Source organism: Hippoglossus hippoglossus, chromosome 1 (genome assembly GCF_009819705.1).
Source record: "Hippoglossus hippoglossus isolate fHipHip1 chromosome 1, fHipHip1.pri, whole genome shotgun sequence".
NCBI classification, from domain to species: Eukaryota; Metazoa; Chordata; class Actinopteri; order Pleuronectiformes; family Pleuronectidae; genus Hippoglossus; species Hippoglossus hippoglossus.
Window position 1 is genome coordinate 3,564,172 of NC_047151.1, and position 143,459 is coordinate 3,707,630.

Here is a 143,459-nt window from a genome sequence, read left to right on the forward strand (position 1 = left end):
CAATCTAACAACACCGCTGTTTCTCCATCAATTCTGCTTCAACAGCGCCATCCTCAGGATTGCCACAGAACAGCAGGGCGGCAATTACAAGCTATTTCACCATCCGACGTCCTGAAGAGACAAACATCCACAGACTGAGAAACCTGCGTTACATGACATATATTAATACACATATGTAAATAAATGGTCTGTTTTTGCATTTGATTCGTTCTCTAGTCAAAACCACAAAAAACAAACCGATTTGAGATTGAATTTCCAGTTTGTGCACCTGACACCTGCCTTGGCAGTGGTGGACCTAGGATTGTTCTGAATCCGGGGCCATAAAGGGGCCACAATTTTACACAGAGGAGCTAATTACATTACCAACATCCATCACAATTCCTGATTCAGTAAGGTGCACGTTTCGACGTTTAGTTCAATAGCTTTGAGCAGAGCTACAGATCATTGAAGATATTTGATAATGAAAATTGTAGACTCTCTTAACAAGTTGACATATTTATTGTTAGAATTGTTGTTAGTGTTTTTAGCCTGCTGATGGGACAGGGGCTTCTCCTGAATCTGCCCCTGCTGGGATCCATGACTTTGAAATGAATTTTATTTCATTCCTCTCAGCGTCAGGTACAGGTGACTTCCAGTTAAAATGCATCAGCATGGATCTCAATCTGAATCTGAAAAAGTCAAGTTGAGCCCAGTGACTCAGTCAGCAGGTGTCACCAGAAAGCTTTCAGTTTGACTTGACGCACTTCACTGTTGCATTATGACTCCTGTCTCCACTGGCTGAGTAAACTTGTCTGGCAGCAGTTTTATGATGGAAATGGGACTTCAGACACACACACGCACACACACTAGATGCATGTCTCATTCCTGTTTTTTATCTTCAGAAGTGATGTGTCAGAAACTAAGAAACTCTCCTCTGTGTCCTTAAGCAGTTTTTTTTATCCTCCTACATTACCCAGAAACCTGAGTTTAATTTTAAGAAGTACAAACCCAATCTTACTCAACACACTCAGAAGATGAAGTTATCAACCCTCCTATAATTGGAAAAAGAGAAGCGGCGTGGTTGTACTTTTGAAATGGATGACTGGGCTTTTTCATCTGACATATGGACATGAAGCTGTGAAGACAGTTTGCCTCTCAAGTGTCACTTCTCATCAAACCCAGAGAGAGAAAAGGGAACTGGCTCTGATGGAGGGGACAGATAGTGTGGTGGCAGCTGGATGAAGCTAACGCCCCGTTCTGGTCTGAAGGCGGCAAAGCATGACCAAGTAGTCCCTGCTCTGAAATGTATGTTAAGTGCTACCACACACACAGGGTGACATACTGACATGATCATGTAATGGCTCATCAGAACCATAGACTTTAGGTCAGAACCCACGTGTTCGTCAAATCGCTCTGATTCACTCAGAACAGATGGATGACGCTGTGAATGGGGGTTTCACACTGACGATAGTTTTTACCTTAATTTTGCCCTCACTCAGATGAATTATCACGTGTAGTTTTACTGGCAGACATCTTACGGGTGAGGTGAGAGCTTAGTGGGAGGGTGAAACTGTCATTTTCTTTTGCATATTTTCTCATTGTGCTCTCTTCTAGCTTAACAAAAAACGATGATATTAAGCTATTCTTCATTTTGCTTGTGGAAATCAGTGCAGGTTCCATTCATACAGCAGACACACCAAGAGGAATTCACTGACATGCAGTATCGCACTTCCTCCAGCAGATGGATGCTGGCGTGATCCACTAAAGTGTATTTCCTCCGATTAAATATAGAAGAAACAGTGAGATCTAAATCCGTATTGAAATTGAGAATCCCATAATATATGCATGTGTCATATGATATTCCAGGGCAGGTAAATACTTAGATACAGTGGGAGAATGGTAGATCAACTTCTTTGTTACTGATTTAATGCAACATAACAGCTTTAACCTGATGTCAAATTCATCTCTAGGTGATCAACAACATCTTACATTTAATTTAGAACTGCCTTGACTTTTATTTATAACCCATTACCTCTGTCTTTATTAGACACTTTGTAGTTTTGAACTTTCTAAGTCCCATATACATACTCACCTCTGTTTAGTGTGACTAAAATGTCTCTGCAAAACTGTGAGCCATTTCTGACAAGCAGTGCTAAAAGAGTAAAATATTCAGGAGTGAGAAACCAACACATGGTGCAGAGCGAGGCGATGTCTTTTGAAGCCGTGAACTGCATTTCTCTCAAAACCACAGCCTGAAAGGAGACATGTGACCTTCTAGATAATAGGATTTTTTTCCCTCTGCAGTCTTGAATTAACACTTCTCGCAACAAGGTGCAGGTCTGCGTGTGACGAAGAGCAAAAGAGGCTCTCTTTTATTTGTACACCTTTACAGAGATAACAGGAAAACCAACAGCAGATACACAAGAAATGCATTCATTTGTGCTACTTTGTTGAACATTTAGATGAATGTGACGTATTGTTATGTTATATAAACAGCGGCGTCCGTAGAGATCATTAAGAAAATATATATGAAAAGGAGGTAGAATAACTCCTGCATAAACATTTTACAGGTCATTTTTTATGACTACAGTGTAACCAAGATCACTCTGACACCAGTCACACTCCCATAACGTTTCTCGTAAGATTTCCCTCTAACACACACACACACACACACACACACACACACACACACACACACACACACACACACACACACACACACACACTAAAGACAGTTGCTACTTCATGCTTTTTTATATTTAAAACAACCAGCTACTGATATAAGTAAATCTGTGTCTAAGCTTGTGTGCATGTGTGTGCCTGTGCAAGCATGAACATCAGTATGAATGAAAGTTACTTCAATTCTAAGCGGTGCTCGCCACGGGCTATGTGTGAAGAGAACTCGTAACGGTCCTGGCTGCGGTGGCCACACACATTGCACTCAAGCGGGTCGCGGAAGCCGTGGCATCCCATATGGATGGTGAACATGACATAGTCCAGGAAAATCACCCTGCAGTGGCTGCAGGGGTAAGCTGCCCCCGTTCCTGCCTCCCCCTCAGCCCGGGCCACTCGCAAAGCCTCCAGTGGTGACAAGGGGATGGACTGGGCATGTGGGTGAGGGACGCCGTTCTGGCGGTTCAGCCCCCCCAGCAGGTGTCCTAAGCTGTACATGACGGGCTGGGACATTTGGGAGCTGTCATTGTGGAATGAGTCCATGCAAAGGGGTGGCTGGGCGGTGTGATGGAGGCCCAGGAGTGACATGCCCATCTTATGGCCGTTGGTGAGGCCCAGATGGTTGATGTCATTGCGACCTAATGGGATGGGGTAGGGCCTGTGGGAGGGAGCCGCGTCGCCGTCTGGGCCTGTGAGGATTGGTTGTTGCTGATGTTGGCCGTCGGGCCCCGGAGATCCTCCCGGGGGGTCCTTGACATCAGTTTGGTGGACCAGCTCCCTGTTAAAGCTCAGGTCCAGGCAGACACCATTGTCGCCTACACCAGTAACACGAGAACAAAGACTCAACAAGAGAGGCTTTCACATACTACACAATGTGTATGTAATACAGCAGAGCAATAGCACAGGCAGCATGCAGAAGTTAGAAAAAGTCGAAAAAGAAACCTTTAAGGGACTGTAAAGGGTCAATGAGAAAATGTGCATCCCTCCACCCAGGCAACAAAAGGGAGAACCTACACCATGAACTGAAACGCACCACGTCCACAGGACAAAAGAGCATCCTGAGCCAGCAGCAGAGGTTGGAGGACGAGAGGAAGCAGACGACGCAGATGAACAGACAGAGAGGCACCTGCTCACGTTTCTCGCCTCATGCCTATTCTCTCTCTCTCTCTCTGCGGTTGCAGAAATGACTTGTCTCACTCCCTGTGGTTGTCATATTGAAAGATCTCACTTCATTTGTCAACCTGATGGAGAGAAGCAGGAGGTTTTTTTGCACATACGCCCTCGTTTGCAAGTAGCTTGGGGCTGGATTGTGTCAGTTGGGCTTAACCAAAAAGGTGAAAATCATTGTGTTGTGTGTGACCGACTGTGAAGTTTGGGAAATCACTGTGCCATGTCAGCCATTTACTGAAACTGATCTCTTTTTATTACCCTAGCTGCAATCAAAACTTACAAAGTGAGAAAAATGATGTTTCAAGTATGAGTGTCTCTTTTCTCATGTATCCATTCATTTAACCATGCATGTTTACAAATACCCACCTATGACACAAATCTGGTAGAGAATTGAGGGCAGTGGAGACCATTCTGTGATGTGTGCAGGTATGAGGCAACTGCTCTGCCCTCAATTCCTGTTTGACAAGAGATGAAAGCCAGCAGACACAAACAAACAAGTAGCTCAGACAGACAACTTGAAATAATCTACAAAACATGAATTCTGCCTTGTTAAGCATAAATGCGAGCAAAAAGCACAAATGTTACATATAATTCCAAAAGACAGTTGCATATTATAGTTTTAGCAGCTCTTCAATTGTGAAATACAGATGTCCATAATCACTAGCAATTAAGTAACCCTATAAATTCAACTACAAATGAAGGCTTTCATAATATTCTGTTTAAATCTAAAGTAATACTGTCAGCCTGTTTAAAATTCTGTGTTGTGACTTGAGCTGCTCTTACCGGTGAACTTCTGTGGCATCGAACTCTTTCGTTTGGCAACGTTGCTGGCGAGCCTGTCGAGCAGCAGAGCACGCTCAGTGCCCATCTGATTCCTGGATGTGTGGCTGTCCTCTGCTTGACGACAAAAGAGTGGATGAGTAGGTGCAAGAAGGAAAGAAGAAGAGCTCTTCTCAGTGAAGCAGTATCACGAGTGAAGAAGTGCAAGGAGCAGCAACTGTTCACCTTTCAAAGCAGTCACTGGGAAGAACCAGATAATAATTTAAGATCAGATTCCTGGTGCTGTTTTACATCACCGGTGCAGGAGAGGTGACCACAGGATGAGGATGTACTCCCTCACCACTGCGGCACTACTTACGACATTTGTTGACCACAGAAGCAGAGCATCGATGGTGTCACACAACTGTACAAATGTCCTGCGAATATGTAAAGACGTTTCTCTGGGGAAGTTACACATAGAGGGGGTAGTTTTCTGTGTACGTGTGTTTGGTGGCTGGTATAAAGCCGTACATGTTTAGCTTGCCCTTAGTTGCCACAGACATGTAAAGTGGGCTTCACAGCACTCTGACTCCACACCACAGCAGCCGTATCCTATTTAGTTGTAATGATGGGGTAACCGCCATAAACTCATTAATTTAATGAGGCTATAAAAACAGGAACTGTTAGCAATAACATCTTTAACTGTGCGCCTGTTGCATATACACATGTTTGACCACCTTGCATTGGTCTGATTACACGTGTGCATGTGTGAACAGTGTGAACCTGCACATGTTGGAGTTGTGAAGATGTTTTTGTGCGAGATGGCTACTCACCTCTCTCAGCGGGGCCTTTGCTCTGAATGTACACATGGCACCTTTCTCTGTGTTCTTCAAGGGAGCTTCGCTGCTTGTAGCTGCGACTGCAGTGGTTGCACTTAAAGGGCTTTTCCACTGCAAACAGGAGTTTCAGTTAATCACTAAGACATGAAACATCTAAGTGGTACACAGAGTATTATTTCCTTAAGTACTGGGTTTCATACAAAACTGATGATGTACATTACAAGAGACCGTGCAGCATGTCTGCAGGTATAACACGTGAACTGAAACTGAATGAGTAAGATGTCATATGTAATGTGTGCAACAGTGTGAGAGTGCACGGCAGGATGTTACTGGAAAAGCCATGCCAACTCAGCAGGCCTCGTGTGTTCAGATTCAAAAAGAGAGAGAAGTCTGTAAACAGGTGCATACAGTAAAATTGCATATCAGCTTCACATGAGTGGATGAGCGTGCGTGTGGCTGGCTGGTACCAGAATGGGTGCGCAGATGCCCGCTCAGAGCGTCGCGTCGGCGGCAGGCGTAGCTGCACATGGGGCATTTGAAAGGCTTCTCCCCGGAGTGCAGTTTGATGTGGCGAAGCAGGTTTCCCTTCTGGGTGAAGGAGGCCCCGCACTGAGTGCAGTGGAATGGTCTCTCACCTGAAGGAAGAGGAAAAAACACAGCATGAAAACAACCCTTCACATTTCACATTAGAACATAAGATTAACTTTTTAACACATTCTGATTTCACATGACATTTTGATAATTGTAAGCTTGCAGATTTGTGTAGCAGTGGATTATTGCTGAACAACACACTGATGAGGTGGTCACAGCTTCATAAGAGGACATTTTCTGATGGCTTATATATATATATATATATATTTATATACAATTATATTTTCTATATATGTTTGTAAATTAGCAAGTCTTTTAATGCTAAACTTTTAACACACATATGTCTCCAGTGTGACAATGAATTGCAAAAAACAGAATCCTTCACCATCTTTGAAAAGGGAACAAGGCAACATCCACTTTGAAAGTCAGAAACCTAGAAACAATGTTCTCATGACTGAAACCACACAAATACCAAGAATATTGTGCAGTTGACTTCCATGTTGAAAACATGGCCTCATGAGTTTTACATTCTACAACTTTACTCTGAACACAACAGTGCACATTATTTTTCATACTGTTGCTGGGATCAAATTATTTATTGCATGTGCTTTTATATCTGAACAATAGGACATTTCAAAACCTCTAGCTGCTGCTCTGGTAAGGACATGTGCGTCATGTTTGATGCAGACTTGCGTGTTCTTTATCATAGTTACTCAATCAAACATTTTGACCATGTCAATACAAGCCACTATCTCCCAATCCACAGTGCGATAATTGCACAACAGTTGTATTTTAGGTCAGATGTTGGGGCTGTGTTCCTGTGCTTACCCGTGTGGCTGCGTTTGTGCACCAGCAGCACGTTGATGCTGACGCAGGACAGGCCACAGATGTCACAGTTGAGCTTGCCTGTTGCCTGAATGCGGGGCCCCTCTGCAGCGTCTGCTTCTGCGTGGGCGTCTTGCAGGGCCGCGCTGTCGTAACGTGAGTAGTCCACCAGTGACAGGTCCTGCGGCTCATTCAGGGTATCACACTCTTCATCCCCGTCCCCCTCCCTCTCCTCATCATTGTCGTCCTCTGTCCTTTCCTCATCAAGTCCTTCCTCCATGCCGTCCTCACTGGCCCCCTCTGCTTCCTCTTTTGGTACAATCTGTTTTTCTTTTTCAGCCTTGAGATACTGCTCGTTATCTTCCATTTCCTCTGCCTCAGTTTTTATCGCACCTACAGAGGAAGCAAAGGAGAAGCAAAGAACATAAAGAAGCAGTTGATCTTTAAACATATAAAATAACTGGAACATTGTTATTAAAAAGCACAGATTTACAGGGACATGACACATGTTGTAATGTATAATACCTACACTGTATTACAGTTTAACAATTTTTCTTGATTATTATTTTTTTTTAAATCTATTTCTAACACTGTACAAATAGTTAAGCATCTTCAGGTAAATTTGTGATATTGGGCTATGAAAATAAAATTTTCATTTTCAAAGAAGGGGCTGAATAAGGCTGATGAGAATCCAACCAGAGAGTGATGTCTTCACTTCTACATTTGTATTTATAACTGACAGAACGACATTAGTGCGAGCACATCTCCTAAGTGTGGGTAGCTTAATTTGGGCCAATGCATAGTGTCACAGAGAGATTCAGAAGATACCCGAGATAAGGGGAAGGCATTTCCTCTGAAAACACAGAAGCTACAACCTAGGCAGGAGTCAGACACAGCACGCCTTGAAAAAGAGATTTCAGATTGATTGTTTAAAGCCTCTATTACAGTGGCTGAAAAGCATCCAACACAGTGTTATATCTCTGCCGAGCACCAATCTGCTGTCATTTAAATTTGTCCTGCTCTTTTCCTTGACCTTTTCCTAAGCTACAAACAACTGTAGGTCAGAACGCCACACCATCCAGGTTCTGCCCAGCTGTATGCATACCTCTCAGCATCACATGACATGCTGACATGCAGGGTCCTGAAGCCTGGTTTGCAGGACCTCTCACCTAACCACTTGCTAAGTGTCAACCAACCCCCAGTGAGCTGAGTTCCATCCAGAAACCACACTGTGGTCTTGGTGGTGACTGGTGATGAGCTGAAGAGCAGCGCCCTGTATTGTGGAAGGCGTTAAGAGGTGCTATGGAAAGTTTGCACACTTCGAGCTCCGAGAGGCCCAATATAGAGTCCAGAGTCTCAGAGCAGTGAACCGCAGGCTGTGCATCAGATGCAGAGCGGGCTTTAGGAAGTACACCCAGTAAGGCACATGGGTAGCAGTCACAAATAAATCATAAGCTGTCTGTGACACTTTTTTTAACTTGACAAAGGCCAGAAAGCTGAAATAATTTTCACTCTCATGATGTTTAAAACAAGGCACACTTAGAAATGCAAAAATCTCCCTGCTTGATGAGGGGTTACACTGCAGAGAGTCTATGAAGAAATTATATAGAACATTATATGTTAGAATGATATGATATAATCTAGATATAAGTTCTATATAATAACACAGTGATAAACCCAGACCTCGGCTGAGCTGGCTCTCATGTTACAGCTCTCCAGCCAAAAACTGAGGAAGGCAGATGATACCAAATACTGAGAATTATTTCCAAACCAGTTTGCATTAAATTAAATATCAAGACGACCACCAGTGCAGGTGAAAGAAAGATATTTTGGTATTTTCAATCCCTGTTGGATAAGAATTTCCATTAGCATCCAGTCAATTTATTTTCCCGTTTAAGTCATGGAATAACACCCTCCTCCTCCACACTTGGCTTATGAAACCTTTAAAACCCCATCAGATAAACAGAAATGCACGGTGACCACTATAAGTTAGAATTTTATTTTAGCTCCTTTATTAAAACTAAAACTAAATTAGGATTTAGTCACAATGGCTAAAATAAAAAAGGACAAAAATGCCAATCACAAGGATATTTGTGTGTGTGTGTGTGTGTGTGTGTGTGTGTGTGTGTGTGTGTGTGTGTGTGTGTAAACCTACACAGATCCATCCCACCTTCCACGCACTGTATCCCATTTTCACTGTAAACGCTGTCCTCCTTCTCTTCTTCCTCTTCCTGGGACCTCATATCTGCAGCATCACTGCAAAAGTCTGAAAAGTGACACATTTTGTGTGTGTAAATACTGACTGTTACTTTTTGTGTCATTTAAGGGAAGTTCAAACCAATGCACTAAGGTTTTCTTGGAATAATGGAACATTCAAATGATTTTAATGAATTCATTCAATTCAATGTGTTGGAACACTTCTTCACCTTGCTGTTTCAAGTTCCTCCACACATACTCCTTCAGCTTTCAACACACACTACTTTCAGTACTCCCCTGTGTGCTCAGGCAGGATGGTGGCAGTTGTGGAGAAATGTGTGCAGCCTGAACATCATCACTTTCATACTAAGGACACAGAATCAGATACTCACCCATCCTGTCTCCCTCTTGGGAGGCAAATTCAGGATGTTTGTCTGTGTTCATTATGAAGAAAAATCTTCTGTGGAGAGGAATTAGAATATTTGATAAATGAGAATTAGTTTGGAACACAAAAAGTCAAAATTCACACCAGATTCCTTTTAATGGGACTTTTAAAAATTCTGTCATGATGCATTTTAACACATTAAAATATGTTTTTCCTTTATACATTCAAAATGAGACGTTTTTTTTAATTTTTTTTAGACACAATTAGACTTATATAACTTTTCTAATGTTCTTCTCACTTCTAAAAGCCCCCTTACTATTTCTACGAAGAATGTGAAAAAACTCTTGCATTGCACTTTTCCTGTTGGTTGGACGGCAGAAAAAGTAGTTCAGAGAAAAAAAGAAAGTGGGTAAAAGCCCATGGTTGATTGCTCGGCCATGTAACTACATTTAGCCTTATGAGAAAGACATGAAGTTCGCTGCACATGTATTTCCTGTCAGGGCTGTCACATAGGAGCAAGTGTAAAAGAGCTTTCCACGCCAACAGGCAGTGAGACTCCAGTACTTGAAGGTAGTTTTGAAAATATGATAAAAAGGAATAAAATATACAGCTGTGCATTTTTTAAATCTAAGTTTAGAAGCCCAGTATCAGTTCTCATTGATCTGATCAAATTTGACCCGTGTATGAGCACTTTTAAACTTCTATTCTCCTATATTATACTCCTATAATAAAAAATAAAAACTGTATAGTTACTCAGAGACGTTTTCAGCATTAAGAGAGCTCTAACTTAAATTACATTCAGTGATGACAAAAAATGACAATAAGAAACTTTCTCACATAGTTAATAAAAATGTGAGATGCAGATGTCTACATTGCAAAGTACTTTTTGGTTTTACTTTTTGTTGGAAGTTCGAGTGTCAGTAATGATAAAGTGATCTTACCCACTTTTTGCTCAGCACCTGGAGGAGAACCGCTCTCACAGTAGGAGATTCCAATCTCCGCCACCAGACTTTATCTGAATATGGAATAAATGCAAGGTCACTGGAGAGATCCCTTAAAGGAACAGGAACCCATTTTGAAGGAGGAGCAACAAAAACACAAAGCATGTTCATACAGCAGAGCAGCAACACCAGTCATTTGGATAAGTCCTTATCATTTTCATGTTAATGATGTAAATATTCATTTATTAAACACATGAAGTCTAGAGCACTAATATTATCATATTACATTTATGAGTGAAACAAAGAACTGATAATGGTAGTGATGGTTCCACATCAGTTCAGGCAGCTCACATGGCTGCTTACTTTCCATTTAAGGAGCTATTACTCCATCTTGTGGCCAAAATAAAAAGCAAGTTTTCATTTCAACTTTTCCATCTCCCAATCAATAAAACAACTGCACACAATTGAAAAACCAGACACAGTTGTAGTCCAGCTCTTTGAAAAAATCCCTTTAAATTCTATAACTGAGGGAGTTGTGCTCTTTTTCATGCGAGTTTTCTTATTTTAATTTTCTTTGGACAAAAGCATCTGTCAAATATAATGTTTAATGAAATAATGTATGTGAACTTGCTGCCAAATAAGAAACAGCATATCTAACTAAAAAGTTCTGCTTTACTTTTGTTTACTGGACCAGACTCGAATAGATGAGCTGGGGTGAAGAAAAGATACTGAAGATATTTGACCACAGCCACTAGTAACGTACATATTTATCATTATTTAGCATGCAGGGACCGGTGAGGAATCTAAGCTCTATGTAACTAACAACACTCACTATAGCACCCACCTGAGTGGTGCACAGCCTTGTAAGGCCTGGCTGCTGCCCATGGCCCGCCTATGGCAACCAGCCACCAGCCTGAAGAAAAAAGCAAAAAGGAAGCACACTCACAAAGGCATTACAATACATGCTGGGTTTCCATGGCAAAATGGAGGCAAAGCAACACAGGGGAAAAAAAGGGATGTTGACCAATAAAAGCCATGATTCAAAACCTTAAAGGCTGAGTGGAGGGGCTATCTGCACACGCAGCAAACAAGAACAAAGCACCACCCTGATTCACTCTTTCACGATCAGAAACACACATGTAAACTATCTCAGCTTGCAGCGTTGTTAAAATTTATCCTTTTGATTCCACCGGTGGGAAGTTTTTTTAGGACCTTTGGGGGCAGGGCGGCAGTGGGGAGGGGGGTTTTAGACTGTCCATTTGCCTTTTAGTAGCAAGAGAGGAAAAAGAGAAAGAGAGATCTGGGGGCAAACATAATTGTGGGAGGGGGTGGGCCGGGGGCTGAGGGGGACTGGACTCTGGACGCACACGCATACATGCAAACACACACATTCACACGCACATAAACACACAATGAGACCCTGTTGAGGGAGCAGGCATGAGCTTGTTTTGTTGTTTGAACCACGTCTCAGCCCCCGAGGCACATACATGTGTGCTGGGCATTTGGGGTTAATTAAAATGGAACAGCACTGTGTTTTTGTTTTTTTACTTTTTATGGACCACAATGCTTCATCAAGTAATCTCCAAACATGCAAATCAATACGTCTGAGCGCCCCTCACATGAAATAAGTTGAACGCGACTGAAGAGAATAATAATGGCTGGGTGGGGGAGAAAAAATAAATGTATTCTGTGTGTGAGAGGGTAATTCAGCTGTTTCTTCTCTAGGTGCACTCAGGATTGAGAGAGGACAAGTGAGGGAGAGTGTGTGTCTGAGTAGGAGAGAGAGATAGAGAGAGAAAGAGGGAGACAGAGGGAGAAAGCTTTAGCCTGGCTTTCCTCCGCTGTGCCTTTCAGCTTCTCTCTCACTGTAGAAAGAGGCGTGACCATGGACCAGTATAAAGTCCAAGGAGAGCCACTCGTGTTGAGCCATTCTCAGGAGCGAGTCCTTTGCACTGCACACAAGCAAGAGGAGGAAACTGCAGCTGTTACTTAAAACACTGCCTTTTGATGACCTGCTTTGCATTTGGACACTTGTAGACCAGATTTTTTGGTGTTTGAGCAGAGGGTGGGCGAGCCTCTGGACTCGAAGACAGAGCAAGACTCACCTGAGCACACTGGTGGATATCCTTCCTGCAACTGTTCATTCCAAAATTACAAAACCTAGTTCTTATCACCAGCACATTCGCCAGTCGAGCAGATCAAGAGCAGGCTCCAGTTTCTGCGCTGTGAAATTGAATCAGAGGAACGGAGAGGCAGTACAGCAGAGGCATTGTGTCCCTGCAATTGAAACACTAACCAGCTGAAAATATCAAAGACCATCTGGACAAAGCGTTCTTCTCAATCCTCCCTTGCTTGTCTAAAATCGGCTGTTGAAGTATAAAGTGATCAAAAGCTGCACGACATTCAGAGAGAGCAGGGAGGCTAAGGGGACCATACACGAGGGAGAAGGACTGTGTGCAGGTGCCAGGGCTGCCATGGTGCGTGGAGGTGGTGTAGCTCCATCCTGCAGGGGCCTGTGGGTGTTTGGCGCCCTGTCGCTGGTGGCGCTGTGCTTGTCGGACCAAGCTATTCGTTGCCCCGTGTGCTCAGAGGAGAGGCTGGCCAGCTGTCGGCTGCCAGACGGCTGCGAGGAGACAGTGCGGGAGCCCGGCTGTGGCTGCTGTCCCACCTGCGCCCTGCCTAAAGGTGCACACTGTGGCGTCTACTCACCCCGATGTGGCACAGGCCTTCGCTGCTACCCGCCACGGGGTGTGGAGAGGCCACTGCACTCGCTGATGCATGGCCAGGGGGTGTGCACCGATGAGCGGGAGGTGGAAGAGAACTCAGGTGAGAACAAAGGGGTCAGAGTTTGTGTGAACTGATGGCAAATTCACCTAGTTTAGATATTGTCGGTTATAAAGAGGCTCAAAGAACTAAAACATTTCCAGAAAGTATGATATCTCTACAAAGGTTTATGTAAAGATGCTCTAATTATCTGCAGCATGTAACAGCCGTCAGCCACAGCTGACCTGGTCTGACCAAACCTCTCCAACACTGGTCTTTCTCTTTCCGTCTTCCTCTGTGGACCCACGCCCGGGCAGACCAGAATATTTTCTGTCTCTGCTGCCTGGGCCTTACCTGAGCTGGGCAGGGTCAGAGTTGGGGGGTGTGACAATGTGCTGCTTGTTTACCCTAATCTCAGCTAAGCCCTGAACCAGAGCATGCACACACACAAGCTCCTCACGCATGGCCTGATGGGAGAGTGCACACAGTCCCCCTGCTGTCTTGTGGATGGTCGTTTTGAAAGGGGCCCTGCTGTAAGATGTAGCGCAGGCTTCAGAGAGGCCAGCGGAGGAGGTGTGGTCATAGATCAGGTGGGTGTGTGTGCATGTGAGAGAGTGTGTGTGTGTGTCTGCAGCATGTGTCTACACTCTGTATGACTATGTGGTGTGTTAGTGAAGACCATACCTGTGTTAGTGTAGGAATCCTTCATTTGGTTAATGCTTATGCAACACTTACAACTCACTTTCCCAGCCTACCTTGGGTGTGCAATTATCTCATCATGCTCATGTTAAACTGAAATCCTGCAGGTAGTCATGTAGTGTGGGGAGGGAAATGCATTGTGGTGGTCTGTGTGTGTGTGTGTGTGTGTGTGTGTGTGTGTGTGTGTGTGTGTGTGTGTGTGTGTGTGTGTGTGTGTGTGTGTGTGTGTGTGTGTGTGTAATGGGAGGAGGTAATAAAAGCTGCTGTATGAAATGACTGTAATGGAGTGTGGCCAGTCTGGGGCTATTAGAGCTCTATGCAATCAGTAATTCACTTGCTGCTCTTTCATGGATGCCACGCCCCCATTCCTCCTCCTCCTGCTCCTGCTGCACATATCTAACTATCTAACTATCCTCTTCTGATGTCATTGTCTCTATCACTCTTTTCTAGGTCAACGTCTTGTCCTCCTCTTTGTTGTTGCATTCCTCTTGCAGAGAAGAAAGTCTGTTTCCACTTTCACACAGTGGGATGTCTTAATATTGGATGTCTTATCTGCATATCCAGTTGCAGTTCACTGCTTTGACGTTACCTTCTTTCTATTGATGGGACACGCTCTACTGTTTCTCTTCCTCTGCTTTACACAAAGGGTGGTGTTGATTTCCATTATGCCGAATGAGACAACTGTTATAATGTGTCGCAGACAAGTTGGTTCTTTCATTTGTTCCACATTATCAACTAACTGGCCTGGTGTTGCTCCCACTGAGTCTAGGCTCCCAGACATGTACTGATACTGGCAGTAGGCTATCTGCTCGCGTCAGAACACCAATGATTTGAATCTTCAATGCAGCATCTGTTTTCCCTGGCCCTGGGTGCTCCCCTCCCTCCCTCCCAACCCTAACAAGCCTTCAAGTGCATCGCCCACCACGTCCAGCTCCTTCATGAGGATGAGCTCATCGGCACTCCTGCTGCCAGAGCTGAAATGAGAGCCTTCTGCTCTCTGTGCAGGGCCAGCATAGGTTAGGCCCGGCACATAGCGTGACTAAATGGAATCAGAGAGACGAGGAAAGCTGTTTAGAGTATGATAAAAAAAGGAGGGCTTGCTTGGTCCACATCTGTCCATCAACACAATTTTATCTTGCAGAATATTCTCCCTGAACATTATTTATGCTCTTTGATGCTGCACTGTCTGATCAGCTGGACCGGAACTGGGTTATATGGCACTGGGGGGAGTCTCGGGTCCTTTCTCCCGGGTGGAGCGTCAGTAGATGGAACATTTTGGAAAGTTCAGAAGTTTTGTTTTTGGTGTTCTGTAATCTGAGTGCAGAGTTCTGTCTCCACACTCCTCCTTACCCCTGGAGTCTGTCATAACAAAGCGGGGAAGCTCTGCCCAACAAATCTCACTGTAAATCAATTATTCTGGGCAGCAGCTCAGATCCGCTGTATAAGAATGTTCAATGTAAACTATGGTAGTAGAGGGACAATTAGAAAGACATTGGGGAAAGGCGAGGAGCAACTCCAGTCACAAGCAGGAGATTTCCTTTGTGGCGCATTCACTGTACTAATGCATTATTAAACAAGGGGGTGCATCTCCTGAATACATGTCTGACACTGCCCCACTCCTAGCAACAGTGAACATGCTAGATAAAAATAGAAAAGGGTTTTTAAAAACCAAGAGAATTCATAATGAAAAGGACCATGAGGTAGAAGCAGATGTGGACTTGACTAATAGTTACTGTACATCGTTGTGTGACAAATATCTGTGCTGTCTTTCAACTGTCACTAGTTACTAACTACTATTTTTTATCTGGGTCAAAACATTAGCATTGTTCTCAAAAATGTGTTTATATTATTTATGCTGAATTTCCATAGTAACAACAAGCACTATCCAGCATCTTATGTCAAGGTCTAAGACAATTTTAGTGCTTCTTAATATCCCATTCTTAGAAACCCTCTCTAATACTTAGAATGAATCATCATGCGTGTGTTGGCGTCTGCTCCTACATTCCAGCTGAGTCTGCCTCGAAATCATATTCAAACGCTTCCATCTCACATTGAAACGGATATTATTCACAAACCGATACAGATGTCAGATATGAAGTCTTACACCTACAGGCACAGAGTTAGGAGGTGAGCGAATGAAACTGTCAGTGGAGCGAGCCTCAGTCCATCCATGCTCAATTTACTAGATACAGATCTCCATGAAAGCAGCATGCTAACCTAGATTTTCACTGCTCCTATTAGCAAGCACTCCTTAGCACATTTAGGGAGTTGTGAACTGGTTAAAGATGTGCATGTAGTTTTGGGGTGAATCATATTTTCAAATCTCTCTGAGCAGATGTCCTCTAATGTTGTGTATTTGCTTTCTTTGGGCTGTGCAGCACATTTGTACAGCTGGGGCTCTTATGCAGGAGTAAACCCTGATTAGCTAATTGCTGTCCTCTGTGAGAGAATGACCCCCTCCCAGTGTTGGAGCAGAGAGATCCACAAACAATCCTACATTGTCCTGACCGTGAAACACACTTAATCTGAGAAGGACGGCAATCATCAGGGACTGATATTTCATATTTAAGGCCAGTATTTCACTGATCAAAACCCTGCAGCACTCTGCACCTCAACCTCTTCATGGTGATTATATTGAGAATTGCATTTTCTAAGCACTGATTATTTATAATTATTTTTGCCTTCATATATGATCAAATACTTTATTAGTTATATCTAATATTCCAGGAACTAAGCAGGCATTTTAAATTATGTATTCATTTCCACTCCTTGCACTTCCACTCAAGATCCTGCTCAAATAATTGAAACAAGAACAGTCCATTCAGAATTAAGTTAATAATGTGACTCAAAATAGTTTGACCTAATTCACTGCAGCTGCAGGTTTCCCTATATTCATAGATCCAATGCACGAACAGTGCATCAACAAATGATGAATGCCTCGAAAAAACCTCAGCTTGCTTCGAAATAGTTTACTCACAAAATCTGAACTCAAATACATGAATTGACCCTGAGGTTACAAATGACTGTAACACCTCAGTTCAGTTGATAATGTTGAATGAAGACATAAATTCAGACATCTCAGAACTTGCTTTTTCCAGATGAAAAATTTGATTGTTTTCTCAAAAACAGAAGAAACAATGTTCTGAACCAGACGATTTAAGGATTAAGGAGATTTTAAGGATGATGATGATCCATCTAGAAGACTTCCTGCTCTATCCTCTTCTCATATTTGTCCCTATGATCCACACCTGCATGTGTGTTATATCTGGCTTAAAAGAGTTTCAAGCCTTAGGCTAAAATATTACACAATTTTTAAAAGCAGAAACCAAAGCAACCGACCTGTTTTCTTCACCGAAAAATCAAGAGCTGCTTCGGCAGCAGAGTGATCAGGATTTTATACTTGTTTCTGTGAACTTTGTTCTGCTTTGTTCTAAACAGATACTAACAAACAGAATCAATAACAGCCGAGAAATCAAAAAGAAACATGTGTACTTTTAATAATCCTCAGGTTTATGGTTAATAATTATTTTCTGCTCCTTCAAGGGTGAATCAAACAGCTGCTGCTGTATCTTCTTTGGATTCAGACTCACAAACATGTTGTATTTTACAATGTCTGTTATTATTATATTATATTATTATTATTATTATCAGTTTATTTTTATTATCATAAAGGGAGGTGGCTGGAGTAGTATCAGGCAGTGCAACAGTAGGTGTCTTGTCCTTGTGATTCATAGTTGATTCACCTCTCAGGTTTCTTTGACAAATAAAAAGAGTTGGCCTTCTTACAACACACGCTGCTAGTCTTGAACAGTGTTCTGAAAACTGCACTGATGATTAACTGCTTCAAAGAAATCTGTTGCCTGGAAATCAGAAGTCTGATACTCTCTCCAAGCATCCAGTGTTGAGTGAAAAGTTTGGTAGTAAGCCTAGTTTACTTTTGAGCTGCCAGAATCTCATGAAAACAAGACTTGGTAAAAACCTAGTATAAGTCTGGAACATTTATGGGCCTGCAAATTTCAAGATTTGACTGTTGGTTCCTTTTTTTTCATAGAGACCAGTTGGCGTCTTGGTTATAGCTTGCTTTTGAAATACTACCGCAGTGCATGGCGGGCTTCTGACAGTGTTGTCAGCTCGGAACAACACTGGGTAGTTTCCACTTTAGCTGTGTGTGTTCTCGCGACAGGACTGAGGTTCTCAGGAGTAACCACACAGGGATGTCACTGCAGGCAAACCACAGGTTTTTAGATTTTCACCTGTTTTAAGTTGCCATTGTTTATGGACCCCTATACTTTTTTTTATTATCATGACCAAAGTTTGTACTGAGTGAGAAAAGTTACAGTTGAGAAATAAACTGGTCAGTGCACTTATGTAGGTTGAGCCATTTCTGTTATGCTCCCTTTTCATAGTGACAATCAAGCAACACTTTGAACAGGGTTTCATTGGACATTGAGTTTGACTGTACCGGTCGCAAATAACTTCACTAAGCAGACAGGACGACCTGACGTAGCAGCGTCAATGTTGATAAAATATAAAACTGATGCTTTGAATCTTCTCAGTGGCGGCCTTACCAATTATTTGTTACTTATCTGCAGTTGGTAAGCTCCTCTTCACGTAGACCACAACTCAAGTATAATGGGTAATATATTTACCTTGCTCTGTAAGTGTATTTGTATCAAAAAGATCCCAAATACAGTCATTTCATTTAGAAGGGTGCATTGGGGAGGTCGTGGCTTGGGCGGTAGAGCAGCTTGGCTGCTGTTCTCAGGGTTTGATCACTGGTTTCCTCGAACTTATGCCAAATCAAATATGCAGATGGTGATCTGTTGTGACGACCCCTCACTTGAGAAGTCAAACAGCAATAACATTAAAAGGGTGCATCTCAGGTTTTTGTACAAATGTTTCACATACTGGACTCTCTTCTGGCTTCGAACAAGATCTGAACTAGTAGAAGTATAAACCATTGCAAAGCACTCTGCCAGTCTTTCTCAGCATAACTAAATATTTATTTGACGAGGATTTTACACACAATGTTTACACACAACAGTGGAATCTGAAATCTCATGACCCCTTTGGTCCCTTATGTCACTGTTTTACGGACTACACAGAGAAGGTAAACATACTGAATCTGTTGAAAATGTAGATGGAATGATGTAACCACAACAAGCTTGTGTGAAGTAGTTTGTCCTGTGACAGAAAATACATTCATCAAAACAGATGGGGCCTGCCAATCAATGATCAAGATTCATTACAAGATACATTTGCTGGAACCGACATGTGACAACAAATATTTAAGTAGGAACTGGATTGAGCAAGTCATGCAGTTTTTTGTGCAACAGGTTTGGAATTTTTTCAGTGATTGGAAAGGAGTCAGTCACAGGTTATACTGTTTACCTACGATGCTATTAATATCAATGGTTTCACAAATGAAACTGATAATGAATTCAACCTACTCATTCAGAGGTAGATAAATACTCTTTGTTTTTGTTTGAATGGGTCTTGTTGACTTTGTTTAAACACCAAAGTTATGAGGTGAAGGTTGTTCTGGATTCGGAGTACCAGTGCAATGCCTGTTGTAAACCTGCCTGTTCTCTTGTCCTGTGTTAATGCTGTGGAGCTACTTCAGAATGATTCCTTGTCATAAGTGAGTCCTCTTCAAACAGTTCAACAATATACTGTCACTTTCATAGTTTGTGCACTCTGAGCTTTTTATAAACAGTCTATGGTGCAAATTGAAGTTAGAACTTTGCGTTCATCCTACCTGGTTTATCTGCAATGAGAGGCTGAATTTGCTTCATTACTGTTCGCATGTGAGGTTTAGATTAAAGCTTGAATAATTTACTTAATTGCTTTTATTTTTTGATACATTGCATGATGGCTATTTCAGAATTTTGTTAAGCAATCGACACAATCTTCAGACGCAAGTTCACAACTTTTCAAAATAAAATCTCTGTAATTCAGCTCGATATAAAGCATTGGAGTAACAAAATGAACATTGTGCTTTTAATTGAAAGACAAATTGCCAAACAGGAAGTGATTCTATTAATGTTGTTGCCATGACAGATGTCAGCACCCAAAATGTTTGTGTCAGTCCGATATAGTGAAATAGAACAATTATCAAAATGATCTGGTGGCGATTTTGACCGTGGTTTGACCCACTTGCCGACCACTGCTGAAGTTTATCAGAGAAAGACATGTTCAACTCCGTCCACAGACTGAAGGCCCACTGCCCTGATGGACAGATAGACAGAAAGACGGACAGATGATGGTGGAATTAGTAGGTGGATGATGAAGGTACATTTACTGCAGACCTTTATTTATCTTTGCTGTGCACCTGCGACAGGCAGTGTACAGGGGTTGCTCCATGGCTGATATTACACTGTAGGAATCAGATTTTAAAGGCTGCTGGTCCAAATCAAATGAAACCACAAAGAGAAGTGGCAACTTCCTCCATGGAAACCAGCAGTGGTAGCAAACAGGACATGCCACCCCTGACCCACTTCGAAGTCACTTTGGCTCACCCTGCGAAAGAGCGTGGAATCGGAAAATTGTGAACTGGCAAAAGACAAGAAAGAACAACTTGTAACGAGGGAAACAGCTGAAACCCCGTTGGCTCTTGTGGAAGAAAGTGCTGATGAGCAACAGCAACAAGACTAAAAATACAAACAGGCAAAAGACACTTCCCTCCTAGACAAGCCAAGCCAAGCAAGAGGACTGTCTGTGAAGTTTAGAGAAACCCGGTCACCTTTCAACTCCACTCAATGAGCGGTAAAAAAAAAAACAACAAATCATTAGCAGAAAATGGCCCAGGATCAATACCTGCAGTAGGGATAGCATAAGCCAGACAGCTACAGTGGTAACAAAAGCTTGTACTGATTTAGATATGTGTAAGCATGCCATCATGCATCGTGGACATGAGAAAAGGTTTTACAGAGGCTACGGCCCCACCTTCATTGTCTCTTGCCAACAGCAGTTAACTGGATCCCTGGCAGTGGTTCAGTAATCAGACCGAGAGCAGATTCAAAATGATGAAGCCGTTTCTAGTTCTTTCACTCCAGTGCCGATCTATAACATGCCTATAGGTTATGAGCAGAAAGCATGAAATGCTGCCATCTCTTAAAAACACAGGTGAAAGGCAACTTCATGTATGTGCATAAGAAACATATACACAAACTCTATCCATCATTTGGCTCATCCTATGCCTCAAACTAATCACCTGTATACACACATACAAACACACACACACACACACACACACACACACACACACACACACACACACACACACACACACACACACACACACACACACACACACACACACACACACACACAGTTATGCCCACTTGTGACAGTGCAAATACCCTCTAACAACCTCCATCTGGCACAATCTGAGGTTGTTGTGGAAGGGTGGGGAGTAAGGAGGGAGGGGGGCATTTCCTGAGGAAGCAGCTGGCTGCCTGCAGGGCCATGGAACTGCAGGATTATAGGGATGCAAAGGTGAATGTGGCACAGACCACAATGTACAGAGGGTGGCAGATAAGGGGTGGTAACGTTTTTTAAAAAGCCTCAGAGCTCATGGTGTGGCTGTGGTGCGGGAGTTGAAGAGTGCCGGGGCGCGAGCTGAGGTACAGATTAACCCCCCAGAGCAGGAATACAGCGCAGTGTCCTTGAGGTTAACCTGGCCTAGTTTTTAGCCTACATTTTACCACGTTCAGCTGTATGGGATGTTATGTAGAAGGACAAGGAGGATGAGCAGAACAGCTCCCGCTCTGTATCTGTCACTCAGCCAAATAATGCAGATAATGGGTTGCGTAAATTATGCTAACGTCATAGAATTGAGCTGCACTGACACTCATGCGAGTGACGCTCCTAAAATAATTCTGAAAAACTATTGACGTAATAATTCTGACTGTGTATTGTTCACATTCTTGTTGAATTTGCAGAACCTAAGCATTATTTCTTGCCCTATAGCGATGGACAGGCAGGATGAGATCATCCCTGAGCACCCAAACAACAGCAATATCCGGTGCAGTCCACAGGACAAGCGCTGCATACAGAAGACCCTGGCCCGGCATCCTCAGAAATCCACGAATCAGAGGAGCAACACTGCCAGGGAGGAGACCAAGGCGGCGCTGGTGAGAGAAACAATCTTACATCTTATCAGTTTCACCCGAAAACAACAAACCCAGGCATTTCCTTGTGCAGTACGTGCCTCAGCCCCCGCAGGTGTTTTACATTACGCCTTTATGGTTCCAAAGCCACAAGCGGAACAGTCAGGCTATAAATTGTACAAATTAGTTATTTACACACTATAATGTTTAATTGCGGTCTTGTGAAATAAAGTACAGGTGGACATTGACGTCATCGTGTAATTCCTGTTTTAAGATAGGAAAGATCATGATCATAACATTCCCATTAATCAGTAACAGGCTGGTTTTTACCACATTTTGAATTAAGAAATGTGTTGCAGCCATGCACAGCAATGCCACACTCTCTGTCAATTTACATTTATTTGGGCGTTTTTTGGGGGATGTTAATGTTTTACTTTAAAAAAAAAAAAAAGTTTTCAAAGTGTTTGTGGGAATGGAGTCTGACTGGCTGCAGATCGATTCAAAAACCTGCCACAAAGATTAATTCACATTCAATCAATTGCTTCTTTGCAAGAAAAACTCAATTCCATTTGCAGATTCTGTGCATTTGAAAAAAACAAAACAGAGTCAAGTTAAAAACCTGTGTTAACTCAAGTTTCAGGATCACGCCAAAACGGAACTTTGAGTTAAAAATAAACCATGATGGAACAATTAAAGTTTGAATTTTTTCCAAGACAGTTAATCATCTAAAAAAAAAAACTCCTCTGTGCAACAAGTTCAACGTGTTCACAAATAATGAGCACTGGAGGCAATACACTCAGCAGGTAAATTATAGTAACTTGACTTAGCCCCAGCAGACAAGAGCAGACACTAAATCCCAAGACACTTCCCGTTTTTCCTGTGTTTATTTTTAAGGCTTAATGACGGACTGCAGTTATCTTTTAAGACGTGGTGGCTGATTTTTTATTTTACCTTAACATACTCATGATTGTCTTGTCCATTTAGGAAACTAGACAGCCATTTTACATCATTTCATAGACTGCAGTTTTCTTAGGCCACTGTACATGTCTATGCACATATTGCAAGTGATTTCTCCCACAGGCTCCGTGTCGTGCTGAGCTACAAAGAGCATTGGACAGACTGGCATCAAATACCCGCACACATGACGATCTCTTCACAATCCCTATACCCAACTGTGACAAGAACGGAGACTTCCACCCTAAACAGGTCTGTCATTTCAAGCACACACTCTGTGAGTCTGTGAATTCCCATTAAAAAGCCAACACAAGTAAAAATGCCTATCTCTCTACTTCAAACAATTCCTTTCAAGCTACATCAGCAATGTGTGGGCCAAATCACAAAACAGTCCTGCAGCCGATGAAATATTGTCTTCCAAGCTCAAGATCAACACCAAAGTGTGTCCAAGTCGCCTGTTAATGCCAAGGTCTTATTATTCTTAGCTCAAATGAAAAGGGATTTACTTTTAGGAATCCAGAGTTGAGCTATGCGTGGAAAGTGGTTTCCCCTAAACTGTTGAACAATAATCACTTTACTTCTGTGATGGATGCAATTAGATTTAGAATGTAGTTACATTCTTTGTTATTCTGCCTTTGTGAGATTGGGCAACTATGAAGATAAGAGTGAGGGAAAGAGAGAACATAACAACACAGATAAGACTGCTCTGAGCTGAATATGCAATCAAAGCAGCAGTCGCTCAGCTAGTGATAAAAAAGGAAATCTCTGCTAAGGCAGCAGTCATCAGGAGTCTGAGTTGTGTTGGTTGTGTAACATGGTTAAAGGAGCTCGGTCTGCACAGATTCTCAGGCATCTGTTTACTGTTTAACTACAGCTGCACCCTAAATATCGGGAGGTAAAGAACAGGTCATGAAGGAAACTAGGAATCACTTCATAACAGAGTTGCTCTGAGATTATTAACTGGGAGCTTTTTAAAACTTAATCACTACAAAAAAAACAAACACACTAAATCTCATGATAGATTTTCCATTACAATAATTGCTAAAAGCTCATACAAGGAATCTCAGGATTTACACAACAAATAATGAAATTACTTGACATACCTGTTTGTTTAGCATCTTTAAATTCCAGCTGGGCGTGATTTACCTTCACTTAAAGCTCTGTTTATCATTAACATTCTCTTGATGTGGCCTGCTGATAAAATTGCTAAACCTGACAAACTCCAGTCATTTAACCATTTATGCAGGACAATGCCAAGAGCTGTAAAACAATAAAAATGTCCGAGAGCTTTACAAGCCAGGTCTGATGTCATTTATATGGCCCTGCCAACAGAGCACTGACACACCTCCGCTTTAAAGATAATTAAGCTGCTCTCTAACCTCTAACCTAGTTTTATATAAACCTGCACAAATTGATTCTTGTGAGAAGCTGTACACGCTGTAGATGAAACAGGGATATTTTACACTAATATCACTGAGTCAAATGTTGTAAAATATATTACACATTATATTACTTTGATTTGTTTACACATCCAGCAGACACAGAGCGACACTCAGCTCTGTTTTGGTTTCGATCTCTCTAATCTTTACTATCTGCTAAAAGCTCCACTTTGTTCACCAGCTTGTTGTCAACGTTGTCAGAGTGGATTTTAAGAGCTTTTTACCCTTTGCTGATGAAAACATACCTATGAGGATGTTAAAAGTGAACTGCAACAGTAAAGTTGAAGCAAAGAACCGTAGAGCTGAGGAGAAGTGCAGAGTTGGGTGTTATGTGGAACAGTGACACCCTCCATATTACATTCAGTCATTTGATCCGTTAAAATGTTGAGGATTAGCCCCTGCAGTTAAAGGTAGTGTTGGTCTTTTGTTTCTGAAACACTTTTTTATCTTATTTGTTGAAATGCTCTTCACGTCTTGATAGCCATAAAAAAATAAAGTCATCTGAAAAAAAAAGCCGCTGTCTGTTGGCAAGACCATTTCATTCAGACTGGATGAAATGATGCACTGCTGACCCTGTCTGTAACTAACTGACCTGAGCCTGCACGCACGCTGCCCGTGCTCTCACTGTACATGAACAGATTCTTAACAAGGTGGGGTGACATACACTGCTTCGGAAGAGACGATCATCGGAGGTTAGTGAGCAAGTCACCAAAAAGTTGGCTTCTAGCAGTTTTTAGTCACTGAACTTTCATGTGTTTTGGGGGCGTAACTCTGACAAGAGAGCAGATGGGAGGGGGTAGGATGTATCAGTTGCATTATTTTAAAGTGAAGCCTGTGTGATTACCAACCCTAACCTCTAAGAAGGTGTTCTACAAGTAGTATATTCTGTTGATCTTTGTGCCCACAGTGTCACCCTGCACGTGATGGCCAGCGGGGAAAGTGCTGGTGTGTGGATCAGAAGACGGGCATGAGGCTGCCGGGGCCGTTGGAGCAGCGAGGGGATCTGGACTGTCACCAGTTAATGACTGCCACCCTGAGGGATTGAGGAGTGGGGTGTGGCAGTGGGGGTGCAGGACCAGCTGAATTCTACTGGTGCTTATTAGTAGAACTACATGAGGAAAGGACTTCGCCCTAAAGCCTCACTTCAACGAAGGCCAACAGTACTTGACCTTTCGCAACAAAAAGGAAACCATTGAATTGAGTTCTTTTGCTATTTTGTTTCTGTGTGTGACAGTTTTTGATCTCTGAGTGTTTTAAGCACTTGTGTATTGTTTCTACTGTGTGAACCTAAGGCCGATAGTCCTTAGACGGGTGGCAGAAAATAAGCCCTTCCACAGATAAGAGATTTAGTTGTGATATTTGTTAGAGAAGAAAAGGTGTTGTTTTCTCTAGTCTAACTTCAGTGTCGTATTCTTGAATAGTGACAAGAAAATGCATCAACCCGAGCAGAGAGTCAGACCTGAGACACAACAGGAGCTGTTCATATTTGTTTCATTCTTTCTGGAGCTACTAGATCAGTTTTAATTACTGCATCAGCACAATCCAGAAAGGTTCTAAATTAAAGGACTGTGTACTAGTTTATTCACACAATATGTGTAAATTGTTGTAATGTGTGGCTCTTACTTTATTGTCCTATATGTTGTAAACTCCACCCATCTGGTAGACTGGTCAAAATAAACCATAAAACATGTTTACAAGCACAAAGTTTAGTTTAGAGACAACACAAGAGTAGCAATAATAGATAGGATGAGAACAACATATTCAATCAAAAAAGGAAGAGGGGTAACAAAGAATTGCATCAACCGCCTGCCTTGAATTATCATATGATAAACCATAGCTCTTCAAAACATGGAGACCAAAGTGAAAAGTGACACTCAATTGAAAAACTGTATCTTTAAAAAGCCTGGAACAGATCTGCTCCGTCACCCCGGGGTTAACTCTGTGTACCCCTTTAGTTTCAGACAAGCTCTCTCCAGTAGGAGGACTGGCAGTGTAGCTGGGCTAGAAACTCTGTACACTGCTGATAGGACAATCTTATTTTTCCAGCTGGTGCTAAGATTCCAGTGTGACACTCATGTTTGCATGAAAGTGTTTCAGCATACAGGACTTCTCTCCAAACAGACTGCTTGACAGATCTTTGGTGGTGCTATATACTGATTGTGCCAAAAACGCAAAAAAATATATGGCTTCTGCACTTTTTTGGGCATTGTTTAGGATTAGAACAGAAGACTGACATTTTCAGGAAGTGGTGCAATTAGCATCACCAAGTGTGAGGGGCACCTCAATGTGTGACCATCTGCATAAGTCATTGACAAAGGCCTTCCATGTGTGATTTCATGTTATTGTCAAAATGTGAATGTAACATCCCACATTAGCTTTGCACTATCATTACAGCCACTGCAGTAAATAACGTGTAGCATGATGTCTTTAAAGAAAACAAGCAGAGTGTTATAACTTGTAATGATTTTTGGGGCAGCAACGCAACATGTAGCGAACATCAAGCCTTGAATAGAGGACTCTGGTGTAGAAAGTAATGATCATAATGACCGTGCTCTGTTAATCTGTCAATGCTAGTTAAGAGGCATCATAATATCATCTATAGAGAATCACACTAATAATTAAATGAGTGAATAGCAATTCCTCAAATTTTTTATACATCATAGGAGAAGCTGGTAATACTCGTATAGCAATTAGATTGTACTGGTGGAGTGCAGTACATGAAAGTAGCAGGTTTAAGCTAATGCTGGTGTTTGTCATCACCAGATATGAACAGCCTGCTCCATCTGTTCTATGGGACACTCTATGGTTATTATTAATTCAAGAAAAGATTCATCTGGGTGGTCACTACTGGTGTTATCTGGGCCTGAATTCACTGGAGAAGAGGGACATCCCCACACAGAACAGCGTAAATGCCAACCTAACAAATCCTTAGTGTGCAGATTGCAGTATAATAATATCAGATATTTTGAAATCAAATAAACTACCACACTCTGATTTTACCTCAATATCAGTTAAGCTTTAAATATGACTGTTTGAGCACAGCATCCTGAGGGAGTTTTTTTTTTAGCTCCACGAAGAAATAAGAAAAGTACCACAGAAATTATTATTATTATTATTGTTGTTGTTGTTGTTATTATTATTGTTATCATTTTTTATTATTTCTCACTTTTTTCCATATTGAATCTGCTCGAATCATTCCAAACTGCACTAGTATATCCATATAGTCAGAGAAAAGAAAGGTTGTTAAACTTTCAGGTGTAAAAAGTAGTCGCTCTCAACCCAGCTAACAGCCGATATGGATCACCTCACTAAATTTGACAAATGTGGCCTGTTGCCACCAGTCGGATGTTTCTCAGTGTATCCTGAAGGTACTTGAGGTTGTGAGGGTGAAATTCTAAAGAATTAAAACAACCCCTCTACTATTTGTACACATAACATTTTAAGTGCACTTTTTTGCTACAAAACTTATATAAGAAATTGAAATAAAAATTAAAGAGAATAACAAGTTACTTTCTTTAGATCCACAGCCTGTAATGTTTAATCATAGCATACAACAATTATCCAAGGTAACTTAATATCAGTAAGAACTCCACACTTGGCCCTCCATTACTAATCAAACTGCATACGCTAGAAATGTAATCTAATCATTGAAGCCATGGTCAATTTATCACCTTTGCTGGAGACACAGCATTATCACCTGATGACCAGTTTGACCTGTCATTAAAGAAGAGATGTATCCAAAGGTTGTTCACCACAACACAGACAGATAGAGAAAAGGATGGCCTGAGTGGAGAATCATTGCTCCAGTTTAAAAGATATCAAAAACCAAATAATTCCTGTGACCCCAAAGTATCTGGAGACTTCAATATTCATTCAGTGAACTGCATGCACACAACAAGGTTCCTATACCATCTTATCATACATCAGCTAATGAGGTGTTACTAAACACATTCAAACACGCTCCTCTGTTAAATAGTCCTTATCTTTGAGAGATGGCTTTGATTTTGTAAAGGCCTACCTAACTACATAAACTGTGTGTTTAAGCTATAGCTATTGCTTGATCTTTAACTTTGCTGTACTGACCTGTAATTGCTTTTCTTGAGAGTAGACTGTTCCACTTTGCCTTTGATATTATCTGTTCATGTGTAATGTTTGCATGCATCCAAATGGACTGGGGTTGGGAAAAGCTGAGCTCTTGTGTATCTTGTCCAGAGCAGGACTGTTACAGTATATTCAAACACTGAAGTGATCAAAGAACTGAAATATAGATCAACCAATGAAATAATCAGTTACATTGTAAATGTTTACCTGATGAAAATGTATACATTGTAAAACATCAATTAAAAACACTTAAGAAACGTCAACTTTGTTGTAAATGGAATGTTTGTAGTCTAGCTTTTAGTTTAATGCAAAAATATGTCAGTACCAGCATGTACAGTAAGTTGGCCAATGCATTACAAGAAGCTGTGGAAATGACCAAAACATGTTTTGAAAAGATGGATGTGACTCTCCGGAATGTACAGAAAAAGTGTCCTTGTAGCTTGTTTGACACAAACCGGTACAACATTGCAGGAAAATTTGCCAAGTGCCGTTGACAAACTATTTTAAATGTCAATTATTAAAATCCTTTTACATACCATGTTTGCTCATATCAAACACTACTTCTATGAAGTTTAGTTTAGGTTTATTGTAGTTCTAAATCTTTAAACTGGAGTGTGGGACTTTTACATATAAAGGATCATCTGTTACAGTGTTACACTTGCCAAATGAATTCACTAAATGCTGACATTGGAATCATTTTCACTGAGAGTGTGCCCTAAATGGGGGCGTGAGGCATTGGGCATGGTGCACTTCAGTAATTGAATATTTGACTACATTAGCCCTGACATCCCCTTTGTTTTCACTTCTTTTGTGGTGCCCCACCCTGGACAGCCCTGTCCAACACAGCAGCCCTAATTAGAATGAGCCCAGACCAATAAGGCTTTAATTTCAAATATAATATAATTTAAGAAGTATATAGTGATACAAGGGAATTGCTATCTTTGTAAGTCAAGCATAGCACTACCAAAGGTGAGGATTTGTTTGAGCAAGTTATTTTGGCCAAAACCATTGATAGAAAAAAGGTTTCCCACCCCTGGTTTAAAACGTACTGTTCGGGGTGTGTTCGAAGTGTTTGTATTGTTCAACTGGATTGTGTTCCAGGATACTCTCCACATCTGAATTACAATGATCTAAATGTTTTTGAATACTTCGGGTTTATCAGTCTACCTCTTGCTTTTATCAAGGGGGCTTTTGTACCCTCTCATTAAGTTTGATCTAAATCTCTTTGTCAGCATTTTAGACCGTTATGTCTTTATGTTTGTGATGGTAGAATCCTGTGCCGTTTGTTTCCTGAGCCAATGGTCAGACAAGTTAAAGATAATACTTTAGGCATTTGTCCAAGGAACACCTCTGGAATGATACATCATAATAATCTAGCTGCAGGAGCTTCTAAAAATACCTCCACTGTCCTCTACCAGAGTAAACTTTCAAGTCTGCTTAGTTCCACTGCCTGAGTCCATTTTGGAGAGCTCTGTACGGCTTAAGAACTGGGTCTGAATTTGCATTACAAGAACAGCTTTACGGGTTTTCCTCTGATTGATTCAAAATGTCACAGGGCCAGTTCTGCCCCTGGGCATCCGCAATCCCCCAGCTGTGGCAGGGAGGCCCTGTGTGAGTGTCCGTGTTAATCTTGCACAGTAGCTGACAGGAGGCATGTGACCTCCATCCTACCTCCAGATGTCGTCCATCACAGGTGTCCAGCGCTAAGCAGCCCTGCCGCCCGTGCTTTGTGAGGAATCTGCTCTCTGCCCAGTCCACACAGCTCTCTGGTCATCACATGCTGAAAGAAAAGAAGTTGAAGCCCCACACCTGGAGATGAGCTCACAACAGTGTGTGCGTGCATATTATAAAGGATGCAGGTCAAGCATAAATAAAATAAGCTCTCAAGTGTGCAATGTAAACAGAAAGAAACAGGGTCACAATGAACACAATCAATTAACAAATCCAAAACAAGTACTATTCAGGTTGAATGAACAGAGCTGTAGGCTAAATCCTCCAGGCTTAGAATTGTTATCTTTAGTGAACACACTATTACAACTATTGACCTTGGTGGCTCTCAAACAATGTGACCAAGAATGCAAAGTATTTCAGTTCTAACAACAAGGGACCAGTGAATAGGGCAACGTTGATTGTTCTCAAAAGCTTAGCAGCCTGTGAAGTGTCCACAAGGCAATTTACGCTGTGGTGACATAATAAATCATTCCAACTTTTTTTTATTATGAGATTATTACCTTGTAGAGAAGAATGGGTGTTAGCTGTAGAGCATCTGCACTGACATGACACATTTTGACATGAAGTAATGTATTTTGCAGTCAGGGCAACAGTGTAGGTCAGCTTTCTCCATCTATATAACCCAGGAGTCTTCATTGTGTTTTTTGACAGGTGTTGTGATGGTGCACATCTGCAGCTCAAAGATAAAGCTGCAGGCATGAGGTGTGTAATCCTGTTGAGCAGCTCTGCCTTGTTATGGTACCTTTCTTTTTCTGTCCTTGAGGTGTTTCTGCTGTCACCTCCATTCATGGAGGCTGCAGCAGTGACAGTTGAGGGCGATGAGCATCAGCGGCGAAGGCAAGGCACAGCTGAGATGAGGAGAGGGTGGGGGTGCGATTCTGGAAGATTCTGCAGGAATCTCACGAGTGGACCCCATTTCACTTTAGTGGGGATCGTTTCTCTGAGCTAGGTGGGTAGCCCTCCTGTCAAAGCCACAACGTGCACACTGTGGTGGAGACTAAAGGTTTTAGGGTGAGTTCTTTTGGCCATCACTTCAGCACACATGCCTGCTTATCACCATTAAAACCCATGGGAAGCTGTTCGCCTTTAGACGCGTTGGTTTGACTTGACGTTGCATGCTACTGTCTCTCAGATGTCATTTTCTTTTCATGGAGATGGCTACGCGACGTAAGCAGCTAGCTCGCCGTCAGTCCGCTGGTTATTTAGTCCAACTTAACTGAGCAGAGCTAACCACACGTATGCTTCGCCTGCAGTCGGAGCTTTATAATTAAAACACACGTAACGCCACCTCACTCACGTTAACTACTGTTCTTGCTGGATACAGCCGCAGACTAGCTAACCGCACGTTAGCTGAGAAGAAACCACAAAAGACTGCAGCTACGAGCTAACACGAACATGTGCTAACGTTAGCTTGCTAGCTAACTAGCTGGTGGTTCTGGTAGAGATGCAGCGTTAGATCAGGTGAACACCAGGAGATACTAACGTGAACCGTTCATCGATTACTGCATGGAAATAGTCATGGAGTCACTGAAGGTTGATCACTTAATAGCCTTAAACAAATCCACGCTGGTATTGATATCAGTTCCCTCACGAACACAAAATGTTTTCTGAAGTTATATCCACCTTTATTCCAAACTGTTCATAATCACGTCCAGTCCAAGCTAACGTCAATGCAAGGCAGCGTTAGCAAGCTCTGCTATCTGACAGTCAGTATCGGCATGTCTTTGTTTTGTGCCACGTATGAATCCCTGTCAACACCTTATATAAAACCTTATCCTGCCGTACAATGTGTTGATTTGCAGAGCCAATGACTGGAACAGACTGATTCCCACTGATCTCCACTAAGATGTCAAGTAAGGAACTGGGTGGGGGGGGGGGGTCTTTACCTCTTTGTCTGTGATGACATTAAAATGAATGTTGAAATACATCAGACATACTGTTTTACTGAAACTACGTGATCATTACACTGGAGTTTCATTAGTGTGTTACAATCATTAAAGGTGAACTCCAGTGATATAGGTCTCAGCTGATCTGTGATGCTTCTATATGTAGAACGTGTTTAAAGATGGATTGTGGACTGGAATAAGTTTTCTGTTTCTTTTGAGCTGATGTGCCATTTGGACCTTTTTCTTTCACAACAGAGAGACCGTCACATGCCCCTCCCCCTCCCCCTGCCCCTTCAACTGTGAGTATTCAGTGTAACCAACACCGATCCCCGAAAATTACCTGGGTATCCCACATTAAACTGATGTTGGTGTTTGGACACTTCATCTTCCGTACAGTTTATGTACTCTGTCAAATGATTTCCATTTTATTTTGAATCCACAAGCCAGACTGACGAGCTGATACACCACTGCCTCTGAAAAGATTACTGTCTTATAGCCCCGGCATGAATGCAAGTTTCTTTGGTTTTCTTTTTCTCCTCTTCTTTCATTGGGTTTCTTTAATTTCTTTTATGTCATGGGCTTTCCCCCCCTTTTCTTTCTTTTATGTCATTTCTCCTTCATGTTTCTGTCTCAATCTGTTTCCATCAGCAAATGCCCAACACTGCCGGGTTTGTGGGGTACAACCCATACAGCCATCTGGCCTACAACAACTACAGACTGGGAGGGAGCCAAAGCAGCAACAGTCGGGTAACGGTAAGAATCTGACATAGAGAAAACAAGTTGATCAAAAATGTCACACACACCCAAGTGGAGAAAATCTAATATGTAACAAATAATTAAGTCTAACACAACAATGAACAGTCAGTTTGCTTTGTCAAGGGAAGACAATGGAGAAGCCTCTGCAATAGCACTGAAGCATTTCACAATACCATTGACCTTTGCTTAGTTCAGAGCAAACAGTGGTATTATTTTGCATTTCCACTCTTCAAAGAGCAGATATTGGAGAATAGTCAGTATTAGAGGTTTACTGCTGCTATTTCTGAGACTGAATATGAAATGCGTGTCATTCCAAACTCCAGACTTGCTGTCTGCATCACGGTGCAGACTGGCTAAGAGTCCATCTGTGTTTTCATGTGTATTCAAATACCACCTGGCTTTCAAAGTCTGCATTTCTGTCAGCCATGTTAAGTAACCCATGCCATCAGTGTTGCCATGGCATTACAGACTCGCTGCTCAGCATGGCTCAGGCCGCCGAGCAGTAATTTAGTCGCTGCATGCAAGCTGTGGTTGGCTGACTCTGATAATGGCATTATTTCTCACGGTGGGCAAATCTTAGCTTAGGTGAGATTTTTTTAAACTGCCAGCACTACTCCATTGTAGTCTGTAAGGTTCTGACTTGAATGTGGCCTAAAACTGTCATAAATTAAATCAAGATAATTGAGGTGATAGAAAATCAATTTCTGATCGATTTGAATGAAGTAAAAAAATTTGAAGTTAAATGTCAAGTATGCACTATGCTTTACTTTCACAAGCTCTACTCAGCTGAGAGTGTATAAATGGTCACTCAACACCGACATGCCTTAAGTTGACTCTTTTCTTTCTTTAACAGAATTCTTCTGGAATAAATATCCCAAAACCACCAAAGCCACCTGATAAGCCATTGATGCCATATATGAGATATAGTCGTAAGGTAAGTACACAGTGTTTAACTGCTGCATTTTGCACCAACATGTGCTCTGCTGGAAGACATGGATGCTTTGCTTTTAAAACATTATATCAGTTCAGAGTAAGATGTACATTTTTCTACAGACACTAATGGTTGTTTAATGAGGTAGGTGTCGAGCCGACATTGTCCAGGACTTAGCTAGAACAGTCCACATCACATAGTGGGATTTATCCACTTGAAGATGGAGCTTAAAGCACACGGCCTCCTCTGGTTTGTGACCTCTCTGCAAAGAGATAACCACTTATAGCCCCTCCAATCCAATCCAACCCCACACCCATGTCTGGTTCTCATCACCAGGTTTGGGATCAAGTAAAAGCCTCCAATCCTGATCTGAAGCTATGGGAAATTGGGAAGATAATCGGTGGCATGTGGAGGGACCTCACTGATGAGGAGAAACAGGATTATTTGAATGACTACGAAGCAGAGAAGGTTGGTTGTTTTACAACGGGTGTTCATGGGTTTTTTCTGATGGGTGACCAGTAGATGTGTCTGCTACAGTTGTGGGTCCCTCCAGTCATCATTCCTTCCTCTCTCGCAATCCTAAGTAAACCTCTTTCCTTATCCTGTCGTAGTTGATAGAAATGAGGGTCCACATGTTGAGTGTGCTTGCAGTCGCTGTTTCCTTGTCATTCCTGTCGTCTTCTCCACCGTAGATTGAGTATAATGAAAGCATGAAGGCCTATCACAACTCGCCAGCGTACCTGGCCTATGTCAATGCAAAGAGCCGTGCTGAGGCAGCTCTGGAAGAGGAGAGCCGTCAGAGGCAGTCCAGACTGGACAAGGGCGAACCTTACATGAGTATTCAACCAGCAGACGATCCAGATGGTAAGGCCACTCAGCTAAATGCTTTGTCTCCCAAGTTTTAGAATAGTGGGACAGAGCTGTAATTACTGTAAAACCGTCACACAGTGTTGCCAGGCCGCACACCAAGAGGCTTGTGTTTTTCCCTCCTCCTACACAGTTACAACCATCCACATTTTTGGTAGTACTACCTTTGAAATGTAATCTCTGCAAAATTGAACTCGATTTGCATTGCATAACTGTTTACTTTTTGCTGGTATTCTTTGCATTAGTTATGATGTAATTGCGTAATTTCCATTCTTTTCTTGTCATTTCAAAGACTGATGCACACACCAGTTTGACACACAAGCAAAGAGAGGACGTTTGAGTTACACCCACCTCACGGAAATGATGCTTGTCTGAGATCTGCCTGGGCTACAGGAGAAGATAATGATGTACAGGAAAACGACAGATAAAACCAATTGCTATTTAGAAACACCCTACACCAAAACAATGTCAGAGCTGGTACCCCAGTGGGTTTTGTTCTCAACAGACTGCACGTACGTCTATGATTAAATAAGATTTAACTCTCCAGGTGGCTACATATTCTGAGATTGTGCTTTATTAATAAATACAGTCTTAGAGAAATTCTTTCTAAGCTGCTGCCTTACACCACTTTCTCCTGCTCTATATTATCAGCATCAAAACAGCTCAGATATAGTCACAAGTCTACATTTGCTGTTTGTTGAAAGTTTGTTTTGGTTGTAATCTAATCATGACATGAGGCAAACAGGAGGTGTTTGGTTTTACTTCAAATGTTTAATGCAAAATAACCTGAACCAACATTAGTCATTGCAAGGGATGAATTGTGCTAAAGTGTTATGCTGCTGCTGATGTTATGCTGCTTTATGTAAAAGTGGAAAATGTCCCACACATTGGTGAGACTGAGCTCCACTGAATTTGTGAACACCGGAGAAGCTTAATCCTTACACCCTACCTTCAGAGTGTGTTACCTTATGTGACAGTTCCCTGTTTTGCTGTCGGAGCACAAATGTGAGCACCATTTTCTGCTGTCTGGAAAGTTTCAAGTGTGTGCACATTGGTGCACGGCAGCAGCAAGTTCAGGTAATATCCTCTGCGAGCTCTTGTATCACAGAGAGGTTTAGCAAAGTTTTACCACAACAAAGCCAGCCAGGAGTGCAACATGGTCTATACTTCATTATCATGTTGAACAGTGTTGGCAAGTGAAAAAAAAAAAATGCAGATTAAAAAATTAAGTTTGTTTTTAAATGTATTTATGAATCCGGCTTTGTTTTAGCTGGCCTTTAATGTACCTTGTAAATATGATACCAGTTAACAGGTTTGAAGAGTCCATGACCAAGTAAATGCTCTGATAAGTACATGAGTCTATTAGTTTATTTGTTGTATTTGCTTATGTTTTTATTTAGGTGGCCATCTTGTAAATTAGTAGAAGGATAAGATGTACTTATTTGGTATCTTATATATCCTTCTTTAAATAGCCCAATTAATAGTGATTAATTATTGCTATGCAGTAAAGATGTCAATTAATAATTACCTTGTAGATCCACCATGTCTCATTAATTACATCTAAATCTAACAAACATGCCTTGACCGTTTCTACACATTGATATGCTGTATGTGATTCTCTGTTTTTGTTTTGGTATGGAAAACTAACACTATTGTGAATTTTTTGTTTGCTTTTGTTAGCTTTCTGCAGAAAGTTTCCAACTGACTTGAGGTTAGCTGTTTTATGTTGTAATGAAACATCCTAACAAAACATGAGCAAAGGAGAAAATGGACAAATATAAATGCACTAATACAATGGCTATCAAAGCTGAAACCAAAGATGGTTCTAAAAGTATTATGGTTATGTGTTTCATTCTGAACATCTCTGCATGAAAGGCACACTGATATTCAAGGGAATTCCTATCTGAATCCATCTGGTGTTTATCACAGCAGAGTGTGGATGATCATTGTGGATGACGCACTGTAGATGAACTCTTTGGATTTTACCTTCCTGCATCATCATCATCCTGTGTTTAAATTAGTGTAGATTTCAGACCATTACAAGCATTTGCTGACGAATGAAAATTGCTGACTATATCTTGAAACTTCTGTCCACATGCAGTGGGGTATAATTAACCACTTGTCCCATTCACCTAACAATAACAGTTTTGCTTTGCTTGAGGATGTATTTTGACATGATGGCCTGTACTTAACTCTGACTCTATAAATATTGAGCAATATCTTCCTTATGTTTACAGTCTCTAGATACAGCCGTATTTGCATCCTTTTGTTTTGAATCATTTGTGCTGTAGTTTGCCAAAGCCTCTGATTCATGAAGTTAGTGACTCCACTCTTTGCCTTTTGATAGGCGTATGAAAAAACATTACACAAGACAAACGTAAATCAAAAATGTTTTTCCCATCTTCAGATTACGATGACGGATTTTCCATAAAGCACTCAGCTGCAGCTCGTTTCCAACGCAACCATCGTCTGATCAGCGAGATTCTCAGTGAGAGTGTAGTCCCAGATGTGCGATCAGTTGTTACTACGGCTCGCATGCAGGTCCTTAAACGCCAGGTCCAGTCTTTGATGGTACACCAGGTATGATCACGCTGTGGTCAGGTCCTCTATTCTCCACATTATAGTGGGATATAGTGTGCTATAGCTTTATTTTTTTTATGGGTTAGAATGTCATAACAATGGTGCCTGTGTGTCTTGTGTCACAGAGAAAGCTGGAGGCCGAGTTGCTTCAGATTGAAGACCGCCACCAGGACAAGAAAAGAAAATTCATCGAAGCCACAGAGTCATTCACAAATGAGCTCAAAAGGGTACGGCTTCTTGGTCATCACTTACTCGCACGCAAGCTTCATTTTGAATGTTTGACTGTACAGTGTGCAGCTCTGGTTATGTGCCCGTCTACATCTGTCTTACTGCCACCAGCTGCTGCTAACTCCATCCACATGTTCTGGCAATCATATTGCTGTCATCATTTATAATTTGTGGCGCCCATAATAACTTGTTTTGGAATGAGATGCAGCACTATGCAGCTGAATGCACTGTCCCCTCTCCACAACAGGCGGCGCCATTTATCCTTTACAGAGCTCCTTCCATTCACTGACTGAGAAGTAAAATCAAGACTCAACATGAAACACTACTGTACAGACACAAACTATGTTCATTCTCTAAGTTACATTATTTAATTAAATTAAGTCAGTTCAAACTGTACACACATGGTCAGCCAAAACTAAACTCTGTAAAGTAAAAAAGTTTGATTCCAATGAGCACATACAGCAACCTCAAGGGTGCAGCAATTGTTTTCATCTGTCAACATTAAATCCCCCATTCCTGCCCTTTTTAGCTGTGCTGTATGAAGGTGGAAGTGGACATGGAGAAGATTTCTGCAGAGATTTCTGCAGCAGAGGAGGCAGCTCGTAAACGGATGGCAGAACGTGATAGGGATGCAGGGGACCGCGGTGCGAGAGAGGCCCCCACCTGTGTCTTAGCAGAAGAAGAAAAACACATTTGTGCAACACATGGCAACAAGCCCCAGCAAAATCCTCCCATTGAAAGTAGCAGCAAGGAAGGTGAGGACACGGAGTCCAACCCCACAGACGCACCAGGTGAGCCACCCTTGGCTTTATGTGTGGATTCTGGTGCCATGTAGGCTGTCTTGATTTTACATCATGTAATTTGGTTTCTTTTACTCAGTGAAGCCGAAGGCCTCAGAGGAGCTTGAGGCTCATCCAGGCAGCGAGGAAGGGGCGTCAGAGGACAAGGAGAGCGTCCCAGAGGGAGCCATTGAGGAAGGAACCAGTGACAGTAACACTGGCTCAGAGACCACCTCTGCTCAGACAGAAGATGCCCCGACCAGTGAGCCATCAGAGGGGCCCAGCAAGGCGAGAGCAGCCCACTGAGTCCAACACATACCTGACTGTAAACTGTACGGCTGTTAGGTCTGTTGGCCTATGATCACCTGATAATATATATTGCACAGTATCATCTCAGTTTATCAGTGTTCAGATGGGCTCAGTGTTTAACAAGCCTGATGCAAATATGATGTTTTAGTTCAGTCTGAAAACACCAAGGCTCACAGACATGGGCTGAATCGAAATAAATAAAACATTTAGAGCACTTGAAGCCCACAAATCAGTGGTCCTGTCTAAAAAATGGCGGCAGAGTGTATCACAATGGTCCATGTGAAAGCACTATACAGTGACAGGCCTCATTGCCATTTGAAAGAACCCAGACAAGCCCTCTTCAGCACATATTGATACATATCTCTAGCACTATGTCTGGCATGTCCCAGATCGTCGCAAATTAAGGCTGGCTATATGAAAAAAAAGCTGTCACATGTGACAAACATTGTTCAGTGTTATATTAAACCTTGTCTTTTGTATTGTAGTGTCATTGTTGCTTTTACTGTTATTTCTGCATGTTGCAATTTTTAAAAAGTGGAACTGATATTTGTTTACTATCAGTATTACAGTGACAGTATTGTCTCAGGAGTTTGTCGTCCTTAGTAGTAGTTTTTTTTGTTATTTATTATCAGCAATTTTATTATACTTGTGTATTGGTTTTCCTGGGCTCAGCTGAGTCAATCCATGAGTAGCCTATATCACATGATCATCAGTGCTGTACAATGCTCAACTACCAGTGTTCTCAAGTTTGCTTGCTGTCAATCAAATCAAAAGCAGTACGCTTAGAACATTTCTGTGTTGTTGTCAATATTGCAATTTTCAGCAGAAGACTTAAATGTACCGTAATTGTGTACACAGTGTAACGAGGTTTGATAAAACATGTATTTTCATGTTGTCGTAAAACAGCTTGAGGAGCAGTCATAAACATGCAGTCTTAAAATGAATTTCCTTTTGCATATTTATACCAATAAACTTTTTTACCCTGAACAAGGTCTATCTTTATTTAAAAAAATATATATATGTTTGATGTGGTATAAATGTACATTTATTATGAAATGATGTTTAAATATGCATAATTTAGTATGTATAGATGTAATTTTTACTGTACTTAGTGAAAAACTATTCTCTGATGATCAAACACAAGTATTCTCCACACTGGTGTGCAGATGCTTGCATCAAACATTGACTGCTGCATACACTGTGCTTGCATATAGCTTGTTTGCCCTGTGCACAGCACAGGTAAGGGAAGTGGGTTAGACGAGGGGGAATTGTAATGATTTCCTGTTTTTCAGAACTGGCAATCCTCCCCGAGGGTTCAGTTGGGCCAAGTTCAGCATTACTGCCCAAAAGAATGACTGATACCTGACAGCAGATTTAGGATATATGGTTTCAGCCTCTTGCAAGGTAGTGCAATAATTACTTTTGATAGTAAATGTTAATGCACATTGCATTGCAGCTTGCTGTGTTTTGTACTGTGCGGTTAGCAGTACCTCAAGCGAAAGCTAGAAACCACAACCACAGATACAGGTGTGCAGAAGCATGTGCAGGTCTTGTGAGTTGGTGGGCAAAAACTACTTAAGCTGTCCAAAACAAAAAGACTATCTCCATTGTATACTATGTTACATTCTATAGTAATACAAAAACAATTGACGTTAGTAATATAATTGTATAACTTAATTTATTTAGGAAAAGGAGGCTGAGTCACATGTTAACATTTAACTAAATGCAGTTTATTACTATGGTCATGCGAATAAAGCATCTGAGTAACAGGTAACAAGTAGAATAGAAGAGCTGAACACAATAAAACTCAAAACTGATAATTGTACATAAAAAGATGATGCATATTGTTGTTTGCCTACAATATTATTGAACTATTGAATACATAGCAAGTCAAAGTACACGTGCGGTGTTCCTGAGCCATGTCTGATCTCTTATCTGCAGACTGAATCGTGTGGTTCTTAACCATCACAGATTCACTGAGTGCATCTGATTTTCCTGAAACTCATTTACATTAAAAAAAATGCCCTCTACCTCTGCCCCTAGTTTTTGAAGGTTGTCTCTGACATGCAAACATAGTCACTGACAACTGATCAAAAACACCACACTTACCAAATCACACTAAAATGCTCTACTACACATTCATTTAATACAAATGTGGCTTTGCTTATGTTTCCTTGTCTTCTGGAGTGATTTTGTCTAAATGTAGTAACATTTTTATAATGTTAATATCCCTTCAGAACACAGATAACAAACAGACTCCAGGGAGAGAGGTTACAATTATATCTTTCAAGTCACAGTGGCCAGTCTCAGGTACAGCATATACAGTACGTGAATCTAACCATTGCAGCGCATAAGTGATCTAGTCATATATATTTTAATAAACAGTATGTTACAGCACCAATAATAAAAATCTGATCATATTTCAGGTGGAGTCTGTGGTTTTCTCAGTTTTGTCAAATGACACTTCAGGGCTGGCGGAGGCAGTTTTTTTTTCTTCATTAAAACAAGGGGAAGCAAGCATCAAACACATTCGACTCATCTGTGTTTAGTGGCTTTACCTACAGCGTCCTACTCTCAGTCAACATGATTTCCCTCTGTGGTGAGTACCATCAGAGTTCAGATTAAAGGATGAAGTGTGCGTTGTGGTGAATGCAAAAACATCAGAATGACATTTAAAGAGATACGGTTCAAGAAATAATTAAAACTCAACTGTAATTAAGTTAAAATCCGATGTGAAAAGGGAACTTCAGCTTGCAGGTCTCATGCACTTTACAGCTATCAAAGGAATCGGGGCCAGTAGTTTTTGTAAGTGATAACACTGTTTATTCAAAGATATTTGTAACAGACACCCATGTGGGAGTGCACGTGGTGGCATGGACATGTCTTGTGAGGTTTATCTGTAAACCATGCTGTATGTTGTAGCCATTCATCAGTCAACATTATTGCTGGAGTCCGCCAACCAAAGTCACTGAGTCACTGCTAAACACTAATACTTGCTTTATTCTAGAATTGAAGAAAACTAAATTTCTCACAAAGGCATATTTATGTTTTTTCTTAAATACATCATGCAAACAGACAATGTGTTTTTATCAATATCAACTTTTCTGACTAATGGAGCAGTCTGTACTGAAATGTAATAAATCATATTCACCATAATAGCATCAATGACTGTAAGACTAATAGTTACTACTCATAGCCTTTATAAAAGTTTAGTTTATATAAGTCCTTTAATTCAATAACCTAACATAAGAAACCACATGGCGGCACAGGAAGCCTATTGCTTCTTGCATTTAGCAAGGCAGTGTCACTAGCATTCTGAAACACAAAGTTTCTACACTAGTAATATGGGTACCACTTGCTCTGTAAAAACAGATGTATAAGTTTGAAGATGTTAATAACAAAAGTCTATATTACGAATTGGTTTTGTATGAGAGGCAGTTGTTTGTTAAGATGTAGGCATGTACCAGGTAGGTAGGGTAGAATATAAAGCAGCTGTTGGTTGCTTTATGGGTAAGTGTAAGGTATAAGATCAAAAGTGTAGTATCCATCACTTCTGAAATGTATCCAAACTAAGGCTTCAAGGTCAGGATCATAGACTGTATTATAAAGATGGATAATGCCTCGCCACATCCTCACACTTTTGCCTTTTAGTTTGGTTTATGTCCCCACCACTAACATGGAGGAAGCAGGGTTTATGACCTATACTGCAGCCAGCCACTAGGGGGTGATGCTAGCTGACGCTTTGGCTTCACTTTTGGGGAGCAGTCACGTCGTTCATCCTTATATGGTCAGGATATCTTGACCTTTTCCTGTGTCAGTTTTGACCATAATTTTTTTAACTGTCTCATTTGAGTCCCCCATCTTGATGGGCATGCAATACTGATCATTCTATTACTCTATATTATATCATGCTATCACTGTGTTTATTAGGGATATTGCCTCTCATTTATTACCATGCATTTTCTTCAAAAATTTACTCAATTTTTCAGGTCTTCAAAACCTTGTGCCAGCTGTGCTGATATGGGTAATGACTATTAAGGTAAGAGAAACAGACAATTTCTATCCACAAGGGGTGAAAATAACCAACCACAGCCTCCTGCTCACCATTCCCTTTAAGGATATGATCAGTAAAGGTTTCCCAAAGTAAAATGTGTCAAAGGGCAGTGGAAACCAATTAGACACATTTTTCTAATTTATGTGTGATGTGTCTTTGATTTCAGTCTTGCTTGTGTCAGTCCGAAGAGAATTCAACTGCCATGACCTACCAAGAATATAACTACTCCATTGTGGATTATGATGACTTTCCTGCACTTTGTGAGAAAGAATCCAACCGCCACTTCCGTCTCTGGTTTATGTCCACCTTCTACTCCCTTATCTGCTTCCTGGGGCTGGTAGGAAACATACTGGTCATCCTAACCTTCTTCTACTTCAAGCGTCTCAAGACCATGACAGATGTGTACCTGCTCAACCTGTCCTTTGCAGACCTGCTCTTTGCTCTGACACTCCCCTTCTGGGCAGCCAACTCCATGGCACAGTGGGTGCTTGGCCTGATAGTGTGCAAATCCATGCATGCCATTTACAAGGTCAGCTTTTACAGCAGCATGCTCCTTCTCTGTTTCATCAGCGTGGATCGCTACTTTGCAATCTCCAAAGCAGTCTCCGCTCACCGCCACCGCTCCCAAGCTGTGTTTTTCAGCAAGGTGTCATCAGCTGTCATTTGGATTATGGCAATGATCTTCTCCGTACCAGATATGATGTACACCACCATCAACAACAGAACCTGCACCCCGTACTCAAGCAGTTCTGACAAGCTCCGCATCAGCATCCAGGCAAGCCAGATTGTTTTGGCTTTTGCCCTTCCACTCCTGGTCATGAGCTTCTGTTACAGCAGCATCATCCAGACCCTTTGCCAAGCTCGTAACTTTGAACGGAATAGGGCCATAAAGGTGATTCTTGCTGTGGTAGCTGTCTTCCTGGTCTGCCAGGTACCTTATAACCTGGTCCTATTTTGGATCACAGTTGTTGCAGCACAAGGGGGAACCGAGGACTGCCACTATGAGAATCAACTCCTTTATGCCACTGATGTCACCCAGTGTGTGGCCTTCCTGAGGTGCTGTCTAAACCCCTTCGTTTATGCCTTTATTGGAGTAAAGTTCCGTCGCGACCTCCTGAAGCTTCTGAAGGACTTTGGATGCATGAGCCAGGAAAGGTTCTTCAGGTATACGTGCGGCAGGAGGAGGAGCTCAGTGGCCAACGACACTGAGACAACCACCACCTTCTCTCCATAAAGCTGTGTCAGTGTGAACAACAGCCTATTCAGAGCTTCACAATGTGGACTGCTGAACATTTGAATACAAGTCTCAAATCAACAGTGTATCTTACATGTACATAGCAGAAGTTGACTTTTAAACAACAAACTATTGGAATTGTTGCTGCTTCTCTCGCTGCCTTTTTGGGTTCAGTCTTGCGAGTTAACATCGCAGAAAGCTTTGCATATATTTTTTCTTGGCTACAGTGTACAGTATTTCAAAGAATTCCCAGTGTTAATGAAAAACCATATAGTGTTATTATTTCACCTTTTGAACATTAAACACACTGAAGAAAAAACTGGTATACTGTTGTTATTGTGATGAATTATAAGGGATTTTTTGCAGAGTTTAGTTAAATAAGTTTAAACTCACTGAAATTCCAGATGCATTAACGGTGTTGTGCATGCACGCGTTCATATTTTTCATGAACGATGAATTGAACGAATCAGTTTTCCTATGATGAACGTGAGTGAAGTTCACCCCCCCCCCCCCCGCTCGCACTCACTCACTCAGAGCAACACACACAATGCGATCAGAGCTCGTTCACGTGAAGCAGCCGGTCAGTGACTTTGGAAACAGTGAAACACAGAGTTTCTGTGGTCACAGCTGCTCAGTGATCAGAGCAGAAGCTGCAGTTGTTTTGTACTGAGCTGGAGTTTCGGTTTCCTCCTCCACTCTGACCTGCTCTCACTTTAAGTAATAAACACTCATCACTAGTTATCAGGACCTGATCAGCACATGAAGTAACTTGTTTGAGTGTTTGTTTGATTCGCTCCAGAGTTTATGAGGCTGCATTTAAACATCATGAAAAATGACTCGTCAACATTTAGTGCTCAGTACAACACGAGACGTGACACTCACAGTCAGGACTTGTGTTAAAGTGAGCGGATCAACACGCAGTCCCCCCAACATACACACGCAAAACTGCAAGTGCACATGCTCTATCAAATTGTCATGCATCCCAAGAACTTTTGGACTATGTACAGATGCACACACAGGCAGACAAAAATGTAGGCTATAAAAAATAGTAAAAATATTTAATAAAATATATAAAAAGAGTCTGAAATCTGCTGTACTGACAGCTAGCTAGCTTTTCATGTTAACAAAAATAAACATTAATGATGTGCAATTCTCGTTCGAGCAGCCGCCTGGCTGTGGTTGTCATGATAAATCAGCCTCTTGTGGCGCCCTCTTGGCATTTTGCGCCCTAGGCAACCACCTATGTCGCCTATGCCAGGAGCCGCCCCTGCCATCGACAAATAACTAAATACATGATCGTAAGATTGTCATCTTAATCATCCCAATACAAATTTAACAAATGAACGTGAACTAGTTCATTTTTGAAACCGTGAATGTAGTTCAACATTTTTTTTAATAAACTATGAACGTGAACTAGATCATTTGCATCTGCATGAACTGAACTTCGAGTTCATTTTAAGTGTGAACTGGCAAAACACTGTGCATTAATCACAATTGTATTAAAATGCATAATTAACAGAACTAGTGCTGTTTGGAATGGGCTGTTTGCTTGGCCTGATGTATTGTTGGTTGTAGTGTTCTTTCATGAACAACCAGAATCAGTTTTTTGCACCGATAGTCCATGCTTTTCATAAAATGAAACTGAATTGGTTTTATTACTGTTCACACATGTGACATATATAAGTTATATTTTCGTAAATTGCATGTCAGGCCAGTTGTCTGTCACTACTGTGTATCCAAGGACATAGAAGAAGGCATGCGAAACTAGACTAAATTAATATTGAACATATCGCGTGTCCAAATTGCGCCAAATTCTACACTGCGTTTCCTTGGAATACAGACAGACAGACAATGTTTGTGGAACTGGTAGGTAGATTAAAAGCTACAATAAAAAAGAATCAAAGTTCTAGACTTGGACTTCACCACTTTGAACTTTGAACAACTTTCCCTCATAAACATGGAAGAGCTGCTACCAGCCATTTGCTGTGTAGTTTAAACTTTGATTTCTGAGTATGTACAATATAATAAAGCAAGCATATATTTCTATAAAGAGTATAAAAATACTGAAAGACAAATCATCTACATTTGAAAAATTAAATAACATCAGAACAGTAAAAAAGGGTCTCAATGTGTTATAAGGCTTATTTATATTTGTTCTCTCTCATGTCATGAGAATCTTAAATGTGACTGTAAGACACTGCCTTACAGTCACAGACTTCAATTTAGATTAGAATATAGTGCATTTAAATAAGAGACGAAGGGACACAAGGTGTGACTTTTACTCAGCTGAAGGAGGAATATGATTTTCAAACAAAGCTTCACAGAAAGTAACTGACGAAGCCATGGATAAAATATCTCTTTGGTCATATGCAACAGAGATATGACTGTCTGACGTCATTTCGGTAAGCGAATTGCGTCATTTCCTGTTCATTTCCTGTTTTCCTGCCGCTGGTCGCTCTCTCTGAACTATCTCCTCTGCTAACACAGCTATTTATCTATATTACTACGGCTAAAATCGCCGGTCTATAGTTAAACATCCACACATATCAACCCCTACCCTTTGGTGCTTTAGCGATTCGGTGTCTTTCCATCTGCGTGTCACCGGAGTCTTCTGTTTGAGCTCACCCTCGTAGTCTAACAGGCTCATATAGCAGCGATGGCTTCTCTCCCTCCCTCTTGCTCCACTGCTCTCTCCTGCTCCGAGTGTCTCATAGTGCTACCCTTAAAAAGCCCACGATTAAAGAGCCACCAGCTCACGTTTCAAACAGATTCTCTCCACTCAGCGACGCACCCGTTGAGAAGCAAACTCTGGTCATTGGCGACTCGGTTCTGAGAAACGTGAGGTTAGCGACACCAGCGACCATCGTCCATTGCATGCCAGGGGCCAGAGCCGGCGACATCGAATCCAAACTGAAGCTGCTAAAACTAAACGTAAATACAGTAAGATCGTAATTCACGTCGGCAGCAACGCAACGCTTCGCATGTCGGAGGTCACTAAAGTTAATGTGGAGTCGATGTGTGCTTTTGCAAAAACGATGTCGGACACAGTAGTTTTCTCTGGCCCTCTCCCTAACACAACAGGTGATGACATGTTTAGCCGCATGATGTCTTTTAACCGCTGGCTGTCGAGGTGGTGTCCTGTAAACGGTGTGGGCTTTGTAGATAATTGGCAAACTTTTTGGAGGAAACCTGTTCTTGTTAGTAGAGACGGCGTTCACCCCACTTGGGATGGGGCATCTCTCTCTTATCTGGGAATATTACCCAGTCTATTAAATGACAACCCAGAGTTGGGACCAGGAAGCAGAGCTGCAGTGCTACACACTTCTCTGCGCTCCCTCTGGATCAGTCACACAACCACAAACCCATAGAGATTGTGTCTGTCCACCGTCCCATTAAATTATTTAAATCAAACAATAACAGAGGGAGAATTCCACACAAAAATCTAATACAAATTAACACAACCTCTGCAACAACTCAGGAAACAAAGACTTTTAAATGTGGTCTTTTAAACATAAGATCACTGTCATCAAAGGCTATTTTAGTTAATGAACTAGTCTCAGATCAAAAAATAGATTTATTGTCCCTCACTGAGACCTGGCTGCATCCTGATGAATATGTCAGTCTAAATGAATCTACTCCCCCCAGTCATGTAAATTCACACGTTCCCAGAGAATTCGGCCGAGGAGGTGGAGTTGCTGCTATTTTTAACTCCAGTCTATTAATTAATCCTAAACCTAAACTAAGCTACAACTCATTTGAATGTCTTGTTCTTAGTCTTCCACACCCATCCAAGAAACACCAACAGCCAATCATATTTGCTGTAGTTTACCGTGCTCCTGGGGCTTATTCTGAATTTTTAACGGAATTCCCTGAGTTTTTATCAAACCTAGTCCTAAAGACCGATAAAATTATTGTTGGTGACTTTAATATTCATGTTGACAATAATAATGATAGCCTTAGCTTAGCATTTATTTCAGTACTAGACTCAATAGGTTTCAGTCAGTGTGTACACCAACCTACTCATTGTTGTAACCACACACTTGACCTTGTATTATCATACGGTGTCAACATTTTAAATCTAACAGTACTTCCGCGCAATCCAATCCTATCAGACCATAATTTAATAACCTTCGATTTTTCATTATCAGAATATATGCCACTAATAAAAAACTCATTCTCTAGATGTCTACCTGATAGTGCTGTAGCTAAATTTAAGGAAATAATTCCGATTACATTTAAACACGTATTATCCGTCGATACACCCAACAAATTCTTTAAAAACCCTAGCTCCACTGAGATTGACCATCTCGTCGATAGCTCTGTAAAGTCATTACGATTAACATTAGACTCAATAGCGCCTCTAAAAAAGAAACATGTAAAACATAGTAAATTAGCTCCGTGGTATAATTCCAAGACACATGAGTTAAAACAAGTATCAAGAAAACTAGAAAGGAAGTGGCGCTCCAGCAACCGTGCTGAATATCTCCTAGACTGGAAGAATAGTGTTAAAGCATATAAGAAGGCCCTCCACAAAGCAAGAGCTGCCTACTACTCGAAACTAATAGAAGAAAATAAAAACAACCCCAGGTTTCTCTTCAGCACTGTAGCCAGGCTGACAGAGAGTCACACCTCCACCGAACCCAGTATTCCTCGATCCCTAAATAGCAATATCTTTATGAATTTCTTTAATGATAAAATTCTAACTATTAGAAATCCTGCCCTCAATTGGCACTAATACCCTACCAAGAACAGAAATCTCAGAAACGGCTGAGAATCCTACCAATTATTTAGACAGCTTCTCTCTGATCAGCCTTGATCAGCTGACCAAAATAATCTCATGTTCTAAACCAACAACTTGTATCTTAGATCCCATTCCTACAAAATTACTTAAAGAAATTCTGCCCCTAATTAATAGTACGTTACTAAACACAATCAATCTGTCATTATCATCAGGATATGTACCACGGTCCTTTAAACTAGCTGTAATCAAACCCCTTCTCAAAAAACCCACCCTAGACCCAGAGGTTTTAGCCAATTACAGACCAATATCCAACCTCCCCTTCATGTGTAAAATCCTTGAAAAAGTTATAGCCAATCAGCTGTGTGAGTTTCTCCAGGAAAATAATATATATGAAGACTTTCAGTCTGGGTTTAGAGCTAATCATAGCACAGAGACAGCCTTGGTCACTAATGACCTTCTAATAGCTTCAGATCAGGGATTTGTGTCTGTCCTCGTTCTGTTAGATCTTAGTGCAGCATTCGACACAATTGACCATCAAATTTTATTACAGAGGCTAGAATAGTTAATTAGCATTAAAGGAACCACCCTAAACTGGTTTAAATCATATTTTTCAGATCGATTACAATTCGTGCAAATTAATGATGAATCATCTGTGCGCACCAAAGTTAACCATGGTGTTCCACAGGGCTCTGTGCTCGGCCCAATTTTATTCTCATTATATATGCTTCCACTAGGAAACATTATCAGGACACACTCGGTAAATTTCCACTGCTATGCGGATGACACCAAGTTATACTTGTCAATAAAACCTATAAGATCCCTCACATGTGGCTCTCTCTGAGGTTTCTACGTTTTTACCCTGTTAAAAGGGTTTTTAGTAGTTTTTCCTTACTCTTGTTGGGGTTTAAAGGCAGAGGATGTCACACCCTGTTAAAGCCTTATGAGACAAACTGTGATTTGTGAATATGGGCTATACAAATAAAATTTGATTGATTGATTGATATGCGCAACATTTAACAGCCAGGAAAGCTACTGATACATATTTCCTTTAGTCTTTGCAAGTCTTGTTGAGATTTAACTGAAGAAAGATACACTACATAAACTAGTGTAAACATATTCTGAGCATCGTTAACATGACAATTATGAGGAACAGAGCCGCAAATAATGTGTCCAACACAAATTATACGTATATAGGTATAAGAGTTGATCCTTGGTGACATTGTCATTAAAGGTTACCATACCAAGGTTACCCTAACCCTATCCCTCATTAACAAAAAATGTAAATACTTCACAGAAAATTCTGACAAAAAGCTGGGGAATCCCCCACCATAACTGAATCTCCTGTTTCCACTCATCAAGCTGCCAGCAATCTACTTTTTCTGTCAACTATTTAACACTGAAGGTAAATTCAAGATTGAATTGAAGAGCCTGCCAGTGTTTATCAGCTGCAATGGTCAGAATTGTGCACAGTTTGGTCCAGCAGAACCTTCTAAGGAGCTAAGTGGTACTACAGAATGTCCATATTCATTTTATGGACATAGAAAGATCATAAAATGTTTCAACTATGAGGGTAGAAATAGAGTGGTTGTGTCTTATTATAAAAAAACGTGACTAATTTGAATGGAAAACAGATTTATGGTAAAGTGTATCTTGGGAATGTATCAGATGAAACAAACTGGTATATGAATAGCTCAATCTTCAACAACGCACAGTCTTTCTTCATTCTTTTACACACCAGATCTCATTGTTTATCTGGGGACATCACTGGACTTTAAGCTTCAGGTGAGCAGAAACACCCAGAGTGGACGGACATGCATCATTAAAACAATTACAAAATGATCTGCAATATCAGATGCAAGAGACCAGAAGTAGTGGAAAGGAGATAAAAAACCCATTCGATCTCAGGGAGGATGTGGCCACAGATATGAGTAGTGGAGTTAAACTAATAGGTTCAACAGCATTAATAAACTTATCAACCATACCAGTGAAATCAGACACATCAGATAAAAAGCTACTGTGAGTCTCTGGTCTATAGCAGATGCAATACAACAGTCAAGCTCCAGTATTCACTCCAGTAAACACTTATAATGCATAATGCAGCCAGTAGCTTAATATAATATGTTGCAAGTGTTGAAACACAACATACATATATGCACTACATATCGAGTAAAAAGTTTAAATCACAGCTTTACATATTTTAAGATGGATGTGTTTGTTGATCTGAAAAAAGTCTCCCCTCCAGTCATAAACTTTACACAGCTAAGATGACATCATCAGTTGGAGCCGCAGGGATTAGTGATCCTTGTTGCTGATAGGCTCAGTGGGAAAAGGGTTGGGACTTCATTAATAAAAGCATGAAACACACATGAAGTGTCAAACCAAAACAGTGAACAGTCTGAGAGAAAAGACAACATTACAGCAGTAGAATCCTGACCAGAGGAAAACAAGGTAAGATGGTCTTCCTTTATCTTTACTAAGACATGTAACACAATGTAGAACATATGAAAAGATGAGGTACGCACTGAATGGACACATGGGGAGAGTCAGCTGACGTATGGCAGCCTTTTATTACATATTTAGAACAGTTGACAAAGCCATGTATTAATTTTATGGCAACCACTCTATGGACCTTTACAGTTATATGTAGGTTTATGGGTATAGTGTTTGGAATTATGTGTCTGTGTTTATGGTTTGTGCCATGTTTATGTTGTATTTGTGCATTGTGATTAACTCTCCATTTATCAGAATATCAGTTGCAGTAAAAAGTATGCATTATTTGAACTATTTTATTGCATTGCCTCAAGTTCATTATTAATATAGTTTATATTGTTTAATAATTAGTGCAGCAGGTTATAGTACGGACTATCCGTATGCTCTCATAACCTAAAACAAGACTTGCTGAATAATTAAAAATTTATATTACAGCTTATGTGATGATTGAATTCATGGCACATTCTTTTTTCCTAAAATCATTTTGAATATTTTCCAGAAAATTGGAGATTTTTGCCATTTTGCTACTTTCCAAAAATACGTTCACCATTATAGTTTTGCTGTTGTAGGAAAACACAAGTGTAGTTATGGTAACCACCAGTCACCTGGGTGACTCACTGAGCCCCACGCCTTGTCTGAAACATGGAGAGGGAGGCTCAGCGCGACCGGATCATCCCTCATATTACACACCCTTTCCCGAACAAATATTCATGCTGATATCAGCATTGAACTAAGCTGTTTACTCAGCCTGTGTCATTTCTTATTCAGTGGTTTTATGCATTGGTTGAGAAACAGGTGGGAAAGGTCCAGTAAATGTCAGTATACTGGAATCAAGGTTGCAGGTTCAAGTTGAACCTAATGCTTGTAGAATTGCATTAAAATGCATAAAGATATCTAGCAAAGAACTTCTGATCAAATGTTGCCAAGTGGGTGCTTTAATCACCAAATATTGAAAGAGTTGTGTTTTTGTGTAGTACATAACTTCATTTTCTAGCAATATGAGTATCTGGGAAAAACAGGTTTATGATGAGTCTGTTTTGCAAAGAGGACAAAAGCGAGGCTGTAATTCCAGGACAGTGTAACTGATCTCTCTCCATTGTATTTGTGTCTTTGGTTGTCACAGAAGACTGTGAGCTCTCCTAACATGATGCCTACAGCTAAAGGCATGTCCCACATGATTCCCAACCACGTTCTGAGAGTGGGTCAAACTATTCGCCTGGACTCTGCTCAGGAGACAGTCAATAGTCAGCCCAGTGGTAACCATGGTGACTCTGATCTCGACATCTCCCTGAATAATCTCAACCAGCTCATCCTGGATTTGGATCCGACATTTGAACCCATTCCAGTCAACAAAAGTCCGTCATACATCAGCTCTCCCGCAGGTACAGACTGTTTTGTGTAACTATACTATTCAAACTTTTCTAATGCCTCATTTCTTAAACACAGTAACCAGGTCTCCAGAGGGCATCAAAGGGAAAACTACAGCTACAGAGGTGTGACGCAGAGCACAGTAACACCACAAAGCTAATAGAACACATAGCTTGGGGCTTTGGAAATTTACCCGCCCTTTTTGAGATTTGAGATCAATTTATTTTTATAATGGGGTGATTGCACAACTTCAGCTGTTCTGGGATTACTGCCCAGACAAGTGCCACACCCTGCACAGGCTACAGCCACAAACGCAAACCAACAAGTCACACATGAGGGTGGAACAGCAGTATCTTCACTGTGCAGTAACAGTGATGACAAATCAGACAATTCATTGGTCTATTTCATCAGTAAAATACATAAATCAAGTGATGTGTTGATTAGTACTCCTGTTGCAAAATACAATATTCCCATAAGTAACAATACTCACCTACTTAGAATCTGAAAACCTTTATGTATGATTCTGTATGAGTATTAGTCATAATTATGTAACTCTGGTTGCAGGGGCCACGTGTCTGTCTTGCCCACAGGCTGCAGTGTATTCCTGAGGGCATAGACTCAGTCAGACAGATCTTCAGGTGCACACGAACAAGTTGAGACAGAAACAGTACAAACTCAATTGAATGCATTCAGTTGACATACTCTAACAGGTACATGCATGAAAAATATGAAAGAGTTTCAGCAACAGTCCATTTGTATGGATGCCAAGTCCCTTCTGCTGAAAGAAAACCAAAACATGAAGTCAAAGTAATCAGGGACCATGCAGTGTTTTTCATATACTTCACAAAATTCCCTCCTATAGTCTTTGTTATTGTTCTTGCAAACACCTTCTTCTCTATCCTTCTGCTCAGATGAAGATATCTCCCACAGCGTGTTGGTCTCTAGAGGATGCACCCCACATACCATGGTCCAGTCTGTGTCACCCAGTATACCCATCCCTTCACGGAGCAGTCCCAGCTGCAGGACCAGTGGCCTGCCGGTATTCTCCAGCTCCCCAACATGCTCACTGCCTCCGCTGCCATGTGGAAGTGCACCCCGACGAATTCCCTCACCAAAGCAGGACATGGCGTTTTCGCAAGGATCCTTCTTGTCACACCACAACAGAAACAGTGGCGTCTCGCTCCTCTCCATGTCAACATGCTCAGACACCAGCTACATCCTTGGCAGGTAAAACTCACTGTTAAAGCATGGCCTGCCATTAATCAGGTATGCATGCTGTACATGCAGTCTTCCAGTGTATTGCGAATACTAGTGCAGTGCACATTGTAAACATTTCTGTGTGGAATGGGCTGTTTGTTTGGCCTGTGGTGATGCTGGTTGCAGTTTTCTTACAGAAACTGTAAAAGTGACCTGCAGTAATTGAGCTGCAGTAAGTAAAGACTTGCTGCAGGACTCCGTCCACAGAACCGCTGCTGCACAAAGAGCTGTTCACCTGTTTATTCAAAGTTCAGAGAAGCTCAACTCAGTGCACAGAACCCTGAACCGGAGAATTAGTTGTTGCCATTGTCATGACCGGCCCGTTGTCGTGCTGTTGTCGTGATGACATGTTTTCCCAGCCCCCGCCGCCACAGGGCTGTGGTCACCTGTTTACTCTGTGTGTCCAAATTGCAAATTCGACAGTGCACTGCCTTGGGCATGCAGTGGGAAGCTGATCAAATAAATGGTTCTCAATATAACAAGCCACATACAGACAGACAAAGATTTCTGGAATATGACCAATTGTAAACACTTCCTCTTCCATCCTGCATAGCACCCTGTCCTTGGCCAGTGAAGATGCTTACTCTCCAGAGTCCAACCTTACCGGTATGTCCGGCTCCTTCAGTGATGTGTCCACCATGAGGCTGTTTGATAACAGGTACAGCGCAGACAGGCCTTCGCTGACAAAACAGGGACATCTGCAGGAGCTCCATAGCAAAGGAGCACAGAGCAGTCCAGCTTCACTCAACGGGTCTATGACTGACATCCCTGTACTGTTGGTGAATGGTGCACCAGAACCAAATCTGCACATTAATTCTCCTGGACCAGAAATGGACTTGATACAGACTGTAACTGTGTCCCCCTCGAAGCCATTCTCCCCTCACAGTGAGTCGCAGGTGTCACAGTACTCAAATTTACTGGCAGCTACCACATTTTACAACACTATTTGACATAACTATCTTTATGATTGTTTAGGTTTCCGGGCCCATTTTAATGGCAGTGAGCCCTCAATGAAATTTGTCATGGATACTTCAAAGTTTTGGTTCCTTCCACATATCAACAGAGCAGAAGGTGAGAATCTCAAAACAGCACTTCAAACATATATGAAGACTATGTAGCTTTACTCCAGCTCTCAAGTTAATTCCTCTGATAGGATCCAGTTCTTTTTTCATCTCTGTGATACCTCTAAGCCTTTTCTGTGATGTTTAATTCATTCTAGCTGAAGCCCTGGTAAGAGACAAGGAAGCAGGAACATTTGTGGTGAGAGACAGCACCTCTTACAGAGGCAGTTTCGGCCTGGCCATGAAGGTGGACCAAAGTCCCACCAACTTCACTCTTTCCACCTACCCAGGTAAATTGTTTTACTTGTCAGTTGTTGTTTTATCTGACCTGATGAGCCCTTTTGAATCACATGCCATTATAATAAACAGCAGTGTTTGGTCGGATACAGGACATATTGGGCCTTGTATCCCGCAGCTTCCACTTCCAGAGACAAACAATGTGAACACGGTGTAGCAGAGAGCTCATTGAGCTCATTTGTCTATAGCAGAGACCTGAGAGGCACAGGGAATCACTTACTCAACTCTGCTGATGTGTATGGTCATGTCTGACGACATCCAGCTATCTGTGGTGAGGCAGGAGACAGTGCTGTTATTTTTTCCACCCACAGTATGTCCTGTGTAAACACAAAGGAAAACCAGCTGTTTATGGAACTGTAAGCAATCTGAGAAGAAAAAATGGACCTCACTCACAAAACAATTTTGAGGCTTACTTCATTTACAGATTTATTTTTTCAACTGTTTTTGGAATGAGGATATGAAAGACGTGCGAGCAGTGTGTTTGCACTAAGGCCATTTCAGTGTATGCAGGCTTACAGTGTGCTGTCTGTTTCAATCTCCTCTGCTGAATTATATCTCCAAGGATAATCAAAACACAATTATCCTTGGTCCAGGGATGTCACTATAACCTTTTCTCTTTCTGGGTTTTTCAGGAACAGTTTATAGTGAAACAAGAATTTTGTTACACAAAATTATGAATGATTTATAAGATGTGATGGAAATGAGAGATCTGAAAGAAGTACAATTTGATTGAATGAATGCATTGCCTAGAAAATATGTGGTGGCTAGGGTAAAGTACCCTGTTACATAATGGGTTACAGGCTATCCTATCATTTCAAATTTGTGGGTTTGCTGTGTGATCATCTTGCTTTTTGTTGCTGAGGGCTGTATGTGGTACAGGAGACTAAAACTGAAAATGTTAAATGCATCAATTAGAATAATTCATCAAATACGAGGTATATTAAATAATCTCTGCCATTGCCTTTTTATCATGACACTTAAAGTTCAGTGTAAAATGTCCTGACATTTGTCCTTTATTAAAACAGGAGAGAGCAGTTCAGACGTTGTCAGACACTTCCTCATTGAATCATCAACTAAGGGCGTTCGGGTCAAAGGCTCTTCTCAGGAGCCATACTTTGGTAAGTGCCTGCAACACCTACAGATACACATCTAGAAGTTATCAGCTTTTCTTAAAATGCACTCCTACTCAATATGACTGCACATCCTGCTCTGGTGATGTCTGCCCCACCAGACCTGAGTCAGCCATGTCTGGCCTCAAGGGATGTGGGTGGGCAGCAGCGCAGGGATCTTGTTATTTATTCAAAAGTATGAGGTCATGAGGGCGGGTTCTCACACCCACAGAGCCATTATCAAGGATTATCATTGTCTTCCCTCTTATCAGAGTCTAAGGATTGTGTAAGGATTGAGACTCATGCACTGCTGTACCTGCCTCATGGCTGAGATGAAGAGAAAAGGAAATCATGTCATCACATTTCTTCCTCTTTGCTGTAGCTGTGAGCTGTAGTCAATTTCACACTGCAAACATTTTTTCAAGTACCATTGCAGTCACCTGGTTTACTCAATATAATATGAATAAAATAATAACCATTTTAAATCTCAACGTCTTCCTATCTCAACAACTATATCCAGATTCCTTGTCAAAAACCTAAACTACCATACACATCCTAGAAAGTAACCTATGCAAAACACCAATATTTTACTTTTGGTTTTCCGGAGTGACACAGTGAGTTTCTCCATCATGCTTTGACAAAACTGTGGTTTTCTATTACTTTTAAAGGTAGTCTCTCAGCCCTGGTCTACCAGCACACTATCACCGCTTACGCTTTACCCTGCAAATTACTGCTCCACTCCCAAGGTGAGTAAGTCCGCCTATAATGTCACGGGTGTGTGTGTGTGTGTGTGTGTGTGTGTGTGTGTGTGTGTGTGTGTGTGTGTGTGTGTGTGTGTGTGTGTGTGTGTGTGTGTGTGTGTGTGTGTGTGTGTGTGTGTGGTCTAGGTTGTACTTATTTTGTGGGGATCGAAGTCTGTTTAGGCTATAATATAAATCATTAAACTTTAAGGCTATGGTTTAAGGTTAGGGTTAGATTTAAGTTAGAGGGGGGGTTAGGGAAGTGGTAGGTAGGTGGATGTAGGGAAGTTTCAAGAAAGTCTCCAAGAAATTAACGTTGTCCAGTCAAGACTGTGTGTGTGTGTGTGTGAATGCGTCTGTGTGTTAATGTATTATTTGCGTTCACAGATCTGGGCACAGCAGAGCTAAAGTCAAATGACAAACCAGCCTCAGACGACAAGAGTAAAACAGGTGAGACTACACAACATACAACTCACCCCTATTTGTACAGCTCTGTACGGAGGAACCCCAAAATTCCCACTATAAGCAAAACACCTTTTCTGTATATTCCCTTTATTTCCACGTACACACACACAAACAGTGTTACGAAGTGCCGATGCCCTTGTTCCCGTGTGTTCTCATATTTCTCATAATTCTCATATAATAACACAGTGTTCATCCATTCCATAGCTTGCAACTTCATCTACCTGAATGCTGTTCCCACCGAGATGCTGACGGGCCCTTGTGCCGTTCAGAGGGCAGTGTCCTCAACATTTGGGAAGGTCTCAGGGTCCTTCATACCAACTGTGGTCAATCTGAAGGTGTCGTTGAAGGGTGTTACACTGACGGATATCAACAGGAAGTAAGAAAACACACATCCTGTGCACTTCTTGCTGAGATCCTACTTACAGTACACAACAAACTCATGGTGGTGGTGATATGTGGTTTGTGTGCAACATTCTGTAAACACTGTACATTTCTAACGCCATCATCATTTTTTCCACAGGCTTTTCTTCAGGCGCCATTACCCTGCTCACCTGCTTAGCTACAGTGGTGAAGATCCAGACAATAGATTGTGAGTATATTACAACAACATGTAGTGAAATAAAAGTGATTCTTTTTTTCACATCTGTCATACACATCTGGTTTGGAAACATTATGTGATGTTCATTCATGATACTTACTGAGAGTAAAGAGCTCATTGATCAGCTCATTACTCCTGTTGAAGTGTTTTCTGTTTTATTACACATAACATTAATTCACCACCGAATTTAAAATGTCTATTGGTCATTACATGGACTAACAAATCTCAGCATTTTAATCTTGAACTGTTTTACTCTCACAGGTGGATAAAAGGTTCCACATTTGGTGCAAGGTAATTTAAAAAAAAAAACTTTTTATCATTACTTTCTATATCAGAATGATGTTTTGTATCTGACTGTAAAGTCTATGTATTGTTTATGTCAAAGTGAAGCCTCACAGGTTCTGAGGCTCACTTGCAGTGCAATTTTTTCTACTGTGCAAAATATGTTAACTTGTACTTCTGTTTGAAATTGAATCGAAATCTAATCTTTCTGTTGCTTCTTTGTTCCACCAGGATGTTTGGCTTTGTGGCCAAAGGCATCGAGGCTGGTGTGGAGAACGTATGCCACGTCTTTGCAGAGTATGACCCCCTGCAGCCTTGCAACAAGACCGTCGAGGTTATTCAGGCGGCCATAGCCAACCTTTAGACACACAAGCACTGATACAACTCAAACAGTGTGCGGCTTTAAGGCCCTCTTTAATGCTGTCTGTATGTACTGTCCTTTTCTCAAGTAATCTCTTCAGTACCAGAAAAATGTAGATGGAAAGTGCTTAGCATTTTTAACATGGTCAGATGATTAAAGTCATATTGAAAAGGCAGGTACAACTGCAGCATATACTGTATGAAGACTGAAGACTGAAGAGTGGTCTAACAAGAAGAGACAGGGGACCAACAATGTATAGTATGATTGTAATTAAATGGCACACTGCTACTTAAAATACCGCACAACATTTCTGATCTCTTGCTGAATATATGAAGCTGCCCAGAAAATCATTACAGTGTGTTATTGTGTAAAATGTTAAAACCAACATCTTGCATATACAGGTGGGTGCAGCAGTGTATTTTGTCTTGTTTTTAATGTTGAATGAATACAATGTAAATTGAAGTTTAAATGTTCAGCTGATGTTCTGAAATATAAATCAATGAGGGAATTTGAATGTTCTTTAATGAAAAGCACTTGAAATATTGTTATGTCCTTTAATTTCAAAGCAGAGTTTTTGCATATACTCTAGGTCAGAATGTATTTATTATACTGCACTGTAAACAATTTCTTTCTGTATATTAATGGTACTCTTTTTCAAATTGTTACAATTAAAAGCTACACATTGAACTCCTGAGGTTGTGTATGGGTGGGTGGGCCTACACATGTTTATTTGTGAGTGAACTATCTTTTTCCATTACCTCAACATCAAAGCGTCTGTACCGAGTCTGAACAGGGCGTCACATAATCACTGTACAACAATATATGTGGTTAGTCTCTTTGTGTCTTCCAGTTAGTCAATTTCAGATTGTGATGGAAAACATTTGACAGAAAACACAACAGTCTGCACGTATTTCTGTTTTTATTTTAAATAATATATCGTAAGATAAAGGCATAATGCTTCATTTTGAAGTTACAGAGCTCTCAAAATGAAGAGTGTGCTTCATGAAGCAAAGCAAACTTAAGCACAGAACTGCATAGATAATATCTTTAAATATTCTCAACATATCCCGAGGCACCCAAACGCAACGCACAATGGTCCAGTTCTTGTTTTCAATATCTTTGGTGCCAAACATGATACTTAGAATAAAAACTCTAGATCTAAGGTGTAACAGATAGCATGTGTTACACAACCCGAGTCGAGCTTTGAATATACACTGCAGTGTTAACTATTTACAAATACTGCCCTCCTCTGGTTAAGACAGGGAACCTCTGAGACACTCGCTGAGTGTTGAGAGTGTGACTGCTGTTTAGGATCACAGCATAATGCGTCAAGAATGTGGCAACGTCTTTTGTTTTATATTATTTTTCTTCACATACAGAATGGACTGCAATGACAAAGACCCTCAAAATGAACACATTGTGGATATCTCTCAGTGCTGATGTTCTTCTAAGTGCTGTAAGTGTCTGCAGTGCAAGCATTTAGGGATTGTATGACAGTTATTTAACAGGGGAGGGGGGTGAACACTGTATTTCTACTTGTTTGAAAAGCATGGACCTCTCCTCTCATATGTGCATTGGACCCATTGATAATGGTAAAGAGGAAAAATTCAACACCCACCCCACAATTTCTCTTTGTAATGTTACACTATTGAATAAACACGATTTATTTTGCCATCAACAACAAAGAGTGCCCGAATAATTTACATTTGTGCACTCCAGTTTAAACTGCTAGTTGAGTAGTAGAGGTAGTATTGCTACTACTGTAACGTCCTACTACTGCAGATCTCAGCTGCATGCTTGCAATAGCTCTCACTGTTCACACTGCTGACAGTGCACCGCTGCATGTATATGTCAGGGTGGTGTAAGACATAGGAAAATAATTTGTAATGATGAAATGAGCATTATAAAATGGGATCAGGATCAACGGTGTAATAAAGTGACTGTACATGTAATACCAACTCGAAAAAATAGATTTAGTGTTAGTTCATACTGAAAGTGACTTTATAATGAAAAATTGCTTTCGAATAGTGGCAAAATTACTTATCAAATTTTCAGCACTTTACTTTTATTTTATTTCATTAAATATCTATATTTTTGAACTTTTATGTTACATTACTGTAGTTCTACCTTCTCTTAGGATATACAATAAAGTGGGAGCTGTGATTGTGTGGTAGTGACAAATGATGTGCTCTCTCTCATGAGATAACGCTAATTAATCAAGACTCCCCCTCCCCCCTAATAATTTCCACACAGTCCCTGACAGAAAACCTATTTAAAAAAGTCCAGCCTTAGTGCTCTCTGACTCCATTTATCTCTGTCTTTCTGTGCACCCAGCCTCCTGTACGGAGTGTTAATTAGGATTAAATGCAGTAGTTGAAACAGTGACAGGGTTGAGAGACACGTGTTCTTCATTTGAGTAAGATGACAGAGACATTTTTGCATATTTAATTGTTATCCTCTGTAATGTAATGAAAGTATGTGTGATAAAATTGTCGTGGCTTTCTGAAACTGTAAAAAATTGCCCTATTAGATCAGCACAAAAGCCCGATGGGTGAAAGTTTTGATGAGAAAAATCTGTTTCAGTCATCAGTTCTGATGTAAAGTGAGTATATATAATTTGAAATACATATTAAGCATGATGGTAATGTCAATATCCCAGATGTCAATGACAGATGCTATCTCTGCAACTCCAGCATCACCTGTATCACCACAAACAGCTGCAAACCGGTGTTCGATCTGACCAACTGGTGACAGAGTCACTGTGTGATTGCCGGGATGCTGCGAGATCTCTTCATGATGAGACGCACCTCCACGTCAGGGAGGCTGTCCTGTTTAGTCTGGGCACACCCCTCGTCTGCTGCAGCCATGTGCAGGTCGAAGCGCAGAGACACCGACTTCTTGCGCAGCTTGGGATTCCCTCTGAAGAAGGAGCCCTCCCACTGCTTTATCACCTTGTCAATGTTCTCCGTCCTGACAAGAAACGTTACAAATCATGTATATAACTTAAAGGTGATGATGATCACACATGATAAACATCACATCATCAGTTCGAGAACAGTTGAATTTATGTTGTAGGTCTCTATTTTGTTTATTTTGTCTATTTTTCTTTTGTTTGGGAACATAACAAGATGTGTCTATCTTTCAATGTGAATGCCATTCAGCTGATTATTTTTATGTGACGTCATTGTTTATTTTGTCAATGGCGTGACAAGAATTCTTTCATGTATTAATTTAGTCATATACAACTAAGTGAGGCAGGATGTGTAATTACACGTACAATAACACTAGGGGGCAGCAAGGGAGAACACTTTGATGCTGGAAGGTGTCTGCGAGTCGTGCCATGTATGGCTCTGTGTAACAGATATAATGTACCATAGAAAATGCACATAATTCATGATATAACCAGTAGGGCACAGAGTAGCAAAAACTCTATGTCTTCCAAAACAAACTCAGTCAAACAAAATTCAAATTCATGCAAATCTCTATGAACAGAAGAAGAGACTGTCCAGAGGAGGAGAGCATTGTATTTGAAAGTGTGGCTCACCAAACCGGATACTCTGACTAATAGATAATTGTTTCGGCAACAAGGAAATGTTTGAGCATATAGATAGATCATATGTTTATTGGACTTTTGGGAGTTGCAGAATAAATAAAAGTAATAAATGAATTGTGTCATTGGAAGAATCATACAGGAATGATTTTAGGACCATCAAGACAAAATAAATGACGCATGCACACGCACACGCACACACACACACACACACACACACACACACACACACACACTGCAGCTCGTAGAGATAATTTGCATGTGTGTCACTGATCATCATGCAAATACGTGTGTGTGTGTGTGTGTGTGTGTGTGTGTGTGTGTGGCTTGTAGATTTGTCTATTGGGCTTGAAGCATAGACAAAGAATTCCACCCATGTCTGGTACAACAATAAGGTGCCATGCCCTTAAAACTCCACATCAGGCAGGTGTCTCCACATCAAACACAAGCCCTTTAAAGGAAGAAAAATTCCCATGCGCTGCTATGATGACTTAATCATGGGAACCTGCAGCAGCCTGCTAAATGTTTAATGGCTCGTAACTTGTTTAACGTGTAAGAGGAATGTCTTTGAGAGTTTACACATCTGCTATGCTGGACCAGACGTCGCCGAGGTGGGGATGGATTATTGTCATTATGAACTGATGAGTCAATAATAACTGAGATGATAAAGCTTCAGAGGATTTAACCTTAACTTTATTTGTTAAAAATCATTTATGTGGTAAAGAGACATCTGTACTCTAAAGTGATGCTGTTTGGCCCTGCTAATAGAAACTGCCTACACTTCAGACTGAACCAGAGGTGCTGACTGCAGGTCAATGAGGTGCACAAAGATACATACTTACTCAATGGTGCCATGACCCTCAGCACTCTCCTGCACAACATTGCCCTGAAGAATCTCCTGAGTCTTCACAGTGGAGATGGGCAAATCGTTATCTTGCTCCGGCTCTGTGAGAACAGACATTAACAACAAATCATAACATGACTGTAGCAGTGTGTGTATGTGTGTGCGCGCGCATGTGTGTGTCTCTTACCTGTGAGTATCACAAGGCTTTGCTGTCTGCGCAGTATGCTTCTCTTTATCCCATTCTCTGCAGGGAGGAGTGATGGTATTTCGGGCAGAGGCTCAGACTTGGGTTCATCCGGAGTAACAGCAGGGTCACTAAAACTGTTCTCCAGCCCGTTCTCCTTCGGCTCCACCACAGAGGACCTCCAGGGTCGCAGAGCCATCGACGGCCCGTCCCGACCCATGTACCTGCAGCCACAGACACAGCATACAGAGTTATCATAGCCAAAAGAATATAAGCATGTATGTCATGGTTACAACACCCGCTTGAAAAATGTTCAACTTTCTGGCTTTCTTGATGTGATTACTACAGCATGGAGATTTGTTTATGTTCTATCAGATTCTGCATGTGAATATGTAGAATCTGTAGGTGAGGGACAACATTTGTGACCGGAAGCCTCTTGTTTCTGTTTGATTTTCACATTTGAGCCGGCTTTACTTACAGTCCTTGTGGAGAGCAAAAGAGAGAAACTCATTGATGGAAAGGAGCAGCTAACTGCTTTTTAATTTATCTTCATTACTATGCATATGTTGATAAAGATTAGCCAAAATGTTGTCTGGAGCTATAACACCTACAACAAGTATCGCTGTGTGTGTTTTCTGTGGAGAACGTTTAGCTTGTCAGGACTCATTGGACTGTAAACGGAAGACGGAGTATTGGCCCGGATATCTGCTGCCTACGCTGGAAGCCAAGAAATATTGCTGTTGCCCCCAGAGGTTTATTCATCATCATACGCTAGCTGATAGGCTCTGTGATTGGGGGATTGTTAGCTCATCGCAAAAAGACTAAAACCTAGCTTAGCTCTGTTAAAATATAAAAAACGAATCTGACCACCAGCAACTGTGAAGCTCAATAATGAAGTTATTAAAACTATATCTTTAATGTTCCTTTATGCTATGCTAAGCTAAGCTAAACGTCTCCTAGCTGTAATTTCATACCTGATGGACATGGGAGTGGTTTCGATCGTCTCATCTAGGTCTCGACCAATGAAAGTATCTCCCAAAATTAACATGACTTATGGTAATGTCTTTACTGTTAAAGGGAACCAACCACTGAGCTCTGTAGGGAGCAACTTCTTGAGCTGCAGTGAGTCGATATCTTCACTCTTATAGTCCCAACTTAAACTCTTTAGTTTATCCTTGTGAGACCTGTTGTAGGATGCGACTGTCTGCCAACATCACCCTAACAGAGGCAGTCTGTCAGTGGAGTTTCAGCCACCATCTCTGTTGTGTCAGTGCTGCTGTACCACCCACAGACACCACATCAAGGTACATCTAATTGTTCATACACGACGTCTGCAACCTACAAGCAGAATTACAGACCTGTGTGCTAAAACCAACAGCGAGAGTATTGGGGCAATAATCATCCAGCATCAATAATGCTGACTAGGGCATGTGGGGGATGGCCCAAGATAGACAACCCTGCCAGAGTCTACACAGGCAATTAAACCATGAAACAGCAGTTAGAAGGAGGATGTGAGTGAGGAGATGTAGCATCCCATACAAGATCTGCCTGCATCCTTGCAGGCCAATGGATAAATGGACTGCAGACGGAGGATGACAGAAAGTCTGTGTGTGTTGCAATATACTGGCCTCTGTTTTATACTGAAGATACCTTTAATGGTAACCTCCGTGATGATACCTGAACATATAAGTGAACTTGCTTCAGGGTCTTCTTGAGTACTTAACATTTTCACTGGTAGGAAGTGTGCGCTCTTGCTACTTCACCAGCCTACATACAAGAGGATAAACAATAGTTATGTTTATATTTAGTGCTTCTCATTGTGTGTAACCTTACGATCTACATGTAATTGCTGGTAGCAGCTTAGCTTAGAGTACCACCTGCTGGTCAGGGTTAGGGGGGGATCGTGAATCATAGAATATTGTGAAACCAAATTATTGGTAGGGCTGTGTATTGTGTCATCCACACGCATGTGGATCTTCATGAGAGAAAAACTTGACAAATAACAGCTGCATATTACTTCTTAAATCAAAAAATCTCTAAAGGCAAACTATTACTCTACGCTATTAAAGGGCCCATATTTTACGCCTTTCTGGGATTTAATTTGAGGTATTGGTACCCCTAAGATGATATATCAGTGGTTTAAAGTCGAAAAAACTGTTACACCGTCCTCATGCTTGTTCAAGTTTTAGCAGGACAGTCGGCCAATGTAGGAGTATCGTCCCGAGTTACAGTCCCGACTTTCAAAACGGAGTTTCAATATGGAGTAACGTCCACATTGCAGTGTTTCTTCAGTGTTGTTTGTTGTGGTTAGCCTGTGGTAGCTAACAAGCTGCTAGCTCAGCAACAAGTCTGCTTGGTGTCGAGTTTGGTGTGGAGGGGTGGTGGTGGGGAGCGGGGGTGGTGGGTTCGGAGGCTGGACCGGTACCGGCTGGGTGGGGCTGAGAGATGAGTGCGATCCCGAATGAATCATATAGGGGAGGAAGTACGAAACGAGACGTTTCAATAACATATTTCTTAGAATGGACTGAATGAAAAAGTCCGCAGAGTGACTGTTTTCATACTTTGAGGGTCACTACTGACCCCTACAAGTCATTACGGATAGTACAAGCCCAGAAAATGTATTTTACGGAATATGGGCCCTTTAAGTTAAGGTTCATTTTTCAATTTTCTCTTTTTCCTTATCACAGTTTGTGAAGGCCGGTTTGTGAAGGCCGGGCTGTGAAAGTGTGCGGTGAAATCCCTTTTACTGAAAAGTTGAAAGGAATTTCGTGGCTGACACTGAAGCCACAAAATTCCAAGTGAATAATTATTTCCTGGTTCCCATGATGTTTCCAATCCTCAGTCTCTTGTCCTCACCTGCCCTCTTCACGCTCCAGGAGGTGTCGATAGGTGGTAATTTCTCGCTCCAGCCTCATCTTGGTGTTGAGGAGCTGGCTGTGGCGCTGACGCTGGGTGGCCAGCCCGCCCCTCACCTGCTCCAGCTCGCCCTCCAGCCCGACAATAACCTGGGAAAGGTCCTGCAGCTGGCTGGAGTACATCTGCTGGGTGTTATGCAAGGAGCTCTCCAGGCCTTTCTCCTGGATAGCAAGAGGCAACGGCTGTCAGCATAATGACTGGACATTATATATATGTTGTCAAATAACACTGCATTCGAAGAAGCATGTAGCAAATAATAATGTTATAACTTAGAATGTAATAAAAGATGAACGTAATCCCTCACTGACTTCCCAGCACAGAGAGTGCAACAGTACAAATCCATGTTTATAGATGTGAAATGCTGCTGAAAAACTAAAATGTAACCATGACACACTTAATATGCACTAATTAATATTATATTGATTATTAGTTTGTTGTTATAATATAAGTCAATTGACACAAAATGTAAATGTAATACCCACCACTAAATATTATACAATTATTAAAATGTATTCAAAACATTTTATTAATCTTCATTTTCTGCGAGCACCACCATGACAATAACATCTGTAGATTTGAGAGAAAAGTTCCAACGACTATTGAATAAGCTGTTTGGCCCTCAACAAAATAACAATATATACAACATTCACGAGAAAAGACATTGTCTATATAAATTATATGTTTCAAGTATTTATACAAAAGAAATTATTGAAACATTGAGAACATTAGGAGTAGTGCTATCAGTGTGCTAGCTGGGAAAATGGTAGGTTACTGTAGGTTGTCTTACCAAAGCATGCAGGGTCTCAATCTCCACCTGCAGGGAGTGCCACTGCTTCCTGGCCTCTGCGAGCTCAGCCCGCGCCTCCCTCAGGGCGGCACCGCCGAGGCTCACCTGAGCCCACGCTGCTTCCTCCTGGGTGAGGTGAGGACGGTGAGATTTTAAAAGAGAACACATGAACCCCAGCACCACTACTGCCACCATACACACACAAACAGACACCCATTTAACTTCTCACAAGCAAAAACAACACCAGTCTTTAACCTTGTGATAAGATGTAAGATAGGATAACTCTGGAGCAGAATGTGCTCATGTTCATTTCTAGTAGACATTCATGTATGTATTACATAAATGAGACAGGCTCGATGAGAATCACTGGCACTCAGTCAGAGGATTATGTGGTTGTGTTGGTGGTGTGCGTTTCAGTTTGCGTAAACAGAAAGTGGAGCAGACACCCAGGTCTGCGAGTACACACAGCTGTACCAGCTGCACTGAGACACTGTACAGCTGTCAGACATTTCACACTCTCTGTCCTCGCCCCACTTCAAATGCAGTGGAGCGGTGAAACCGTCTCAGCACGCCTACGCCAATATTTTGACAGCAAAAGAAGATGACTCATGTTATATACATATACATTTTCTGTCTTACTGCATTAGTCATTCTTTAATCTAATGGGATAATTACATGACAAGGAAATTAGACAGAGGATGTCTGACATTACTTATAAGATTGGTCAAAACAATTCTTTATCAGACAATTTTTTATTATATACGGTTAAGTTGGATTTCTGGGGATCCTTTACTTAAGTAAAAATATCTACTCCTCACTATGAAAATAATCTGTAAATAAAAATAAAAATCTGCTTTCAAGATGTCTGTGTATAAACTGATGAGAAACTACTGGAGTTTGTGCACACTGTTGCTGATTCAGAGTTTATATTATACCATTACAGAGATTTTAAAGGTGCCCTGTGGAGGATTTGACAACTGCTTATGCTATGTTTTTAGAACAGGGCCCCTGCTTTTGTTTGTATCCTAAACATGCTGGACATGCATGATGAGACACACACCCCTGTCACCGGTTTCACACTGTTGTGTCACACTGATGGCAGCAGTAATAATAATTATCAGACCATAGGGGTTCACACAATGTTAACGTGAGAAACACTGAATGTAAGCATAACTTTTGTTTGTTTACAGGAAAAACTCTACATTACAGCTTTAAGAGTGTTCATGTCGCTGAAAATGATGATGAATGTAGATTTGGTGTCTGTATCCAGGTTTAGATTCTTCACTTCACTGTCTGCACTCATACTTTGCCAACTCATGGAGTAAAGAACCCAGGGAGCAACATCTTTCCCTAAGCAATATCATAACACCATATTATACAACGGATTGTATGTTAATAAACCCAGTATGACATTCCCAAGAAGACAGTACATCATTTTAAAGTTAACTTGAATGTCAGCCATGGTAATTACATATAGCACACAGGCATTTGACTGCAGCATTGTGTTAACGTTACATTAGTGGGTCTGATGTAAATAACACTGTTTCATAAAAGATGCTCTGATTTAGCACTGTGGTGGCCTGGAGCCCGTGGTCACTGTCAGATCAAAGTCATTGTGCTGTGGCACAGGAACAGTGGCATAATAAAGACATCCAAACTTAGGGGGCAGGTGGCAAAAATAAAGCTACTTTTACTAGATAAAGGATACAAATCTGCAAGATTGTATCCTACAGATGAGAAGGCATGGGTTGTTATTTGGCTCATACATATTTAATGAAGATCAGGAATAATTCAGACAGTAGTGGCAGATCAAATTGTGTTACACACTACTGCAATAGTGTTTAGCACTAAATGTAGTAGTATTTAGATGAAGTGATTAGAAAAGGAGGAGAAAGTCATACAAAACAGAAAATCTGCTCGAAGTCACAAACAGACGCACAGAGAAAGGAGGGAGAGACACAGTGTCTCTTAATTCTCCCCCTTTTCACCACCTCATCAAACAGCCCACTTACCATTTAAATCAAGTGAAGCACACACAGTACATCTGTCGGCCTTACCTCGGAGAGTCTGGAGTTGGTATTGAGGGTGTGTCTGACTGGCAGTGGGCCAGGACAGCATGAGAGAGGCACAGAAAAAAAAGCTTAGTGAAGATTCCGAAGGATGACGAGGATGATTACATACCTCAGTAAGAGCTCCTCTGTGTGTTCTGGTTGCTGCTGCTGCTGCACCAGCACCAGAGTAGCTGGGCCCGAACAGGCCTGGAGGTGGATTTGCCACGGTCCCAAGGCCGTGGTGTCTCTCGTCTGGGCCGGGAAATCTGTTATGGTCGCACTGCGCTCTGATTCTGTCGAGGAGCTGGGTGAGCTCCATCCCTGTGCCATCCTTCTCCTCCCCTCCTTTTGCCGTAGATGATGCTAACAGGGCATCGCAGGAGCCGGCCCGCTGTAGCTGCAGAGCCTGGGCTGCCTACAAACAGCCAACCAGAGGGAGCAAGAGTGGGTGGGAGGGGGGGACAGGGAGAAAGGGAGAGAGGGAGAGAGGGAGAGAGGGAGAGAGAGGATGAGAGGAGAGTGAATGATGTAAAGAGAGGGAGAGACACTAAAGAAAATAAAAGCAGGGAGATGGAATTAGTTTGTGAACATATTGTTGAATAGATGCAAAGGACAAAAGGAGGGCAAGAGAGAAGAGTGTGTGTGTGTGTGTGTGTGTGTGTGTTTGCGTCAGTGGGCAATGAGGCAGTCATCGCAATGCAGAGGCAAGTGAGAAAAATCATTATTCAGCCCTACATACGTGCACGTATGTGTGTGTGTGTGTGTATGTGTGCAGGAAAAATCACAGTAGTGGTGGAGGTAGGAGGGGTGGAGGTATTAGTCAGCAGGACTGAGAAAATTAATAGAAGGAGGTGGGAAAGAAAAGAGAGAGGAGGATGAGGTCAGAGATGAGTGGAGACAGAAGATGCTGTCAAATGCAAACGTGCGTGCGCACACACACACACACTTAGCATTTAGCACAACATTACCGCAAAACACAAAGTGCATTCGAGGCTAATGGAGCAAAACATAATAAGTAAATGTTAGCAAGCTAAAATTGTGACCTGATAATGGCGCAAGATGAAAAGTTTAGGGATCACTATATTATTACAATTCATCTGGAAAGGTACCTGTACATGATCTTCTGTACAAAATGTCATGGCAAGCCACTGAATAGTTGTTGAAAAATTTAAGTAGGGGGACAAAATGTTGTTACTATCTATAGAGTATAGTCAAATCCCTCCATATTAAATATTCTTATATTATAATAATATATATATAATACATATTTCAACCAATGTTTCCAGCCCTCACCACTTATGGGTCTAGTGGGCCTGTACCATAATCCTATTGATAACTGCTGGTAAGGTCAATATTGTCACAGCTTTGATGGAACAACTACACAGTCAGTTACTGAGCTGTTGTCCAAACTTATCTGGTCCAACCTGCTCCACTACCAGCCTGTGTTTTAACAGTGTTTGTTATAGCCAGTGATAGTGACATTGGATCTTAAACTTATTAGCTACCACATTTTGGCAACGGTGTAAAGCCTGCTTAAAGCATGTCAGTGTCTCTCAACCCCTGCAACCCTTGAGTAGAAGACAACAATCCCAACAGGTGTCAAAGGCAAATGATAAATCATGTCCAACATTGTCCACGACTCAATCTCCAGCCAACTTCACAAAGAAGTTTGAACCCTCATCGCCAATTATGTCTAATGTCAGCATCACCTCAGTCGACCCTGCCGTGGCCCGCTTGTTTATAAGACACCGCTTGTTTATAGGACACTGCATCTGACCTAAAACACTACATTTTCTACGTTTTCCAGCCCCCGGGATTATCCAGCTCAAAAATCCTTGACCAACAAAGGTTTCAATAATAGAACTGATTATTAATTTATTATTTTCAATGTTACTTGTTTTCTCCCAGTCTTACTTGGTGGCACATACTCCACTATCAGGCTGTCATTGTAAAGTATCCATTATTCATCCATCCTTTAACTATACTGCTTATCCTTTGAGGGTCACAGGGGGAACTCAGAGCCAATACCCCCAACAGTTGGCCGAACAGCAGCGTACATACTGACAGACAGGTCACCAGCGAAACACATGGTCCAACTGACCTAATCCGTAACTACATGTCTTTGGACTATGGGAGTACCTAGAGGAAACCCACACAGACACTGGGAAAAAGATGCCAACTCATCCCAGACCCCTTGATTGCCACTGTCACTGGAAAGGCAGAATAATGTCTCGACTTCCTGAGGAAACTGAGGAGCGTCGGGCGGTCCCAGAACCTCTTCATGAACTTTTACAGATTCACAGTGGAGAGCATCCAGATGTACTGCATCACAGCGTGGTATGCCAGCGGCACCACGAAGGAGCAGACAGCTCTGCAGAGGGTCATCAAAATGGCCCAAAGCGTCATTGGAGCAGTGGATGACAACTATTAGGCCTGATGTTGGTGCACACCCTAAAATGTTATCCATGACCCAGCCCTCCCTGCTCAACACTTCTAACAAGAGATACAGGACAACACATATACACACACACACACACACACTCAAAACCAGCATCTCCCACAAAGCTGTAAAACTGGTGAACACTGCTGAACCCCACTGACTGAGCTCTCCATCTCGCAAACCTTGATTACTTATGCTGATAATTCATTGCTCTTGAATTAAATTAAAAGGGGTTGATTTGTAGGTTAATCTAGACCAGCGGTGCAGACAGGTGGTATGTGTTCCGGTTTAGGGGTAAGAGTAATGGCAAAATACTGTTTCCTGAATATTATGTTGAAACATTTATATAATTCATTTCGATTTTTGATTTTATTCTTGTTTATATATTATTATGTGCCTTAAATGTGTACGTGTGTATTTATGTTTTCTTTAAATTTGTTCAAAGAAACAATGAAAAGCATAATTCAAGAGATTGCAGACTGACTACTGCCAGGTAGAGAGGAGCATGAAGGCACAGTCAAACAGGCAGGTGTGGACGTTGGCGAGATTCAGGGAAAGCATAGAAAAGACGTCATAACGGACATTTGCAGTATATTTAGTGACCTCAAACTCCCGGTGCGTCTCCTGCAGCTCTGTCATGGAGCGGTGAACGTCTGCTTGCAGCATCATGCTGCTCTGGTCTGCCTTCCTCTTTGTCTCCCTGAGCAGAACCACCTGTTGCTCAAGACGTCGGGTGTTCCGCTCCTCTGTCTCACACCTACAATGTCAACAGCTGAGGTTATTTACTGAGCCCCAGTCAGTGTTCATAGTTAATCATTTAACCCCATAGTACATCAATCACACGTAATCCTCACATAAAGAAAACCCAGATGATCAAGATGATCAAGAGGACACATTCCCAGTCGTTAGATATTAACTATATCGTGAGGTTGTGTTCCACAAATCACATCTACTAGTATGAAAGATTTTAAAAGACCTTGACATCATCCTCAGTGTGTCATAAACACAGTCCAGAGTTTCACAGACACACTCAGCTGGTCAGGAGATGCATCAGGTGGAGCTATTCTTATAGAATATAGGACAAGATGGTGAATATCCCTTGTACGTTTGAAGGTCTTCTGCACAACTTAGGTTCCCAACAACCAGTAGTGTAAGCAGGTGTCAGTGGCCGGAACAGGGGTATCTATTTGTTGCCGCTGTTCGTCATGGGTTAATGGTTGGCAGCGGAGGTGGTGGTGGGGCTCAGTGTCAGTCTGCATAAACACATAAGTGAAAGTGCCGACGCAGCACAAAGCCCGGCCTGGATTTGTATGCATGTTGGCTCACAGGAGCAGAAACTGGCCTGAGTTTGATAACAGATGACTGGAAAAGCATTGCAGCAGCATGAAAACAGGAAATATGGGATAAGTTATTCTGCAACTTTTCTTCATGTACTGAGATGTTTTATGGAGCAGTAATGCCACGTCGGCGTGTATTTAATGTTTCTGATTAAAATCCCAAAACCTCTAACCTTTCTCACTGTACCTGATCACTCAGGGCACAAACTCCATGAATGAGTGTATGCTAATGGATGCCATCTCATGCCTAATATACTGACTATTCTGACCATACTGGTTGGAGTGTATTGGGTGATGCAGAGGAATGTTAGAGCTTTCAGGAAAACTACAGACAAACCCAGCTGACCTGGACTGAATGGCAGAAGCTCTGGACTTCATGGTGTCAGACTGTAATGCCAGCTGGGCATTCTCCATCAGTAGTTTACCAACCTGAAAGAAAACACAAAGTACAAAACAATACCATCAGATTAGATCATGGAATGTGCAAAGACAATGTTCAGTTTTTCAGATGTCAAAGTGACTGTGATAAGTTGATGAGGTGGGCACCTCTTGAAGTAGAAAACATGAATTATAATTATGAAATAATAACTATTTATTATCTTTTTGGAAAGATATGGGGCATTTTTTACTTTACTGATAGGACAAGCATGAAATGGCGAGAGAGAATGGAAGAAGACACGCCACAAACGGCAGGGTCTGAAGCAAACCTGCGGCCACTGCAAAGGGGGTCAAGTCTCCGTATGTGGAGCACTCACACTACAAGGTGAGTTAGCAGGTGTCACAACTGTATTTCTGTTCAAAACTTACTTATAGAGGATTATCCTTAATGTGCTTCTCTCTTATCCTCACCTCATCTGCAGGCTCAAATGGCCAATCAGTGCTAAGGTAGTACATATTGAATACATAGTACAGTTTCGTTCGACTCTCGCTCTTGTGGGGACCTGTGGGGATGTAAAAGCCACAAACCGTCCAAAGGAGGAATCCAAGCACAAACAAAGGTGTCTCCTGTTTTTTTATCATGCACATAATAAGGTAACACACCCTAATTTCCCTTTTGTTTTCTCATGAGTGCAGTACTTTCAGAACAGCACACACCCACGTTGAACGAAAGACAAATATAGCATGGAATATTCCATACTAAGGCCCTGTGAGATGAGGGAATCTTAACATTGACAAGATCGCCTTTCTTACGTCTTAAAGGCTGATTACGCATCATTGAGTAAGCCCTGTAAAGAAAACACTAATTTGAAACAGCACTTAAGAAGAAAAACAGGAACATAATCCTATACGTTAACAAGAAAGCATTGAATCATTGCACAATAGCACTAGCAGAGTTTGATCTTGTCATAGTCACAGGCTCGTCTGCCAGACGTTGAGATGAGTGACGTGGTGAGCAACAAGACACTGGGGAGTCATTAAAACAGATACTCCTGCACTTCAAACAGAACGCGACACTAAAACCAGGGAGCAGCTGAAAACCATCAAGTCGAGTCATGTGAGCAACCGTATTGACTACGTGGTCTACTAAGTTGAACAGCCTTAAAGTAATAAAGAGTTCCACATTCTTTCTGTGTGTGAAATCCAGAATTGTTGCTGCATCTCTCTGGCTTTGATCCAAGAGTAACAACACACATATCTGCTCCTAATCTCTGAAGCAAGTTTATTTGATGTGGCTTTAACTCTCTCTTTCTAACTCGTGGATTTATGTACAATCTGAGTATTATGTTTACTATGTCGCTAATGAATTACCCCAGTCAAATTGTTTAAGATCAAGTTTTGTCAACTTTTAGCTGAAGTTTCAGTATCTAGTTGGTTGCTAATGGTTGTTAAAAATGTCAAAATGATCAATAATCAGCAGCAATAGCATCAAAGCAAAGTTTAGCCTGAAACCAGGGTGGCACCGCTTCCATTACACACATGTTGACTTGAAGGCAAGGTGAAGTGCCTTACCTCTGCAGTTTGAGGCAGTTCCCATGGAGTTCCCTTGAGGCTGTCATTAACAACAACAATCCACTGTGTCTGTGTTTTTATTGCAGTCATTATTTGATACACACATGCTTATGTTCTCTGCCGGACAAGGATGATGCCCAAACCAAGCATTATCAAAAAACCTGAGTGGAAATAATTCTGTAGCACGTCTAATATACATCAAGATTGTGCCTATATGTCTGGTAAAGAGATATGTAATTTCCAACCTTTTTTAAGAGTTCTGCTGATTTCAAACGATCACGTAATGATTACGAATTTCAACAAGTGTGAGTCTGACCTGGCCACGGAGCTCCCTCAATGCATGTTCCTGTTGGGACCAGTCCTGGGAGCGTGACGCATTCCTGGTCCCCCAGTTGGCTATCTGATCCTCCAGCTGCTGGTTGGCCTCCTGCAGCCTGTTCACCTGCTCCAGGAAGCCCTTCAAACGTGCGTTCAGACCCCACATGGTTTGACTGGAGTCCTGCAGCAAGTCCATGGAGACCTGAGAGACTGCACACTCAAATCTTTACAGGTACACACAACGAGCCGCTGATATTTCCACACAGTCCAATGACATAACACAGCTACTAGAGCCTATGATGGTCAAAACATTCGGATGCTAGGTGACTGGCAAATTTGCTGCAGAATGCACACACAGTAATACAAAGTGAAAGCTTTCACAGCAAACAAACCGCCACCCAGTCAGAGATCACACACACACCAGAGGCGTTTACTTGGTAAATGTTTACCCAGCGATACTCACCTACAGCTGAGTGACCTTCCACAAATACAGTGCAGTAGTAACTGGTAGCAAAAGTCCCTTAGTCTATTTGTCTGGTCACACTGAGCCGATCCACCAGTCACCACAGCTTAGCCACATTCCTCTACAAGAAGCTGGTCAACACTTTTTCCCACTGTGTCGCAGGTCATCAGCAGTAAGCCTCTGAGACAGAGCAAGCAGGCTGCCATTAGCCTGCCAGTATCACTGCTATATCAATCTATAGTCTTCGGTGTCAGCCACGATCAGGATGGTCCTCCCTGTCCCATCTCACTCCCTGGGCAACATTCGGGAGAGGGGAGAGCGGTGGGGTAAGCACTGGACACAGTGCTTACATCACCAGCACTCTGGGGCCCTTTGTACTCTCTGATCCAGGATTACTGAGCAGCTTTCAAACAGAGAGCAACACAAGCTGTGGAGGCAATGTTCAGGGAAACACAGTGACAGGATCCGTGTGTGAGTGTATGTATTTGAGTGGGGCTTTAATAAGAGGTTACATGTACTGTAATTAATGTGACGTCCACATAGACTGTGTACTGAAGTCAAGTAAAACACACTTTGTGCAGCGTTGCATCTTGCTCAATAACTGGTTTCAGAGAATAATTGACAGTTTGTGTCTGGAGCAAAGGTTTTGTTCAATATTCTCATGCGGCTCCAATGTTTACTTGAATAAAATGTCTGCAGATATAACAAATAAAGCGATGTGTTTGAGACACATTAAGGTTTTGGGTGCTTAGGGCAAGGGTAAGACATCCATAAAATGTCCAAGGTGCTAATGGTCAATCTAGGGGTGTGCTATCAACATTCCATTTAATATTTAAAGGCACAAGCTGTGACAAATGTAAACAAGTGGGTTGGCCCATTCTCACAAAAACTGACAAAATAGAAAACAACATTTTAATCGGTTGTTTAATGACACTTGACTGACATGTCATTTAGCGAATAACACCATACAATTCTTAAATACAAGTTATTGATTCTGTCACTGCTTATGCTAAACTATTTAATGAGCAGTGTTCACTGTAGCTACATATGGAAGTCCCAGGCTAATGCTAAAATGTAGCATAATTGTCACTTAGCAGTTTATCTGTGGGTCATGCTAGAACCAGGGTTTGTTAATGAATCCGCTGTCGAGCTGCAAACAACTGAAACACTTGAGGTAACATTTTGATGCTTCTCAAGCAGAAAAGCACTCAACGCTACCAACATGTAAATAAGCAAGCTAGCTAGGTCAGTCGCTAACTTCAAAAGGAGTTCTGACAATTGCTGAATTTCTGCCATGGACTCCTATCGTGGTTAATTTATCCTCTGTCACAAGTCAGTTTAATAAGAAGGAAAGCTGTAACCAAACTAATGGCCTAGAACAGGTTCCTCCTTACCTCAAACATCAGCAGAAGAAAGATGATTCACTATTTGTCAGTGACACAATATCCATGCATCCATTATCTATAGCCTATATCAATATTTTTCATTTGCAATTTAATGTTGTGAAAGGAAATGTTTTTTATTTCTTGTTCTTCTTCTTCTTCTCATAAAGCTTATATTCAATGTTCAATTCCAATAGGTGTTGCACAAACCGAAACTAACGCTTAGTCGGCCTCTCACCTAAGCAAAGTCCCCCCTATACAATATTGCAAAGCCCAGTAAAAAGCTAAACACACAACAAGAAGCAAAATAAAGCAATAATCCATCTAGCTTTCATTTAGAAACGTAGACGTGTAAAATGAACTCATCACATCTTATTGGAGATCTTTGTCAGTGTCTGAGCCTCCACTGCTCCCGCTCTGAAGCCCTGGGTGCAGCACACTCTCAACAGGCCTGTATGGCAATTCAATCTGTGGTGGTAACGAAGGTCGCTCTTAGGAGCAACAGATTCCCAGTGACAGGTACACAGACTATTGAAAGTAATCACGTGAGAGAATGAACTGAATTGCATGCTGCAACTGCAGCTGGAACTATAAGTTCTTACTGTCTGCGTGGACGGTAACAACTGACCTCCTTTGACATGCAATTTCATTATTGATGTTTCACTGTTGGGAGAATATTTAATTTCCTTCTCTCATCTGTGTCTTTGTGCCTACCTTGACTTCAAAGAATCACCTTTGTGAATTTGCAAGTATTCCGCCCTTGGGCAAACACTTGTGCTTTGCTAAAAAAACAGGATGTGGGGATTATTAATTCAGACTACTGAGCCTGGAGTTCTACCTGCTACAACTATTGTACAAATATTGTACCTGTCGAGACTTTCTCTCTTTCCCAGGAGAAACGATAGATGGGGAGAAGAAAGCAGACGTTTTATTTTGGTTTTACTGTTTTACAGTTTGTCTGGCTTGTGATTTTCTTCTATTTGTCTCAGAGAAAGAGAGGATAGATAGATAGATAGATAGATAAAACATCAACACACACACACACACACACACACACACACACACACACACACGCGCTCATTAACAACAATGCCAGACAGCACTGACAGGACTCTCACCGTCATCACACTCCAATACCCTTTCAGCAAAGTGTCCTCCTGTTGGCAAGAAGGCGCCAATGATGACAACGCAATTAATAATGCTGTCAGTTAGAAAAACAACACCCATCAGGGCGTTGTATGAAGCTGTATTCTGAGTGTCTGGGACAGAGGATTTCTGCTGTGACTGCTAATGAGGAATGCCACCGAACTTGTTTTTTTAATGTCATGTTGCTCCCACAAAGATCCAAGAAATCGCCTCGGTTGCACGGCATGAGCGGCAGTGTTTGGTCAGGGGAGTCATGTAGCTAAGAGCAACAGGAAAAGCAGGTGGTGGCTTGTTTGACAAATTTTTAAGGGGCAGAGGCGAGGTCTACAGGAGAATGAAAACAAGCCAAGTTTTCCCATACCCTATGGGTTTAACACTGAACAGAGGGACGTTAGATTCCTCTGCTGCTGTTCCCCTGAAGGGTGGGCGCTAAGGAACTCTTGGATCATGACTCATTTGACCCCTCATTCTCTGTACAAGGAGCCTTTTACTGGAGGACTTTGACAAAAGAGACACCTGTATAAAAACGCTTTTGATCCATTCTCTAGCAATTATAAAACTTAGTCCATGCCAGAAGAGTTGTGTCTGTACATGATATTGCAATGTAAGTCACCTGAGTTCTGAATTGAGAGTATTGTTGTTTAAATCCTAAACCACAGAAGGGATTATCTTCACATAAACTCTCTAGAAAACACTACTGTAGGGATTATGCTCAGCTGAAGCTTGTCTTGTGTTCTTTGTCTTCCAGTGTAAGAGGCAGTGAAAGCAATAACAGCAGGTCTTAGAATACCACACAAGTCAACCTGTGACACCATCCTTATTTACAGTATAACCATCAAAGACTGGTTTAAGCACTCATTATTGATGCTTCTACTGAAAATAACTTTGTTTTTCTGGTCCTCCGTTCCTGTTTCACTCTATACAGCCTTGTTTAAATGCACAAAGAAAAACTCTGATGAACCACTGCACACTTCCTGTCCAGCTCCAAACAGCAAACAGACGTACATGTAGCTCAGTGTTGCCTACTCTGTTGATATATAAATGAGATTTTGGTGTAAGATTATGTCACACACTAACTTGCAAATTAATGACAGCATTATGTGATTACTAACATATATTTAGGGATTTAAAAATGTTAAGTTAAAAACATTAAAGCTGCTTTCATACATGCAGGGAACTCTGGATAATCTCGTGACATTCCCCAGAGGGGCTGCACCTGAGGAGGAGAAAATGTCTGAGTGTGCGGCGCCTGATTTTTTTCTGGAGTTTCTCCTGCTTGCGCCCTCGTGAAAAAATCTGCCAACATGCTTAGGTTTACAGTTTATGTAATGTATTCTTCGGAAAAAAGATTTGGAAATTAGAGCTAGACATATATTGATGAAATGACAGCAACTTCAAAATAAAGGTAAAGATAAAGACGTTAGTTAGAGTCCCTTGTCTGGAGAATGTCTGCACAAGTCTGTCTTTCACACATGAACAATGCAGCAGGAGCCTCTCACTCGGACATTTGCATTCTCACATCCAGCCCCTCTGGAAAATTTCCTGGAGAATACCCTGAGTTAAGCTCATGTCGGAAAGCAGTTAAGGAAGACCTAAATGTCACATGAGCATTTCATAATGTTCCACAGTCTCCAATAACCACATCCTCCTCCAACAAACACTGTCAGAACCAGATCGTGCACATTTCCAGCCAAAAACATTCCCTTACCCTTTTCATTCCATAAAGCAAACCCTCCACACCTTAGACTTTAATGCTGATCATACCATAGGAAGTTGACAAATTGTATGTTTGCCATCTCGGCAGACGACCGGAGACGCATCATACCTTACATTTCATAGTTTATAGTCTGGGAGACAAACAAGACACACAGATTTAAGACATATCTTGGAAGGTGTCTTACAACTTTACAAGGAAGAGACATGAAGGGAACAGCCTAATTAATGTGACACATGCATGAACCCGGCAGGGTGGCTCCTTTCGACACCGGCTGGGCGAGTGGTATGATAATTACAGGACATGCAGAGCAGAACTCATTATGTGTCATTAACGTCAACTGTGATTACTGCTTTTTTTCCATTCAATTCGAGGTCTTAGATGATACTGAGGGACCACAGCAAGAAAACGTAACAGAAAAAACGATCCTAAAGACAATGACCTCAAAGTATTTTTCTCAAGGTTGTAAAGGATAAATAAAACTGAACATGGACATTCATGGACATTCACAATTTGTGTAAATTGCTGTTTTCATACTATAAAATCCTATTCAGATTAAATTCATTCTCATTCAACATCTGCAACAGAGCAGGAAAAACCATTATCTTTTTCTCAATCACTTTGACAGTTTTGAAAAAGCACCTAGGTCTTACACAACACTTCACACATAACAATTAGACTAGGAGTGCCACAGTCAGTCAGAGTGGCGTAGAGCAAGGATTGGCAAATGTCTCAGCCAAACAAGTTCGGGCTGTGCACTTAATGTTCACAGTGAGTGGGGTCAGCAGAAGGGCTGGTGGAGGAGGTGCATGTTACGAGTTAAACTGAGAAGAGGCGTCTCTTTGTTTGATCTAACCCGCCAGTGCGTGATAACACGACAAAATGAGGAACCTAATACTTAAAACTGTTAAGGCATTGTGTCACAGCAGAGGTAGTGTAACAAAGACACTATATATGTACAGACTCATCATGCTAAATATGTGGGGCTGCAACTATTATTCATTGTATCGGTCCATAGACCCAGCATGTAACCGTTTCTAATTGTTTATGACTTTTAAATATGAGCATTCAAACCTCACAAAAGTTCAGACAGGTAATATTTATGTATCTGAGCTTAGTTGGAGAGTTTACACAGTTTTGTAGATTAATTCATTACCTGGAGGTAATGCATTTATTTAAGAAACGCCTGCACACTCCCAACTGTCATGCAGACATTTCATGAATCTGACCAAAATGATATGACGATAAACTAGATAATAAAAATATCTAGTTTATCTGTTTTTTGTATGCAATTTCCTGTTTATTGACCTCTTTAAGTCGATTTCTAACAATATCACTTCATGTGACTTAAAGTGATCACGACCAATAACAGCTCCAACTATTAAATTCAAAATAAAAAAGCCTATCTGATTTCTCTGGCTGAAATAGTAAACACTGATACAATATGCTTATGTCAATTTTATTTTTTATACATTTTGTGATTTAAGAAGAATAAAAGAAGATGACATTGTAGAACAAAAATATGAGATCATTATTTACTAGAGAAATTCTATACTTGCGATCTTAACACTGAAAATTCACTAATTATCTACTCGCCACTATGTCGATGGAGGGGTGGGTGAAGTGTTTGAGTCCACGTAATTTGCACCGTGTTTTAAGCCTATAAATCCACCATTTTCCGGTGTGTCCGTAAGAGCATGAAAACGCCTCAAGGAGGATATCAGAGGACATTTAGGCTTAAAACACGGTGTAAATGACACCATTTCAAGTCGAATATGAATGTCGGGGTTTACAGACACTTGGATGACACCACACGAGGTGCATGTCTGAAAGAAGCTTATGTTAGCATAGTATATGCAAATAGCATGCATACATGAGCATTTATCTCAAGGCACCTGTGCCAAAGTACAGACACCATAAGTGCACAAACATTGATATAGTTTGAATATTCAGGGACAAGGGTCACAAACATCACCTAGAATAACCTTCTACTAAATTGACACATTTAGGTATTCAAGTTTTAGTGCGTTTAAGTAATAAATGTATTGTTAAAATCATTCTGTTAAAAGTGTATATTGGCCACAGCTGAAATTTACCTTAACACTTTGTACAAGTGAGGGAATCACAGAATGGGGTGATAATGCCGGTCCCCACTCTTACATAACACATGGTCACTTGTGGAAATATTGATAATATAGCTTTGAGCTCAAGTACCAGTTTCAGCTTACCTTTTCTCTAATTGTTAATTGTATCTAATTGCAATTGTTTTACAAGTATTAGCCTCTACTAAAATGTTGGCGTATAGAAGATGCACATCTGATAATTCATGTCAGTGGGATGAAGCCACGGAAATCTAGAGGTTACTCAATTATTGTACAGCAGCCGAAAATACGTTGTCACCTGACCGAATGGCAACTGGTCGTTCACCCATTAACTACAGCGTAAAACCTGGCAGTCAGTTTTAATTCATTTTTATCACATGGTTAATGCTGGGAATTATGAACAATTGAAATGACATACAGGTATACTTGGATAAATGCCTGCAGTCATAAGAACAAACATCTTTCATGGGAGTTGGAACCTAATAAGTTTCTGAGTGACTGTCAGTAAATTAAACAAAGGCGCTTGGCAGCTGCTAAGAAAGTAGAGTTTTTACAGTTTCTCTGTTTATCCAGGTGTTTGCCACTATGTCTGCCAAGATCAACTTTTGTCTGCACTGTGAAGCCTTTCTTCAACAGTAGATGGGCATTATGAGATAGGGGACAGAAAGGGAGATTCCTTGATATTTCAAATTTCATACATCAGTAGTGAGAATTTTAGTTGCAGTTCTGAATCCCAATACAACAACCCAATGCTGTGCATCTGCCACTGGGTGACTGGTGAACACGCTTGGTGATTAGCTTCTGCATTACACCTTTGGCATGTCAAGGTAATCTGAATTAAAATCTGCTGACAGACTGGCCAACACAAACCAGCCTGATACAAACAAACCACACCATGGCACGAAATGGTCTCTGTCTGACAGAGAACTGCAGGCCACTGTCTTTTTAGAAAAGGGGACAGTGGAAGAAGCACGGAACCTATTCATGATTTGAGTCAAATCCAAGTTCACAGTTTGGTTAAAACTCAGTTTTCCCCTGTCAAGAGTTGAACTATTTCCTTATAGCATAAATAAGAAAGACTGTAAATATAGAGGAAAGCCCTTTGACAAGACACATTGATGACAAGAGACATTGTCAAATATCAGGGCCACTGAGCTAACAATTGATCAAACTGCGGTCTGTTTGTAAAGCTCCAAACACAAATTTCAGTCAACACAGCTGCAGGCCAATATAAACTATACTATATAATACGAAAGAAAAACTCACATAGCCACTTTGCAAGACATTCCACAGTATAACTGAGATTAAAGTTCAAGTAAAACAGGAAAAGAAAAAAAGCCTGTTAAATCTACATTTTAACAAATCTATCATCTCCTATTGAGTTTATGATCATTTATGTGCAAACATGAACAGAATAAGGTCAAGTCACTGATCCAACTTGTTACGTCACTAACTGCGACATAAATGGAAAAATACACACAAGTGCTCATCTGGGCTCAGTTCATTGAATAGCAGCGGCAGCCCGAGGCAGCAAACTGGCACAAGTACGTTTTCTATCATCTTTGAGAAATGGGCCTACACCTAACAATGACATATCACTTTCATTAATGACAAGTCAAAAACACTCAATGACAGGCCTCCAGGCATCCTGAGGTCACTGCGGTCATGTTTATAAACACTTAAGTTGTATTGACTGTATGAAGTTATTTAGACAAGGCATCTTTACTTTCCCTAGTACAAAAATTTGGAAAATGTTTCCCAGATACAGGTGCTGACAGCTTTCGCTTTTGATGTCATTTGGTGCCAGAGTCTGCACAGCAGCGTTCGTGGTGGGGCGGTGAGGCATCAAAGACCTGCCACTACATGAGCTGTTAATCATTAGGTTTAACCCCATATTTTGCACGAAATAACTAATTTGGTCTATGTCCCATCCACTACCATGGGGGAGTTTCTGACTTAATGCAGCCAGCCACCAGGGGTCAATCAAGATGAATTGGCTTCGCTTTTAAATCTAAAACACTAATGTAAGATGTGAACATGGGCTGCCATCACATGCTACTCATGAGTTAGTTACGCATTAAGAAGTGTTGTACACTATATGGTAGAGATCTAAATGGTCAAGTTGTGAGAACACTTCTGCATTACCGTTGTTGTCTAGAGGCCACAGAGGCTATCACGTTAGCAAGCTAGCAGGAGAGTAAAAATCCTCTCTGACTAAAATTACAATATATCAACTTATCATCCAACTAAAAAAATGCCATGGCTTGCCCCATTTCTAAAAACATCCGCAAACACGTCACAACTCGAGGACATGGAGCTAATTTCAAAAGAATCGTGCGATCCGAAGTTGTGAATACCACAAGAGGGAGTAGTCATATGGATTCTTCTCATGAACACAGTAACCACAATCTTATGTAGAAGGCTGTAATGGTAGGAAAAAAATATTTGAGGATGTCTGAAGAATTGGGTCCTGACTTTCTCCGGAGATTGCCTTTCACACAGGAACATCGCAGCAGGAGATCATCTTGAGACAGATGTATTCATTTTGTTTGTTTCATTTTTAGCCTCTGTCGCATGTTCGTCACCCCCACTCGCTGGCAGTGAATCCTGCGGAGGACCTCCTGCTGTATTCTCACATGGGCTCATTGGGACAGTTTTTTAATATGGGGCTGGCTGGAGAAACTCCGGAGAAAGGCCAGAGCCTCTCACGTGGAAACTTGAACGGAGAATGTCCAGAGATTACCTGAAGGTCAGTGCATGTCTGAAAGCAGCTCATGTTAGGAGTTAGTAAGTCTTTATGGAAATGTTAGAAATGCAATAACCTTGCAAACATTGATGTAGTTTGAATATTCAAGGTTATACATTTTAAAATCAATGGTCATCTTTCAAATTCAAACACAAACAATGACACATTTAGGTATTGAAGTTTTAGTCCGTTTTAGTAATAAATCATTGTGTTAATCATCAGCTCTTCCTGAGAGCGGCTGACATGAAAGTTGTCAGTGACTCACACTCCTTCCTCAAATGGAACAGTGGTTCAGACATGGCGGACAGTAAACCTGAAGGGCGGCTCACCACGCCCTGTGGTCACACCTGTGATGGTGGGTGAGCAGCATCTTTCCATCTACCTGCTCGGCCGCACCCATTTGCAGGGAGGCGGCTATAAAACGCATCCTCCGGGCTGCCTCAGCACCAGCTGCTCCGCACCTCTCCAGGGCTCAGACTACTTCCAGTGAAGTCCAACACCAGGGTCAGAAGAGAAGCCACCATGTCCATCACGAAACGCTTTGGATTATCCTCCATGTCCTTCTCCTCCGCCCCGTCCATGACGAGCTCCAAGCGCGGGTCGAGCGTCCATGGCGGCGCGGGCGGTAGAAACGTCCGGGTGTCTTACGCCTCCGACGGCATCGGCTCCGGGTTCGACCTGATGTCTGCGTTCGGAGGAGGAGGAGGAGGAGGTGGCGGAAGAAACAGCATCTCGGGCAGCGAGAAGGGGACCATGCAGAACCTGAACGACCGGCTGGCCACCTACCTGGAGAAGGTGCGCGTCCTGGAGACCACCAACGCGCAGCTGGAGCTTCAGATCCGCGAGTGGTACACGAAGCAGGCCCCCGCTGTCAAGGACTACAGCAGGTACATGCCCATCCTGGACGACCTGCGCAACAAGGTGAGCTGCCCCCTCCTCACACACTGTAATATATGAAATGTGTTTCATTTTCCAACCTCTATTTTACTTCTGTTACAATATAACATAATCCACAGGTGATATTATTTCGTGTCCCATAACTCCTTAAACTTTCTATATAACATATATTGTCAATAAGTATCATTAAATCATCATTCAAATTATATAAACACAAACAAATGATCTACCAAAAAATGTATTCAGTGCCCCCAACTCCTTAAACTTTTACAGAAAATTAAATGGTATATTATAATAAAAACAAAACATCATCCATTTAACATGACGTGTTAAAGATTAACACCTTTAATTATTGCCCCACCTTGATGATTCCTCATTAACATACTGTATGTGTAAATACTGTGTAAAGTCTAGTCAGTCATGTGACCTCAGAACAGGATCTCGAGAAACCACGAGTGAATCATAAAATGTCAACATGGAGGATTTAACAAGGTCATTGGAGTTGCTGCACATTAAAATGCAAGCACGCCGTATTAAAAGTAAAGTTTAGTGTCACTTATCACCTGATGCCATCAACGGTTTATAATAATTACAGTGGAGTGCCACTCAGGCGTAAAGAGCACTGTTCCGCAGATCAAAAGAAACCTCGTTGCCCCACATTCTGGGCAAATGCATCACCAACATATCTCTGTGGATAAGAGACAATTAACAATGCTGCTTCTTTTTTTTTAGATTAATGTTGCCACACAGGACAATGCCAGGCTGATGCTGCAGATTGACAATGCCAGACTGGCAGCAGAGGACTTCAGGATCAAGTGAGTGGAATAGTTTATCAGGAATTATAATCCATAATCTATTTTTAAAAATGTAATGACCTGCAGTATTATAACATGACTGGTTCAGTCATTCCAGACTTAGTGGAAATATTGTCACACACAGGGGTGTAACGGTCAACAAAGCTAAAACAGGTCGGACTGGTTTTGGCGCAGTGTCACCGTGTCTTTTTTTGTTGTTAGTTCTAACAGTAATTGAGCAGGTACCTGAAAGTCAATGCCGCTTTCCTACGCAGGTTTGAGAATGAGATGGCGATGCGCATGTCTGTGGAGCAGGACATCGCCGGACTGCGCAAGGTTCTGGATGACCTGACCATGGCCCGGTCGGACCTGGAGATGCAGATCGAGGGCTTGAAGGAGGAGCTGGTCTACCTGAAGAAGAACCATGCAGAGGTGAGGGTCCTGCAGCCAGGAATAACATCAAACTATCTCAGAGAGCCCCATCCTCAGTATCTTACTGAATCTTTTTTAAAGGATAGATAGTTTCTTTACTTGACCAGAAGGGAGCATTATCCATTAATTCATCCTTGGTTCCTGAGAAAAGAGGCTCAGAACAATATTACAATAGTTTTTCATGGGACAGTTCGTCATATATTTGCCAAAAGCCTAGGGATACTATCTTTTACTTATGCAAACAAACATTGTTTGAATTGTCAGCTGTGCCCTCAAGTTGTGTATCTGGAAGCACGTGCTGCCCCAGGCCGCAGGGTGCAGCCGTAAAACAACCACTCATGAGAGTCATCATCTGATGACAAGACATGTCAGATAATAAGGTTCACTAATTGAGATGCTGCAAAAGGGACTCCATACTGTTCCTCAATATATACATACATATTATTTATACATATTATCATCCATTTTAAGTTTAATCAATACTAGCAAACATAGGTGACATCAGATAAATTGAGGATCTGGGAGCCAAACCTGAGTGCACTGAACAGAACAAGATATTTTTTATTCCTAAAAATACAATATTTCTTTTTTTAAGAGCAAGAATTTAGCTGTTTTCCAAACTGGCTCTTTGAACCTTCTTTTACTCATTCCTTCTTTGGCTCTCCCTGCATCTTTTACCTTTGACCTGGCCTTTAATTGTTGTTCTGCCTGTAGGAGCTTGCAGCCATGCAAAATCAAATGAATACCAGCTCTGTGAACGTGGAGGTGGATGCTAAGCCCCAGGAGAACCTGAACGGTATCCTGGACGAGATCAGGTCTCAGTATGAGGGCATCACTGAGAAGAACCGCCGCGAAATGGAAGCCTGGTACAAGGTCAAGGTGAGGGGGAGCGGGACGGATGACACATAAAACCTCATTAAAAAAAAAATCCAATAATGATCTTATAGCCTGAATAGCTTTCTGAGCATTTCAATGTCCAATTCAATGTCCTCCAGTTTGATGAGCTGAACAAGCAGGTGTCAACCAGCACAGAGATCCTCCAGAGCTCCCACAGCGAGATCAACGAGCTCAAGCGGACCCTGCAGTCTCTGCAGATTGAGCTGCAGTCCCAGCTCAGCCTGGTATGGCATATCCCTCGTGAACAGATGCAGCAGCACATTATTTCATGCGTTTCCTTTTTTTCACTACCATACAACACAAACATTGCTAACCAGTTGCATCTTGTCATCCTGTGTTACTACAGTGCATTCACCACACATGCCATAGTAACATATTTGACCAAATGTTTGACTAGACATGCTATGAATAACAGTCACTAAACCTGTGACTCACTTTTTTGTACCTCAGGCAACACAATTAAAAGAGGAAACAGAAAACAAGCAATTAGTTCTTGGAAGGCTTCTTATATCTCCTCCTTGTTTTGTGTCCTGTGCAGAAATCTGCCTTGGAGGGCACACTGTCTGAGACCGAGTCCCGTTACAGCATGCAGCTGAGCCAGCTCCAGGATAGGGTCTACCACCTGGAGAGTGAGCTCAGCAAGATGAGGGCGGACATCGAGAGGCAGTCCGCCGATTACCAGCAGCTTCTTGACATCAAGACCAGGCTGGAGTTGGAGATCGCAGAGTACCGAAGGCTGCTGGATGGAGAGGATACAAGGTAAGAATCTGTACATACTGTTTAAGAACATTTTAAACACAGACTAAAAGTATAATAAAGAAATAGTTAAACATTTAGGGAATAGCCCTTTCATGTCTAAATGCCCCCGCTGATGGCTATTGACCACCAACTACAAATACAAGATACAGGTGAGCTTTGGAAATGCTGAAAGGCGTTATCTTACATTTAGTCAGCTCCTTCTATCTCATCTAACTCTCAGCAAAAAAGCAAATAAGTGTATTAACCAAAATGCCAAACTACTCGTTTACAACATTTGTATAATCTCCATCTTCAGTAGTTAGACTGATAAAACAACTTGGTCTTATTTTTTGTCTTTTTATCTGATCTTCCAGCAATTCTGCTTCCACTACTGTACAAAGGACTGTGGTCCAAGAGATCAAAAGTAAGTTGATATCACCATTGCATTTTTTAGCTCTCTACCTATTTAAATTAAATATTCCACTGATTTTATTTTGCTTTTGATTTTCCTCAGCATCCAAACCAGTCATTACCCAGAGGACTAAAGTGGTGATTGAGGAGATAGTTGATGGAAAAGTGGTGTCCCGCACAGAAGATCTGCAGACAGAGGTCATCAAAAAGTAGACAGACTGCATCCCAACAAATCTGAATCAAATAATAAAATCTAAAATAAATCCACACAGGCCTTCCTGTACTACTAAAACAAACCAGTAAATGAGTCATTACTTTACCCAGTTCAGTTCAGTAATCTTTCATATTCGTTTACTTCTGCAGTGTGATTTTTTTACAGAAAATATCTATTTTGATTGCCTGAAAAAGTAATAAAAATGATAAATAAAATGGTTTAAAATGTGTAAGTGTTGACAGAAACAAATCCGGATTCATACATAGGGTGCAGCTGTGAGCCTCAGACAGGAAATGCACTTGAGAGTATTGAGACCTTTCATTCTCTGACCACTGAGGCATAGATACATTTGTTTGGGTGGGGTGGACAGGTCATTGTCATAGAAAATATTGGTCCATTTTGTGGTAGTGATGTGTTTCTTGTGAAATAAGATGTTAAAGATGTTAAATGTAGCATTTTTACATTTTAAATATTGTCAAGTAGAAGTTAGACTGGTACATTTACCATTAACAAAGTAAACAATTGTAAAGATGAACCTGTAATGTAAGTACTTCAGATCTCAGTTTGTATTAACCCTCCTGTGTCTGGCTGTGAAAGGGCTGCTGGCAACTTTGGTTTTTCAACTTACTGAAGAGAATAAAATCTGACCTTCCACTTGTTTCATCTTTGATTGCACACAAATATAAAGGTACACTATCTACAGGTACTACTGTGTTTGTTAAAAACCTTACACATGTCTTTGTAGAATTAACAAAAAGTTAATAATGTATTTGCTTTACCTTTGTGATCTTTTTCAGCGATTGTCAAAATCCACATAGTTTGTTACTTCTGTATTTAGTTCAGTAGAAGTTCATTTTTCACAAAGGCATATTAACATGTAACATATATCTGATTAGTATAAATTATGATATCATTTGATAAAGTGAGACATTGAGACTTTAGAAACGTCCTGTTACAAATAAGAAGTTGAGTTAATAAGCAACAAAACACGGCTGCTCAATGCTCTGTGGTAATAAATACTGATTTAGTGACTCTTTAGGAGAGAAGAGAGACACAGTTAATCAGCATTTCTTGTGTAAGTGGCACCAGAATGAATGGGGGTCTATTGAGCTGTATCCTAAAACGTTTATGTGGTATTAATAATTTTTTCTGCCAATTTTCCTCATGTTTTCAATGTAAGATGTAGAAAAAGATCCATTAGAGTAGATTTGCATATTTTTAATCATTGTGAAAAACCTTTCTGTAAGTTTCTGTGACGTCACGCACCACAAAGACACTTGATGATCGCAGAGCCTGTTCATTGAGAGAATGTGCTGCTGCTACATTGGACAGATCTTCATTTGGTTGTCAAACGCTCCTCCTGGTCCTCCTTTAGATGGTAATTCAACCTCATTCACTTTCCTGAGACTCCCAGCGGCATCCAGGGACGTTGTATTCCTCCAATCAGTCGCTCCCCAATCAGCATGCACTAGCAGAATGCTAGTGGAATGATCAAAAGAACTGTGGAACTGTTTCATTTCAATTCTGATATAAGCAACACTATATTTGCATTTATTAAAATAAAACATGGCCTTTTTCTCAAGAAGCAGGTGTAAAAAAGTATTTTAGCCAATTAGCCTCATTCAGTTCAATCCATTGAAGGCAACCTTGTGACTGCCTTGTAGGTGAATTAAAGGTTATTTCAGTAGCATTAATACAGAGTGGACAGACTCTGCTTAGATGGGCTCTGGTATAACTAAAGGCTTTTGGCTGCTGATAGCTTATGCTAACAAACGCAAACTACACATTCGCATTTTGCCGACTTCATGAGTCTAGACTTTTGCTACAGTTGCACTGTATTTAAACACTTAATTTGACCCCTTACTAAACATTTGTTGCAAAAATGGCTCCTGTTCAATGAAGATTTCAGTCTCTCATATCTGCCACATTCAACCTCTGATTCAGGAAGTGAGGAGGTTTTCAGTCCACTGCGCCTGCAGTTTTCTCATCTATCCACTAGATATCAGTATATTCACAGTGATGAGGATATGGTTGTATTGAGATGTCTACTGATTCTGTGGGAAAGCATCCTATTGAAGCAGCTTATTTCCTTTATTTCAGTATTAGAATGTAGTCAGACCAAATATGATGTCTCTCATGACATCTTAAACCCCTAAAACGTCAACTCTGCTCAAAAGTACAAATTTAGATTGTTTTCCATGGAAAACCCTTTGTGTTCTTAAAATGGCTGGGAAGTAGCTCTAGGCTGTTTGAAGATCTATAAAAAAACACATCAACCCCTTCTCTATCCCCACCTAACCGTAAGCCAGCTTCCTCCAACTCTTCTTCCTCCAGCTCTTCATCAAACACATAAACCACTGCTTGTTTGCTGTTTTGTTACTGTGCACTACATAATCCCAAATGGTATAATGGCAGTAATCAGGCAGACATGTTAGAATCAGAAATCAATCAGAAATCAAATCCAAAGTTGAAGCAGAAGAAGAGTGAATTGTACAGAAGTGCTGAAAGGTCAAATGTATCAGAATGGTTTTCATGTGTCGCTCTCTATAACATCAGAAGCGAAGCAGACTCTGACTAGGCTGCGTTAGATTACACAATACTGATCATTGGCCAGACCTGGCTACTTTCCTTTTGTGGTGAAATTATGGGATTGGGACTGGTTCTTTAGGTAATTTATGTGACATAATATATTCACTTCCTCACTGAAATAAAACACTGGATGGCAAAAAACTTTCTCCAACTAAACTTCTCTAAATCAGATGTAATTGTCTTTGGTCCCACCTTCAGCAAAAATGAAATCACAGCAAACCTCGGTGAACTAGTGCCATTTAACAAGTCCTCAGCAAGAAATCTGGCTGTGGTCTTTGAGCAAAACCTGAGCTTCAAACCCCACATTAAAAAGCTTGTGCAATCGTGTTTTTATTATTTAAGAAACATAGCCAAGGTTAAACCTTTTATCTCACATACAGATCTGGAAAAATTCATTCATGCCCTTATTTCCTCTCGCCTTGACTACTGTATCTCCCTTTATACTGGTCTTATTCAGAAATCAACCCTCCGACGAGGAGGAAGAATTTTCTTCCTTTTGCTTTAAACCAAAGGAGATGGAGCCTTTGCCATCAGGGCCCCTACACTTTGCAAGAATAAAGTAGAACTAAATTAGAGGATATTTAATCACATAAAATATTTTGTTGAGGTGGTCAGATGTACAGTATAAACAATTGTTTTCCTAAATGTTCGATTTTAATGTTAATTTTTAAATTAATTCTCAATATGCAAAATAAAAAAATAGATACCCAAATTTATTTTGACTTTTTTTCTCAACATTTTGCATTTGTCCTTGGAATGCAAAAAAAATAATAATTTAAATAATCGTCCACTTTTTCAGATTGTGTTTCGGTCCCATTCTTGTGAACACGATATCTCAGAATGCCTGCAGAGAATTTCTTCAAAATTGGCCCAAACGTTCACTTGGACTCACAGATTAACTGATCAAAACAAATGAAGGGTCATTAGAACTTCTTAATTTGTATTTAAAATATAATAAACACTTTATTTGCATTAGTTTAAATAAAACCTGGTCTTTTTGTCGAGAAGCAGGTGTAAATAAATTGTTTAGCCGATTATCCCATTCTGACATAAAATAAATGTAGCCGATTTTCCATTTCATTTTTGATATGCAGACAGTGGGGGTCACCATGAACAAAAGTGAGGTGGAAATTCTTTGTCACCTCTTAAGGACAATTTATGAATGCCATTATAAAAGTGGAGCCGATTATATCTTTGATTTATACACAATGTTTCATTTTATTATACTTGGTAATGTCTTCTGTGACATATCAAACGTCCATAATAAGTGATATTAAACGTTCAACGTTATTTTCGGCAGTGAGTAGTGATAACCTGACTTTATACATTATACCCACATTTAATACTTCACAATAGTGTTACATGCATCCTAGTCACTAACCCAGTAATAAAGTGTCCCTATCGAGTGGACAGAGAAAGTGAACAGATCCATTAGAGCAGGAGCTCCCTGTCCTCCCACACTCTCCACTCAGTCTTTATTCATATCCGAGGTCTGCACCAAACATCCGCTGTGCCGGAGCACCACTGTGTCAGTCAGGGCTGGTGCTCCCTAGTCACGACCCACATGATGACAAAATCCTGCACCACGAGAAGCTGACGTCACCGCGGTACAGTCACCTCCTCAGTGACGTCACTGGATGACAGCAGCGGCAGCAGGAGCATGTGGGGTTTGTGCCACCTGCTGGACGGACGCCGCCACTCACCCGTGCCTCACGTCGTCAGGGAGGGACCAGGGCCAGCTCCGGATCAGGTATGGCCTGGAAGCGAGTTTGTGAATACAAAACGAGCATGTGGGAGGAGGGGGGGCTCCACCTTCTTTAAAGATCAAGTCATAACAGTATGAACATATCTCAGGGGTCTTCAGAGAGGGACCTTGGAAACCATCCACATTATACACTCAGCTGTTTTAAAAACAGGGAATATCAAATGTGGGACTGAAATTAAAGTGTAGCCAGGTGAGGTGTTGTTGCTGTGAGTTAACGTAAGTGGGGATGAGCTACAGTAACACAAGACATAAGGTGAAACAAAATCAGTAAGATAACACATGACCAAAGGAGTCAGAAAATATACCTTTTGAAAACAAACACTTTCAATGATGTTGATCAATGTGCATTGTCCCTGGTTAAATGTCACTAAAAACAAATGTATAACATAATATATGTGTGTCTTGATTTCTATATCTTTTATTTTGGCACAAAAGTGTCACAACTGTTGTATACTACATAATACAATGTATGTACTCTATTGAATTAAACTGACATGTGTAAAATACACAAGTTAAATAGCATCCAAAATAAGGATGGTAAACTAAAATAATCTAATCAAATCTTGGGCAACAACTAGCCTATTGGTTATGATTATTGTTGAATACAAAAACCATAACCATGAGGTGGAAAGAGCATCATGGTACTCTCGTTTAATCTTGTAGGCCTTTATCATGACATTTATCAGCAGCCCAACGAGAAGCACATTTTGTACCCTGTATTGCACATTGGTAAAACAACCAGAGAAGAGGCTCAGCTTGCTGAAGAAGCTGCAGAGTGAATCGGAGAATAAACCATGTGACTGCAGACGCTGCTGTTCAGAGGAGCTGTCCAGGTGCTGAAATGGACCAGTGAGTAGCAGACCTGTCGTTATGTGTATGTGGCTGCAACTACGTGTGGTTTACACAACTGCTTTTAATACGTGATGTACATACATTTAAATCACACATGTGCACTTGTGTGTGTGTGTGTGTGTGTGTGTGTGTGTGTGTGTGTGTGTGTGTGTGTCGTTCCTCATGGGAACAAAAAGCAAGTCCATATGACATGAATAATGACATTTGAAGGTGAAGTAATGTTTTAAGATTAAGTTAATCTTAAAACAGTTAATCTGTAGTTTAACTTTAGGTTTATGGTTAAGGTTTAGGTGTAGGTGTACATTTGTTTTGGTTAAGGATAAGTTAGGGTTAGGTTTAGGTTATGTTCAGTTGAAGGAAAGAGTTCTGCAAGTATTATCTATAATTAAGGTTGGAGTAAGTCTCCAGGAAATCAATGTCAATGTAATGTCATGGAGACACGACTGTGTGTGTGGGTGTGTGTGTGTGTGTGTTAAAACTCTAGGACGATGTGTGTGTGATGATGAGGACCCCATTCTCACATGAGTTAGCGTTCCCCCGCAAAATAAGGGCTGCATTCCCAGAGAGAGAGAGAGAGAGAGAGAGAGAGAGAGAGAGAGAGAGAGAGAGAGAGAGAGAGCGAGAGAGAGAGAGAGAGAGAGAGAGAATAGAGAGAGAGAGAGAGAGAGAGAGAGAGAGAGAGAGAGAGAGAGAGAGAGAGAGAGAGGACTCCGCCTATACCGTCCAACATCCTGCTCCAGTCTGACGGAGGGACCACTACCCAGCAGAGTGAACCAGGGCCCCGCACAGCTCGACTCAGCACCCGGCGTGAACAAACGGACATGGGCTCCCCGTGAAACCGGGCGGTGGAGGGGAGAGGAGGTGGGAAAGGCGGGGGTTGGTCGGGGTGTATTGACGACCAGAGTGTGTCGGGAGAAGCACCCGGCGAGTGGACGAACAAAAGCACAACCGAGGCTGCCCGCAACCATGAGCCGCCCGCACTATTCGCCGGAGCTGCGGCTGCCGCGGCCGCCGTGCCCGCGGAGCGCGTCGTGAGGTGTGGCTCGGAAAACGCTCCGGGGGGAACCTGTCAGCCGAAACGACCCGCCGAGGAGGAGCGGGAGGAGGCGGCGGGGCGGCGGCGGCGGCGTCGGCGGTGGTGGTGGAGAAGATGTCCGCCTCCGTGGGGCCCCAGGGCGGCCCTCGCCCACCCACCGTGCCGCCATCCATGCCGGATCTGCCGGACCTCAGCCACCTGACCGAGGAGGAGAGGGAGATCATCATGGCAGTGATGGCTCGGCAGAAGGAGGAAGAGGACAAAGAACAAGCCATGCTAAAGTAAGGGCAGCATCCTTCCTTCTATCAGGTGGAACTTAGACACGCCGAACACACACACAGCTATGCCCGGTTGAACACTAATGATGAGGCTACCATTGTGTTGGTCAACCTCACACACACCCTCCACACCCAGCAGCCATTAGTCTGTCCTCAGCTCTGCACCTGAAGGTTTGTCTTTAATGGTGTGTGTGTCCCCAAAAACGGACTCACCAGTATAAAGGCACAATACATAGCAGTAACAGCTCTGGTTGTGTGTGTGTGTGTGTATGCGTGTGTGTGAAACAAGTCAGCATCACCACGAATACATCCTGTAGGATTGTGAGGGGTGGGATCAGCCAATATTAAAACATTATGCAGCCAAAGATGACCTGAAACAGGGTCAAACGTGTTACAGGTGTAGATGGGGCCGCGAGGAGGAGGACGGGGTGTGACAGTGCTCGTGATGGGGTGGGGGTGGGGGGGGCTTGGGATGAATCATAGCATCATCCATCCCTCACCCACTCGTTTTCATCAATGGGGACTGCACCCCATCCCTCAGCTTACACATCCAGCACCACTCCGGTTCTCCTTTTTACGCACGCATGCTGCCAGGAGTGGCTTTATCCGTTTAGTGTTTTTTTCCCGATGAGTGGATGTGTGTGTGTGTGTGTGTGTGTGTGTGTGTGTAAGTGAGATAGGTGGAGAGAGAGGGGATGAGATCGGCAATAATGGGAATTACTGTGGCATTATAGCTCACAGGCCTGGAGCGGCACAAACCGTTTTAAATGCCCGGTAGACGGACGCACGCTGCATGGTGAGGCGGTGTGTGCGATCATCTGCGCTCCCCCTCGGCGGAGCGAGGACGATGGGGTGTGGTTGGGAATCTTAGGCCCTAACCGGACACGATACAGACTAGAAGACACCGGCTATGTTATATTGCACATTTGAAATCCTCGATCAAATGGTCAATAGCCTACCGAGAATCGTAGAATAAGCAGTGACATGTTTCAGAAAGACGCAGAGATGTGTGGCACTAAAGGAGCATCATAGTGGAATAGCCAGAGATATAGAAGCATAGTAGTGTGTCACTTTAAAGGCACAAACACATAATATGTTATAAACCACACTGTCATGATGGGCTTCACCTTCCTCCTATACAGGGTTTGTTACAATTTAGTTTGATGCCTCAGGGGTTTCCCACACAAACCATGGCAGTTTGAACCACCATGCAGACTCTACAAGTGAGCTTGGCCTGTATGCTGATCTGTTTTACCCACACCTGCACTGGGACATGTGAGTGCCCTGTTCCTGGCTTCACAACGCTGGGTATTGTCGTCCCAGGTAGTGCAGCCTCCTATAAGTACTCTGGCTCTCGCTCTGATTCTAATGGCTGTTTTCATTTCCCGACTGCAGCCTGAAGGGAAGCTGGGTGAGAGCTGCTCCGGGCCCCTTGAGAGGAAGTTATGTATTTAATGTTCCATGAGACGCAGGCTCAGGTTCAGTCAATAATGGCTTCATCATCTGGCTAATCATTGATGGGGACCAGCACACCATGGACAAAGGAGAAATGTGGTTTCAGAAAACCATTCAAATAATTGCTGCTCTTTAAAATTTACCACGGCATATTGTGCAGGATTATCATGCAAGACACAATGAATATGAGGAGACTTTGCAGTATAGAGAGAGAAGACAGAAGGTATATCCTCTTGTTATCAAGGGGAAGCTTTATTTGGAGTTAACATACACCGAAGAGCCACTCTGTGCATGATGGGTAATATCAGAATGAGGTTTATTAGGCACAGTTCTAGATCAGACTAATGAGAACAACAAAGCCGGCTTAAATTTGGGCTCCATTTTTTACACGTTAGTCATTTAGCTGATGCTCCAAACTGACTTAACAGAAAAATGCTCTTTAACTGCCAGAATACTGACAATAAGCAGGTACGTCTGACTATACAGTAGTTAGACCGCGTAAAAGCAAATAAACGTGAATAAATAGAAATACAATAGACATTTTTTTCAGAAATTGACGTATTTGGGGCAGAGTAAATGAGTCAGGGGAAAAAAGAAAGGACGATGCAGACATTTTGGACTCTCACAAGCTTACGTGACCTCTTTTAGGTTCAGATGAGTTCTTATTTTTATTTTATGTATTTATGCTCTAGTCTGTGATCTTCAAATTGCTTTTGCTTGTTTCGTATTGCTTGCCTTAAATCATTCATTTTTAACCTGTAAAGCACCTTGTAACTGTATTTCGAAAGGTGGTTATTGTTATTTTCATTAGCCATGACAGTGTGGCACTTGTTGTCCCACATGCAATTAGAGGGCAACTACTGCATGTGTTAAAAAATAAACCAACAAGACCTCCAAGGCCAGAGAGCATGTTTGTTACTTGGTTAAGCTTTTTTAATTCATCTTTTATTCAAGAGACAGCGGAGATCAAATTACATACAGTAGCCTATAAGCCAGTGATTTAAGTCTTTCATACAAACCGGCCATCAGGTACACACGCTCTGAAATATTATTTTAAATATTACAAAGTAAATCTTTGAAATCCAAAACTTCCATATGTGTTGTGTATACTGGATGCTTCTATCCATCCATCATCTATACTGCTTATCCTCTTGAGGTTCGCAGGAGGAGCCGGAGCTAATCTCAGCTGACATGGGGCGAGAGGGGGGGGTACACCCTGAGTACGTTGCCACCGTATTGCAGGGCCAGCATATAGAGACAAACAGCCCTTCAGTCTCACATACACCTACTGTCAATTTAGAGTCTCGAATTAGCCTAACCCAATCTTTATGTCTGTGGGAGGAAGCTGGAGCACTTGAACAAAACCCATGCTGACACAGGGACGACATTCAAAGTCTACAGAGAAAGACCCCGCGATCCTTCTTGATCCTTCACAATTGAAAACACAAAGAGGCCGGTGAAGACTATTGGCATATAACTCGGGTGATGAGTCTAATGAGACTGTGGTGAATTGTGTCAAGCTGTGTTACAGTCTGGTATAAGAATCTGAATGAAAAAACACATTTATTACTGTATAAGGCATTGTAAATATCTATAGATATACAAAGATATTTATCATTGTAAATATCTATGTAACGTGTGCTATCACAAACATTTTGATGCCAAAAATCTGTTATTATCTCCTGAACACAGACAATATTGACATTAATGGATATGATAGAGTCCTTGGCAGATCATCTAAATAATCCACTGACTCAGTGAGCTTCAGATAACAAGTACAACCACACTAAACAGCTTCCTTTGATCATAGAGCCATTGAAAGCACATTATTGTCCCATGGTGTCAGTTATGTGCTTTCTAACAAACTCTCTTTTTTCTGTCAGCCTCATACGTTTTCTCATATCATTGAAGTCATCCAAGTCTAAAACCTGAATTTGGTTCCACACCTTTGAAGAAGGTTCAAAAGACTGGTCCTCCTCCTACATAGCCAGATAGATACCTGTATGTACGCAAATACATAAAGGTATGATTACAGCTTCCATACATGTAAGTATGTTTGAAAGCTACATTCATGAGAAACAGAAAATGGCAACACTGATGGAATTGATTATCACATCTGTAAAGCCTGTTGTTTGTTGACAGAATTGATTGTAAGTCGAGGAGGGTGTGACTCAGGAGGTAGAGCAGGTTGTCCACTAACCACATCGTTGGTGGTTCGATCCCAGTCTCCCCCATACTGAGCCCCAAATTGCCCATGATGGCTGAGTGATGTGTGATGAGAAAATCCTGTTCATAGTGATGCACTGTATGATTGCATGTATGAATGGGTGAATGGCAAGTCTAGCAAAGAGCTTTATAAATACAGACCGTTTAACATTTATCTAACATTTTTTGATCATCATGGAAAAGATGACCTGCTCTAATGGGTGAAACAGTAATCAGACTACATGAGCAAAACATCGGATTGATATGAAATTGCAGTTCAGTCTGTTGATCAGGCTACTTAAGTAACCTTTGCTTTAACTATATCATTTATTTTGTATTTATTTTGTTTTAACAAGGTCGTAGGTCATTTCTTTAGTATAGCCAAACCTATGGGCATTTAAACCACATGTTAGTGTTGTCATCTTAATCTTCACTGACAGAGGTGCCATAAACAACAGCCATCGATGATTTTCTCAGCAGCAGTGAAAATTCACATCCAAAAAGAACATTCTGTACCTTATGTGGAGACTATTGCACCTGGTCAGCACTGTTCAAAGTGGTTCCCTGAGACCTGAGCAGCTGGCAGTGATAAGGTTCGACTGATATGGGGCTTTATCTGTCGTGAGTTTAACCTCCAGCACGAGAGGAGCTGGATTGGCCTGATGTGTTGCTGAGCCAGAACACCTGGTTTTGGCCGCTGATAATTTGCTCTGGTCATATCATTAGAAGTCGGCACAGATTCACTGCGCTAACGCTCACACTGTCCACGTTTAGTGCACTGTTGACTTCAGAGGCTTCTTCCATTGACTTGTTAAACCACTATTGACTTCTTAATCCAGCGGATGTTAGTGGATGAGAGCTTTCATGCAGTGAGGAGTGAGTGAAATGCTGAACCGGCAGTGACCAACCCCTGCGAGGATGTGACGTCAAAAGAAACAACTCTCAGGTCGAGTCTTTTCTCTGCCGCCCAATGCTCCAAGTTCCCATCCACTCCTGGGAGCTTTTGTGGGTTCCAAAATGTAAATATAGAAACAATGTGTAAAATATTGATGCCCTCGGCAGAGAGGTTGTAGACATTTCAGACGTGGGTGGACATACACACAGGGCCTTAAGGCTGGAGTGGGGGAGGGTGGGGTTAATGGAGGCACTTTTGTTGCTATAAAGGCAGAGAAGTACAAGAAGACAGTATAAGCGGTAGTACTCGATGAATTTACTGGAATTTATTTCTGGCTTTGATAGTAGTTTTGGTAACATTTCTTAAATTCTTGAACAATATCTTATCTATGTACAAGGTGCAGATTTGACAGAGTTTGTTCCTTGACACCAGATGGACAGACGCAGAAATCCGGACCCGGAGCACAGGTGGAGGGAGGATTTAAAGGTTTTAAGGATTAGAGCAGTGGAAAGAGAGTGGAAAAGGGGAGACAGAATGAATGGGAAGAGCTTCTGTAAGGGGTCCCCACACATACACACATGCACACACAAACTGCTAATCTCTCTGTCCCAGGGCTCCCCAAGGCAGGAGGCTACAGGGTGCATTTAAAGGGCAGCGAAGCCCCCTCCCCGTCTACTGTCTGATGAGGTCGCTAGTGTCCACCAAGAGGTCAGCTGTAGGGTGGTGACAAGGTCAAAGCAAAAGGTTTTCATTATAAGGGGAAATAGGTTGACTTCTGATTGGATGTGTGCAGTTTGGTTTCAGTCTGTTTGACTGTTTCTCCTTAAAGATCTACAAGTTGATATTTGTATATTAAAAACAGTTCAAATGGCAAATGATGCTTGAGAATTCTGCTGCCTTCTAATGGAGCTTATGTTTACAATGTGGGAAACCATATGTGTTCAAAAGGTTAAATCACAAGAACACTTCTGCTGTAGAGGACAAATATTAATGGTAATATTAATGTTACTGTTGTGGTATTGAAGACACAGAGACTAAAAAGTTAGCAAGCTAGCATGGGCTAGCAAGTTCGCAAGCTAGCATGACGGAGGGCAAAGATGAGGCCAAGACAGCAAACATGGCAAAACTCATGGACTAAACACAATGCTAATTGTATAAGTGAGTCTTGAAGCTCACTCTTTTTCAAAACTCTACTAGTCTGGCGAAAAAGATGGATATTTGTCTCAGTTCATCATGTGGCTCTAGGCTTTGCGGTGACTACTGGGTGATACTTCTAACACGCGACTGATGCAAAAATTTAAAAAGAAATATCTCCCGCTGAAAAAGCGGTGACACACACTTGAAGACACCGACGCAGATGTCAAGAGAGTTTGAGTGATAAGAGCCGACGACAGTGTTGAGGTGCTGTTAACATGATCACGTGATCTACGCAGCAGACTTAATACGTCACTTCCTGCCTCTGTGTGCTGCACCGGCTGCTCCATCTCTCGCCTGAATAATATGGATTTGATGCTGTTGTGAACGAGTCTGTGCAGAAAACCTCCTGCTGTGTTGTGCATGTGTGAAAGACAAACTTTGAGGTAAAAACTCTGAGGTAAAAACTCTGAGGTAAACTCCGTAGCCAATTCTCCGGGTTTTAAAACCCGGAGGTCATGTCTGAAAACGACAATACAAACTCTCTTTCCGGTCTATGTGTGTAGTGTGACAGTATGTTGAGTTTCTGTTTAGCTCATGACTTTAGTTACAACCAATTTTAACATTTCAAGAAACGTGTTAAACTGCTCCAACTATTAATGGTCAGTCTCATTACACCAAATGTTGAAATTCATGTTGTAAAAGCGATAGTGTCAATATTAACAGACAAAAGTGATTAAATGAAATGTCTAGCTCTGCATATGTATGTCTACTAACTGTTACAGCACAAATTCCTAAACACATTGAATTTTTAACCTCTTGGACAGCACACAAATAACATACATCCTCTGCTTAGGTATCACAGCCTGAGACAAGGAGGGAGATGACACGAGTTGGCTGCTACAAATACAGACATTTATTTTAACAAAAACATAATATAATTAATACAACGTATAGGAATCAGTAGGTCAGTCATGTAAAGCATGTATGGGTGAGTGGAGTGTGTTTGTAAGGCAAACAAAAATCGATGCTGCTGTTGGGAGTCAGGGAGACCAACCTCCCCCCAGAGAGAGCGAGGCATGAATGAGGCAAGGCTTTAAAAGGGCAGAGCACACCGAGCTCAGGTGAGCACTGATGCAGCTGACGTCACCTCCACCAACAGCTCAGGGGAATAAAGCCCAGGGACATCTAGTGTCCAGGTGAGGGTGGAGGGGGTCGTCACAACTGTAAATGTATGAACAAAGATGGAAGAAGGATAATTGATTCTGCAGATTAAAAATTGGCCTAGAAATTTAGGTCATCTGGAATCTGGTAATCCTGAAAAAGATAGCAAGATCAGGCTACACATGAAAAAATGTAACCAATACATCCCAACCCTCACATCGGCGCTCATGTCAAAGCTAGTTCCCCAAAACTTGCACTGACAACTGCTAGAAGAAGACTTTTCCAAGACTCACTCGCTAGCTCTTGTCTCTGCTTCAGCGGTGTATGTATCTTCGGCTGAAGGTCATTGTTCAGTGAGAGCATGGGCAGGTTGTGCACATGCTGGTACGTCGGTTAGATTACAGACAGGTACGCTAGTGAGCAATCCGGTCCAAATGAAATGATTGGTTGTGTTTATTAAGTCCTGTGAGGGCCACAGACACCGGCTGTTTCTTTTTTATTTCAGACAACTTTATCTATCGATGGCTTTTGGGACAATAAAAGGATTTCAACAATAAAACAAAAAGTGTTTCAGACTTACAAACATACCCACTCAATCCTTAGGCTCATTGTAGTGTTGACAAAAGGTTTGCACAAAGTGAAGCTAACGCTTCTTCCTGTTGAAGTAGACTTGCTTTTACCTGGCTCTAAATGTCTGTTGTATCCACTGTGCTTTTTTAGCCGTTGTTCCTATGATATGATTAGTTAACTGTTTATCTTTACCCTGTTTCAGATATCTGCTGCTGTCTGTTCAGGATAGTTTTAGCTGGCTAGCTGGAATCAACAGCATTAGCTAGAATCATATGAAGTCACTTAATTATGTCTCTAGAGTGAAAGAAAAGGGAAAATGATTTCCACTAAACCCAAAGTTGGTATCTTTCAGCTGGGATAAGGAGGAGCATTTTCCAGAGCAGACCTCGGGGTTTCAAGGTTTGTGGGGGAAAAATGCTAATGTTGAATTATGGATCAGGTCTGAAAATAGCTCACACTTGGAAGCAGTTCCTGAAATATTTAAATATTCACTTCACTGGCTGCTGTTGATGTTCCCAAGCTTTTTTTCTCCTTGTTAACCTGTTTTAGTTTTGGCCCACTGTTGAATTCCATTTATTAGCTATAGTGTGAAATGTTTGCATTGTGACCAAGTGTGCAGATGTATGTTTTTGTATGCTGGTGCATTTTTGTGTATGAATGTGTATGTGCCTTCCTGTTTTACATAGGTCAATACATGCAAGCTCATATAGTGTTTGTCACAACCCTGCTCACACACACACGCACGCACACGCACACACACACACACACACACACAGGAATGCAGGCATCGTGTCTATATTGTATATCTGAGAACACTTGTGCTGCAGTACTTATGACAAGTGACACACAAACTGCACCACAAACACAGATGGTGTTGCTGTTTTGTTGGCCTGTGGATGAAAGCTTGCAGAAGGAAAAGTCAGCTCCTGCTAAGACAGATTGCCTTTGTTACTGTGCAGCTTGTCCTGTTTCCTTGCAGCTAGCCTCCGCTCTTTTTTTCCAAACAGCTGGAGAGAGTGTGAGTCTATGTGCTTTTTGTGAGTGTTTGTGTGTGTATTGTATTCAAAGTGTGCTGAATTGGATCTTCACACTTTGCTCTTAATTAAAAGAACTCAAAGGCAGTCGGGTGTATCTGTAACACCTGGAGGAATGGAAGTCGGTGGATGGGTGGGGTAACTGTTTGTGTGTGTGTGTGTGTGTGTGTGTGTGTGTGTGTGTGTGTGTGTGTGTGTGTGTGTGTGCGTGTGTGTGTGTGTGTGTGTGTGTACATGATTTGTGTTTGTGGGACATCTGTTTGTCCTTCAGTCTGTCCTCTTTGTCGCATGTCTCAAAAAGCTTCATGTTGTGTTGTACTTCTCCCAGAGGTCCTGTAGGCTGGTATGCTCTGCGTATTTATTATTGTAACCATGACAACAAAGGTCCAGTATGCCTGTCGGGGTGCTGTAGTTCATATCAGAGGGAACAAACCACCTTCAGGTTGGAAACCTTGTTGAAACACACTATCAGTGGCAGTGGCACTGACACTGAATGTTGGCACTAAAAGTAGAACATATGCTTCACATTTGCCCAATGATCTTAATTCCTACACTTCTGGGGTCTCATTTATAACCGTTGCGTACCCATCTTTTAGACCCCATTTTGTGCGTACGCCACTTCTCATGCAAATGTTGGGATCTATAAAAACAGACATGACGGGTGAATGTGCGTACTTGTATGCAAACTCAAACCCACGCGTACGAACATTTTGGAGACAGGAAAGTGGTGAGGCAGACGTGAGGAGGTGAATTTAAGACAGAGCAGCGCACTGGAGACCTCCAAATTAAACTTTAATTTCCAAATAATATCCCAGAGTGGAGGTTAGGATCCCACTTATGTGTGAAGTAATCGGTCCGATAGCTGTAAACTTAAATACTACCATGACACTCGTGCGTAATGCTGCGTGATGGATGCAGTGGCACTGAAGGGTTAGTTGGAAACAAGTGTTTAGATTTCCTGGCCCTTGATGGTGACAGACTCATCATCTGATACAGATTCTATAGAGCCATCATCTTGGATCTTTGTAAAGAACGGGGTCCAGTATTACACAGACTGACCTATGGAACCAAACCGTACAAAACACACCAAAGTAATCACCACTCTGGAATAATTAGCCGACAGGTCTGTGTGTTCCACCCGACAGCAAAGTGGATTAACTGACTCAAGACACTGCCTGACGCTGCTCCCACCACGTTTTGACAAGACACAACAAATGCACGTCGCTTGCTGTGCCTGTACCTTGAAGACCTGCGAACTTTGGGTGATGCTGGACAGTATCAACCAAACCACCACTGTAATTATGTTAGTTAAATATTGAAACAGTACAACTAACCATAAGAATTTTTACCAAAGTATACAGTGAAACCAGCAACCGTTTCATAGGCAGTGCAGTAAATTTATTACCAAGGATTGTACTATGACTTCTTGTGTGTGAGAGGGACTACATCTATAAACACAACAATAGTTGATTGACTGGGAGTTAAACAATCATGTTGTTAAAATATTTGGGTCTTTGAATCAGCTTTCGGCCATGGAACATATATTTAAAATCACAGTCACACCTACACTTAATTTCACACTAAATGTATATTTGTATCTGTTCTTTTTTTTTTTTTATCTACCAGGACAAATGTCCTGAAACCCCTTAAAATCAGTGGTTTGTCACTATCCTGTGGGAACTGAGAAACAGCCTCGTGTTGGTGTGTTGATCATTAGCCACAGCAGCACAGGCTGAGAGGAGCGTAACGTGACAGTGAAAACCGATGTGGCCTGAGAGGATGGGAAGAAATGGTGGCTCGCACTGTGTGGCTGGGTGGGATTGTGAGTTATGTGTTGAGAGGGAGAGACCTGAGTGAGGCTCGGTGAGTGGCCTCTTTAGTGCTCCCAGACCTCCCCAGCATTAAAGTTTAATGAGAATGCATTCTGCTCCGGCTGACCAGGCTCTCTGAAAAAGAAAAAGTTTGATGAATTTACCCCACAATAAGGTTTGAATATTTTTTTCCAAAATACTTCTACTGCCCCTTTGAAAATATTTACAAGTTGATGCAATACTAACCCTAACACATAGTAGTAAGGAGTGCAGTGTCTCTTTTATGTGTGATATGGTTTAATCTTATTTTAGTCCAGTTAGGAACAATTGAATACTACATTTTGTGTATGTATGTATGCATGTGTGCAGTGGTGGGTACAGTAAACAGTACTCAAGTAAAAGTATTGTTACTTTATAATTATAATGACTCAAGTACAGTAAAAAACTACTCACATAGTGAGTCACTTCTTTAGAATGTATTGCATTCAAACAGGATATTAAGACGTAATAACAATGTAAAGTGCACATTGATTGTAATAAATTGTAATAGATTGTAATAAAGTGACATTCAAAACTAGGCAAATGCCAAAATACATGCTGTTCAGCACTGTTTGCTTTCAAACATCAAGAAAAAAACTTCACTGAATCCTCATAGGAAAGGCTTGGGTGCAGCCTGCATTGTGTGTGCACATGCATTCTGTTTCTAAAACTAAATGTTAACCTATTTAAACCAAGATAGGAAGATGCAGACATTCAAAAATAAAATAATATTCCAATAAATGAAACAAAAAAAACTCAATGCCATATGGTATACATCTTCCAAACTAGGTCGTGAGATAAACAGGGGAAGAGCACAAATATATCCACATGGTGTCGTTTCAGTGCCATATGCAGAACTGATAAAAGACAATATACATATGAAAAAACTATCAATACCTGCAGCAGATGCGCAACTGTTGGCTCACGCAGCCAGTGTGGCCCGGACAGTACACTGTCGGGAAATCACAGTGTCCCCTCAGCTCAAAGTGTTAAAATGTATATATCGTAGACATGGAAAAGTAGCGAGAAGTGTGTGGCCCAATGTAACGGGGTAGAAGTCATTTAAAAAAAATCATAAATGAATAATCTTCATTACACCATCATTTCATCTGTAGATCACTGTGCATGGAGGTTGGTGAGGGGGAAATCAAGTGAAGAGCAGGAGGAATTGAAGATGATGAGGAAGAAGGGGGGGCAACTGAGGCAGTGGCAGCTATAGCTGAGGCTGTTCGGATAGAGTGAGGGGATTAGAGGCTGCCTGTAATTACTGCACAACTACTCCATCAAGTAGAGTCATGGCTTATACATCACCCAGCAGGCTGTGTGAGGTCAGATGCTTTGTACACTGCATGTGATTTGTGTACTGTATGTGTGTGTCTCAGTATTTAAGAGAGGAAGAAACAGAGGGGACAATGCAGAGTGAATTGTATATACTGTATACAGCGATGTGGAGAAAACGATGGGAGAAATGCGATGTGGAATTCAATATACAGTACTGAGGACATGGGAGAGTGAGGTATGACAAGTTAAGAAGGAAAGGAAATGGGGGAGAGATATATAAATGGGAAATGAGAAAAATATAAATGCACGAAGAGGAGAGAGACAGAATGATGGAGACACACAAATATGCACACATACTCACTCTGACAATGCCAGAAAAGCACTCTGCTTCATAGATATGGGTAAAACACTTATAGCATCAATAAAAAGAGTTATCAACATCCAGGCACTGGCTCTGGGAGGGGCGGCTGTTGTCTGCTGCTGCAGAATGAAGACGGGCTGAAGCTGCTTGGCTGTGTGTAGCAGAAGGATTCAGTCTGTGTTACCAGAGTCTGTTACCATGGCCGGATTTGCATTTGGCTTCACAGAAATTGCAGTGAGCGTTGTCTGTGTCAAGTTCTGAAAAGTTAAACAACACTTGCTGTATTGTCATGTTAGTTTCTTCTTCTTCTTCTTCTTCTTCTTCTTCTTCTTCTTCTTCTTCTTCTTCTTCTTCTTCTTCTTCAGTTTTTGGATCTACTACCGTCACCCACTGATCTGGAGTGTGGACTCCATGTTAATCTCTCTTTTGCCTCCAGGTACTGAAATGTGCCACTTTTATAACATGTTTTATAACATGAATCATACTCAGTAGTACTAACATAATTCTGTCAGTGTCCTCAAGACTAATGAGTTTGGTACTCATGGTGTTCATGTTTCATGCTCATGGTTGAGAGGGACCAGTACGACCTCAGGCCCTGTTCATTACCATGTGTCTAAATGCATCTTGAGTGCATTTACCCCTGTGTCCTGGACTGTTCACTTGTGATTGGCTCATGCAAGACTCATGTCAATGAGGCCTCAGTGTGGCCTGTTCCTTCCAATGAAAAGTGTTACAAAGGACATACTGGCAATGGACACATTTCACTATTCAGAAGAAGTGCAAGTGGCAGAGTTTGGAACACTTCAGTTATAAAGGAGCCTCTTTTTCTGCAAAATCTCATGACCTTCCAAGAGATTCTTTACCAAAAATAAACAACAAAGACAGCAGAAGACGTAGATTTATGTGTCGTTATTACTGCTGCTTTAAAGGTTGTGTACTAAATTGACAGTTTTATGTCCGTATAAGGAGATGTAGCTGTGACATTGAATCCTGGAAAGATTGACAGCTGGGAATCAAACCCTATCAAGCCGAGAAGGATTGACCAGATTGTTTGAGAATTCGCTGCCTTAAAGATAGATACACACTGACCCTCTGGGTGCTTTATATCTGCTGACGTTATAACGTTAGCCCCACTTTTCTATCCTTTTGACTGAGGAGCCCAAATATGTAAAAATGCAGGACATCATAGCAGGCAAACAAGACAACAAAACAATATTTGCATTTGGTAAAGCATCGAACTGCTGTTTTTCTTTACCCCCTCTTACTTATTTTCCTCACTGACCACGCTGACTCTAGCAGGAACGTTATGTATTTTTATTCGTTGTTTCGGCACATAACACTGTTTGCATTTAAATATTACTCATGTGCTTGCTTTTATAAACCAGCGTCGTTGACATCTATTGTTTTCCTTTCTCTCCTTGTTCTCATCCTGCCCATCTTCTTTCTATCATTCTGTCTCCATCCTCTTTCTATCATCCACTCCTCTTCTCAAGTGGTATTTATAGAGTGGCTCCGGATGCATCGCCTTCTCTCTTCCGATGGTCTCTGGCCCACGCGTGTTTCCATCTTGGCTCTCTTTGTTCATCTTTTTGCTTTTTCACTCGTTCTCCTTCCATCACCACCTCTTCCTTCTCCCTGCAGACATCTGTTTGTCTATCCAGTTCTTTCTGAGATGGCAAGACTTCTGGGATCGTCAATACACCCCTCACCTGTTCGCCTCATCTTCCGGACTCTCTTTTTTACCCCACTGTCTCTTCTCTCTGTCTTTGTCTGCTCTCTTTCATTTATCTCCCCTGATCACTTCTCCTTCCCCCGACTCCTCCTCCTCTTGCTGCCTCACAGCATGTGCCAACATGTCTGTCGTCTTCCCTGGTCTCTAGCTCCCTTTAGAAGCAGAGATGTTTTTATTCAACACTGTGCTGTCATCAGTGTTGGGACTATTGATACAACATGCTTGTTTTTTTCGTTCATATAAAAACTTTGACAAATGTGCCAGTGTTTGGTTTCAGTTTGCTGAGCCCCGCCCCTGAACAGTGATTGTCCAATCACAGTCCTTGCATGTTGTCCACATTCTCTAATGATGTGTATGAGGCAGTACTTCTACTTCATATCTCAATAGTGTTGTTTCTTTTGTCTTAACAAAAACAAAACCTGTAAGGAGTGGATTAAAGCATGAATGGCTTCCCTAGCTACCTTAAGTTCCTAAACAGGCATGTCGTAAGCTAACTACATTATTTAAGTAACTTTTCAGAACTGGAACATCCATGGTCCTACAAGGTCCCATCACATTATAGTTTGGGGTAATCAATATGTAAATTGCTTGAATTACAGTGTATGACAGACAGACAGACAGACAGACAGACAGACAGACAGACAGACAGACAGACAGACAGACAGATAGACAGACAGACAGACAGACAGACAGACAGACAGACAGACAACATACCACTTGCTGTTGTAACCACCATTTTGAAAATGTAATATAATTTAAAAGAGGAAATGTTGTAAATAAGCCTTATCTTGTAGCAAGAAGCAAATTATGAGCTCTATAGGTTACTGGTATACATCATCGGATGCCATCAAATATGTATCAAATACATACACGTCAGTGGCTGTTTTCTTCTCAGGCAAACATGAATGATCCTAGAAATATGCTGAAGCTTTGCTGTAGATTGTTAGTAGGATTTAGATGCTAACAGGCAGAAGTGATGTGTGTCAGAGTGCTCTAATACGTGCACATACCTCAGTCAATCTGCACCACCTGACCCGCAAAAATATGGTAATCAATCACGTTAATCAATGTTCTAGTCTTAATGACCACTCAAAGCACTTTACAGTACAGTTTTGCCATCCACCCATTCACGCACGTGCAGCACTTTCTCTATCATACATCATGGGGTTCAGTATCTTGCCCAAGGACACTTCGGCATGCACATTGGGGGAGACGGGGATTGAACTGCCAACCCTCTGGTTAGTGGATGACCTGCTCTTTCTCCTGTACCACAGCTGCCCAGAAACAATGCAACCTTCCAATCTTAATGATGTACAATATAACGGCCGACAGGAGCAGGTCTATTCTGTCTTTTTCAATTCGGCCAAATCTTGACAAGTGGACTTGCACCCTCTGGTGTGAGAAACAGAGAGAGAGATAGAATGTTGCTTGGTTATTCATAAATAGTCTGGTCTGTTGTCCCCAGCTGCTACTGTGAAAGGCTTCTTCTTTAGGTCATTAAATCTCAAGCAGGACACACATGTCACTTCCCGTTGGCTCTTTAATCTTTATAACTTATTTTTGCAGAGTCTAATGCCCCACAAAGCCCATTCTGTCTCATCACACTTTGTGCAATGACAGTTTCAGCTATTTCTGCAGAAACATACAAACTATTTCTTTAACTTTTTGTGTCTCCAACGGAGAAAGTCTTGCCGTCACCAGGAATCAGCTGATGGGACAGAAATAGTCTCTCTCTCACACACACACACACACACACACACACACACACACACACACACACACACACACACACACACACACACACACACACACACACACACACACACACACACACACACACACACACACACACACACAAACACAAACACAAACACACACAGAGAGCCTTCCCCTTTCCATCCTTGGGCAATGTATTCATAGCGGTGCTAATTAACAACTCCACACCAGTGGAGAGAGATGGGTAGAAGGAAGAGAAGAGGGAAGAAACAGGATAGGGAGGGAGGAAGGGAGAGATTCCTTGGACATGATCAGCTGAATATTTGTAGCATTAGGCAAATTCAAACCCATACATGCTTAGGTTTTATGTCTTTTACTTTTCTTTTTTTTTACGTTGCATGGGTATGGGTCTGTGTGTGTATATGTGTATGTGTTTTCATTTGCACACTTGTTTTGACAAAGCCAAAGCAGGGCTAACTCACATCTAGCTCTCTGGCTGTGCCTCCTGGCCCATGGCATTGACCTAGAGAGAGGAGACAGCCACAGTTCAGCTGGTTCACACCACTTGAACTCCTCTAGTCACAGTCTGCTATGGCCACATGCCAACAGCGTTAGTAACACATTACAGTAGATTCTGCTTTTATAGAAATGAAGTCACTAATTCTGTTGTTACATTACAGGGTTGGGTGTATATGTGTAGGGTTGGGTACAGAAATCAGGTACCGGTTCCTACATGGCCGGTACCTACAGGACCGAATCACAATGCTGATTTTGGTGCCTCAGTTCAGTTCAGTGCCTGAGCTTTGTACTAAAATAGTTGCTTTGCTTACAGGCACCATAAACATCACTGCACGTGTCTAGTTAACACAGCACTTAACTCTGGTAACAACACACTCTGGCTCTGGCAGCCTGTGGTGATAGCCTACATTTAGCTAGTAGCTATCGCAAACTCGAGTCGACATAACAACAAAATGCCTAAAACTAAATGGTTGGAAGTGTGGCTGTATTTCATGGGAAAGGATTCTGACAACTGGATGTGCAGCAAATTTCAGCCTTGATCTGGGAGCCGAGGAGTTCCTGCTGCCAGGTCCCGGGAGTTGGTGGCAATCCGCCAGTAAACTGAGAGAAAGAGAAGGAAGGGAGGAACATGACAAACTTAATGAACCCCATGGCGAAGCAAGGATACATATTATGAGTCAAAAGCATCTTAAGGGAAAAAGGTCTGTACCAGGAAATTGGAACAATACAAAATTGTGTGAAGTGCTCAACAATCCAATCCAAAAGGTGTGTTTACCTTGTGGCATGGTAACAAAAATAAACATGGAGAGGTACCGTCACTGATTGGAGGATACAGTTTGGTTGGACCTTCGCTGTCATGGTTACATTCGGATTATCAGATTCTCATTGGAAACAACAGTCTCCTGTATAAAATTCATGTGATTTGTTGACCCATCTGTCCACCCCAGGCTCCTATTGGTCAGCCTGCTGGGTCCATTTTGACAGGATAGCTTTCTGTGATTGAATGTGTCTGTAGTTGTAGTAGTAGAGGAGCCTGTATATGTCACCTGTCAAGTCCACACATCAACACAGTGTATATCCAGTAAAGAGTTAACATTAGCACAACATAATTCAGGCGTTTGAGAAATTAGTTAACTGGAAAAAAGGACATGGGCCTTTAAAAGGGTTGTGAGTTTATCTACACAAGTGACTAACAATGCAAATATTCTCTCCCTGCTCTTGAGTGAAATCAGTTGAAGAAAGATTGTATCTGCTGCAACAAAATATTTCAGTGCTCCTCCACCACCTGTGATCCCAGGAATGGTGGCTGAACCACAGTGAGGTTCGGGCATGTAGTCAATGAACACACAGTAGAGTGAACACCAAGAACGTGTCCTTACCTGAGAACACATCTCTCCCTGTGTCTCACAGAGTGGATACGGATGAATATGGGAGCTGTGTGCTGACTCAGAGGACAGGGATCTCAGAAATCTGGACTATTCATTGTCCTTAAATAGGGTGCACATTTAACAATGCGAGGTTGGTGAGGTTGCACATGTTGGGTGGATACTGTAGGTGTTTTATTTGCATATCGTTTCTTCACCTGTAACTCTCCAGCTGTCATTGACATTGTCATTGTGACTAGAAATTGTGCAGTATATCTATATTTGTGGATTTCACCATTCTGTGCCAGTCTGACACTTTCCGTTTGCACCCTTGGTGAGAGCATGTTACCATGACACATTCTTTGTCACTGACATGATGCACTGTGAAGCAGTTTCAAAATTGAGAAAGAAAACTGGAGCCATAATGTTTGTCTTCGTTTGTCTGAACTAAGAACTAGGCTACAGATACAAATGCAGTGATTATGATTTGAAGCTGGATGAATCAATATTCCATAATAACCACACGGTGAAATGGGCTCTGTTAAAACCTTTTTGCATCTTTCAGCTCCTTGTCTTGGTTTCCAGTGGCAGCAGGCGGCTGGCCTGAGCATATTAATTCTGTTCAACATAGCTGTTATAGTTATTCACGTTGGTGGAGGCCCAGACAGAGCAAACAAAAAAATTTGTGAATTCAAGGGCACAGAAGCATGAATCAAAACTCATTAATGACCATGAGTCTATTATCGACATGACAGTATGTCAGTTGTTGTGTTTTCAACTTGTTTTACTGACCCCAAATGGCTAAATAAACAAACTGTTACAACCACAACAACATTTTTGACAAATTATGAAAGTAACTAAAATCAAGGTATATGAGAACATACTATAAAACATCTAATGTTGTGGGGTCCAGATTTTAATGAATGTTCACTGACCTGCTGACATCTAGGAGACACTTTTGTGTTGAATGACTTTTTCTAAAGAGATTATAGTCCAGACCAGACGTTAGAATTTTTAATGTAGACATTTTTCGTCAAAGAGGATGAGGCACTCCTCACTGCTGCAGAGCTCCCTCGTGATTTGGGCTGAGAACACCAATTTAAAAAGTCACCTTGTGCTGCTTTACCAATGCACGTCTGCTGAATGTGTGGAAGCAGTAGAAAAGACTGATGAAACCATGGCTCTAAGAACAGCAACAGCTGGTGCACTGACTCCTGCTGACACCCAGCACTTGATGCCACCATGTTGCCATGACAACTGCCTGTGCACCCTCTGTTTCTGACAGCTGTTCCCATGGTGCCTGGGCTTGGCTCAGCCTCTGGACTCCCATTGGCAGGATAGATAGCTTCTCGGGGTCAAATGTCACTTTGATGACGTTGCTGCTGTAGCTGTGTCATGTCCTTTTTCCATTAGAATTACGTACGGATTAGTTTAGTTTAGGTTTGTGTCGACTCCAGAATCCATTTATCAACATTTCAGCTCAATCAAAGACTTCTTTAAATAGTTTTGAGTGAAAAATAATATTCACGTGCAATTCAAATTCATACATTCCATGAGTGTATTTGAATTTATAGACTTCACATTTTATTTTCCACTCGATAACATCAAAAGCAAAACAAATCAAAAATCGAACTATGTGAATTTGTACGTTCATGGAATGATTCTTGTTGTCATGCAAATAATCCTCTTAAAATATAGCACCAGATAAGGCAGTTCTTACCTTCTCTGTTTCCCCTTAAGATCAAATGAGTCAAGTAGATATAAATAACAGGGTTCGGATTAGCCACAAGCTAGCTCACATACCAAAAGTTAGGGGTTTCCAAATGGTTGTTTAACAAAGCTATAGCTACTATACTGGCAACGCTAACAGGTTCATCTACAGTTCACAAACTAACTATTTGGCTTAGTAGGTAGCTTGCTAGGAAACCAGTTTGAATAGCAAGCATTAAGTTTAACTTTGTTTAAATTTCTGAATAAATAATGCAAACGTAGAAAAAAGTATACAATCTTGATTTTTAAAATTAAACTGTACTCTGATTACCATGTATTTAATTTGTACGAGGTTATCTTTCATGCTTTCCTTACACACCTTCAGCAATTTTTTTAGAAAACCATGTACGATGCTTAGGCTTTGTGTTGCAGAGTTTCATTCTGTAACCTTAACAGTGTATTTTTACAGAAAGTACACATTTCATTCAACATTTCCTGTGACATAATTACTGTCCCAACCATTGCCCATGTCAGCTGATTGGCCAAGATGTGTCCCAGTCTGCTCGTCACCTCCCTGGTCCAACTGTGTTTGGTGGCAGTCTGCTGTGTCTGCGCCATAGCACTCGCCACAGGCAGCTAGAAAGGCTGTAGTGAAGAAGAACTACCTCTGTCTACTCATTCCCTGGAATAGAAATAGTTCTATTGACTGTAGAACTGTGTATTTTGTGGGATTTATGTAAAGTTTTGTTGATGGGGGCGTTTTTTTTGTAAAAAGAGAGCTTTTCTCTGAATAGTACTCTGAAAATCAGTATTCTGCGAAGGCACATCGTTCCTGGACTTTGGATGGGTGAGGGTGGAGGACAGCTCTTGGTTTTATTTCGACCACAAAAAGCTGCTGACAACAGATCAGCTGTTATGTACTCTACCTCTTTCCTAGCCGGCAGCTGAGCACTGTAGACAGGAGGACATGTCTACTTTCAACAGTGCCAGGTGATCAATGTAACCAGAATATTTTTGGATTGTTTGGTTGTTGGTTGGACAAAATGACTAAGTTGAAAGTTGCCTTGCGATAAGGCAACATGTGATTATAGATTCTAGTTAATCAACTGCTCTGTTACACTTGTATTTTAAGAATTGTGCAGGATTTCTCGAGGTGATCAATGTTCTGCTAATAGCCAGCCTTCCACTTACTCAACTTTCTTTTGAGGGTGAAGAGATTCAGTGGGAAAGACTCATTTTTACTTCAGCAAATGTGCAAATGTATAAATGCCAGTGCGCTACATGGTCTAGATGTCTCAGTTTAGCAAATGACTTGCAGACACGACTGTGAAGTCAGTGTGCTGCCAGAGAATTAACCAGAGTTTGTCTACTTCCACAAATAGGCAAATTAACTAAAAGGCTGTGAATGAAGCCATCTCCTTCCTCTCTATCTCTCTCACTCAGCGAGGTAATTAAAGTGCCTGTCTGGGTCCCCTATATTAGAGCCATGCTATGCTAATGCTGTATTCCTTTGACAGTTGTGTTGAGACAACATTGTGCCTGTTTCCACATGTCCTGATTTTCAATTCACACTTGGGCTATTTTCATCATAGACATCCCAGGAAGCAGAGGGGAAAGGCTGTGAGCCACCGAGTAAAACTGAGCCGAAGTTTCTTTTTATTGCGTGCATGGTTTTTTTGAAAGGCACCTTTCAAGTGGTGCTCTACTTGCCAGTTATTTAGCCCCAACTGAAATGTTGTTCTCAAACACACACATGCATTACACTGCTTTGTGTTTCTGTGTTTCGGTTTATTCAGTCCAAAAAATGAATCACTGATTCAGAAATCCCTCCAGGTCCTTTTCTGTTTTAGTTTTTGTAAATGTGTGGATACAGGACGATCTGAACTGTGCTAGAAGGTAAATTACTAATATTTCATATAGTCCATGATGTACAACTAACGGGCAATGTTCAACTTTTCTCTTCCCTCTCTCTTAGAACACTGCACCAGCAGTTTGAGAGCTACAAACAGGAGGTGCGTCGCATCGGGGCGGACACACGGCGTCAGCAGACCCAGCCGAAGGACGATGCGCCCACCTGTGGAATCTGCCGCAAGACCAAGTTTGCTGACGGCTGCGGTCACCACTGCTCCTATTGCCAGACCAAATTCTGTGCTCGCTGTGGAGGGCGGGTCTCTCTGCGCTCCAACAATGTGAGAAACTTGACCTCTGACATCTTCTTTCTTCCTCGTGTGCTCACCTCATTCCGGCTGTAGTTGTACTGTTGGTCCTTCCGCTTCTGTGTGTTTGTTGACGTCTGCTTTTTTGCTCCCTGGTCACACTTTGGTGAGACCAAAGTGTATTGGGAGAATGGCTTGGCACCAGTCATCGGCTCATTTCTTAAGTCTGAGGCTGGTTAGTGTTGTGGAATGGTTATAAAGTGAAACACTTGAGATCGCTTGATCGTGAAAGCACACCAGTTACAGCATCTGTGTTGTCTTGTGTGTCCTGTGACTGCACTGCAGCCATCAAGCATGCATGTCCCACAGTGACAGTGCTGCTCCCCTCAAGCAACATGTCCTAACAAAGCCAGTGAAAACCTTTCCATAAAAACTACCATACTGAAAACAGCTTAGAGACATTTTTTTTGTGTTGTTGTGAGGGACAACAGTTGGCATCGCTCATTTAGAACAATCACATTCCAACCTGGTTTCACAGCAAAGACCGGAGCTAAACAATTTCTCAAACAACTCTAACAGCATCATCCACTTATTTTCTTTCAACATCTCTTTGCTCAATTTGATCCAAACCCAAGTATTATAATATATTTTCACCAAAATTGCTTTCACTAATTCCAATTGACGAATGTAAATATCGAACGTCACTAGTCAAAAAAATGGAAACTGTTTTGGGACATACTGAAGTTATATGGACACACATCAGTCAAGCCTATTGGCAGTGAGTATTTGATTTGATTGAGTGTTGCACTCTTTCGCCATTAAACATTTATCTGATTCTGCTTTTTAAAGAGGGTGGCAGTGTAGCTGGGGAAGTTATAGTGATTTGTAAATGTTCTTTTAATAAACAAGTCACTTACTAACAATACTAATAATAATTATAACAATTTGTTAAGAATTTTTTTTTTCTATGCTTATTTAAAGAACACAATGTACTTGAACAATGAACAATATTCAAAACATATTCAATGATGTGTGTATTTGCTCAAAGCTATAGAGCTATAACAGTGAACAAGGAATGACTTAAAAGAGCACCTTACTGAATTAGGAATTGTGAGGGATGTTGGACACATCTCTGGCCCCTCTGTGTAAATTATAGCTCTTTTATGGCCCCTGATATGGAAAAACCCTAGACCTGCCACGGTTGTGAGGCTGAACTTATGCAGTGCTTTAAGCTAAATGACAACATCAGTTTGCAAACATGCTCACAATAAAAAATTATTCAAAAATGTGCCTATTGGCACCAAAGAGGTGTTTTCCATGTGTTTAATATGAATCCAAAATATCAAAATTCAAATGATCATCAAAAGACCATGAGTGTCAAGTTAGTCGAACTTGTACTTGTGATATATCACTCGATAGAACCTGCTGGAGATTAGATAAAGCAATTAATCAATAAAGTCAAAGTGGCTAAAAAGAAAAAAGACACTGAGTAGTGCTACACTTACGCTACAAACAACAGGCAACACTGTTATACATCAATGACCCACACTATAACAGCAAATCAAAACCGTTAAGAAGAATCTAAGACCTGACTACCAGATTGGATCAGTCTGGCCTCCACCCATAAACCAAACATGTTTGAGCTATTTTAAGTCCCAGCCCTCTCCCATCCAAACGTTCTCTGGCCTCCAACCCAAGAGAGAGGACCTCCTCCTGACTCTGTTACCTGGACATGGGCACTACACCCTTGGCCTGCTGGTCCCCAATCTGTTCAGTATCCGCCCATCCCAGCTGGACCTCTACTCACACTGGCACCACATGAACTCAAAGGCCTGGGGATAAACATAGTATCCCTGATGGTAAAGTCATTAATATTACGTTGACAGAAGCAGGCTGTAACGTGGAAAACAAGAGACTAGCATGGAGTTAATGTGATCTATAAATAACACAAATAAAGCTAAACATTCAGCTGAATCAAAAGATTCAAAATAACATAAATCAGTATCTTTTTTCAAATAAGGCACGTTTTATTATGGAAAGCTTAAGCTTTCAAAAGGATTTGTGAAAATGCAACTACTTAATTTAACCACTTAACCAAAACAGATCATGGCACAATTTGATTTATAAAATCCTCATAAAGGATAAGAGAACATTCATTATTTTCTTTTATGCGTGTATATTCGTGAAAGGTTGTGTGTGTCCGTATGTGTTTATTTGAGTGTGTGTGTGTATATTGTTGTGTGTGTGTGTGGTAGGGATGCTTTGGAAGTGATGAAGCTCCTTTAGTCTTGGTGGTGCTTGCCTCTGTCCTAGGTTGTCCAGTAGGCCAAGCAGAATAACAGGATTAGGAAAGTGGGAGTTTTGGTGATTTTTTAAAAATCCTCTCTCCTGCTCACAGTTTGCTCATTTACTCCAGATCAGCATCACTTTGTTTTTCTCCAGTTTTGCAGTTTGGCTTTCTTTTGTTTTGTAAAATAATTGGAGGATAAATATACCCTCCAAAAATGTATGTGTCCAACAGCTTGCTTCATCAGATGTATGTATCCAATTGAAATAGCAAAAATACAGCTGGTACAGAGGATTGCCACCACTACTTTTGTAATTTAGTACACAAGAATCCTTGTGTAAAATAAAATAAATACACAATACTTGTGTAAGATAAATCCTTTATCTTTAAAGGGTCAGTTCATCTGCATTACATTAGACACACACACAAGAAAACATTGTTATTATTCTACCAGTAGTAGTTTCTATAAAAGGTATACATATACATATTTGTTAACCCTATGTGTGTGGGTGTGAATTTATGTGTGTATATATGTGTGTGTGTTTTATGTATGGCAATTTATATTTTTAGTCATAAAACAGATTATCTATTTGTGTCTTGCAAACCTATCTATAAAGAAAACTTTGAAAATCCCATCTTATCTGAGAAGGGACTTTCATTTATGGCATTGTAAGGGTCAGTAAAATAAAAAATATGGGGTAAAAATATGAGGCCATTCAGTTTTATTTGCTCGTAAGCAGCTTACTGTAATAATTAATCAATTCCTATTGGCAGAGCTGTGCAGTGCTGCCCTGTGCCCTGCAGAAGGCATCACAGCAACAGGCTAAACACCATCCAAACACTGATTTATGCCATGAGCATTCCCCTTGCCTAACATGGTGGAAATGGACATATTATAGTGTATTACAAATGATAGAATAATTAATTCATCAAATTGTAGTTGTATAAATCTACAGTATTGATGACATTAAGAATTACATAAAAACAACAACCTCTTTAAAGTATCTTGAGATCAAAGGAAAAATTCAATGAAAAAAATGTTAAGTAGCTCAACGATAATTCAAAAGATTTTTTTAGTTTTGCCTTATATAAAATCTAATATATGAAAAACGCAAATATATGAAAATTAAAAGACGTTGAAGGGTTTTTGTTCCAGAGAAGGAGTTTTAGTAAAGATGAGGGTGGTGCAGGAAAGTACTTCATGTTGCTTTTGCTGTCCCAGTTTCCTCTTGGTGTTGAGGAGCTGTGATTCATACTGATGTTGTCACAGGTCATGAGTCACACCCAGGTCATGCCAAGCTGGGTCATGCATGTCATTGCAGCCAAACATGTCAGTGGTCACTTACATTCACATACTGTCGTCCCCACCGCCTCAGACTCTGTCACTGAATATGAAGTATGTGTATCAGTTCTGCAGAATGTAAATAACAAATGTTTGCACCACATCCTCCTTTCCTCTCTTTTCCCACAATCTGTCACAAACTCGCCCTCTCTTCATCCCTGTTTCTTATATCCTTTTATGCTCTTTCATTTTTCCCTTTCCTTCCTTGCTCCACTTCATACCTCACTTTTCTCAATTCCCACTGCTACCTGGACTGCATGCATCAAAGGAAGACAAAGTGGTTAGCATTTTATTTTTTGTTCTCTCTGTGTTGTGAATGTGATGTTTGTGCCACATAAATGCTGACCGTGTTCAAATCTGGAGGTGAGATTGTCCGCTTACACACCGACTTCTGCCCCGGAGAGGTGACGTAAACTATATGTTTACTTTCTTTCATGTTGGCCAGACCTGCAATGTCACAGCCGAAAGAAAAGGGTGGAAAAAAACATCAATATCAATTGCAAGAGACTAAGCTACTGGATCGGAGTGAAGCCAGTGTGTGTACAAACCCACTTGTGGATTACTGACTGAACTGAACAGCAGAAGTCCCTGATAGTTCATAGTTTCTGTTAACTATGGTTTTTCAGAGAAATGACTGTACTGTGTGGGGCGGAGCCACCTGGATCTATTGTGTCCTCAGCAGATTTGTTCTCCAGCATAAACCCTGTCTAACTGTGTCCATTGTCTGTCTCCTCCCCCTGCAAAGTGTCTCATAGTGAAGGACAGGGTAAGGCTCGCTGAGTTTCGCTGCATGGGTCACCACTATTGTCTCCCCTCCACACTCGGGTCTGTGCTCATTCACAGCATCAGAACAGGAATTCAGACCCACAATCCGTTTTCTGTGTGACAGATCCTTGTGGATAAGCTGTCCCAGGGTGATCCTGCATCACTACTCTAATTCTGAGAATGAATGCAGACCCTGAAAATTGATCACAGTGGGCAGAGCGAGCATGAGCCGTAACATAGGCTGTCTGCAGGGGCGTCTGAATTGTCTGACCCATCCTGACCCTTCTTCCTATGGCTGTAGGCATGGCTGTGCTGGGAGGGGGCAGTATATAATATAATGTGATAAAACCTTGGCAAAAACAATGATGATAGATTGGCATTTCAGCTGGCATGCTTATAAGAAAGCACTCTACCCTACAAACATTTTATCTGAATGCATTATGAATGCACAATGCCTGTGCATGCTTTCCCTGCCTGTGTGTTTGAGACCAGACCAGCCTTGCCATAGGGAGATGGGAGGGGCCCAGGTACTGTATATGTTCCACTTTGTCCACTTACCACTTCCCCCCACTGCAAACGTGTTGTTACTGCTGCGCCCTGTCAAAGAGATGGTGAAGGGAATGTGAGGGAGCTTTAGTTTGGGATGTTGCACAGCCCGTTGCCCAGGATTCACTGAGTATGTGTTACTTTATAAATGCTCCCAGGTAAGGCAGAAGTGTCAGAGTAGAAAGGATTGACAACCCTGAATGCTATCAGAGTTAGTATCTCTGATGGGCATTTTACTGGTTTTGGGTTTACGCTCCATCAACTCAAGATTAGTGAATGTCCTAAAGGTCTTTCCCTTGGGATATCAAAAGTTACTGTTCAAGCTTCTGCCTTAAGGATGATCCGTTTTCTCCTTTTAAAAGAGTCAGTAGGAACATTAGCCGGGTTTCCTTTCAAATGATCCGCAAATTTTAACCACGTTTTTAAAAAGCGGCAGAACTACATGCAAATTTATGCGCGTTTCCATCCACTACTATTATGCAACAATTAGGAATCGGTTCAATGAGATAGGCAGCAGATGGCGCTAATTGTCCAGTCAGGTGCCATTACACCACTGCAGAAGAAGAGGGGGCAATGAAATGGTGTTATTAAATAAGTCAAACCATCAAAGCTCCAAAAAGGAAATAGTGTAATAAATGGATATATTGGAAAGTTTGGTGACGGAGAGCAAATGTTTGTATCTTGTATTAATTCCATCGCAGCCTCCTCATTGGTCCACGCATAAAGACGTTTTTGTCTGCCTGAACTGAGAAAACATTTAAAAAATGTGTTTTTAAAAATATGCATTCAAAATAGCTGGATGGAAACCCAGGTGACAACTCATCAAGCACATTTTAGGTTGATCATACCTAACTTTCTATAGCTGATGAAATCTACTAGCAGAAGCTGTCCGCTAAGTTTTAACTATGGCATAGCTGTCACGCTATCATGAAGGGAGGGGTTGGCAAATGTCGGTTCATGTTGTTGTAGCACAAGCAGTCATCGTTTTACTGGTGGTGCTGTGCGTGGTTTCTTGCCTTAAAAGAAAAAGGAATCATGGAGAGAATAGGTTCTTTGGGCCCTAATAGAGTTCATATGAGTTATGCTTAATTCTTCATTAAAACAAATAGACCTTTGTTTTATATTTTGTTGACTTGTGTACTTAAATGATCCTAAATGTTTCCAACAGTGTTCAAATCCAGAGAAATCAGACATTTCATTATTGTAGTCTTTCATTTGCGCCATTATTGGCTTTACCTGTGGTTTTGCCAGGTTCTGCTCTCCCTTCCGGGGCAAACAAAATATGATAAAGGAAAAAGACACTGTTAGCAAGTTAGCCAGTGAGCTGCCGTTTCATCTACTGTTCGTATTGGTCAATCATGATGGATCACTGGATCATGTTTAGTCATTGCCGTTTGATGTGTAACATGAATAAAACTTTAATACATTCCTTCATCTGTGGACGTGATTTGGCCTGAGTTGCGTTGATTTTCATGAGCAATGGTGGGAAAGACAACAACTCCCATGATCCCAAGCTGCTCCATGATGTTATCAAATTAGCTCTTTTGTTATTCTTTTTATTGAGAGACCTCAAGTGGCAGAAGAAACATATTGTACGTGTAAAGCCATTCAATTTCCTGTCCTGGGTGTACCCTACCTCTCGTCCATGTCTGCTGGGATTGGCTCCAGCCCCCCCGCTAATCTCAAGATGGTGAAGTTAGTGGTGGATATTTTCATTGTCTGGATCTAATGGTCACTTATTTGACAAAAACACAAAACAAAATACCTCATTAAATACCAACAGTTTCAAGTTTAAATTAATTTCAGTATGTGCCAGAAAGGCTAAGCTATACCTGAAGTTTGTGCAGGAGCTGATGTGTATTTCAAAGCCCTGTGTCAACTTGCCCTGCTATTTCTCTTATACTGGTGTTATAGCTTGTTAATGGCTGAGTGCTTGTCTATGTCTGCTTAATGTCAGCTCCAGATGGCCTCCAGAAACTGAACCAACCACTCACCGATTTTTCTCCTTTGTAGAGGAGCACTGCCTCCTAGTGGAGTACAGACTGGTGCTGGCACCGAACACACACTAACACACACACACACACACAAACATACACACACACACACACACACACACACACACACACACACACACACACACACACACACACACACACACACACACACACACACAAATGTACACAAGTACTGAATATACCGTAATCACTCAATTTAAGTCAAGCCCATAGGAAGCACGGTGATCTCGTTCTCCTGTGCCAATATTAATGGTAATTTATACCAAATTAAGGATTTTGTATGATAATCTGGGCCGAATCGATGCCTTGTGTTATTGGCGGGGTAAAACACAGAGTATTATTCTCTCATGAATTATTCAGCACATGACTTCAGCTCTTATATTTATTTGTAAGTATATGGCCCCTGTGTGGCCCACTATCTACCACTGACGCTCACACACACACACACACACACACACACACACACACACACACACACACATGCCCAGATTCACACTGAGACAGTCGCACACAGAGTCTCGCTCGCTCACTGCATCAAGCTGACACTGCACTTCTTACTGGAAGGGAGGATGCACTGCATAATTTCAATCATGTTCCTCAGTAATAGATGACTAACCCACTGCTCTCTGCTCCTCCTACTACACTCCGCTCTACTCATACACAAACACACAGCACATATACACACACACACACACACCCTCTCTCTCTCTCTCTCTCTCTCTCTCTCTCTCTCTCTCTCTGTCTCTCTCTCTCTCTCTCTCTCTCTATTCAATTCAAACCTTTGTTTTCCAGACATACTCTGTGTGAACTTAAAATATGTTTGTACTTGTGCAATTAACATTTTATGTAACAATTTCAATGGTGAAATGAGGCATATTAAAAAAGAATATAATATGGGGAATGCACTACACAATTATACAGTAAACACTAAAATAATTGCTTAGACTATAAGCTTGTTGAGACAAACCCTACATATTGTGATGGTGTGGTTTCCTGAGGAATGAGATGTTTCTGGTCTGCTCCTTCACAGTTTTATCTTCAGATTAAGTTTTGGCTTGTTTGCAAGTATTGCATTACTGTTTTGAAGGGCCCATATTGTGTAAAATACATTTTCTGGGACATAACTATCCGTAATGACTTGTAGGGGGTCAGTAGGGACCCTCCGCCGACTTTTTCACTCAGTCCATTCGAAGAAATATGTTATCGAAACGTCGCGTTCGTACTTCCTCCCCCGTATGAGTCATATGGGATCACACTTGTCTCTCAGCCCCACCCAGCCGGTACCAGTCCAGCCTCCGAACCCACCGCCCCTCCCCACCTCCACCACCTCCACCGCCCCTCCCCACCTCCACCACCTCCACCACCTCCACCACCAGCACCCCCCCTTCCTCCCCTCCACACCGAACGCGACACCAAGCAGACTTGTTGCTGAACTAGCAGCTTGTTCTAAGGTGAACAACTGATGGTGCTACTTCTGAGTTATTTTCCAACAAAAATAAACATTTCAATCACATTTATATTATCATGAACATAATTATTAGCTTCTGAGGCTTGAATAAATTGCTTCAAGAGTGGAGAGCAATAGCGAAGGGGAAGCAGATAGGGAAGAGTCTTCTCCATGATATTGACATCAGAAATGTAAAAGCCGCGTGGATTTAAAGCCACTACAGCTCTGCTTTTCTTTCAGCCGCCCTCACCACTGAATGCATATGGTCTGCTTGCAGGGTTGATCGACTACCGTATTAGGGGAAATGGAGCATTATGCCTTTTTGCGGCCGTCTTTCATCCCACCATTCAGGATTTACCATTCCCTGAACGATAGCAGTTTACACCCAGCGCTGCCTCATATGTCAATCTGTCGAGGTGTGTGTGTGTGTGTTGAGAGTAGGGTCACTGCACATGCTGACTGAAAGCCAACCACCCCTTCCCCACTGCTCCTCTACCCCCAAGGCTCCTATTCATTCTGCCCATTTAAGGAAAAGCTGATGTCCACACATTTCGGGCTTAAATGAATGCTGCTCTCGCTGTGAGCTGCTGTTGAATGCCGCTGCGGTCGGCAGGGCTGCGGTGGCGCACGCCTTCACCTTCACCGTTCTGTCAGCAGATGGATGGAGCGGTGCTGGGGGTGGGAGATGAAGGAAAAGAGGCCAGGGGACAGAGGAGTATGAGTGACAGGTGTGTGGTGTCTTCATTTGTAAAGTCAGCCAGGTGTGTCAGTGGAGCCAGAAGGTGAACAGATATAAGAGGAAATTAGAAAGGAAATGGGTAGAGCAAAATAGAAATGGAAGTGTAGGAAAAGAGGGGGGAGGAAGGAGAAGAAAGAGAGAAAAGGAACAGAGGATGGAAAAGGAAATAAAGGGCAAGGAAAGGAGAATAATTAAAAGAGAGGAGAGAAAAGCAAAGAGTGAAGGGGGAGGAAAGGAGGGAAGAGGGAGAGGGGAACAAGGAAAGGAAATAACAAGAAAAAATGAAGAGGAAAAGAGAGAAAAACCTGTGTGTCAATACGAACAGGTACACACATTCACACACACACACACACACACACACACACACACACACACACACACACACACACACACACACACACACACACACACACACACACGTGACCACATGGGGACAGAGACCTAAATTTGTTTCCTGGTGACCTACTGTAACCTTTACCTTAACCTAACCTCAACCATAACCACTGACCCAAAAAACGGCCGTTTGATAGCCAAGTATTAAAGGCGCATACCACATGGGCATATACACCTCTCTCGGTCGGCTGGACCATTTACAGCGTGTTCACTCTCTCACCCTGCTTCCTCTCTCTCTTTTACTGCGTTTATCAAAATAAAGTCAAAAAAAGCATCAAAAGTATACTTGAAAAAATCTGCCTTTGCCTATTTAGGGACACTCCTTTTGTCCCAAATTGGACAAGCTATCCCCAGTTGGTCCCCAAAGGTAGCCAATGACAGGAAGACAGCCACATGCTTTCTCCCTTTTTCCCTCACTGGCTCCTCTCTGTGATTTGGTTACCATGGAGAAGCATATTTTTTAGGCTGAAGGAGGTTGACATTATTACATGACAGCAATGGCACTGCTTATTCTCCACACATACACACACACATCTTGCCTCCAGGCAGTCGCCCACGCCACGCTCTTCTAGGCAAGAACATTTTAAAAATGTCCTACATAGCGTACCCATATCTCCACACATACAAACACATTCTCACGGCACATCTCGCACCACAACACGCAGTGAGGCAGCGAGATGAACTCGAGGTGACACTAAAGCGGGCCGCCCCTGGACGGAAGGAGCTGATTGGTCGGCATTGCTGAGAATCTGGCATCATGCTCCGGCTGGTCCAGCAGCACACACACACACACACACACACACACACACACACACACACACACACACACACACACACACACACACACACACACACACACACATTATTGGGTGATGCTTCTGCATCATATGTACACAAACACACACACTTGGTTCACACACAATTAATTCCCACACTATCTTTCAGGCTATCCAGGAACACAGCACACAATCATCCAGTAAAGGATTATATGTATTATATGCTTTGTGTGCATGCGTGTGTGTGTGAATATGTGTGTGTGCCCATGTGTTCTACAACCATTTATTGTTTACTACCCTCCCCCTCTGCAATGTGGGCTTTAAAGCAAATTACAAGTAAGGCGTGCCATTAGAAAATGAGATCTTTTTGTCTCTTGCTTTGAGATCACACTGGGCTTGAACAGCCGGATGTGTTTTCTTCTACAGTATATGATGCTCTCACTCGTGGATTAAGTTTGTGGATTAGAGCATTTACTCCTCCTCGTTGGCTGTGACAAGCAAACCAAACTAACTGTAGTTGGAGCCCATTGCAATAAATCTGTTGAACCCAGGGTTTGGGTAATGCAAAGTTACCTGAATGTATTACAGTGTGTCCTTAAATAGAATAATTCTTTAGTTTTAGTATGTTTATTTGTTTTTTTGATTGATTTTCATCTTGGGAACAACTTGCAACAGCATTTTATTTTATTTTTGTATCAGGCAAGATGCACCTCAGTTTCTGGACATCGAACATGACTCACCGCGACAAAAAACTGATTCAAATTCCTCTCCTGGCAATGGGAAAATAGTTAATCACCTTTTTGAATGAGCATTCCTGCAAATTTTTGTGAAAAAGAAGTATAGCTGTACAAAAACTTGGTGCTTGGCAGCTTTGACACTTTGATCCAACACATTTCTGTTGGCATTAATAGAATACTGAATAGAATACTGAAGATGCCTTTCCACATCCTCTCACTATTGAAACGAGGTCCTGCCGACACATGCTCAACCAATAGCAAGTATTTTTTGAGAAAAAAGGTGGGGGTTTTTGACTGCAGCTAGCCACCAGGGGGCGATCAACATGCTTTTTTGGGCACTGTCATGTCATCCATCTCTTATATACAGTCTATAGGTCAGTCAGAACAGTCAGACGTTACGTATTGGATCGGTTGATTGGCTCCTGTCTTTTGCAGCTTTACAATGAGTGGCTCATTCAATATTGTATAATTAATGTTATCCTATCATATTCATTCAGGTGTGCAGCGTGGACATTATGAAACCTCCCCACCGTAACTCTGATGATCAAAACAGTGCAGTATGATGTCAGAACCTCCACCACTCTAGCATGCTCCTTATTTGTTGTTTTGTGTGGTAACTGAGACTCTTCTTTTCCTATGGGGGTTCTGCTTGTTTGATTCAGAACCCACTCAAAGAGCTGAGCCTTTTTCTATAGGTATATAAATACTTGTTATGGATGTTCTCGTCTGTGACATGAGTGTCTGTTACTGAAATTCTTTTTGAGTATGGAGTGTGCCGTCTGAAATGTACGGTGGCCAAGACGTCTTACAGAAAGCACATTAACAAAAAAAACTGAAGAAAAAGCCTCTTCACAACTGCAAAAGTGACAACACAACAACAAAAGCCACAAAACAGAAACACAATAACAATTGAAGAGAGCGACAATGTATGTTGTGTGGTGCTTTTCCTTTTGGATCCTCCAAGCACCTGCACCCTAACCTCAAATAGACAAGCATCACATTTTAAGCGGCGACAGACTTGTCCGGGCGTGCTACAGGTTAGAAGTTAGGAGTTGTGAGCTGGTATTGTCAGCCGATGATGAGTTGAATAATGGTGAGGAGCTGAAAGGATTACTAGCCACCGCTAATCTGTGGCCCCTCAGCTGAGGTAAAGAGGTGGAGAAAGGCAGAGAGAGAGAGAGAGAGAGCGGTGTGTAGCTGGGCGGCTGCCTGACAGCTGTGGGCCGTGCAGGCACTGGATTTACTTTAGATTAGTCTGGACATGCGCCAACTAGGATTCAATCAGGCCATGATGAATGTGCTTTGGTGCGCTGAAGGCTAACTGCTAACTGCTAACTGCTGAGCTGACCGCTAACAGTCCATCCCATCGGCCGCCTGCGGAGTCATGTATTGGGGTTTTCCTCGTAACCCAGGGAGGTTTTGTTTTCAGATTGGGTCAAGATTTTGACGTGGAATACAAGGGACGACTGAGTTTTGACTCGTTTTGGATTTACTCGCTGAAAAATAAACCGCTGGGATTATATATACGGACGGAGATAAATCCTGTTGTTGTTCTGTGGAAGTGAGGTGATATTCAGTAGCCATGGCAACATGTGAGTATTTGATGTTATCACATTTAGAGGCTGAAGAATAGAATTTTATCATTTCTTCTCAACATGTCAACATTGCCCAGTTGTAATGGGGCATTTTATAGAACTGTACAGGTTAAATCACAGAAAACCCTTGACAAGAATAGTGTTAATATTCCTCCTTTGAGGTAAAACCAATATGCATACAGTTTAATTTTCGGTTCATGTTTCCTTCCTCTTTTTTAACTACTGTGTCACTGTGATGTTGGTAGCCCTTGCAATTGAGATGTTTTTATTATATCACCAATATGATCATAATGGCAGCACTTTTTTATTAGTCGCCCATAAAAACACAACCTTTAAAGGTCTTTCTGTAGTTAAAAAATACAAAAAATACAAAAAACATACCATAGCCACTAAGTTGTGTTCACTGATGATGGTTAAGAGTGCACACATCTGTATATACTGTATGAGTGCATTTAAAATTTCGATTAGCTGGAGTAACAGAGAGGGAAAAGCATGAAGTCAATGTGTTGAACTTGGGATTGTTAGTTTTCTGTTAGGTATGTGAGTAGAAAGACATCTATTTGTGAAATTCCACTTTTAGAGGAAGCTTTATCTGCTTTCATAAAAGTTCAGCATACTGCGTTTGTTTGGTTCTCGGCTTGATGTTCGGTAAAAATGATTTGTGTTGTGTAAATGTGGGACTGTACCACTGAGTTTTGTGTCACAGGCATGCCTGACCACTTCTTTTGTTAACTCCATTCAGTTATTATTCTCTTTGCAAACACCTCCTGTCGTTTTAACCCCTGTAGGTAATGTGGGTATGCAACCTGTGCCGTAAGCAGCAGGAGATTCTCACCAAATCAGGAGAATGGTTTTCGGGGTCAGGTGTGCGGCCCGGGAGCCTGGGCAGCTCCTTGAACGACCCAACCGCGGGAGGTGAGGCCCAACGGGACAGGAAGCTACTCCGCTCCAGGTCCCAAGCCCCGCCCTCCAGCACCAACACCAGCACAGGGCCAGACGGGACACAGCTGCCTGCTGGTATCACTGCTGCCAAGGGTGCTGACACCATGCCTGACTCTCGCTCCCAAAGTGAACCACCCAGAGAAAAGTAAGGCATCAAAGGATACAAATACAACTTCTGTGATATACTTGTTCTTTATACTGCCACTGGAGGATGTTTTACATTAACAAATTGTACCTTTTTTCTTATTAATATGATAAGAATTGGTGAAAGAGAACTACATTTTTTTAAACAAAGAAAGCCTACAATGCTTTGAGGCTCAGGACCCATTTTTATGGTATATTGGCAGAGGCTGCTGTTGTTTTTTAATCCCTGGGGTAAGAAAAAAATAGATCTGTGTCTGTTCTAGCTTAACCCGTGGAAAAGCTAGGTCACAGATTTTAGTCTTGAGAGGTCTTTGATTCAATCCCTTTGTTGTTATTTGGTGGGTGAGTTAGGTAAGAATTCATCCGTCTCAAGTTGATTAGTAGAATGTGCAATCTGTTCACACAAAAAACGGCTGAGCCAAGGTTTTACAAATATAGAAAGGAATGTGCTTAGCGCAAGTTATTTCTGTCTCTTCTCAGCATTTTATTCATATAACAAATTCCGCTTTTGCACACCTGTGCTAATGGAAGTGGTGCACCTGTGCCTCTGACTATATGATACATGTGTGTAACAAATTATCCTCTCGTTCAGGAAAAGGCCAGTTTCCCTCCATGAACAAAATGGTAAGGGAGGCATGGGGCGTGGTAGTGGCCGGAGACCTGCTGGGAAGCTGTCATCTCAGTCATCCTTGGATGAGCGGGTTCCCAGTGACAGAGGAGAAAGAAGACTGGGAGACGGACGCAGGCTGGAGAAGATCCATTCTCAGGACTACGAGGATGGAGAGGGGAACTTGGGTCGTTTAGAAACACACCGGAGACGCCCAGAGGATGAAGAGCAGAGGGAGCGGCAGCGACGTGAGGAGGAGTTCCAGAATCGTTATCGCAGTGACCCCAATCTGGCCCGATACCCAGTGAAACCGCAGAAGGAGGAGCAGGAAATGCGCATGCATGCTAAGGTGTCCAAAGTACGGCATGAACGACGACACAGTGATCTAGCAATCAACGAAGTTGGATTGGGACCTGGTGAAGGAGGAGGCAGCGCATGTGAGGTGCCTGAAAACCGTCTGTCCAGGAGGGGTGGGGGTGGGGAAGGAGACCGCAAGGTCCTGGAGAACCACCGAGCCTACTCTGTGGATAGGACCGTGGGGGTTGGAGGGGGGCCTCCACCTGCTGGAGGCGGATTGAAATCAGGGCCCCAACCTGGGGGACCGGTGCCTCCAGACTGGGGTCTGAACAAGGGCCGTCTAGAACCGGGTACAATACGGACACCAAGGGACAAAGGTGGGGATAACCTGTTGAGGAAGGACTCCCAGAGCTCGGACCAGTCTGAATCTTTGCGGCCACCCCCTCCACGTTCATACAAGAGCAAACGTGGAGTCAACAAGCGGCAGATGTCCATCAGCAGCTCAGAGGAGGAGGGCGGCTCCACGCCTGAGTACACCAGCTGTGAGGACGTGGACATGGAGAGCGTCAGTGAGAAAGGTCAGTCGGACAGATGTGTTCACTGTACGAGTTTCCGAAACTATCTAACGATCCCAACTTACACACCTTGCATTGTTTGCTATTTGTCACAGTTCCTTAGATTTATTTGTTTAAGCTGATTTTATCACCAAAAGATGGTTTTAAGCTGCTGTAGTTCTCACCTACCTCACATGTCCATCCCTAATCTACACATGATTCTCATTCTGTGTAGGAATCATAAAGGGCCATAATCAGTCTATATTAGTTGTATTCTCATCATTGTCACGAGCATTTTCAGACTGTATCACCTCGATATACTCAGTGTAGTGTGAGCTGGATTAGAACCACAGCATCAATAGGTAATAGTTAATACTCTTAAGAAATAGAAAGATCCTGAATATATTTAAAACACATATTTCATCTGGAAATAGGAGATGAAATTAAATAAGGAATTAAATAATCCTTACACAATTAGGTCCAGGAAGGAAGCCTGCTGAAGCTGAAGCTGCTCTCCATTTTCCCAAGCTTAATGGTTGTATCCTCCTAAAATAGACTTGGTAGTAGAGTTATGACAATGTGTAAAAAAAAAAGAGAGGGACATTTTGGCTCATAATATTATTATAATACCAACACATGCTAATTTCGGACAGTAAAACTATAGGATAAGTGATAGGATGAAGCACTCTCCCATCCCACAGTGCATTACTATCCCTGTGTGTCATCTACACCTCTGTGCTGTGGCTAAACCCTGCTGCTCTCAGGACAGCTCTCATATATTTGGAGAGTCCCTGTGATTTAGGCCAGCAGATTTGTGGAATTAGGTCAGTGGCTCGCTTGCTATGTAATGCTTCACAAACAGCCAGCTGCAACCAGCCAACCACCAATGGACCACCAGCTAAAAACCAAGCCTGCTTGTGGTTGCATGCTGCTCAGATGCTGGTGATGGCTTTGGTACCTGTGTGTTTTGCAGCTCATTGCGATGCTAGGCCGCAATAAAGAAAGCCACGTGAGAGTGTTTGAGTTCAAGAGGCAGAGATAGCTGTGCTCTGACAGCTTATCTCTCTCACTGGTCACAGAAGGGCCGGTTCCAGATGTTTTAATCCAGATTACTATAACCCAGGGACTGGTAATGGGTAGATGGTGTGGATTGGGATTATTAGCTGTTTTAAACACTCTTTAGCTAGCTGGAACTCAAAACAGGATGTCTCTCTTTACCCTCATCTGTGGCGTGTGGCACGTTTTGCAGGATCATGTATTGTATGTTTTGTCACATAGATACATTAGATCAAGTCAGATGGTTTCGTAGGGTCAATATGTTACTTTTCTGTTTTATTGGCAGGCTTTGGTGTCACAGTCTGTGTTACAGGTTTATGAGATGGGATAAGTGACCTCATGTTATGTGTCTGCGGTTTAAGTGCCTCATAATAAAGTGTTCCATAAAGTATAATAGCCTGTTACTCTGTAAGCTTCCTCCAATTGATATATGGAACAACATGAAAATTTACATAGGTATCTATATTTTCTTTGAGTCTGAGGCAAATTCAAAACAAATTATACGTGTGACACCTCCCACGGTGTTTGCACAATACATAAGCATTATATTGATTTATATTGGATTTTTGCTACTTTGTTATATTTGTAAATTACTGTTTAGTTTGTTGTTTAAATTTTTTACTAGTCACATCTTTGTTCTGACCCCCTCCTGTTTTGCCAACACAAATCTTGCAGGAGCCGGTGGTTTCAACTTTAAAAAAATTAACTGGGCGTCCTGTGATTTTGTTATTGAAGAAATTGTAATCGCAGTCATACTGATTATTGTTTAATTGCTCTGCACTATTGGAGAATTTAGGCAAATTGTTTGTGACAATGGGGCCAACACCTGATATTTGTTTATTAATAGTAGAAAATACATTATTTAGTAGTTTCTCTGATATATGTTTCAAATGTGTCTTGATCAGATGAACACTTGGCTATTGACTTCTAATCACCTTTTCATTGATATTAGGAACTAGTTATTAAACAGTTGCTTATTTACTCATCTAGCAGATTCACAGCAATTTCAACATTCACCACAAAAGTTGTATGAACACACTTTACACTACCTGCTCGAATCTGCTGTTTGGTGCTGAGCAGGTAGTGTAGAGTGTGTTCATACAACTTTTGTGGCATTTACATTGTCACATTGTTTCTCCCTTTTTATTTTCAACACAATGTTGGACTGTGTTTAAGCCCACGGATAAACTGCTGCTGCGCTGGGTTGAAAAGCAGGAATCGACATTATACTGACATTTAGGCGGTAGACAACACTGCTATCAAAAAGAGTGAAAATTTGGCAGCAAGCCAAGTATTTCTCCTCCTAGTGCAGCTAAACATAGTGCTTTATTAGTTTGAAGCTATAAACCAGATAGATGGGATTTCAGAGATAAGGACTGGATTTGGTGGTTGACTTAGTGGCTCCACTCCCTTATAGTGATTATCATAAGGTAATTACAATTGGAGTAAATAAAACAATCCATACAGTGACGTTTCATTTTCACAAAGAAGACCAAGTAATGTAAAAGTCTGACTTTATTTAACATAATGAAGTTTTCTCATCGATTAATGCAGAGCACAAACATCTAGTCTAAACCTTATCACACAACAGACATGCTGTATAAGAGGATGCTGCTGTGTAATATTTATGCATTTTGATTATATATGCTAATAATACACCGTGGTTCCCCAATCTGCTAAGCAAATTTTATCAAAAATGTACCAGTGCAGTTTATGCCAGACTGAAGCTTGAATGACACAGCAACTTAACTCAGTGTTTGAAGTCAAATGGAAGCAGGTAGTGAATAAAAAAAATGGTTACTTGTTGGTGTTTAGAGGACGAGCAAGATGGTGCTGAGGAAATGGAAGAGGAAATCTGCTAGTGGGGTGACATGTGAGTGTGTGTGTGCGTGCGTGTGTGCGTGAATGCGTGTGTGTGAGAGAGAGAGAGAGAGAGAGAGAGCAACTGAGGTAGAGTGGTCGTCCTCTTTCTAGAGGTTCGGCGGTTCGATCCCAGTCTCCCCCATTCTGCGCGCTGAATTGTCCTTTGTCAAGATACTGAAACACAAATTGCCCCTGATGGCTGTGTCACTAGTGTGTGATTTAAGTGTGTGTGATCGAGAAAGTGGCAAAACTGTTCAGTGACGCGCTTTGAGTGATCATCAAGACTAGAAAAGTGCTATAGAAATACAGAGAATGCACACCATGTCTTTTTACATCTGATAAAACTCCTCAAATATAACACTGTATGTCTACGTAACGTGGCCTTTTGACTTATTGGAGAATCGGTTCATCGGTGCAAAAGTGAAGTATAAAATCAAGCTGTTGTTTTCTGTATAAATATTTAACCGGTGTTATTATTCAGGCTTAATTCAGAAACAAGCTTCACCAGTTAGGTAGCCTGTGTGTAAACCTGAGAGGCAAAAGTGAGAGCAATAACAATCACAAACATTTACCTGCTCGTCAGAATTACTGCCTTCCGCTCAGTGACATGTTCAAGCAGGTCAGCTTATCAGAGCTATATATTAGTATATATAGATATTTAGCATAGTTAGCTAGCATACAGTAAATAACAAATCTGGTTTGAATTGAGTGAGTGAATTAATGTGTTATGCACATACAAATATTAGTTATTATTTCTAATTATTATTATACTACTACTACTACTAAACCGTATTTATGCAGTGCTTTTACAAAACAGTTACAAGGTGCTTTATAAGTAAAAAATTGACAGCAAACATTAGGAAAGAGTGAAATGAAATTTGATCATCACACAACAATAGATGATAAAAATAGTCTGTAAGATCAGAATTAGGAGAGATTTAAAAGAGGATAAAAAGATTGCCAAGACGATTCTCAGGGAGATTGTTCCAAAGAGTTGGAGTCCTGACAGAATAGGCCTGGTCACCTCTGGTCCTCAGGCGGGACTGAGGTATGAAATAAGCAGGGCCTTCCCTGAAATGACACTAAGGCCCAATCCCATTTCACCCCTTGGCCCTTCCCCTTGGTTTTGCACGTTCACGTGTAGGGGTAGGCTGTCCCAATACCTGTTGGGACTGAGGGGCAGAGCCAAGGCGTGGGGCTTTGAAACCCCTTGAAACTAAGATTTTTCAGACCCGTACTTAGAACCTAGGGGTACCCAGAATGCCGTGCGAATCACCAGCAAGCTGGGAGAGAGACACACAAATGTAGTATTTTCTCGTTTAATAAGGATTTAAAAAGTACAATAATGATTGTGATTATCGTACCTCCTCACACACAATGCACTTGATTGAACCCGCGTTTAGCAGCGATGTTACCGAACTTAACTGCTCCTCTTATAACAAAGCATCCTGGCAGGGGTTCCTCCTGAACACTGCTAGCAAACTGAAGCTGTGTGCTTTTGATTCGTGAAGTAATGCAGAGCATCCAAGCTTTTCAATTTCAAATGTCATTGATTCACCTGCATTAGCACAGATGTTATTTGGATATTATAGGTTTGTCACTTTAGTAACTGCAAACAATAGCCTTCGTTTATTTAAGTTCTCAACAATGTTATTACAATGACATCCCTGCAAAACTTTTTGTCGTGTCTGTTTACATCGAGGACTACTGATGACATGTCAGGTTTTCGCAATGACTACTGACGTAACGGCTTCTTGAAGGGCTGTCCCAATTCGTAGGGGAAGATTTAAACCACTAACCTTTGTGACTCCGTTTCAAGGGGCAAGATAACCCTTGAAAAACAAGGGGTAGGGGTAGGGCCAAGGGGTGAAATTGGATTGGGCCTAAAGATGCACAGAAATACCATGTTTTTATTAACAAAGTGTTTTAAGGCTGTGTGGTGGAGGTAGTTAACACAGGTTTGTGATTTAGGGTCCTGTGATCTAAAGAACTATGTACACATGACCCAAGAGCCTTGTTCACTTTTTGGGACTGAAATAGCAGATGGAGTGGGAGAGGAGCACACACACGCACACACACGCATGCACGCACGCACACACACACACACACACACACACACACACACACACACACACACACACACACACACACACACACACACACACACACACACACACACACACACACACTCAAAGCTTATGAAGAACAATAATACGTTAATACCTGCAGAGAGGTGATGCTCTGATGTAGCATCAGTTAGAAGAGCAGCTCACATTGTGTAATCTGTCCAGCGTGTTCATCCTCCAAAACCCAAACGCTCCACTCAGCACTTTAAACTGCTGAGTCAGCATTTATCCTCTCTAGCATTTTCAGTGGATGTTCAGATTAGCAGCGCTGGAGAAGTCGTGTCTGTTTAGACTTGTTTCTGATTTTCACTATCCCCTGTACACATGAACTCACTGGCTAACCTGTGAGAGCAGTCGTTTTCTACTTTACCCCTCCTGAATATTACTACAATTATTAATACAGCATGCAATTCTATTTACTCTCACCCTGCTCCCTTTTTCTTCAGTCTTCATCTTCAGTCCCCTGAGATCTTTTCAGTCCCCTCCTGATGTCATCCTGTCGCTGTTTTATTCCTGTGGTGGACCAGTGGTGTGATGCTTGGCCAGTTAGCTCCTCTGCTCTCCCCGACCATCTGTCAGTGTTAATGATAGCTGGGATGCTCTGATAGTGGCCTGGCTCTGGCATTGAGTTCTGTACTGGCCAACTTGGAACACAGAGAATCAGTTTGATTATGAATGGATTTTTTGAGATGTGCTTCATGAGTGACAGTTACATTTCTTTCTGCTGCACTTACTTTTTCAACTTCTGTATCTATATGGCTCTTTTCCCCTTCCACTTAACATGCAGTATACATTACAACATACATTTTCAAAACAAGGAACTCGTGGGATTTCATCAACTCTCTTGTGGTTGGCATACTGCACTGCAACTACAACATCCTCTCATCTATGCCCTATATAATAAAATACTACATATTACATATATGTTATAGTTCTTCCACCTATTACTGAGGGATATAAAAATGTGTTTTCACTGCTACTATTTCGTTTTCTCATGAGCCAACAGTGGTAGAAGCAGCATAGCTGTTTTTCTTAGTAGCTGAATGATCCTGAACCTCAACATCCAGTTAAGCTGCTGACACTGAGTTTTAGTCTTTTTTGTGTTTCAATCCATTTGACAGTGTAGAGATGGTTCATGGTCTTTGCCGGCAGTAGCTGGACACACCATACCAGTGTCAGAGTACTGCACAGGTCCATTATTGCAGACCTGCACCCGCCCACATCCACAAAGCTCCGTTACCTGGAATTATTTCCAAGTCACACTCATTAACATATGACATGGTACCAAACCCATCACCTGTGATTAAACACACGTTACACACAGTCCGTCACATCAAATGAGACATGGTCTCCTTGTCCTCCTTGTCCTCCTTGTCCTCCTGTAAATTGTTGCAGTACCTGTGTTTCCTCGGTGACAACGTGCCTAGCTTGCAGCTATCAGAAGTAAATACATTGTGGCACCTTTTACAAGTAGCAAAGAAACTGAGAGGTTTTACCTGTGAATTCATAGGAATATATTTTTACCCATTACACTACTTTTTTGTAGGTTACCCATCCAGTTGCAGGATGCTACCATGTTTATCAAAGGTTGAAGGATGTATAATGTCTTACGCATGGGACATGTAACAGAAGTTAATGATTCGATGGATGGTTGGGGTCATGTGAGACCCTGATACCATTGCCCACCATTCAGTCTTTCTTTCATTACATTTAAACCATAATATTAATCTACCAATCTGTTAAATCTTGGGATTGTAACATCTACTCTGTGTGTTTGTATGACACATAAAAAGCTCGACCAACTCTCTTTGTGTTTCTGCCTGCAGGGGACTGGGATTGTCATCCATTGGATCCTGCAGTGTGGCATGTGAGTGCTTACAGTCGATACCACTTAACTCACATGTTCCAACAGTACATCTCCTCACAATCAAACAGACACTCACGTATGATCACCACAGTTTTATATCATACAATCAAATCTGATCTAATGAAAGCATTTAGCTGTCAAACCCTCCTCAGCAGGACAGCATTAGGATAAAATATAAGATTAACATGAATTATTAATGTAATTTATATGTCTTCATTCTGTCCCTTTCTTCTTTTTCTCACCCTCTCCACCTTCATAATATGTCATAACTCCCTTAATAAATGACCTGGTCTGCTGTCCTCATGGCCCTCTTGTCCCCGGTAGCATCCAGTTACATGGCAGCCATCGAAAGAGGGCGACCACCTGATTGGACGCATCACATTAAGCAAGCGGTCCGCCATGCCCCGTGAGGCTGGGTCCCTCCTCGGCCTAAAAGTAAGCAGGAAATCATCCTTTTTTTTAAAGTGTTGTGTTCGAATTGCTTTAGAGAATCATGTGAGGAGAGCTTAGGGAGAGAATTGAAAGTGAGTAAAGAAAGCAAGAGAGTAAGGGATTAAAGAGGAAACGTTTAATCCAGAAATAATAAAGTTTTGTAATGCCTGTGAATGCTGTGGCGTTCAGAAATATCTATAATAGCATGTATAATAGTGCCCATCATGCACCTCTGATTCTTTGTGTGCAGGTGGTAGGAGGGAAGATAACAGAGACGGGGAGACTTGGTGCCTTCATTACCAAAGTCAAGAAAGGCAGCCTGGCAGATGTCGTGGGACACCTCCGAGCAGGTGACAGTCCACTGAACTTATTGCTTTTATGTCGGACACCGTGGAGGCACTAACAATTTCATTGAGCGGCTGCTTCATTTCTTTTGATGAATACAGTCAGTAGAAATGGTCTTCAGAGGGCGACTTTTCACTTTAATACATTGAGTAGATTTCAGAGCCTGTACTTTTATACTTTTACTTGAGTAAAGTGGATGAATCATTACTCATATTAACTTGAGTGGGTTTTAACATGAGTAACTGTTGACTTTGTAAGGAATGTGTGTTCTTTGGTCACCTATGGTCAATAGTGCACCAAAATATCTGACACCACGTCTCCTAGCAATGCTGGCTCCCCTTCGCCAGGAACAGCCACAGTCCTGAAACTAAGAAACAGTTTCTAACATGTCTGAGTCTCAGACTCACTGTATGTTTTGTATTCTTTTCACATTTCAGTTTGATATTAATAAATACAAACATCTGTTAGCTGCTGGCTTTTATAGACAGACATAATTGCAAAAATAATAGAATCAGGCTGGATCATCGTTGTTGTTGTTCCAGGTGACGAGGTGCTGCAGTGGAATGGCAAGTCGTTGCCGGGGGCAACCAAGAAAGAAGTGTACAACATCATCCTTGAATCAAAGGCCGAACCTCAAGTGGAAATAGTTGTTTCAAGACCTATAGGGTAAGATCAGTGCTATTAATATGATATAATTATCATGAAAATACCAAAGTGCTGCCATTTGATTTTATTCTGACAGACACTTTTGATATGTCTCCTTCCTTTATCTAAAAGCTCTATCCACCGAATTATGTCCAAAAACTTCTTGAGAAAAGTGTATAGAGCATATCAGTAAGTAGTGTTGATTTGATGGATGGAGCCCCTTACCCTCATGCCTCCCCAGAAATCCTTCAGATCCAAGAGAAAATCCCTTTTTTTCCAGCTTTTCCTTTCTTCTCTGTTACGCATCATGTTTAATATGAAAGTGTGTATTTGACTGAGTGCTTGCTCTTCTTCTACCACACAACTCTTGGTTGAACTCATTCATTTTTCTTTAAAAGATGAATGCCGACTAATGTCTAGACTGTGTCTCTCCATTGATGTTTATTCTCATGATGTAGTTAATTTTCTTTACCGACTCTTGTTTGCGTTTCACAGAGACATCCCAAGAATCCCAGAGTCGTCCCACCCTCCTCTAGAATCTAGTAAGTGTTTGTAGGAGTTATTACCATTGTTTACTGCTTGTGTAAACAGCTTCTGGGAAATGATTCACTCTTCAAATTTCGCTTTAATTCCAAATCTGGATGCTGATTGTGCTTTTTCCTATAATAATTAATAAAACATTTGATCCTCTTCATCCCTCAGCAGGCTCCAGCTCCTTTGAGTCACAAAAGATGGACCGCCCCTCTATATCAGTGATGTCCCCTACTAGTCCGGGGACCCTCCGAGACCTCCCTATGGTGCTGCCTGGACAGCTCTCTGTGAGTATCTGGAGGAGGAGGACGCACAGAGGTTCGTGAATCGATATGAATATAGATAGAGGTTAACTTCCGTCATCGCATCCTTTCAGGTGAAGCTGTGGTACGACAAAGTGGGCCATCAGCTGATCGTCAATGTCCTTCAAGCCATAGACCTGCCGACCCGAACAGACGGACGACCTCGGAACCCCTACGTCAAAATGTACTTCCTGCCTGACAGGAGGTAAGGACACAGAGTATTTTTTTTTCTTATTTTGCAGGTTCCTCTTGCAAGTATTACTTACCATTAATGTACCATGAGTCATCTATGCTTGTTGTTTTAAGGTCACTCTTCTTGTAATCTAAACTTTGTGTTTTCACTCCTTTGCTTCAGTGACAAGAGTAAACGGCGAACTAAAACAGTGAAGAAGAGCACTGAGCCCAAGTGGAACCAGACCTTCATATATTCCCACGTTCACCGGCGGGACTTCAGAGAACGCATGCTTGAGATCACGGTCTGGGACCAGCCCAGAGTGCAGGAGGAGGAGAGTGAATTCCTGGGCGAGGTGGGGGAGACATGTGCACTTGTACTTCTTTTGTATACATTGCCTACTTTAGTTTTCACTGATCAAATGTATGTTTATTTCTCAGTGTTGATATCATAAGGGTATGGTTTTCTGGGTTTTACAATAAACTAAGTGGCAATTTAGACGTGTACAGGAATGAGCTGTTCACATAGTGTTATCTAAAGCACACATTATCATCTTAATTTGCTTTACTATTTTATTGAAATGATTTAAGTCAATCCATTATATCAAATAATGCATTATAATCAGATGGAAATCTTGTGTTACTGGTGAGACATGAAGATGAAGTCATGTGGGTCTGAAGACTTGTCCACACAACAGGGGAATGAATCAAAGGAGTAATGAGATAGTTCTGCTGCACAGAATTATAAAATATTATATAATTGTTTAGTCTGTTCTGTAATCCGTAATTTTAAATTGTAATATTGACTGATTTTAACTCTTCAACCTTCCATATGTATTCAAATATTCAACAACGAGAACACATCTGTAGTTTGGGATCAGAGGTTGCAGGTTGGTTTTGTGTTTGTGTTCAACATCTGCAGCACTGAACTGCCTCCAAAGAAAGACAGTCCGTAACACTTGTGATGCTCAGTGGCTCCACCAGACTGTTCACTTCTTCTTCTGCTCCCTCATCCATCGCCTCTCAGATCCTGATAGAGCTGGAGACGGCCTTGCTGGACGACATTCCTCACTGGTACAAACTCCAGACACATGACTCGTCTTCCATACCTCTGCCCCAGCCGTCTCCGTACCTCCCACGCCGACATGTCCATGCAGACAGCCCCAGCAAGAAGCTACAGAGTATGTCTGGATATACACCCTACATGTCCAGGCTGTGTGCTTATATATATATATAGATATATATATATCAAGAAGTTTTCTCTTTTGTGAACCTACTGTACTTCGAGTGTGTGGTTGCTAACCTTTGCTTCACTGAGCTTTCTCTTTTTGTCTCTCAGTGGAACAGAACTGCTCAACCTTACCCTGTCTTGTATGTGTGTGTTTGTTAATGTGTATTTGTGTGTGTTTGTATGCGCAGGGTCCCATCGCATCATAGATACAGAGTTTGATGATGGTTTGATGGTAGTGAGTAAAGGTGGGTGGGGAGGGCATGGTTACCAAGTATTTCCTCGTAGTAGCATGTAGGTGTCCAGCACTGGGTGAGACAGCGTCTTCTTGCCTCCTCCCTCCTTCTGATGCTCCCAAATCTTCCAGCCTCCTTTTTGGCTCCTCTGTATGTTTTAGAACAAGTTGCACCCAAATTAAAACAATTAATCTTTGCTGTATCAGCAAAAGTTAACACTCTGAAGACTTTTGCAATTCATCATATTACTACTGGACTGCTAGTTTTTCAATTGCAGTGCTGTGGTGTTCAGCCTGTATACTGCTGAAGTTCAGCAGTGTACTGGACCTCAGCGAGGCTGCAGTGAACAGTTTCTCCTCTTCTGCTGGGCCGTAGAAACACTGACGCACCGAGCTACTGTAGTTCACTGCCATTCCACTTAGTCTCCTGCCATTCACCCGCATGCTTCTAGTCCTGCTCAGAGGTTGCTTACTTCACTTACAGGACACCGGACATAGAGTCACCACAGACTGCTTTGTTCTTTGACTGTTTCTGCTGTGGCTTCCTCTCCTGTCAGGCTGAATGTGGACCTGCTTCAGATATTCATACATTTCTATTGGCTATACACAATCGAGTGTGATTTTTCACATGGGGAATTTAAACGATTGTTCACAATCTGCAACTTAGTTTCGCATTATTATGCTTCTTTATTTTATGATTCAAACACTGAGCTCAGATTGTGATCATGCGCACAAACAATGCATTTTTACTGAACACATTTGTGCATGTGTACTCTACCATATATTCTGTATACAGTAGACTGTACACCTAAACAGATAAAAGCATAGAGAGTTGTGTCTCTTTTAATATTTTAAATGCTAGTCAACACAGAAATGTACTTTATTGATCACAGGAATTTATCGGATCACATCTTTAGTCAGAGTGACACTGTGTGGTAGATGGC

General features: G+C 41.6%; 8 protein-coding genes across 45 annotated transcripts in view; 6 read left to right on the top strand and 2 right to left on the bottom strand.

The window, feature by feature from the left end:
• Positions 1–2,319: 2,319 nt before the first annotated feature.
• LOC117760730 (zinc finger protein Aiolos-like) lies at positions 2,320–31,033 on the bottom strand. Of its 6 annotated transcripts, XM_034584021.1 has the most exons (11): positions 30,899–31,033; positions 30,097–30,205; positions 11,203–11,271; positions 10,363–10,470; positions 9,425–9,492; positions 9,007–9,102; positions 6,840–7,229; positions 5,888–6,055; positions 5,415–5,531; positions 4,606–4,719; positions 2,320–3,467 (listed from the first exon to the last, which is right to left on the bottom strand). In XM_034584021.1, the coding sequence occupies exons 2-11, from the start codon at positions 30,111–30,113 to the stop codon at positions 2,833–2,835; spliced, it is 1,782 nt and encodes a 593-aa protein (XP_034439912.1). In that variant the 5' UTR covers positions 30,114–30,205; positions 30,899–31,033; the 3' UTR covers positions 2,320–2,832. The 6 variants fall into 6 exon arrangements, with proteins under 6 accessions (XP_034439912.1, XP_034440080.1, XP_034440324.1 ...); XM_034584189.1 differs by lacking the exon at positions 30,899–31,033 and having other exon boundaries at positions 8,992–9,102; positions 10,363–10,426; positions 30,097–30,105; XM_034584433.1 differs by lacking the exons at positions 30,097–30,205; positions 30,899–31,033 and having other exon boundaries at positions 8,992–9,102; positions 10,363–10,432; positions 11,203–11,266.
• Positions 12,273–28,688, top strand: LOC117761576 (insulin-like growth factor-binding protein 4). The gene is made up of 4 exons (XM_034585635.1): positions 12,273–13,184; positions 21,792–21,955; positions 23,012–23,137; positions 25,232–28,688. Exons 1-4 carry the CDS (start codon positions 12,833–12,835, stop codon positions 25,367–25,369), a joined length of 780 nt encoding a protein of 259 aa, XP_034441526.1. The 5' UTR covers positions 12,273–12,832; the 3' UTR covers positions 25,370–28,688.
• On the top strand, positions 31,031–39,476 carry LOC117761358 (SWI/SNF-related matrix-associated actin-dependent regulator of chromatin subfamily E member 1-like). Of its 3 annotated transcripts, XM_034585218.1 has the most exons (11): positions 31,031–31,167; positions 31,959–32,009; positions 32,298–32,341; positions 32,691–32,795; positions 33,652–33,732; positions 34,066–34,197; positions 34,422–34,593; positions 37,004–37,176; positions 37,302–37,403; positions 37,934–38,195; positions 38,284–39,476. In XM_034585218.1, the coding sequence occupies exons 2-11, from the start codon at positions 32,003–32,005 to the stop codon at positions 38,487–38,489; spliced, it is 1,284 nt and encodes a 427-aa protein (XP_034441109.1). In that variant the 5' UTR covers positions 31,031–31,167; positions 31,959–32,002; the 3' UTR covers positions 38,490–39,476. The 3 variants fall into 3 exon arrangements, with proteins under 3 accessions (XP_034441109.1, XP_034441276.1, XP_034441188.1); XM_034585385.1 differs by lacking the exon at positions 34,066–34,197; XM_034585297.1 differs by lacking the exon at positions 31,959–32,009 and having other exon boundaries at positions 31,090–31,167.
• A 1,535-nt stretch (positions 39,477–41,011) lies between these two features.
• On the top strand, positions 41,012–44,092 carry ccr7 (chemokine (C-C motif) receptor 7). Its single transcript, XM_034585509.1, has 3 exons — positions 41,012–41,091; positions 42,482–42,531; positions 42,713–44,092. The coding sequence occupies exons 1-3, from the start codon at positions 41,076–41,078 to the stop codon at positions 43,778–43,780; spliced, it is 1,134 nt and encodes a 377-aa protein (XP_034441400.1). The 5' UTR covers positions 41,012–41,075; the 3' UTR covers positions 43,781–44,092.
• Positions 44,093–50,641: 6,549 nt separating this feature from the next.
• On the top strand, positions 50,642–59,566 carry LOC117760998 (tensin-4-like). 2 transcript variants are annotated; one of them, XM_034584647.1, is made up of 13 exons: positions 50,642–50,969; positions 52,138–52,393; positions 53,291–53,606; positions 54,190–54,521; positions 54,612–54,707; positions 54,856–54,987; positions 56,020–56,112; positions 56,772–56,849; positions 57,231–57,293; positions 57,513–57,684; positions 57,829–57,897; positions 58,168–58,197; positions 58,420–59,566. In XM_034584647.1, the coding sequence occupies exons 2-13, from the start codon at positions 52,156–52,158 to the stop codon at positions 58,550–58,552; spliced, it is 1,752 nt and encodes a 583-aa protein (XP_034440538.1). In that variant the 5' UTR covers positions 50,642–50,969; positions 52,138–52,155; the 3' UTR covers positions 58,553–59,566. The 2 variants fall into 2 exon arrangements, with proteins under 2 accessions (XP_034440538.1, XP_034440457.1); XM_034584566.1 differs by having other exon boundaries at positions 50,643–50,969; positions 52,135–52,393.
• On the bottom strand, positions 59,452–75,795 carry krt222 (keratin 222). Of its 5 annotated transcripts, none has more exons than XM_034585006.1 (10): positions 75,390–75,795; positions 74,925–75,128; positions 73,005–73,087; positions 71,925–72,078; positions 69,012–69,296; positions 66,831–66,956; positions 65,984–66,204; positions 63,131–63,351; positions 62,942–63,044; positions 59,452–61,519 (listed from the first exon to the last, which is right to left on the bottom strand). In XM_034585006.1, the coding sequence occupies exons 2-10, from the start codon at positions 75,120–75,122 to the stop codon at positions 61,306–61,308; spliced, it is 1,605 nt and encodes a 534-aa protein (XP_034440897.1). In that variant the 5' UTR covers positions 75,123–75,128; positions 75,390–75,795; the 3' UTR covers positions 59,452–61,305. The 5 variants fall into 5 exon arrangements, with proteins under 5 accessions (XP_034440897.1, XP_034440817.1, XP_034440746.1 ...); XM_034584926.1 differs by having other exon boundaries at positions 74,925–75,136; XM_034584855.1 differs by having other exon boundaries at positions 74,925–75,150.
• A 9,077-nt stretch (positions 75,796–84,872) lies between these two features.
• On the top strand, positions 84,873–89,516 carry krt97 (keratin 97). Its single transcript, XM_034592060.1, has 8 exons — positions 84,873–85,400; positions 86,109–86,191; positions 86,446–86,602; positions 87,317–87,481; positions 87,598–87,723; positions 88,038–88,258; positions 88,612–88,661; positions 88,752–89,516. Exons 1-8 carry the CDS (start codon positions 85,002–85,004, stop codon positions 88,859–88,861), a joined length of 1,311 nt encoding a protein of 436 aa, XP_034447951.1. The 5' UTR covers positions 84,873–85,001; the 3' UTR covers positions 88,862–89,516.
• A 5,313-nt stretch (positions 89,517–94,829) lies between these two features.
• The window catches only part of rims1b (regulating synaptic membrane exocytosis 1b), a 71,921-nt gene continuing 23,291 nt past the window's right edge, over positions 94,830–143,459 (top strand). For 20 of the 26 annotated variants that reach the window (XM_034582287.1, XM_034582066.1, XM_034582109.1 and 17 more), the window contains exons 1-16: positions 94,836–95,385; positions 116,348–116,561; positions 120,426–120,437; positions 120,903–120,923; positions 129,959–130,257; positions 130,849–131,738; positions 138,586–138,626; positions 138,951–139,061; positions 139,309–139,408; positions 139,946–140,069; positions 140,544–140,590; positions 140,751–140,866; positions 140,956–141,086; positions 141,237–141,408; positions 142,080–142,233; positions 142,472–142,528. In XM_034582287.1, coding sequence (XP_034438178.1) covers positions 95,219–95,385; positions 116,348–116,561; positions 120,426–120,437; positions 120,903–120,923; positions 129,959–130,257; positions 130,849–131,738; positions 138,586–138,626; positions 138,951–139,061; positions 139,309–139,408; positions 139,946–140,069; positions 140,544–140,590; positions 140,751–140,866; positions 140,956–141,086; positions 141,237–141,408; positions 142,080–142,233; positions 142,472–142,528 — 2,656 coding nt within the window. In that variant the 5' untranslated portion in view covers positions 94,836–95,218. Of the gene's footprint in view, positions 95,386–116,347; positions 116,562–120,425; positions 120,438–120,902; positions 120,924–129,958; positions 130,258–130,848; positions 131,739–138,585; positions 138,627–138,950; positions 139,062–139,308; positions 139,409–139,945; positions 140,070–140,543; positions 140,591–140,750; positions 140,867–140,955; positions 141,087–141,236; positions 141,409–142,079; positions 142,234–142,471; positions 142,529–143,459 lie in introns of all 26 variants that reach the window. The other 6 variants (XM_034582093.1, XM_034582242.1, XM_034582269.1 and 3 more) reach the window with 5 other exon arrangements.

What these genes read in the sequence shown, in the direction of transcription:
- krt97 (XM_034592060.1), top strand. Translation starts at nt 85,002, where the DNA reads ATGTCCATCACGAAACGCTTTGGATTATCCTCCATGTCCTTCTCCTCC. An exon ending in CTGGATGGAGAGGATACAAG is followed by an intron (nt 88,259 to 88,611) that starts GTAAGAATCTGT and finishes CTGATCTTCCAG; the next exon opens with CAATTCTGCTTCCACTACTG. An exon ending in TGTGGTCCAAGAGATCAAAA is followed by an intron (nt 88,662 to 88,751) that starts GTAAGTTGATAT and finishes GATTTTCCTCAG; the next exon opens with CATCCAAACCAGTCATTACC.
- LOC117760730 (XM_034584021.1), bottom strand. An exon ending in CTCCAGGTGCTGAGCAAAAA is followed by an intron (nt 9,493 to 10,362) that starts GTGGGTAAGATC and finishes TCCTCTCCACAG; the next exon opens with AAGATTTTTCTTCATAATGA. An exon ending in TGGGATACAGTGCGTGGAAG is followed by an intron (nt 7,230 to 9,006) that starts GTGGGATGGATC and finishes CTTCCTCTGTAG; the next exon opens with GTGCGATAAAAACTGAGGCA.
- LOC117761576 (XM_034585635.1), top strand. Translation starts at nt 12,833, where the DNA reads ATGGTGCGTGGAGGTGGTGTAGCTCCATCCTGCAGGGGCCTGTGGGTG. An exon ending in GGAGGTGGAAGAGAACTCAG is followed by an intron (nt 13,185 to 21,791) that starts GTGAGAACAAAG and finishes CTTGCCCTATAG; the next exon opens with CGATGGACAGGCAGGATGAG. An exon ending in GAGACTTCCACCCTAAACAG is followed by an intron (nt 23,138 to 25,231) that starts GTCTGTCATTTC and finishes TTGTGCCCACAG; the next exon opens with TGTCACCCTGCACGTGATGG.
- ccr7 (XM_034585509.1), top strand. An exon ending in TATGGGTAATGACTATTAAG is followed by an intron (nt 42,532 to 42,712) that starts GTAAGAGAAACA and finishes CTTTGATTTCAG; the next exon opens with TCTTGCTTGTGTCAGTCCGA.
- krt222 (XM_034585006.1), bottom strand. Translation starts at nt 75,122, where the DNA reads ATGGACTTGCTGCAGGACTCCAGTCAAACCATGTGGGGTCTGAACGCA. An exon ending in ACAGAGGAGCTCTTACTGAG is followed by an intron (nt 66,957 to 69,011) that starts GTATGTAATCAT and finishes CACCTCACCCAG; the next exon opens with GAGGAAGCAGCGTGGGCTCA. An exon ending in CTGGAGCGTGAAGAGGGCAG is followed by an intron (nt 63,352 to 65,983) that starts GTGAGGACAAGA and finishes CTGTGGCTGCAG; the next exon opens with GTACATGGGTCGGGACGGGC.
- LOC117761358 (XM_034585218.1), top strand. An exon ending in ATATGAGATATAGTCGTAAG is followed by an intron (nt 33,733 to 34,065) that starts GTAAGTACACAG and finishes TCTCATCACCAG; the next exon opens with GTTTGGGATCAAGTAAAAGC. An exon ending in ACCAGCAGACGATCCAGATG is followed by an intron (nt 34,594 to 37,003) that starts GTAAGGCCACTC and finishes TCCCATCTTCAG; the next exon opens with ATTACGATGACGGATTTTCC.
- LOC117760998 (XM_034584647.1), top strand. Translation starts at nt 52,156, where the DNA reads ATGATGCCTACAGCTAAAGGCATGTCCCACATGATTCCCAACCACGTT. An exon ending in GAAGCCATTCTCCCCTCACA is followed by an intron (nt 54,522 to 54,611) that starts GTGAGTCGCAGG and finishes ATGATTGTTTAG; the next exon opens with GTTTCCGGGCCCATTTTAAT. An exon ending in TTCTCAGGAGCCATACTTTG is followed by an intron (nt 56,113 to 56,771) that starts GTAAGTGCCTGC and finishes TTACTTTTAAAG; the next exon opens with GTAGTCTCTCAGCCCTGGTC.